General features: G+C 34.1%; 1 protein-coding gene across 2 annotated transcripts; it reads left to right on the top strand.

The window, feature by feature from the left end:
• Nucleotides 1-24,364: 24,364 nt before the first annotated feature.
• LOC115441412 (head-specific guanylate cyclase) lies at nucleotides 24,365-135,057 on the top strand. 2 transcript variants are annotated; one of them, XM_037436292.1, is made up of 16 exons: nucleotides 24,365-24,540; nucleotides 59,243-59,517; nucleotides 84,085-84,158; nucleotides 84,755-84,837; nucleotides 86,812-86,972; nucleotides 87,589-87,800; nucleotides 89,536-89,720; nucleotides 103,387-103,565; nucleotides 109,510-109,560; nucleotides 124,244-124,423; nucleotides 127,265-127,403; nucleotides 128,820-128,986; nucleotides 129,985-130,128; nucleotides 130,588-130,742; nucleotides 132,205-132,346; nucleotides 133,820-135,057. In XM_037436292.1, the coding sequence occupies exons 2-16, from the start codon at nucleotides 59,323-59,325 to the stop codon at nucleotides 133,901-133,903; spliced, it is 2,151 nt and encodes a 716-aa protein (XP_037292189.1). In that variant the 5' UTR covers nucleotides 24,365-24,540; nucleotides 59,243-59,322; the 3' UTR covers nucleotides 133,904-135,057. The 2 variants fall into 2 exon arrangements, with proteins under 2 accessions (XP_037292189.1, XP_037292190.1); XM_037436293.1 differs by lacking the exon at nucleotides 109,510-109,560.
• The last annotated feature ends 9,122 nt before the right edge of the window (nucleotides 135,058-144,179 follow it).

Below are 144,179 nucleotides of genomic sequence, written 5' to 3'. Positions count from 1 at the left end.
ATGCAACAATTATGTATAACGGAATTGTAATTTGTTACATAACACTGGATAATGTGTACAGAGTCCAATTATTATTATATGGCACCGAGTTTACTGCGTACTTCATACTAAAAACTAAATCCTTTAAAGATTTATTAATATATTATGAACAATGTTATTAAACTTCAGTGTCAAAATATGTTAGCAACCACATTACTCACGTTCCATTTTGAAAGTAATTAAAAAGTTTGTATCTTAAATATGACATGTACTAATTATTAATTGTTTCTATTGAGGGCTAAAATACATAAAATATTTTTTTATTACTCCAATTCTTATTTTTCGCAATTAGGCAAATATTGAAACGAATAGTTTGTATGGAAAATACAAAAAGTATTTTTTTTACGAATGGAATATTCTGCATAAAATGGAATGGTCAGGAGGGAACGCATCTTGAAAGGATTGCCAGCGATCTATCGTTGAAGGCAAGCAAGGATAGGCGAGTTAAGATATTGGCATGCCGATAGGAGACCAATCGAAAGATAGTCGGCAATCTAAGATAGGTTTCAGTCTTGGATAGTAGATACATTATTAATTTCGGGCGTAAATAGCAAACATTAAACCTAAGGCGGTCTGTGAAGGAAAATGTGAAGAATTTGATTTATTTATTTTAAGGACAAACAGTGGTAATTACATTAAATCAATTGAACCTTACAAATGACTAACAATATTTTAAATGCATTACCTTTAGTTGCCACGGCGTGCATTGATATGTTGGAAAAAACAATTATAAAATATAAAATAAATAACGTTAACATCATAAAATTAAAGAACAAAAATTTAACTGTACTTAATGTGAATTGCTTATATTATATTTATTTATACTTTGATTATTGTTGTTACGTATTAAGGTTTGTTCATATAGTTTTTTAATTATGTATTTAAATATAAGTTTAGATGTAAGTCTATTTAAGTTAAGATAAAATTTAGACATTTGGACTAAGGTTTTATGTATTTTTATATTAGCTAAATAAAGTAGCTTCGCTACAGTCCGAAAAGCAAGTTAGTAACCACAACTATTTATTTACCCGATAACGATATTCAAATAGGTAATGTCTCTCATTATTTAACTCGATTGAAATAACAGTAAATTTTGGGATAAAATAAACATTATTGCTAAGAAAACTACATTTTGTTATGTTTGCGGCGAAACGTAAATTTATAACGTCGGCATAGTAAACATTCGTAGAGATTTATAACATACAGCGGGCGATAATAAAATCTTTATTACTATATGAAGTCAAAATATAGGAATGAGATATTACTCTTAGATATTATCGTGGTATAGTATTTAATATTACTTGATTAGTCCATTTTACTACGGATACGTTGAAAGAGAAAAGACTGGTCGATTTCGATAATATAATAATATTTCGTTAAATTGACTAATAATTTGTATTCACATCTTGATTTACACTTAGATTCGAGTTGTTATATTATGAGTGCCGTTCCGTACATAACCACACGCTGTTAATCTTGAAACCATACTAGTCAGGTGTAAGGATTGCAGTACAGTTAGGTCGAACACAGTGAGTCTTCGGAACGCCAGATCTAGTACGTAGTACATATATATCGATGCTGGCAACGCATTCAGAATTATTTATTTATCAGAACTTATAATCAGGTGCTTCAGTTGTCTGTTCTATGACAAAGAAATTTTTAATAGTATTTTTTTATTGCCACAGTGGCGTAGTGGTATTAGGTGTGCGGTACGACCACTACTCCGAGGACTTGGATTAAAATCCCGGGCCGGGCAAAATTATATTGAGGTAAGCTCAGTATCAGCGTAGTCTGGAATTTCATCATGGCGAAAGGCACACCCCTATCACAAAATGGGACGGAACAAACTTGGCGTCTGGCGAAAAGTGTGTTGGTTGCATCTGTGCCTACCCCCTCGGAGATAAAGTCGTGTATGTATTTTGTATGCAAATATCAGCTACACTAGTACCACATAATTCAAATAAAACGTAATGCAAACAGTTTTTGGACTGGATGGCGGGGTAAGAGCAAACGTTAGGTTCTGGAATACAGAACAGGCCGTATATTAGGGTTGTCACAAATCAGTATCGTTTGTTGGACTAGCTCATTTGTTACAGGACTATTCGATGGGTAAGGTAGTTAGACGACGGTGTTCGTGTTTATATCAAATCAGTTGGAATCTAGGGTTGCCTTTTTATAGGATATCGCCTGTAGGTAACAATTAGTGTAGGATTATTATATAGTAATCTTTGATTTTCAATACGTTTGAATAGTGTTAGGGTTGTCGCTGGTTTGTTTAAATTAACGATTTTTGTTACATATATTACTTATAAATAAATAAATAATTCTTCAAATATTGCTGTAAATGAAAAATACAATAGAATACATAATTAATCTACATTACATTTATAAATGTTGATATGTAGTTGAAAACGATATTAAAGCGAGACAATTTCCGAACAAGATATTTTTTTTTACATTGATGCGCCAATTTATGTTATAATTTGTCAAGTAATTCAGATGGTATTAGTAATTTTCGGGTAATTTTAGAATATATAATGTAAATAAATTAGGGGCGTGCATCCACGAACTGCCTCAAAACATTCTAAGTGCGTCTGCAATGTAATTTGCTAAATTAATTCATACAGAACGTGGCTTTAGAGTTCAGAATAAAATTTACATACGTTTTATTAAATTATGAGGTCCTTTGGGAACTATCATTGTCACATATAACTTGTTTATACAAGTTGATTATTTTGATATTAGGAAAATTTAATAATTGAAGGTGGGCTTCGGTGCCGTAGTTGTACTGCCAACTCGGTACGGCAGCGGTCTTAGGTCCTGAGTGTTCATTGTAGCTTTGCCCGATGAAGTCCTTACTCGCTATAAAGTTCCCCAAAACATTGAAGTGATACATAGCGTAACTTGGACGTCATCAGCGCCATCTATTTAAAAATTAGATAAAAAAAATCATTACTTCCTAAGAGACCAAATTGCCAGGATAAAAGTAATCTATATGTTAATCCAGTACATGGTCTACGCACGTACCATATTTCAAAGTTTTTGCGTTTCTTTTCACAAACATGAAACAATTTCACAAACTTTCGCATTTATTAGATTAGATTCCTGTTCAAGTATAATTAAAAGATAAGAATTTAATAACAGTGCCATTACAATATCTTATCACAGTAACACAATTATTTCATCGCGTCTCTTGATCTACGCATATCTAATTCCAGTTGAATTACTTTTTTTCAAACTTATCCTGAATGACACATTACAACGCACCGCGTCAACGTGACAGCCCTATTTCCGCTCGCTGGCCCGCAGCCAACAACGAGTATGTACTGAACACGAAGATATTTCCATCGCTACATGCAGATTTTTGGCAACATTACGTGTGTTATATAAGATATTGAAACTTGATTTATATTGAACAGGTTTTTGAATTAATGAACTCTTCTGGCGTTCGAAATTCAGAAGTGACAACATGCAACGGTAATGCTGTCAAAACTGATCAAAGTCCAGTAGAACTGATAAATCAATGTGCATTGCACTTGACTTGTACATTTAAAAGCTTCGATGTAAATGCTTTGTGGCATATTGTGTCATCTTCTCGATATTACTTTCTCCTTAACTGCCCCAGTGACGTAACTGTAATATGTGCGAAGCTTGAGAACGACTATAGCGTTGAGGTCCTGGGTTCCAATCTCAAAAAATAATTGTGATTAGGGTTTTCCAGCTTAAATTTATTCAGTCGCAGATCGAAGTCAGAAAGTTGGCGGTGTGATACCATACCCTGCTTCGGAAATCATGTAAAGCCGTTAGTCGTGCACCTGATCTCCCTCCGGTAATGTCGGATTGTCTCACCGGACTATGAGATTGAAGGAACAAAGAGTGCACCTACGTATTGCGCACACAATTCTGCACTATAACACTTTTTGCGTACCCGGCTGATTTCCGTTATGATTGGTTGTCGTGGCCAAAATTCGGCTAGGAGAGATATATCAGTCATTACTTTCCTAATAACCAGTAAATGCTGCAACAATTCACTGCAATGTCCTCCTCAATTAATATAATAGATCTTATGCTGACTACAATGTGTTTCAAATCTGAATACTACATGTATATAAGGCCGAAACAGATAAGCGACAATATGTAGCATTATTAGTTTCTACCCTTTAATCATACGTTTTATTACGCCATAAATAATGTCCATAAACAATTATTGTCACGAACAAATACTGGTAGCTTGTTATATTGTTTTTCTATTTCCGACACAAAGGAACAAAGAACTTTGTGCCTCGGCTCCGAGCTGGGACTTCAAGACAAACGCTCGTGTGATGACGAGTTAGGCTGAAGGCACATTGGATGAAATAAGAATTTGCTATTTCGTTTCGGTAGTTAATGATATGTTTATATTTTCATTCAATCGCATTATGGTTAACCAACTATTCTGTATTTATCTATATATATAAAAATGAATCACTATATCCCTTGGTCACGCCATCACGCGTGAACGGCTGGACCGATTTCACTATTTTTTTTTTGTTGTGTTTGTTATTGTCACGAGAAGGATCTTATGAAAGAAAAAATTAAGAAAGTTGAGCGGAACGTTAGAAAATTTAAGAAATGTTAAGTTCAGCGATTGACAGAATGCGCGCTGCAAATTCATAGTTAAGACGGGATAACGTCTGTCGGGTCAATTAGTAATTATATAAAAAAGGCTATTTTCATCTACCGTCGTTTTATTTAAACACACTTTTAAAGGCTAACATGCGTCGAAGAGATCGGCGTCCTACTTTACTTTTGCCAGTATTTTCTTAGGTCGTTACTTACTAAGGTCACAGTTTTTGGGAAGGTTGGTAAGATTGCCATTACGATTTTATCGGTGCGGTAAAAACGTTTGTATTTCTTCAATAAAAGCAAATTATTTGATCTTATAATATTATTTCGCTTACAATAGAGTGGGCGATATTAGCGACGATAGCCTAGTTGGGTGTGGAACGGACAGACAAGACGAATCTCCGCAGGTTCAAATCCCAAAGGCACACACCTCTGATTTTTCTAAAAATCATGTGTGTATTCTTTGTGAATTTATCGTTTGCTTTAACGGTGAAGGAAAACATCGTGAGGAACCTGCACATCTGAGAAGTTCTCTATAGGAATTTCGAAGGTGTGTGAAGTCTACCAATCGGCACTAGGCCAGCGTGGTGGACTAAGGCCTAATCCCTCTCAGTAGTAGAGGAGGCCCGTGCTCAGCAGTGGGCAAGTATATAATACAGAGCTGATATTATTATTATATTATTATAGAGTGGGATGGCTATAGGTGAACATTATTTATGATTTCACTAACGTAAATAGAAATGTAGCGTCAAAGGGGAAGCAGAATAAAAGGGTATCAGGTGTCATTTTTTCTTGCTATCGCATAGTTTTACTTAGGTGGCAATAAATCTGACATCTTTAAAGGGGTCGTCTATAATATTATCATGTGATGTTTTTAATGACTTTTAACCCCTTCCTCCCCTGGTGAAATGTAAGATTTTACAATAATAAAAAAGACGCTCAAAAACAAATATTACGCTTAATGAAAAATATATGACCCGATTTCTAATGTGTTCACCGCCTTAGCTGTCACGTTTGCGATTTAGTCGCTATGTTTACTAGCGTTTGATGTGTTTTCTTATTACTATGAACAATTTACGTCTTAGACTATAGGAATATCCATATCTATTTGTTGGCATTTTACTTTTTTATTTTCTATGCTATTGTTTATTTTGCCAGTACGTAACAAGCACGTAACGCGTAACGTCGCGTTTAAGATAGTAGAAATTGACATACAGACTACCATTCCACGCTACTTTCATGAACGTGACGTAACACGGCCGTGTTTATACTGTCATAGAGACTAACGCCTCCGCCAGTATAGTTTTTAAGATATTGGTAAGTAACCTTATCAACGATTACTCCAAATTTCGATCATCCATGATCAGTCAAGCAGGCTGATTTTTCTCATTAAACCTCTTTTTATTATACTACATTGATTATAATAATGAATAAACTCTTAACTTCTACGGTATAAGTATCCTGATATCTTTAAAATTTCATGATTTGTTAGGTTAGAACTCAAAAAGTTTGAGGAACATTGGGCTATATCTTAGAAACATGCAGAAATTTTAGTCTGGGAGAAAACTTTCTTAAAGATGGAGCGTGGCGCATTATCGTAATTTGTAGCTTACATTAATTCTCTTCCTAGCCAAATTTCGGCCACGACGGCCAATGTCAACAGAGGTCAGCCAAGTATGAAGGACATATAGTGCACAAGTATGTGCGCAATACACAGGTGCACTCTCTATTCCTTCATTCGTATAGTCCGTGGAGACGGCAATTCGCCACAGCTGGAGAGAGATCAGGCGCAGGACCAACGGCTTTACGTGCTTTCCGAGGCACAGGGTATTAACCCCGTCAACTTCCCGCCTCCGAGCTGCGATTGACTAATTTTAATATAAACCCAGTCACATATTTTTTGCCCGACTAGAGATTCGCCGAAAATCGGCGATAGCCTAATTGGATGTGGAACGGACTGCCAAGACGAATGTCCGCAGGTTCAAATTCCAAGGACCTCTGACTTTTCTAAAATCATATGTGTATTCTTTGTGAATTCGTTCGCTTTAACGGTTAAGGAAAATATCGTGAGGAAACCTGTGCATCTGAGAAGTTTTCTATAGGAATTTCGAAGGTGTGTGAAGTCTACCATTGCGCATTAGGCCAGCGTGGTGGACTAAGGCCTAATCCTTCCTAGTAGTAGAGGAGGCCCTAGCCTAGCAGTAGACTAGAGACTAAACAGTAGAGTAGAGTTATTATATTATTAGAGATTCGAACCCTCGACCTCAGCGCGGTTGTTATACTACCGTGTACACAACACTACATACGCAGTCACACCTACATTAATTCAATGTCGATACAAACGACACAGATGTATTATTACTAATTAAAATCCGGCTCATTACATCGGTCGGTCTAATTTCATGGCCCACCGTACATTACGCTAGGTAATGAGATTAGTCCGATTTATATCACGGCGAACACGTTTTCTGTGTAATTCACACTAATTCGGGATCGAATAATCATTTGTCTGCTGATTCGTAATAGTTTATTGGGTATTTATGTTATACTAATAAATGTTGAAGTGATTTACTATTACTGTATTTATTTTTTGGAAGTTAGTTTAACAGAATTTGGTAATATTGGTTTGGTATTACGAGATTGGTGGAAAGACGAAAGAAAATACAAAAACTAACGTAAAAGCAAAGAGATTTTTTTTAAAGAGGAAGGTATAAAGAGTCATTTTGACATTGCGTTACTAAATGAAACCACATACTTATCTACTTGGAAATAACACTTTACAATACTTTTTTTTGAGCCGTAGATGTAAAATAAAAAAGTGTTAGTTTCGAACAAAATTATTATTAATAAAAGTAATTTTAATTTTAAGCGCCCTAATGCCACTACTACTACTTTCATCTTCTCATTAAATTATAAAATGATCAAAAAATCTGAAAACTAAAACCAGGATTTTCGGTAAAAATATTCGTTATTGATGGATGATTTTTGGCACAATGTCAACAAAGGTGAAGACGAGTATGTGTTTTCATTTAGTAACGCAATGTCAAAATGCCCCTGTATATACATTTTGCAAATATGAGTAAAACAGATGATCATAAATGATGCGAATCGCCACAGCATACCCATGTCTACTTTCGGTATAGTCACCCAACTATACCGAAGATCGAAACGAAATTCGAAAGCATTATGGATGCAAATTATTATATTGAAGATGATGTCCTAAATTTAGAAGCCACTGATCCTCAAAGGGATAGAGGTGTAACCACAGCTTCCACTTTTCGCTATATTTTAATCTCGGTCAACACAGGCTGCCTTTGTAGTAAGTATTATGGTTCAACTGCAATATTGAGGTCTCGGGTTTGATCTACGGTTTGGGTGAAGTGATATTGGGTTTCTACTCAGTATCCGCCCAGAGTCTGGAATTTCTGATCAATAGGCTCGTACCCCGTAGTAGAGGAGGCCCGTGCCCAACAGTGGGACAGTATATAGTATAGGGCTGATATTGTTTATATTAGGCTCGTACCCTATCTCATCATGGGAACACACAAGTCGGAAAGTGGATCAGTTGCGTCGCTATCGCCTCAAGATAAAAGGCGTGAGTGTATGTGTGTTTGTGTGAGTCAACATAGTGTTTTAACTTCGTTACACCTTTTCGAATTCCGGCATGGCCCTTCGAAAACTATTCGATCAGCGTGTTCCCACGTACTGGATAGCTTGCGTAATTGTTAACGTGGCACTCGCAAGTTGTTTACTAAAAGCCTATTTGAAATCCGCCGCTGTACTACTAAGTGGCTTAATTTTACTTTTGGTCTCGAGTTATTGTTTACATACATAACATCACGCATTTATCCCCGAAGGGGTATGCAGAGGCGCAACTAGGGCACCCACTTTTCGCCAAGTATGTTCCGTCCCATGATGTGATAGGGGGCGAGCCTATCGCCATATCGGGCACAAATTCCAGACTCCGGGCTGATACTGAGCAGAAAAACCCAAATATCACTTTGCCCGACCCGGGATTCGAACCCAGGACCTCAGAGCGCTATTGTACCGGACATGCAATACAACTACGCCACCGAGGCAGTCAGTTATTGTTTATTTATAACTTTATTTTAGTTACTAGGTTTTGCTTGCGGATTCACCCGCGTGAAAAACATTTTCCGGGATAAAAGACTCATTATATAGTTTCTCGGCATAAAAAGTAGACTATGCCCTGCCCAGATTCTCAAATTATGTATAAACCAAATTTCATCGAAATCGGTTGGGTAGTTTTTGAGTTTATCGCGTTCGTACAAGCAGACAAATGTGATGGGGAACTTTGTTTTAGATATATTTTTTAGATATTTTTAAGAGGAACAATTCCGACAACATGATTGCTGCCTAACTTTAACCGTTTGTGCAGTACACGCAACGGAAGCCCTCAAAAGGAATAAATTTTCCCAGTTTTTTTTTAACATTTTTCATGAATGCTTCGCTCCTATTGGTCATAATATAATGTTATATAGCCTTACTCCGGGCTATCCATCACTAAAAGATTTTTTCAATTCCAACCAATAGTTCCTGAGATTAGCGTGTTCAAAAAACAAACAATCTCTATACTTTTATGTAATAGGATAGATAGATAACTATTCCATCTATCTACTTAATCTTTTGTTCGTTACACCTTACGATTTTCACGATTAACACACGTAGTGGACAACGTGTTTACGTGCATTACCGAGTCCTTTACTAAAGCCTAGTTGAAAACCACTGCATACTAATTGACACTGACATCACTATTCCTAACTCCGGCTTAGTTAGCTCATTGGTCAATACAACTATGGTTGTTGCGACTAGTCTTTGAACAAAGTGAATACGGTTTTAGAAATCGCATACATTGCTCGCGGCTTCCGTGATTCACGGAAACTTTGAAAGAAACTTTTATGTCTGAAAGGTATTTATCTTTTGGACATAAAAGTTTCCAGGTAAGTACCGATATACAAAATTACTAGTTGGTATATTAAACTAAGACACGTTCTATTTGCGTGAAAAGTTTCTTCCAAATCTATTCAGCTGTGTTGACCTTTGCTAGTAATGAATCTCCCTTAGCCGAATTTTAGCCACGGCTGCCAATCTCTATGCAGATCAGCCAGGTATTCAGGAGATATTATTGTAGTATCTCGGTTATTTTTATAAATAACTCTTAATAAGTTTTAGGTTTATATTTTTTATTATCGTCCACGGACAACAAACGTGCAAATCAAAAAAGGCCTCAAGGGGCACAGAGGAGAGGAGAGCTGCCTCTTTTTAAAAACGTCAGCTGTCACACTTGACAGCTGACACTTCTACCTGACAATTGCAAGACCACAGACTCAACCACGCTACAATTATAGTGCACAAATATGAGCGCAATATACAGGTGCATTGTTCCTTCACTCGTATAGGTCAGACGGCAATCGGACATGACTGGAGAGAGATCTGTCGTAGGACCAAAGGCTTTACGTGATTTAACTTGACTTTCCATGTAATAATATCCAAACCTCCAAAAATGTATCTATTCCTTACTTTTTTAAATTTCTGTACATCACAATCTCACGTCATGCTACTTTCACTAATGTTCACTTCATTCCACAACTCCATTTACAATTCGACCGGCAAGCCATCAATCATTACGAATCCCCGATGCGTACGCAAATCAAATCTCTTGTTTATGTATCCAGAGTATTAACCTCTTGATCCGAACACAATAGGCTTTATATCCTATGTGAGGACGTCAAACCTATTGTCTTGGAAGATCCAGCCGATCTCAATAAAGCTTGATTGACTAGAGCTAATTATTCCGGCCTGTCTATAGGGAAATTCCAATCTGAAGGTGTTTGAGTGTGTGACGTAATCTTAGTTGTGGTTAGGCGAATTTTTGATATGTTATATGGGTTTAGGTAAATAATTCAAGGTTCGATTTCTGTCAGGTAATTATAGTTTGTGATTTGAAAAGTTGGAATTACTCACACACATAATCATGCATTTATTATTTGTATGTAGAGGTGCAACCAGGGCAACCACTTTTGGACATGTTTGATCCGTCTCATGATGCGATAGGGGGCGAGCCACCGAGCAAAGAAAAGTTAGAATTGATGTTAAAAATTACATTATGAGTGTTAGGTATTTAAAAGACTCTCAATATAAAAATCAAGAGGTTAAAAAGTAATTTGACTGAATTCCTTATTACCATGATTTTGCAAACCTTTGTCAGCCAAACCACGTTATACCGTTTCCTAAAAGTATTTCTCTTTACTTTGAAGTAAGGAAACATACAATTCTTAAGGTATTTCAAATATCAAACCTGTAAGCGAAGGAAAATAAGAAACATTTTCAAGAACAAAGATTTATATGATTTGAACAAAGCGTGCAATTTTCGCTGCAAGCCTTCTTGTGGTTCAACAAATGTCACTCGAAATGGACTTTAATATACAAACACTATAAAATCCATTTTGCTTTGTCTAACCTGCGAGATTTACTTTTAACGTGACAATACAAATTGTAATAGCAAATGTTGACTTTCATAAACTAAAAATTATTCGTTTTTCGACTTTAGTGCTTATTGTTTGCTTCTTAGAGTTTTGTTTTGTTATTCGAGTATACCTTAGAAACAGGATTAATGGGGGTGGCTTTGTAGTAATTTATACGAAACTGTTATTATTAGTGATTTTTTTTAATACGTTCACAGCATAGTGATCACTGCACATGATGGTAAGTTTATATGTAATAGAATGTCGACTGACTGATTTAGTAGTAGATTAGCGCATTCAAACTAACTCTTCATTCTTTTTCTTCATCTTTATCATCAGCCGTGTATTATATACTGTCCCACTGCTGGGCACGGGCCTCCTTTACTACTGAGATGGATTAGGCGTTAGTCCACCACGCTGACCTAGAGCGGGTTGGTAGACTTCACACACAAAAAATTCCTATAGAGAACTTCTCAGGTATGTAGGTTTCCTCAGGATGTTTTCCTTCATCGTTAAAGCAAGCGATAATTCACAAAGAATACACACATATTTTTTTATAAAACTCAGAGTGTGCCTTTGGGTTTTGAACCTGCGGACATTCGTCTCGGTTCCACTCCCAACTAGGCTACCGCCGCTTATCGCTTCATCTTTGTAATATGTTAGAATAGATTTGTTATTATTTAGGCTTCATCTTTATAATTATAGGCGTAATGCATTTTCTTTACGCAGTGCCATTATGTTTAACAGTCTATCTCCAGACTTGCACATTGACTTGTTCTGTACGTCTACAAAGGATATTAAAAAAAAATCTAAATGAGGAATACTTTAATAACACTCTGCGCTAGATTTTTTCGTGACTTTGCCTTTGCCTTTATTATTCTTACTCATTGAGTAGTATGTAAGTGGCATCATCATTATAGTGGGTTTGTGTACACCCTGGCTGTGATTTCCCTCAATTATTGTATCGCATATTTATACTGTTAATTTATTGGTGGAAGCTTGTAATTAGCAACTTAATTTTACCTATAAATGTCATTTACTTTATTTGTTATTAGTCTGTAAGCTTTCCTTAAATAAAATAAAATATTGACAGGTGTTGATGAGACTAAAATTGCAAAGGCTAGTAATTCCAGTTTAGGCTATCTCGAAAGGCTATTTTTAGATAGCATATAAGCTTGGCCGTTTCGCGTGATAATAGGGTATAGTTACTTAATAATGAATTTTCAGCGGCTTCAGCTATTATCTGGCAACGCTTCTAGAAGCCTTTGCAATGCATGGGATTTTAAGCCAGCCATAGATATCTTGTATTCAATTATCACGAAATGTTTGTGTGATACCTAAATTTCTGTTTGTTTCGCGAAGTTATGAGACCCAAATTCCGAAGTAATATACTGATATTCAGTTTCTAGGTTACACAAAACTTATATTAGGATACAGAATTATGTATGATTATGATTTATATGTGGAAAATAAAGGTAATATTATTACATGAAAATTTTAATAATAGATATAACAAAATAATCGGGCCTTGTAGCTTCGCCAGCTTGAAAAGCCTTTCCCAATACAAGTCTCTAAAACACTACGACGTCAGCGCCATCTATTCCAAAAATTATATTAAAAAATTCATTTTTGTACATGATAACAAATTATAATGTAAATGAATAGCCAATGTGTTGGTCTTCCAATGTGCCAAGCATCCAAAGGCATTCGGTTGTTTTTGAGTTTACTTCTTACAAATATTCTAATTTTTTCACAAACATTCGCACTTATAATAGTAATATTTAATGGAGTTTCACAAACATACCAAATTTTTCGTAAATAAAACTATAAATTGAATACCTTAATCACGATATACTTAGCATGGATTATGGTTATGTATCTAGGTATATATAGGAAAGTACGAGTATGGAAATGAACCATCCCGCAAAGATTTTAATCCCTTTAACGAGCTTACGAAAATTGATGTTACATCTAAAGCTTTCTCACCAGCCTCCGTTATAACGAAGGGGCGGACTCAGATATTCAAGGAGGTCAATATCCCCTAGTTAGCAGATCAAAGATTAAATGTTGTAGTATTTATATATTACCAATACCATATCAGGTGAGTAACACTCAGAATTTCAGAGTGGAAAAAAAAGGAAAGTTGATTCAACCATTCCCGACGCGTAGCTTGGAAGGGAACGTCAATATTCTAGTAATCAAAGTTATTTTGATTGCCTGATTCCGTTTTGATTTTCTGATTCAGATTATAATTAAGTAGAGTATCTTATTGAAAGTTTATGTAGCATATTTATGGCAATGTAACTACAATAATGCTGGTGGTAGGATATATTTTATACCCACCATGCACGAGCTGTCAAAACGCGCTTTTATAGCCCACGTAAGTGTGTCGCGTTCCGGGATGAGCTTGTGTTTATCAGGTTCAGACAGGCCGGCATAATTGTGCCGACTGCCGAGGAGTAATCATCTCTCGTCAGTCAACATTCTATTGGACCCCACTTCACTTACCATCAGGTGAAGTGTCATTTTGCCGCGTACCTATAAAAAATAAAAAAATACATATAATTGACAATTTTTTACGGTTGTAGCGCAACTGCGCAAGATATAAGGGCTGTTTTAATAAAATTTGATAAGATTTTTATTACGTTAAATATTGTTCAAGGAAATAGACTAGTTCCTTGTGTGCGTTCATGCTTTCAAACACCGCTTTAAACTGTTCATTTCTGATTATTATCAAAATTTCGCTAAATAATAATGAGTCCCAACACGCAGATCTAAATTCGGCCCTGTTCCAATATAATCTGGCATCGAGCGTTACCCAAGCCTTTGGGAACAATCTCTCAATTCCAGTTGATATCCGTTACTTTACTTGTTTATACCACTACGTTGAATGTTGATTATTAAACGGCTTAGCTTTAATAAGTGTTGGTAAGCATGTTAGTTTATGTAATAATTAAGTCTATTTTCGCTGAAAAAACAATTATTTTTTAATGATAGTTAAGTTGTAGACAAAATATTTGTCGACAGTATAAATGGGTTGGTTCTACCAGGGTTGTGTGATTGTCTTAAACAACCATCTACAATTTTTCTGAATTTATATAAATTGTATATCAAATTATTTGTCTGGTTTTGTGGGATATTAGTTACCGATATTTCTTTAAAAATAATTTTAAAATAATTGGCGGTGAAGATCAAGAAATGACAATCAAAAACTAACAAATTTTATCTCCTTGATATTCGAAGTCAGATCCCCACAGATCTCACAGCGTTTCGCTGCGGCTGCACCAATAAGGCGATTTAGTGGAATTTCGTCAAGTCAGGATAAACCGGGCATATCCTTATTTCCCCCTTGAAAGTGCTTTAAACATCTCGGTAGCAATATAGCTCTCTCGGGGTATAGCGAATTGGCTGTATTAGGCAGTTTGCTCACGACTCGAAATTTTTACACCAACATTGAAAAAGTTTGCACGAACTCTATTAAACTTTTAATATTGTTGGAATTGTTAAATATTATTTTAGGACTATGTTTTCATTATTTCGGGCGCTTCTATGTGATTGATGTCGAAATTTGATTAATGTTTATCTAAGGTTTAGACAATAACAATGTACTTTGATGTGAAGAGTTGTTTTCGAAGTAAGAAGCGTAGACTGGCACGGTTAGTTGAACCTCGGTCGGAAACCTCGATATTTGTATGTAATCTAAGGCTAAGGAAATTCTGCACATATACGTAGTAAAAAATACATATAGTCATAATTTCAAGTTCATAATTTTAATACATATAGTCATAATTTCAAGTTCATAATTTTTCTTGTTTTCACTTATGTTCTGTAACAAACATAGTCAAAAATAGTTCATATAGTCAAGTTTCTTCTGTTTCTTGCTCACTTATGTTCTGTGAGAAACTCCTGAGCTTTTTATGTACCTAGACACTCATTTTAACCGTAGATATTTTCTGTTAATACTTAATTATGTAGTCACATGCGTTTGGTAAGGAATAATTGAGCAAAACGTCATGTACGTAGTTTAGCCCTACGTCTGCTGTCTGTCAAAATTCACGTAGATAGAAGGAGAATGTTTTTATATCATATATACCGGTAAACGAACAGTGGGTTACTTGATGTTAGATTTCCACAACTACCAATTTATTTGAGACGCATCCACTGCTAGATTAAATATTATTGTAATAATTAAAGAACATATTGCCTCATAAATCGAATATACTAACATGTTTCAATAATTAATTATCGGTAATTAGATTACCTTCACCGTTACAGCGAACGATAAATTCATAAAGAAAACACACATGATTTTAGAAAAGTCAAAGGTGTGTGCCCTTGGGATTTGAACCTCCGGACATTCGTTTTGGCAGTCCGTTCCACACCCAACTAGGCTATCGCCGCTGCCTTTACATTATCGCAAAAATATGCTGGTGTTATTTACTAATGGTAGGATAGCGACCACCATACATAAAGCGTAACACCCGCTATAGTGGCCCACGTGATCATCGCGTTACGGGATCAGCCTGTGTAAATACGATTTCAAATAAGCCGGCATAATTGTGTCTACTGGCGAGAGGTAACCATCACTCGTCTGCCGACACCTTATCTAACCTTACCTACTTACCATCAGGTGTAGCGGGTCACCTTGCCGGTCTCTTAAAAAAATACGCTGCAGCCTTTAAAAAGAAGGGATTGGAAAACAGTTCCTGATTATTTAGAATTCTGGAAAACCTAACTAAACTTCGTGTAGCGGCGTAAAGGTTGACGCCGCTGTAGAGGAACAGATGGTTACGTCCCTCTATGGAAGGGGAAGATTCCCAGTCAGGCAGATATTGCGCCTGACCGTCCGCGGCCCCTCCGACAGTTTCTATTCAGTGGTATATATGCTGCACGTCGCGCAACTTGTGCAAGCGTGATTCAGGATCGATGTTGCCATCTATCGTGATTGCTGTGTGATATCACTACAATTGTGTCGCTGTATCGATCCTCATGCAGTTCCGGCGATGTTGACAAGATGGCGGTATATGCACTAACTGTACCGCCACACTCGGTTTCGGGATTAGGAAGGGTGGCCAATTTCTGATTGTTCAGAATTATAGGAAACAATCTCGGTTTCCGTTTAACAAAATCTTACACGTAGTCGCAGCCGCGGTCTAAATCTAGTCTCAATTTACGCTTAAATGTTAATACCAAATTTCGAAGAACTATACTCAAATAACACTAAAAGCCAAGGTTTTAAGAAGCCACGTCATCTTACCAAGAAAGTGACTAATAAATATCTAGAGAACTGCATTATTAAACTTTCTTGTACTATGTCTAGCGAAACCTTGAATGTTTTACTCGCAATGTATGAAGTAACATTATTTTAGCTACTTTATTGTGTCTCTGTGTCATAAAATATTTATTACCGAAAACATTAATATCGTTTTTGGGTAGGAGAGAAATAATATATTTGTTTACTTTTTACTTTTAATACTAAAATTATAACATACTACGTCAAAGCACTGCATTGCGAAAGATATTAATTTGTTACCGTACCAAATAAACATAATATTATTAAACTACTTGTGGTTTATTCGGTAAACCACTAATGGTAGGTCTCTTATATGTGAGAGTCCACCTAGGTAGGTACCACCGCAATGTCTATTTCTGCCGCCAACTGTGTAGTCACTGTTGTGTAACTACTGGACATAATGAGACATAACATCTCATGTCTCAGGATGGCGAGCGCAGGGGAATACCAAACAATACTTTGTAATTCAAGGTGTTGGATGGTGTTTCTGCTGTTTATGGGCGGTCGTATCGCTTACCATCAGGCGAACGGCAAGCTCGTCTCGTCATTCAAAGAAATAAAAAAGTTCGTTTTTAAAAATTAACAGTCGACACAATTCTGCCGGCCTGTTGGAAGCAGATACACAGGCTGATCACGGAACGCGACACAGTTACGTGGGCCACTATGGCGGGTTATAACAACTTGTACACGGTGGTCGCTATCTAGACGGATATAAAATATATCCAACCTTAATTTGAATAAAAAAAATCCCATAATAGTACCTTTCACAAGTATTTATTGCCATATAAGTCCAAATGCTATTAGGAGAAAGCTCACATTTTCAAATAGAACAAAAACAAATGTAAATGTTATGAAAGTTAACACGAGCATTTGTGAAAACACAATTTGATTAATAGATGTGTCATGTACAGTCGGCCACACAAATAGTTTAAAACAAATAATAACACTTTGAGTTTTATTTTTATTCCGTATATCAAATACAATATACTCTTTTTAGTTACCTTCTTCTTCTTCTTCTTTAAGTGCCACTTCATTGTTGAAGGTTTATTTATTTATTTGCTTACTAAGTGTATAATAATTGCTGTTGTTACATTTTATGTTATGACTTAGTAGACCTTTTCAGACATTGCAAATTTGAAGGCGCTATATCAATAATAATTTAATATAGATATAATATTTAGGTAATAAATTAAAACTATTACCTACATAAAAACAATACTTAATATTTATTACATCCAACATACAAGGTTAGCCGTCAACTTCTTGTATTTCTCTTTATCATTGGCCAGGTGGAACACGTGGTCAACGGAGGTGGTACTGGTCCACTCCCGTATGTTTTTCAGCCACGATTTTTTCCTTCGCCTAACGCGTCTCTTCCCTTCCATCTTGCCAGTTACCAGTGAAGAATAAAATATTAGGATACATAACTACGCAAAGTATATGCTTTAATTATTTTTCGTTGATCAGCTATTTTGTTTCCGTCTGTACATGTGACGAGCAAATTGTTAGCGAAATAATGCAGCTTTGTGTTTTACACTCACAAGATAATATAAGAATTTTTTGTGATAAAATACATTTTGCATTTTATCACAAAAAAATATTATTATCTGGCCACTATTTTGTCATAATTTTACTTATGTCGGATAATTTTAGTAAGCCTGTTTTTTATATTAATCAATGATTAATTAAGGTCTATTTATGAATATGTTAAGGGAAAACTTTAATGAAACCTTTCTAAGAAAAAATATGTCATATTAAAATTGATATAGCGATTGTACCTAACCAGGCAGATACTAGCATTCCAAAGGCCTTTCACCTATTTCTAAAAATCGACACTACATAAATTCATTCAAGTAACTATAACAACTCCCCTTTTGAAAATATCACGCTTCGCTACAACCAAGCTTGTTTTAACACAGATCGGTCGAAGTTGCGACGTGCACGACCCAGATATTTAAGCAAACAGAGAGTACAGTACTCGGTAGCAAATAAACGACTATGGAAACAGAATCGGCGATGTCAATTGTCATAAAGAGCGACAGGCGAACGCTTACGAAACTAAAGCTAAGTTTCTTTTTCTAACTACTTTATTAATTGATAAGGCGTAGTTTCACTCTGAAGTGCGATATAAGTTGAGACGTTGTCAAATTAAAGTCAGCATCTTAAGTCACCGCTATTTAATAAACAGATATCAACAATATCTCAATTGACATCTTAATCGCAGCGTATCAAGGGGGTTGATGAGCTGAGTTTCGTTGATCAGACGACACCGACTCAGTTGAGAGCGAGCACTTAAATGACAACTTAAGTATTGGCTCGTGAACATTTCCTGACCTTCTCCCCTTCGCCCATCTTAAGAAGGCTCCTGTTCCATCCCCAGATATCCCTTTCTAACTTTCTTGCAGGGCCTTGGAGTCGTTAGGCCGGGGGATTCCAGTATCTCATTCGAAGGTTTCTCGTGGTGTTGACTGCAGGAGCTGCTAATAAAAACAACTTAAGTATTTTTTTATTAAATAGTTCAATAGATGAAACACCTACTTGAGATTCTACTTAGAAGTGAGATTGATTCATTCATACGGTCCTTAGTCTTATTTTGTCTATGTGTAAATTCATTGTTGAGTATTGCATCTCTTTTTAGACCCATGGTTTAATTACGTGTTGAATTATCCAGTGTAATTACTGGATATAATGAGACTCAGCATCTCATGTCTCAGGATGGAGGAGCGCAGTGGAATACCAAACAATACTTTGTAATTCAAGTTGTTGGATGGTGTTTCTACTGTTTATGGGCGGTCGTATCACTTACCATTAGGCGAACGGCAAGCTCGGCTCGTCATTCAATGTAATAAAAAAACATAATGAATTTATTTACGTTTTAAATCTTACTACAGATCGATGCGTATAATTTACTGCCGAGTTTGTATTCAATTATTGCGCATTTCGAATCTCTTGAATGTTAATATTCACGATAATGCCTCTTGACCATAGTAAATATTGACAGTTCTGTATTATTCTGCGAATGCATTCTCTGGGCTCTGTTTATCTGTGCTATATACCTGCATTAATTAATTACTTGCGCCTGTGTTTTCAGAGTGAATAATGAACTGTTTAATTAAATTTACTATGAAAGGTCATATTTTCTTTAAAGATTTGTATATACAGCTATTTTGATGATGGCCTCCGTGGCATAGTTTTCATACGGAACATTCTATCAATATAATTTGTTAGTTGTTACCAAAGGAAAAATTGATGCATATTTAATGTTTTTTTTTTTAAGGTGGTAGCTCAAGGTCCATTTTCATACATTTTGTTTCGGCTTTAATCTGGGTAACTAAACAAGTATTGGCAAGTAAAGAATTTAAATTCACGTCTAGTTAGTGATTAGTTCTCGCAGTTGAGAAGAAAAATGTAAAAATAATTAATAATCATGGATAGTTCTGCCTTTAAAATTTCGTAATATTAAATTTTAAAGCCCGAACTACCCATTATTATAAATTACTTTTACGATTTTCATTCAACTGCGAGAACTAATCACTAACTAGACGTGAATTTAAATTCTTTACTTGCCAATACTTGTTTAGTTACCCAGATTAAAGCCGAAACAAAATGTATGAAAATGGACCTTGAGCTACCACCTTAATTGATTGACGTCGAATTTTGTTTTAAATACTTTTGTAAGGGGAAAGTTATTCACGCGGGCGAAGTCGATAGCAACACCTAACTAGTAATATTTTGTGTCGTAGTCAAAAAATTGAGTAATAGAAATCCTTATAAGTACATGGAATAAAAGATGACTGTTATCAATATTTGCAGAATATATTTTCAGCGGCGTAATATTCGAAGGCAAATTTCACAAAAGCCATGTGCTGTTGATTTTGTCAAATCGAATTCATCTGGACCCTAACAGAAACAGACGGCACAAAGTCTTTTGCAAAACCTAATCTTAGGTAGACTTGTACGGAATATTGATTTCGATTGTCAAAGTTAGATTTTAAATAAGTTTTAAGCAGGAAAGGAAAAAGTAAACAGGTCATCTGTTGGTTAATAACCGCTGCTGTTTTGAGGTGTTTGCTGGTAATAGGATATATTTTATATCCACTTGGATAGCGACCATCGTACACAAGTTGTTAAAACCCGCCGTAGCGAGCCAAGTGTGTCGCGTTCCGGTATCAGCTCGGCATAGCGGTTCCAACAGGCCGACATAATTGTGTCGACTGTCGAAGGGTAATCTTTCTCATCAGTTGACATTTTATTGGGCCATCAGGTCCAATGGGGTCCCTTTGACGTGCTTGAATAAAAAAAATGTAGGTTACACAAACATTTGTCTGGGCGCGTGCGCAACTCATCGAGCGTCGAGCATCGCTTTTCGGGGCACGAGGGGTGATAATATTTTATTTTTTCTACCTTGCTCTTTATAAAAAATCATGAAAAATACAATATTCATCAAAATCCATGAATTTTGGCATCTTTTTATAAGCCTAAACAATGTCGTTTGTAAGTGTACAATCCCATTACTGAATTAACAGTCGACTTACAAATATTGTCGTCATTTTGCCGCAGTGCGTGCCACGTGCTTATTAACATTTGGTGGGGCGATAAACCAAACCACACGAGTTATGAACGGTTATATTAATGCTAGTGCATAAAGGAAAATGTTTGTTCATTAACAAATATTTGTTCCTGGGATCAGAAGCATTAGTCTGTTCACAAGTTTCAAGTAAAATTAATTTGACAGTTTTCATATTGAATGTATGCGACCTAGCTAAATTTCGGCCATGGCGCCCAATCTTAACAGAGATCGGCCACACAGGAGATATAGTGCAGAAGTGTGTGCGCAATACACAGGCGTACTCTTTGTTCCTTCTTTCATAGTCCTGTGAGACGGCGATCAGATACGACTGGAGAGAGATTAGGTACAGGACCGACCGAGGCACGCATATCATACTGCCAACTTTCTTATTCCAAGCTGTGATTAAGTAATTTTTAAGATTAAAAACACAGCCACAAACATTTTTGGTCTTAGATTTGAACCCTGGAACTCAGCGCGGTCGTCGTACTTGTACTATGTACATATTACAACTACGCCACTGAGGCAGTCAAATCAGTTATCGTATTAAACAACTCATGTAGATAGTTCTTATTTTATTTCCACTATAGATTACTATGTTACTTTTGTATTTGGTCGCCTAATACATTTATGTGACGAATAGCATCCACTCAAACCTTGAGAAACAAGCCCTTAGAGTAATTTGTAATTATTTTATATAGAATTAATATTCAAATTAAAATGGATTTGATATTTATCTTCTCATCTAATTTTGATTACTTTGCTACTATTTATTTTTTAATCCATTTATTTTGTATGTTAATATGTAAAAAAACTATGAATCGATAAACAATTTAAAGTTATTATGTGGATAATACATTTAATTAATTTTAAATTCCATATATTAAGATACTAATTTTCTATTAATGTCAAAAAATTTAATATTCGCTAAACATATTTAATTACAAATAAAATCATAAATATGCATTTAAATACAAATGCAAAAATATTTATAAATAACAAACAATATAACACTTCAGTCTTTCAAATTACTTCTACCACACTTTTACATTAAACGTTTGAGAAGATAAATTATGCAGTTCTTATCTCAAAGCTTATGTCGGTTATTAAGGACTGTCGCAAGGTCACTATAGTTGTTTGCGGACTGGGTCAAGGTGAACACATTGCAGATTCGATTCTGTCGCTTGAATTATATTTACATAAATATGCAATAGCTCGTTTGTCGGATTTATATTGGACTAGTTGACCCGACAGATGTTGTCCTGTCTTAATTTTGTATGCATGCGCACATTCTGTCGATCGCTGACGGTTATGTCTAACCACTGACAGTTATGTAAAATTAATATTGTCGTTAAGTTTTCTAAAATTTTCTCGCGCAAGTTTTTTGATATTTTTCTTTTATAACAACCTTCTCCTGACAATAACAAACACAACAAAAAAAAATATAGTGAAATTGATCCAGCCGTTCACGCGTGATGGCGTGACCAAGGGAAATAGGGATTCATTTTTATATATATATATTAAATTAAATTAATTTTGGTTACGGATCTCCCAAGAATGACGTTTCTCGGGATCATCATCAGCCGCTGGACTGGAAGATAATGTATTATATCATTTATAGCTTCCCGTACTAACGGCAATGTGGACTAAATTTAAATCCTTAATAGCAGCCATGCCTAGAATTGGGACAGTATAAAATACATGGCTATGGTTATTTTTGTAATATAATCTGCCATACGTCATAGTTCATACACTAATGGTATTCATTAATTAAATTAAGGCTAAATTGGACCGGTTCCTAAGGGAACAATATCTACGTATGCTATCGTATATTATCGTAAAAATAAAAACATGCCATTGCATTAGTCATGCTACATATGAATAATGGTATTAGTAAACATAACTGGAAAGAATATTCGTGTTTATTTAAATGTTTTGTATTATTTATATTTATAGTTGTATTTGTTTAACAGATATGTTTGATGCACCTACCAGTGGTTAAAGGTGAAATTTTCCGAAAAGGAACCCGATACAACATATATGTACTAATATCCATAATAAATACAGTATGCAATTCCTTCTGACGATAATTAGATTCTACATAGTGGAAAGCCGGCAGGAATCAGGATATGTGGACCCGTCGCCACTTCTTCTCTGCTCAACCCTAAAGTTAGGAGATAAAGCCTACGCTATTAATCCGACTATGTACAAAATTTAATTGCATGTAAGTGCAAATAAATTATTAGATTTTATGAAGAAAATGATTGGGGTGCGTTGGGGTTATAACGGACTAGGGGGTAATCCCGTTGTTTCAAGATTACTGCTATAAATCAAATCTTGACCTATCCTATCCCTAATCTAGTACATACCACGCAGTAAATAATAATAGTAATAATAATGTTTTTATTTTCAAGTACCAAGACTCATAATGTTAGTTACAATAGGGCTTACACTAAGTCAGTTTAATAATAATTACGATTTGTCTATTTTTTTTACATTTCTATCATACTAAAGTTTTGGGAAGCAAAATTAGTGCCTAAAAATAATTGGAACTAATAGTATGAGTACAAAAATACCCACAAAAAGGCGCGGTACATAATGACTAAAAATAATTTTAATTATTCGTTTCCTGGAAACATTAGTCCACACATTTACCTTTGACATGCGATAAACTATTTTTGACTTAATTAAATGTATGACATAATTGTACAAACAAATAGTTGAGTGTGGATAAAAATATGGTTTACAAGTTTTTATTGTGGATTCAGATGAAAATCGCTCAAGGGTAGATTGTACAGAAATGTTTTGGGATAAAGAGAATGAAACTTATAATGTCATGTTCTCTTGCTATGTGAAAATATAAATAAACCCATAATATAAACAGTTATTAATTTTAAAAATTAAAAATAACTTCATAAAAAGGTAATGATTTGTTGCGTCAAATAGGACATCCTGGGGCATCCTTTTTCTCGCATTAGATTACAAAAATCACGTTAAAGTACATAATATTCAACAATCCGCATATTATAAAAAGATAAAGTTACCAGTCGCAGTGCTTTTTTATTTTTGCTTTTGATCTATTGTGTACTGTTGTGTTAAGTAATAAATAAAATACCAATCCAATAACCACATAACCTTTTTTTGTTTTTTTCGAGAGCGATAGAGCGCAAACGTTAAAAACAACCCTATTCTATTACAAAGACCTCGCTCTAAAAGGAATGCGATCCTTCGATAACACTTTACGTTCCTATACGTAAGTTTAAATCAACAAACACCGCGCGAAATCGTTCGAACAGATCATTTTCTAGTTCACAATCAACTGATACCAATCGCGTAGTCTGTACGCGGCCTAAGCGTGCGCACAGCGAGCGGTCGGCCGACGTAGCAGTGCCGCGTAGAGACCCCTACGGACGCTACGTCTCGTGCGCTACGACGTGCGATCGTAAAATAAACCAAACAATGAATGTGTAATTCGAATATGTGAATGTGTTTGAATTTCGAATATTAAATTTCTGTGTTTTGTGTTTGAGTTCGATTTTTGAAGGATTGAGGTTGGTGTTGTTTTCAAACTTTTTTTATAGATATTGTGTTGCATTTTAAAAATATTTAATGTTAGCCATTTATTTGTGTGAATTCTTTTTTATTGCTTATTTTATTTCTTTAATAATATATATTTTTTTAAATGACAATGCGCATTGCACTACAAAAGAAGCTATTAAAACCAAATGTCAAGGTCAAGTGTCCGTCGCGTTGTATCACTGTACCGGAAATAGTTTCGCACTTTTATAGCTTGCTTTTTAAAACTATAATTTTTTTTATTTCTGTTTTGTACTTTAAATTAAAGCTTAATTTAATTTTTAGATAATAGAAAATAGACTTCTTATAATATGTATTCTAAAAATAAATTTTATTTTTAAAAATAAAATCGTTGAAGTATAATTTATTATAAGTAAAAATATATCATCAAACGATAAACGAGTGTTCAATATTTGTGATTACAAAATTCCATGTCACGAATATGAATGATGGCATTATTAATAAAATATTTGGGTTGACACGTCAGTCTTTACTTATCTAAAGGTCACAATAAAATTTATTTCTTGGAAGTTTTTGATAGTATGTAATACTATTTTAATCAATATTTTGTTAAATGCGGTAAAGTATATTTAACTATTATATATATGACAGAATTACAGATAGAATTATATTAATAATACACAATATTGCTTTTGAGGAGAAAAAGTACTATTAAATAAAAAAAAAAAAGAAATTATAAAGGCAAATTTAAAAAATACATAAATATATCAGTTAAATTTTTATTTTACACCAAAGATACTAAAAGTACATTTTTTAATCACGAAACCCAAATGAAAGTAGTAAAAGAAAATATTTTTTTTTCAAAATCACTTCGCAGCGGAATCGCAATGCCCTTTAAGTTGATGTCGGAACTCTTAAGTAATTGCAACTCCTGCATTAAAACTATATCCATTTGGAGTGAATTTGTATTTCAAAATGTAAAAGTTTGGTAACACAGGAGAAATTCGCCTCGAGTTTCATACCAGAGAAAATAATGTCATCTCCATTTCCAGAAGATTTAAAGTACTGCATTCATAAGTTTCTCGCGCTTTTCTTTTCCATTTGATTTATTTCAATATCGAACTGAAAATGTTCTAGATGCAAAGTTTCCTCGGTTTTATGGATCGAATGTAGAGCTGTTTCTTAGCGTGAAAGAAGCTTTTCATTTAAAAGCATTGCAAGCTTAAGAAGAATAATCGAATTTAGTATATTTGTGACACATGTTGTACAAAAAAAACAGCATTCTTTCTATAAAACTTTAATCATGCCAAATTTTCGATTTCCGTTCTCTCAATGTGTTTAAAGGGGTAAACCATTATCTCTTTACGTATTAATGTATAGATATTCGACATTTTGGCATTCAGTAAGACATTTTTTTTGACATTAACTAAGACTTAAAGATTAAAAATACAAAATATTAATCTATTCTAAGTTTAACCATAGACGTTAACTTACAAAATAGGTTACATGTTTGTCAAACGTATGTTAGTGTGTGTAATGTTTAATTATTAATTTAATATATTTTTAAAGTATATTATATAAAAAATACTAGCGACCCGCCCCGGCTTCGCACGGGTGCAATATTTCTCCACTATTTAATGGATGTTATTATACATATAAACCTTCCTCTTGAATCACTCCATCTATGAAAAAAAACCGCATCAAAATCCGTTACGTAGTTTTAAAGATTTAAGCACACATGGGGACAGAGAAAGCGACTTTGTTTTATACTATGTAGTGATTCGTTTTTGTCACTCCTTCTCTATATGAACTTTAACTATGCATTTCATACTTCTTGATCGTGAAATGGGGTATAAAGTTTTTACTTCACGTATTAATATAGGTATAGATAAGTTGGTAGACGAATAAACTAGGCGAAGGCCATTTCGAGATAATAGGCTTAGACCTATACAGTTGCTGTGTAGGCAGAACGATATGTCTTGTACTTGACGCTTCACTGTCCTGAAGTGAATATTTTGTACCATCAAATTAAAAGCAAGCTACTCGCCTGACAGTAAACAACATGAACAATAAATATGTAATTGAAACACCAGTTGAATTACAAAGTATTACATTGCAACGCGCTTGTCATTCTGAGATATAAGATGTAGAGTCTTCTAATGTCCTAAAATTACTGGTTGTAAACCTTCGTACTGGAATACAACAATGCACACTGCTGCTTGGCGCCAGAAATAGATATATAGTAGTCTACCTAGATGAACACTCGTATATAACAGACCTTCCATCAAATTTTCAATACGCTGCTCTTTGAGTTCGTGATCAGAATTTGGATTAAATAATAAATTCTCGAACATTCTTAGCACGTCTCAATGTAGACATTGTTTGAAAACCCGAAATATACGGCATGTGTATAGAAGTTTAAGCGAGCAAATGTATTCACATTTTGATCTAATTTAATCTTCTTTATTAATCCGAACAGTAACTAAAACAACGTTACGTAACAAAGGAGAATGCGTATCGGGCGAAGTGGAGGTGTAAGAGTACAAAGACTCTTAGACCGAAATAAACTAAAAGAATAATTTTTTTTCAGCACAGTATAGTAAAATCTTCTCATATAAATGATTGTCTTACAAGATGTATAGAGGCCAGTGTTGACGAGTGAAATTTTCCGGTAACCCGACACAACATTATGTACTAAATATGCATAAATGTGGTCTGCGAATCATTCTAATGATAATTAGATTTAGACGAAAGAGAAGCTGGTAGGAATTGGGTTATATGGACCCTCGGCTACTGATAGAGGCTGATACTAAGTCTAGGAGGGCGAGATACGTTGTAATAGAATTGGAAAAATGACAGATGTACTTTTCCTATCGCGCTTGAGCTTCAATGAGCGTAAATAGATTTTAAGCTTATAAGATGTCACTCATGTAAGCGGCGATAGCCTAGTTGGGTGCGGAACGGACAGCCAAGACGAATGTCCGCAGGTTCAAATCCCCAGCGCACACACCTCTGACTTTTCTAAAATCATGTGTGTATTCTTTGTGAATTTATCGTTCGCTTTAACGGTGAAGGAAAACATCGTGAGGAAACCTGCACATCTGAGAAGTTCTCTATAGGAATTTCGAAGGTGTGTGAAGTCTACCAATCCGCACTAGGCCAGCGTGGTGGATTATGGCCTAATCTCTTTCAGTAGTAGAGGAGGTCCGTGCTCAGCAGTGGGCAAGTATATAATACAGAGCTGATATTATTTATTTTATTATTAAGATGTCACTAAAATAGAATGGGTGGACCATAGATTGATGTTTTCTTGGATTTTATTCATGTAACTATTACAGTTTCCTTTTTATTCGTGCACGGCAAAGTGACCCCATTGCTATGATGTTAAGTACCGTGAGGTCCAATAGAATATTGACTGATGAAAGATGATTACTCCTCGGCAGTCGACACAATTATATCGGACTGTTGGACCCGGATATACACAGGCTGATTTCGCAACGCTTTATTTACATGGACCGCTATGGCGGGCTTTCACACCATGTGTCACAGGCTGATCCTGGAATGCGACACTGAGCCACATTGGTGGGCTTTAACACCTTGTGTATAGCGGTCACTATCCGGGATATAAAATATATACCACGAGCAAAACAGAAAGGGCCACAGACTATAACAGTTTTACAAATATATACCCCCAGCAAAATAAAAAGGGCCACAGACTATAACAGTCTTACTTATAAACTTGTTTTAGAGTTAAGAGGTGGTTAAGAATTGTTTAAATAGCTGTCAAAAACATCACCGGTTTCCTAGTTTAAAACTTATTAGGAAGTAAGATGGCGGGTTTTGACTTACAGCTGATCGAGTAAATTTGTGTTTTAACTAAGTATAGCTTTGCGAATTTTGTATAAGACTGTAAATGTGTGATGTCAATTTACTTGACATCGCGGTGACGAGCTGATGACGAAACACTACGGCTTATCTCTTATCAAGTAGCGTTAATTGCATTTCGAAGACAGAAGGTCGTATATTATAGTTCTTAGTTTTTATATGTAAATAGATTCCCATAAATTCAAACGTCCATGACCGAATGCTGTGTAAAAATAAATTATATTTGAAATATTTTACGAGCGATATATTAAGTTCGTGGTAAATCAAACCGTAAACTTTATGATTTATTTTATTTAGAAATGTAAACAAGAGTTGAAAAATGGATTTTTGAATGCTCCCCCATATTTCTTTTATACCGGCATTCATTCGATATATAATTGGTTGATGTAACATAAATAAATGAATACACTTAACAGTCCATTTAATAGTTGGATGTCTGCAAGGTCAACAACGACTTGATAAACTTCACAGGAAGCTGATTCTTAAGGTTATAGCTTAAGGTCCATTTGCATACATTTTGTTTCACCTTTAATCTGGGTAACTAAACAAGTATTGGCAAGTAAAGAATTTAAATTCACGTCTAGTTAGTGATTAGTTCTCGCAGTTGAAAGAAAAACGTAAAAATAATCAATATGCATGGATATTTCGGCCTTTAAAATTTAATACGACGAAATTTTAAATTCTTTACTGTCAATACTTGTTTAGTTACCCAGATTAAAGGTGAAACAAAATGTATGAAAATGGACCTTAAGCTATAACCTTAAAGCGATATAACTACAATACCGAGATAATACACAAACGAATTTGTCTTATTTCAAAATTACTTTATCCACACAAAAAACATACATATTACTTTTACATTATGGAACTATTTCCTTCCCTACTCCAATTTACAATTTATGAGGTGCCCAATTTACTTCGACCTCATGTGAACTGATAGAACCCCAATTAACAGGTTTAAACGTCCGACCGAGATCGGAGATATCCTAAGCTATGTTCAACCTTATCGTACATCCATAGATATCATTATCGCTTACAACAAACTGGGCGATGAAATGTATGCTGTTAGATTTTAATTTCCTCGTCATTGATTTGATAAAAGAGATTAAATAGATTTATCGTTTTTGGTTATATATATTTTATGTCCTTATTTATTTCATTTAACACCAGTATATATCTATATATATACATATTATATGTGTTATCCATACTTATATATTTGTATAATACATTTATTTATTATATATTTATTTTTACGTTTACGCAATAAAGAGTCATAAACAAAAAAAAATAATTAATGATCTTGCCAGTCGACTTAATTTTGCCGACCTGTTTGAAACCGTATATGCTGATCTAGGACGTAACACGCGTGGGCCACTATGGCGCACGGACTCCGCTCTTAACCATGAATGCTGTAAAGTCTTTGACACGTCTGGTGAAAATATACAAAACCGTGATCAAATCTGAAAAAAAAATATTTCCATATATTTTTAACGCAATTTGGTTATGGCAAAGACATTTTAACAATTAACAAACTTGTCAACTATCAGATTATCGATATATATGTACTACGTACTAGATTCGGCGTTCCGAATATTCATTGTGTTCAACTGAATTGAATTGTAATCATTTCAAACTGATTTTAGCATGGTGTCAATATTGATGATTTTGGTTGTGTACGAATGGGGCTCATAATATAAAAACGCGAGTCTAAGTGCAAACCTGGATGTGAATAAAAAATATTAGTCAAATAAGTAAAATTATTTGTTGTACAAGTGAATAAATAGGTTATAACAGTGACGTTTTGGTTGCCGTTTTAGTTCAGATTTTGAACACATAGTTTATATGGACGTTCGTGCCTATAGAATATACGTCAATGTATCAGACCCATTATATCCTTGTTCACTTATCGTAGACACCATAAACACGTGTCAAGGTTATTAATTAAAATATTACAATTTTAATTTGCGTGACAAAGAGGCGTGTTCGTTTAAATCAAGCGTTATATTAATTTATAAAGACGTGGCGAAAAAACATTTTATTTATAAAAAGTGTGCTATAAGGTCACTATTATAAAATCACGTTGCCTTTTTTATTATTGTTCAGGTGAATTCAAGCATTTTCTTTCGAGACGTGCTTTTTAGACAGACTGCCTCGGTGGAGTAATTGTATTGTATACGCTTTACGGCAGCGCTTTGAGGTCCTGGCTTCGAATCTGGATCGGGCAAAATGATATTTGGGTTTTTCTCATCAGTATCAGCCCGGAGTCTTTGTGCCCGATATGGCGTTAGAATCGCCCTCTATCACATTATGGGACGGAACACACTTGGCGAAAAGTGGGTGCCCTTGTTGCGCCTCTGCATACCCCTTCGGTTAGAAATGCGATTTGTGTGTGTGTGTGTATGTGTTTTTAAACTGGTAATTGATGTGACATGCTGTGGAGATTAAATATAATCTTATTTATATAATTACTATTTAACTATTAAATCTGTAACTTAGGTTTATAATTTATATTCTTATACGAAGCCACAGGCATACTAATATTTTGTTATGTATAATAATTTCATCATTAAGTTTTCATTAGTGGAGGTTTGATTATCATTTTTGAATTGAGCGTAACTTAATGATTTCTTATGTTTACGCGAATGTTAGACAATGAAATTAAACTAATGAAGGCTGCAAAGTCTTCGAAACGTCGGGAGAAAAATAAAATAAAAAAAACCGCGATAGAATCCGGAAAATTAGTTTAATTTTAATTGAGCGTAACTTAATTTACCCATTTCGTCTTCCGTCAATATTAAATATTTGATAAAAATATATCCTTTCAAATATATTAAGTATATTAAAAAAAAGGATTAAAATAATTAAAGTTTCGCTTACTATACTTGCATTAATGTTCAGAGATATAAACAAATAAATCAGCCGACTATTCTTCAATTAGCATACATTAATATACCTAATTTATTTTAAAGCTGATATATAAAATTCGTTGAGTAAAGGTCCGCATAAAGTGGCCATCAAACGTGCATAAATGTTGACTGAATTTTATATCGAGCTATCAAATATCGGCAGGGTAATAAAATTCACATACCAGTGTTATAGATATGATTTATGGTAGAAATATGGACGTGTTTGGCTCACGTAAGAGCTCATAAATCTAAACACCATAGTTTGCTTAGATTAAAAATAGAAGGTCTGGTAGATGAATAAGGAAATGTAGGAAGAGCTGAACGACTTTGGCTGAAAGTTACCTTATCCTAGAATTACACATACCCTATATTTTATTCCAGTCAATTACTGGCTCATGTGGGAAATTATAGCATTTTTAATTTGTTTTATATAGATGGCGCTGACGCATTACACATGATGCTATAGATCACTATAGAAGGTATTTTAATGGCTTGGGTCTTGGAAAAGGCTTTGCATGCTGCGAGCAATACCTAGTAAGAGATAAATTAGTATTTTCATTATACAAACGTTTCTAATAACATTTTTTATACGGCAAAGTGACCCTACACCCGATGGTAAGAAGCTTGCAAGATGTCACATAAAATAGAATGTTTGGACCATAGATTGATGTTACCTTGGACATGATCATGCCAGTATCATATTTATTTTTTTTCGTTCATGGCAAAGTGACCCCATTGACATGATTTTAAGTGCCATGGTGTCTAATAGAATGTCGACTGACGAGAGATGATTACCTCTCGGCTGTCGACATAATTATGCCGGCCTGTTGGAACCGGATATACACAGGCTGATCCCGGAACGCGATACTTACGTGGGCCTCGATGGAGGATTTTAACACCTTGTGTACGGTGGTTGCTATCCGGGCGGATATAAAACACATCCTACCACCATGCAGACTATTTAAGTAAAATTAGAATTTAGTTGTATTTCCTTCCACATTCCACAAGTTGGACAAGTCATAATCACGTCGAAACACTCGAAACTAAAACCTAAACATCTTCAAAATAGAACTCTATTTCGCCCGAAGACAAGTGATGATACAAAACAAACTAAATTATATCAAAGCTGGGTCCAAGTTTGCAACAAGTTTGTCCATAATAGTAATTGGTTTAGTTTGATTACAACTAAACAGGACATCTATATTGTTATTAGATGTGTAATAATTCTTTTGATGGTGGTGTATTTTTTTCCACCCGTATAGCGACCACCGTTTGCAAAAACCCGCCACAGTGGCCTACGTAGGTGTGTCGCATTTGAACAGGCCAGCATGATTGTATTGACTGACGAGGGATCTCTCGTCAGTCGACATTCTAGGTGCAGTTTGGTCGCTTTGCCATAATTATATAAAAAAAGGACTTTTATCACTGAAAATAGATTTACTACTATATTATACATACTCTTATGCTGAGTGGTCACCTACCGGTCACAGCCGTGACCAGCCATTTTTAATTATTATTTTTTATTATTATTTATAATTAAGGTATATTGTGTTTGTTTATGTTGCGAATGTGACTAATAAATCATTTTTCTTTCTTCTTTCTTACTCTTTTCAATGATTCCTATAATACTTAATAGATGGTAGACTTCCATACTATCGCATTTTCTGCTTCTGCCATCAAGCAATATTGTGCAAATATCTAATCTCATATCATAAATGCGTAAGTTTATGGACATGTTTGGATGTTGAGATGTTTGTTAAATATAAACACCTAAACAGCTGAACCGATTTTGATGAAATTTAGCACACGGATGGACAATGTCCTGGATTAACACATAGGCTAAATTTTATCTTAGTAACGTGCTTCCACGGGAAATAATATAAATTTAATCAGATTTTTAATAGATGGCGCCGTCCTCGTGTAGTGTTTTAGGGACTCTTGTAGCGGGAAAGGCTTTTCACAAGGGTGAAGCCGCGAGCACCACCTAGTGTAATAAATTCTTGATGTACTCCAAAACATCAATTATGTGTACAACACTTAAAAATATTTATAATAACAAAAAATCGTCAAACGAAAATACAAACAGAAGCCCGGCAGCTAAAATACCGGCAAATCACATAAAAATTACACGGGACGGCAAATACAGCATTTAAACCGGGCTTGGAATTGTACAAACAGTCAATATACCGACAAAATGAAACAATATTGTTGCGCGTTTTTCCGCTGCGATGGATTACTGCTCATTCCCGAATGCCTATAGCGATAACTCGTTAAAACTCGCCTCCGAGTCGGCTCGTTTCCATTGTGGGAAATGTTTTGAATAGGAACTGTAAAGCACTTACGAATCGAGCTGCATTCTAGCCAGTTCGCTGTTACGGGTGTGTAGAGTGTGGTGATAAAATTGTTGACTTCAGTCAAAATTATCTGGAATTTGAATATTGCTTCTTATCACACCTAGAACCGTATCCAAGATCTGTTTTTATAATCGTAAACGCTAACGTTATATTACTTAGGTTTTATATTTATAAATTATATTTATCTTTTTTTTGTTAACGTTTTGTCCACTACCTACTCTTAATGTGTACACCTACCTTCTTTAGACTTGGCACCACCTAAAGATTGACGGCTACAAAATAATTAGTCACTGTCTCCAAAATTGGTAACCAGTATATAGTAAATGTTAAATTATTTTTGGTTTTTAGTAGTTTTGAAGGCGGTATAATTTTTTGTTAAAAAATATTATTTTTTGCTTTTTTATATTAGTAAATATCGGTTAAGGGCATCATAATTACGATATCATTTTAAGAGTTTTCTGATGTATCTCCGAAGTCAAGAGTCCAATAACAATGAAATTTATATGGGACTACACGGGAAGCACCAGCTTTCAAATAAAAAAAGAATCATCAAAATCGGTTTACCCAGTCAAAAGTTCTGAAGTAACAAACATAAAAAAATATCTTCGAATTAAGAACCTTCTCCTTTTTTTGAGGTCGGTTATAAAACCTCGCTTGTGTACACCCTTATGAGCAATATAATGCGGCATCACATACTAAGTATATCTTAGCGTGGTGGACTAAGGCCTAATCCCTCTCAGAAGTAGAGGAGGCCCGTGCCCAGCAATCGGACAGTATATAATATAGTACTGATATTATTATACAATTAAGTATATTGTATTTTTGTGAACAAAATTACTTTTACAGATAAACCATGTTTTATAGATTAAATTGGAACATTTCTGGATATAATTTTGTATTTGGGACAAAGTAACAATGCATACCAAGCTTGTTACTTGGTAAACAGCGGTTTGGAAATGCAGCATGCCCCGCCATTTGCAAAGCTGGAACCATGCCAAATAAAATGGAAAAATGTCCAAGCACGAGCATAATAAGTATGCACTTTTTGAAGAAACGTATTCCTGTTAACAGAAATAAAATGAGAATTGTGTAAATAAGTTAAGATTTCTAAAAGGAGATTTTTAGTTCAGTAATTGTTCTTAACACTGATAAAATATGATTCCACAATTGCTTAATGGCAGTAATAGACATAGGATAATATCTACCCAAAGGTATTTTCGCAATAGGAATCAACGCAGATTTCTTTGGATTTACGCAAAAGTCGAAACATTTTTAGTTTTTATTTGCTCTTTACAATAGTATAGTCAGAGGCCTTATTCCGTCGATGGGGGTATATTTCTTATTTAGTCTTTTTAAAATTAGGGTTTCTAATCAAAGGACAGTTTTAATAGCCGTATAGGCAAAAAAGGTAATGACATCTCTTTTTGATAGCAAATAGATGGATAAACACCTAGACGGAATAGATGTCCTGACCTAAACTACTAAATATTTTATTTTATTTTAATTTTATTTTAGTTTATTTGGGAAACAACAGAGTACAATTTTTCTTATAATAATATAAAAAAATACAATTAGAAATACATAATCCGCAACAGTTTTCACAGATTACATATAATTAAATATCTAAAATAAGACATTTCCTAGTTAAATACGTAAGGTGAATAGAAACGGAGAGCCTACTAAATAATTTGGAATAATGCCAAATACAATATTGAGATTCAGACGATTTTGGCAATGGCCGTGGCAACGGAGAGAGGCTTTTTTTATTGTTTTTACAAGCCCACAACTATTTTGTCCAAAACACGAGAGATTGGAATCTACTTTTTGTGTGTCAATTTTTTACCGCAAGCTGTCATAAAAAAACCTGTTAAGTTTTATCGCGTAAATGTAAGATAGATTAATGTTATTTCATTATATAATATGATAGATGAAATATTTAATGTTATTTCAGGCTATAGCCAACAAAAATTGATTTAGTAAAGTATGGAACTAATTTATTGTACTGGAAAATATGGCGGCTCAATGCAAGGTTCTTAATTTCCTGATCGAGCTATTCCTTCAATTATCAGTGTGTCCTTCAAGGTTCAACCTTCCTACATGACATCATTAAGGTCAAAATCGATTGAGTTTATCATTAAAAACTGTTGTTAAAGTTCATATTTGGTTAATACTTGTGTCTATTGTATTGTAAATTGTCCGGTTATTATTTATATTTTTAATTTAATATCAAACAGTCTGGCAGGTAATAAATCTATGAGGCAATTGTAATAAATTCTAAAACCGGCGTCCCTTCGTTAGTCCATCCGTGTCGTTTATCAATATTAACGCGTTATCAAGATGTATTTTATTGTGAGTAATTTTTATTCAGGTTTTTTAATTTGGTCCCTTTTTTAATGATTTATTATTGCGACAATAACATGTAAAATAAAGGGAGATGAAATTTATACATATCTAAAAAAATATATAGAATCATAAAGAACGTGCATATAAAACAAACAAACGAAATAGACAAAAAACATACAGTAGCATTGAGAACTTCCTCCTTTTTTGAAAGTCGGTTAAAAAAACTATGTTACAAAAAAGGCTCTAACTTAGCAATATGTTGGCAGTTAAGCCAGCGCTGGTCTTCCGTTGGTCGCTTGTTTGTTGATGTTACGGTAGTCAAAAAACTCTGTAAAAAATAAATAAAAATATTTTATCTATTTACAGGGGCTAGATACCTTGGCAACACTATTTGTCAAATGGGCGTATCACAAAAAAGTATTTAAATTACTTAGTAATAAAAATATAATACAATTATTCCCATTGTGCCAACAATAGGAACCCTCTACAGCTCCTTGCTGCAGTGCCTGACTTATACTGCAGCATTAATTACCAATGAGTTCCCTATCCCTTGATTTATTTTAGTATCTATATAATTTATAGGTTCTAAGAATAATTGAAAAGGGATTGAGTTTTTCACGGACGTTGAGATTTAGTCGGCTGGCAACTCGCGTGGTTGTATTTCAATTAGGTATAAAATTGACAAAACTAGATAACCATCCTTATAGGTCGAAGAAAACTTAGGGCCAGCGCTTATATGGTAAGTGAATTTTTACTGTCAAACTAATATTTACATTGTCTTCATTGAAATAATAATCAAAATCCATTAACACAAGAATAAATAGCATTAAATTGTTGTGTTAATTGATTTTGAATATTATTTCAATGAAAACAATGTCAATAATAGGTTAACAGTCAAAAATCTCTGCGCTGCGATCTGTCAAAAATGCGGCCCATAAACATGAATGAATAAGCCTTCGTAAAACATATTTTGACACCGTACAAAAATAGAACTTATGGGCTCTCCTTTTACGTTTGGATTGTAGACCAGCTGCGCATGTATTCGTGGCATTCATACAAATTACATAATGCTTAACTGTTGCGTTCCGTTAGATAAGACCTCGTCAATCATTCCTAGGCATCGTCATTATTATTCTATGAAAATTATATTTGTAAGAGCAAGGGGCCCTATTCTGTCTACGGAGGAATTCAATTAAGGGCATTCTAATTGAAGAACAGCTTTGATATTCGTATAGGTAAAAGAGAAATATCCTATCCTATTTATTTATACGGCTTTAGGGATAATTTTTGGCACAATGTTCGCAGGGGTTTAAAAATTAACGTATATTCTATAGACACGAACGTCCGTATAGACTATTTCTTCAAAATTTTAACTCAGACGTCATCATAACCCATTTATTCGCTTGAACAACAAATATTGTTACTTATTTGACTAATATTTTTTATTCAAATCCAGGTTTACACTAACTCGAGTTCTTATATCATGAGCACCACTCTAAACACAACCACAAGCATCAATATTGACACCATACTAAAATCAGTTTGAATGGATGACAGTTCAATTGAGTTGAACACAGTGAATGTTCGAAACGCCAAGTCTAGTACGTAGTACATGTATATAGATGGTCAAAATAAACCTTTATAATAATACACTGTCCGTATATCTATACATAAACAATTAATTATTAATAATGCAGAGAAAATAGCCCAAATGGGGCATGGCAACTGAGCCCCGGCTTACGTAATCTTTATAAGAACTTGGAGGAGAAAAGTTTGTGGCATTTTTTGTGCTAAATTTCTAGATTACGCTTGGCCAATGAAGGTTACCTTTCGGCCAACTCCGGTAATGACCAACAAGCCAAGTTTTTGCGCTATCGTAATGAAATTGATATAGAAAGTTTTTCTGGCATAATCTAAGTAAGATTTTTGGTATTTGAATGAAATTCTGGTAAACAGAAAGATTCATTTTATTTCTTACTTTTATTTTATTTAGCGCGATTACGTTACAGAATGTAGGAAATGTTTGAACATTCTGATAAATCAGAAATATTTCTTTAGAAATTATAGGAGACTGACGAAGAAGATATATAAGGTAAGTGTAGATGTATGTTACTGGTGGTAAGCCTCTCATATGTGAGAGTCCACCTGGGTAGGTACTACCGCAATGTCTATTTCTACCGCCAAGCAACAGTGTTTAGTCATTGTCGTGTTCCGGTTTGAAGGACATTGTAGCCAGTGTAATTACTGGACATAATGAGACTTAACATCACACGTCTCAAGATTGCGAGCGCAGTGGAATGCCAAACAATGGTGAATGGTGTTTCTACTGTTTATGGGCACTCGTATCGCTTACCATCAGGCGAACGGTAAGCTCGTCTCGTTATTCAAAGTAATAAAAAAAAACAAGCCAAGATTGGTCGACCACACATAACTATCAAATCTCAGGTATCTGACATCCTTAGCAAAAACCAAGCCAAGGGAATGTATGAGAAGATTGATGAAAGTGTAAGAAGTAAAAGTAATAGAATCAAGAAAAGCGGCAATCCATAGTCTTTGCCAACCCCTATATGATAAAGGTTTCATACTATTTATATATTTATTTTAATTAAAAGAGTATAGGTTTATATTGTCTCACGGTTTCTTTATTCGGTCCATAGTATTCAGTTATGGCTGACAATATTTTTAATCTGAGAGACTGTTTTTAGTTTTAATAAATATCGACGCAGCGTTTTCAAGCTGAAAGATTAGGAATGGCGACTGGAATTAAGAGAGGTTTTTTGTCATAGCATTTAGTAAGATGCCTGTACGAAATAAACAAAACTGCCATGATTCTGCGAGAATTTAACCACTCCCATTTAAGCATACAGACCAATTCATATCATAAAAACGACCTATAAATTTTAAACGCAAGGTTCAAATTCCAACAAACAGTTCTGAACATATATACCACAGTTTACTTAGGTAATAAGCCAATTTAAACTTTAAAAGCATAAACAATAGTGCATTAAATTAAACATGAAGCTTTAAAAACAACACGGCGAACTATGCAAGTGCGAAGTTCTGCTCCGTTTGTCTGATTAAATAACATGGTTTGTTATAAGTTGATGCAATGTTTTGTTCGTTTAATAAGGGGTAATTTGCTAATTTAAATTGAAGGTTACCTAGGAAGGGTTAAGTCAAATTCTGCCACAGATAAAGATCATAAATATACATGTCTGAGAAATAGTGAAATTATTCACAAAGTGCTGAAACCATTTGAATGATTTTTTAAAGTGATCTTCAAATTAGTCCAACGGGTGATCTTATAAAGTTTGTTACTGATCAAATCACAAAAAGTCATCTGGCTATAGATAATTATTATTGGTACTGCGAAACCGGGTTGAGTTGCTTCTTGTATTGTATTTGAAAATAATTTCGCGTCTAATGACAACAGTATGGGTTGTCAACCCGTTCGATTTCTAGGGGCCGCCGCATGTCAAACTATTATCGACATTATCTCTATTGAAATTATATTAAAAATCGATTAATAAAATGGTTTTTCTAAATATTATAACGATATTTCGGTGTAATCTGTTTTTAATACGTAAAATTTTATAAATTATTTGACAGAACGAATGAAAATGAAACGAATACAAACAAAAAAATAACAATTGTGACAGGTTTGGTACCTATATTTCATAAAAACTATATTATATTAAGAAATACTCACACATAATATTTTTGCCTGATACGTTCCTAGCACGGTCATAGTATGAAACGTTGTAGTGAGACTCTTTAAATGTGGTATAGGGTAGTTAAAAGCAATCTTTGATAAGTATTGCATCGAAATTTTGCAGGCCAGTGTTTTATCCATTTGATGTTAACTAGCAAATGTAACAGTCCGTCTGGGTCGATAACTGCTTTCTTATTTCATGAACATTGTTGTTTAAAAGGATATTATACCTAGTTCCATTATCTAATAAGATGCTAATATCTAACGTGGGTGTTGAGTGCAATATTATTCAGTTCGTAATTTAAATTTGGATGACGTCAGTTAACTAAGCAGGGCCCTTATTCTGTATGATAGTGTAAACGCGTAACGCGGCCGTGTCATGTTATCTTCGAGAAATGTGTGTGGAATGGTATTCTGTAAGCCAAATTTCTATAGTCCTAAACATGATGCGTTGTGTTACGTGCTTGTTACGCGCTATTAAAATAACGTGCGGGATAGAGAATAAGGCCCCTGTGCGTCTTTTAATTTAATTAAAAAACGAAGGGATAAATTTTGATGTACTTTCGATACATGCAAGTATATATTATCTTATTTTATGAAAGCACGTAAAGCTGTTGGTCTTGTGCCTGATCTCTCTTTAGTTATGTCGGATTACCGTCACTCCAGACTCTGAGAGTGAAAAACTAGAGAGTGTCTGTGTATTGCGCACACACTTGGACACTATAATATTTTATGCGTATCTGACTGATCTCCATTGAGAATGGCTGCCGTGGGCGAAATTCGGTTGATCACTCACTCATATTTAATCTTTTTTATTACTCCAACACTCACACTTCAAACCCAAAATGTCTGTCTAATCCAGACTTTAACAAAAGATCTGTGTCTGTCAGACAATTTGTCCAAATCATTTTTTAATTTTCCCGTTTCCAAAGTAATCTTAAAGATAAAAAGTTTGAGATAATCGCGCCTCCCGAGTGATGACGACAGTGAATATAACTGACAAGTCATTAGAGCGCTGGCGGGAGGTATCAGAATTGAATTTTCTCGCAAATTCTTGATGGTGATTAGATAAAGGGGTGGATAAACAAGGTGTTTACCGGAATTTTCGTTGCAAGCCTGATTGATACACGGTCGATTTTTAAATATTTAATTTTCGATCCAATACCGAGAATAGACTAATGAAAATAAGTCATTTGTAGCATACACACTCATGCCTTTTATCCCCGAGGGTAGGCAGAGGCGCAACTGGTGTACCTACATTCCGCCTTGTGTATTCCGTCCAATGATGATAGGGGGCGAGTCTATCGCCATATCGAGCACAAATTCCCGGATTGATGCTGAGTAGCAAATCCAATATCACTTTGCCCGACTCGGGAATCGACCCGAGACCTCAGCACTGCAGTCGTACACGAATACAATAACTACCGAGACAGTCGTTTGAAGCATGTCAATAAAAACAATTCTGATTAGCCCATTTTCGCCATGGATTGAAGAAAGCGACCGGAACGTCTATTAAAGTTAGAGCTTAGTAGACTCGTAAAGGATGGTTAGATAGCTAATAAACCTGATATAAATTATATTATTATACTTGCTAATTTATTTCACGACTCTGCTCGGGTAGATTCGCCTCTAATACAAAAGAGAGAGCATATAATAATACTGACATAATATATCTTTTTATAACAGAAACATGTTTAAAAATCGAAGTAATATTCCTAGAAGTTAATGCTTTTAAAAAAATCTATATGTATATGTTTTAATGTAGCTAGTGTATAATAACTTAGTATAACGTATCTTACTAGTAGGTTTCTTATGAATATTATGAATGCAAAAGTTTGTGAAATGTTTGTATGTTTGTTAGAAGTAAACGTAGAAACAGCTGAACAGAGTTCGACGCAATTTGACACACGTGTAGACCATATCCCAGGTTAACACATACGCTACTTTTATCCCAGTAATTTGCCGCCCCAGGAAATAATTGTCTTTTTTTAAATAGATGGCGCTGGTGTCGTCCAGATTGCGATACATCAGAGTTTTAGGGATTTTTATAGTGTGAAAGACTTTTCACGCGGGCAAAACCGCGAACATAATAATAATTAACAGTGGCGAAGGGTGAAATTTTTCAAAAGGTAAGCCGACGCGAAATGCAAGTACTAATAAAAAATATTATAATTGGATTTTATTCCACCATGTTATAAATATTAATTATTGATTTGTTGCTAATACTATTTTTTTATTTAGTGCGCTGACGTTAATACAAAAAGTGAAGCCGGTAGAAATGGACCCTTCGCCACTGCTAAATATATATAATATAATTTGAATAATAATTTTATTATAATACCAAACACCTCCACAATGATATTACTGGAAAGTGTAGTGTCCAATTTCGAACAATGCAGTGAGAATTGAATGCTACCTTCCAAATGGAAAGCCTTCGAAGGTACGAGAACATTTTAATTTATTCCCGTAGAATGAAAATGAAAGTTCCCCACTCAAAGTGGTCGAGTTTTTGAATACTTTTGCATAAACCGTTGTAAGGTAAAATTTTGTTTTATCTTCGTTGAGTTTTGCGTATATCTCGCTGAGTGCCAATTTTATGGCGTATTTAATATTTACTGTAATTAGGAAGTATATTGTAGTGTTTTTATATTTCATAAATTTATGGGAAAACCTGAGGTATACTTTAAATAGCAAGGAAAGAAAACAGTGTATATAATACTATAAACATTTCTTTTTTCGGGCACTGTAAATGGATCCCACTGCACGTGATGGTAAGTGGAGTGGGGTGCAAAAGAAAGTCGACGGACGAGATATGATTATCCCTCGATAGTCGATACAATTATACCGGCCTGCTGGAACCTGTTGAGACGAATGTCCGCAGGTCAAAACCCAAGGGCATGCACCTTTGACTTATCTAGTTATGTAAGTATTCTTTGTGAATTAACGCTTGTTTTAACGGTGAAGTAAAACATCGTGAGGAAACCTGTATACCTGAGATACCTCTATAAGAATTTTAAGGGTATGTGAAGTCTGCTAATCAGCAATAGATCAGCATGGTGGACTAAGGCCAATGCAATATATTTATATACATTTATAAATCCTTTGATTATATTGCCTATTGGGTTGCACGAGCTATCTCCACTATTGAGTGGTTTTGGAATATGAACCACTTTGGTTTCCTGCGCATAGACAGACTTCACAAAAATTCGAAATCCTTATAAGGAATTATTCTATATGTAGATATCTTCACGGTGTTTTCCTTCACATATTAAATTATAATATGAACACCCATCATTCACTCAGTTCCAACTATAACAACAATAATAAAATGCTTACAATATTTTTCCACGAATGTCGTTTTCTCCTTACAGGAACACGTGTACGTTATAAGAATTTAACAGTGAGACAAACTCTCGCGATATTGGATAATAAAGTTTGTCATAAACCTAATTTTCGGAGAACAGCCTCTTCTATGAGCGACAAAATAATTTAAATTCAGCTCAAGGAAACATTTATTTTGTAGATGTGTTTCTTTACGATAACGCGATCTCTTCAAGTTACTGGGAAATCTGGAAACGCAAAAATGAACCTTATTACCTTGGCTAAGTGTAACACGTACGAGGTTTGAAACAATCTTGTTTTTTTTTATATATATTAAATTAACAGTTTTCCATATTTTATTGGTAGCAAAATATCTAGATACCTATTTTTATTTGCAAGGTAAAACTGATGACAATGACGGTCGATATTGAGTCCCAAAACTTAATCATATTATTTCCGTATATCCGGTTCCAACACGCCGGCATAATTGTGTCGACTGCCGAGGGGGTAACATCTTATGGACATTCTATTGGAACCCGTTCCACTTACATTCAGCTGTAAATACAATTAAATTTTAATTTTTTGTTCTCTGTTACGCAGTTTAAATCCAAGAAAAATCACAATGTCTGACGTTTGTTCCATAATAGGAAAGGTCTATTTCCTACACGTCATAGTTACGTCATTTTATTACCTACCGATTCCTTCCGCGGCACGTTCCTTGGACGTAACGTTTGATTTGCGCCTTCCGGCTGATCGAAAACGTCGTTTTCCTTATTTTTCGACCGGAGAAAGTAACATGTGACGTCATACACGTTTTTGATGTTCATTCGCAATAGACGGTCCAGATAATATATTTAAGTGTGTGTAAGCTGTATTTATCGCTTTATTGATCAAATGAAGTTCGGGGTTCCTACGTAACTATAATTTGTGTGATGTTATCAAATTAATGGAGGAATTGGTTTGATTTCTGATTATCTGTATTGCATCAATTATACTTTAAGATCTCGTACTAAGTAATATGTCTCAAACTCTGAGAAATTATTGATTGACGTTTGAATACTCCTACCAATAATTATTTCACCGGTCTTTCACAGTCATATTTCACCGACCCTAACTATCCTTCTCACCGGGCTAAAGTGTATCTACGTACATCTACGACACACATCATTCAAACTAATACTATCTGCTGGTGGTAGGATATATTTATATGCGCTCGGATCGCGACCATCGTTCACAATGTGTTAAAACCAGCCATAGTGGCCCACGCAATTGTGTCGCGTTTTGAGATCAGCCTGTGTATATTCGTCTCCAACAGGCATAATTGTGTCGACTGAGGAGTAATCATTTTTCATCAGGCAACAATCTATTGGATCCCACTTTACTTACCATCAGGTGCAGTGGAATCATTTTGCCACGCACGTATATAAAAATACATTAGCCTAAGGTCACACTACGGTTTAAAAACAGCCTTCGAGCACAGTCTAAAAAACCGCGAGCGATAACCGCTACTTGCGAGCGCGTATCCCTAATTTCGCATATTACAAACTATACACTATTTTATTCCGCACGCACTCACTAGTTTTTAAATCAGTCGCGGAAATAAACCGCCAGTGCGTTTCCTTGTATCTTGGAATTAAAATGACGAGGTTAAATACTCACGGTTAACTGCAGTTGTGCCTTACACTTTACTTCATCCAAGTCCACATATAAAATTGCCACAAAGTCTTATACAAATTGGACACGTTGCAACCCGGATGAAACGAAAATAAAATTCAATATTTTTTCGTTCTCTCTAGAGGATTTTTCAATTTTACTGCTAGGAATATACGCGTTGTCGGCCGGAACGCTTAATATGAATGGAAAATTTAATACATGCCCATTTTGCGGTTATGACGCTGCGATAATAAATTTGTCCCATTTGCGGGACGCTTGAGGATCGTATCCTGGTAAGCGGGATAACAGTTATAATATTATAATAGTTATAGTTTATTTTTATTTTATTTTTTGATATATATTCATTTTATTATTGAGCATATTAATTGTAAGTTGTATTTGTAACATACTATGTTTATTATTGGAAATAAATTGTAATTTAAATTAAATATTCTGCGTTACTTTTATGGTTAGGTCAGAGGGTCCTATTCTATCTATGAGCGCAAATTTTTACAACTACATGCATTCTAATCGAAAGACTGCTTTAGGTAGTTTGGGTAAATAAGACATTTATCAGTGCTTGTATCTATATGGCTATCAAAGTTGTCCTTTGATAAGAAGATGCAATAAGACGGACTTGCCCGCGTAGACGGAATAGGGTCCCCAGACTTTAATTTTAATGGATTTTGTTTATTTCGATTATATTTAAACTATATTAATTTTCTTTTATTAAAAGCAATATTAGCGATGATCACACCATATTCATTTTACAAAGACAAGTTAGTAATAGTATTTGGTTCATACAACTCCATGGTAAGCAAATAGCTCGTCTAGTGAAAATGTAGTTTAAGGGAAAAAACAACTTAAACAATTTATCAATACATCTCATTTTTCAACACCCACATACAAAGAAACCATCTAATTGACTAAGTTAATTACAGCTCGGTTGTTATGACGTCACTCGGCCTAAGGCCCCTTTTTCCCTCGTAAGTCATTAATAACCAACTGATTGTACTTTTTGTTTCATTCCTTTGTCCTTTGAGAAAAATATGTCTGAGTGATGTATTAAAATGTATACGTGTTTTGAATTGTAATCTTGCAACAGTACATAATATTTGTCGAGTCACTAAGTACTTCCACACTGCAAAAGTCTTGGCATGGTTTTTACATTATAATAAAAACATAAATTTAGCACGGGTGCCAAAAATAGTATTTATTTCATACCTATATATACGATAGGGATTCTTGAATGTTTTTAGGAGGCTTTATAAGTAGATACTCAAATTTCGATCGAGTTCTAACGGCTTTTGAATTATGGTTGAAATCTTAACTAATAAAGTAAATATTTGATTTTTTGTGTGTTTGTTCTTCCACTAATAGGACGCTATATTGTTCCATAATACAAAAAACACATATCATGTCCTCATCCCTGAAGGAGTAGGCAGAGATGCAACAACATGTACACTGCCTTCTTCCTAGATGTTTAATTTACTAATATTTAATCCAAAAACCAGCACAAGCGTACACTAGTTAAATATTTTCTCAGCTAAATGCATTTCTTTTGCTCTCACACCGTATTTTTATTCATACTCGTTAGAGACGCTTGTCAAAATGTTGAGCGAATCATTTTACTTATTAAAAATAGTAACTTGCTGACGCAAGCGTTTTTATCTCACTTGGTACAGTTGCCAGCGAAAATTCTATCTAATGAGCACTCAGTACAGTTGCAAATACCAGCAAAATAATATTTCATTTAATGAGTTCTACTTCTTCTCAGTCCTACAGTCCTGGTTGAGTGGTGGTTATGGTGAACCTAAAAATTGGTTGCATCTTTTGTGAGACTTCTCCTTCTCCCTATTCATTGCACTACGTTTACACTAAGGGAACACTTTGTGGACGATTAATGAATAACAACTCTTTATTAGGTGTAAGTATAGAAAAATAAGTAAATTAAAAAAAATATTTGCAACTTGTTTCTTTATTTTCAGTTCCTTTCGTAATTCGTCGTCCTCATTTCAGTCCTCCTTCTTCAAGTTGAGGATAAATTTTTAACTCTAAGGTGATGCTAAGCACTATCCGACCCGGGATTCGAAGTCGGAATCTTAGAGCTGTAACGCATCGCGTAGTATGTACACAATACAAGCACATCGTCGAGGCCACCACTTATTACTAAACTATTAATTCAATGCAATGACACCTTTATGTACAATATATATTAATACCATTCCAGCTCATCCGAAATACGTTTACAATAAATATTATCCAATAGTCGATTTTGTTTGATTGTATTTTATTGGGCCTAATTTATTTTTATAGCTTGATAACGTAATATTTACACAGCGTTTATAGGCTAGCTCGTATTGATTGAGCTATCATTGGGATTGAGGACATAGTTATCAGAAACTGTTAGTTGACGGCAAAAATACATGACGATATAATTGATAGAGATATATTTGCATACATGCGGCCGTAGAAAATACTTTATTGTACATCATATTGAATATAAATTCCGAAGCTTGTGACAAATGTATATAAATTTAATATAATGCGAAAGTTTGTAAAGATGTCTAGAGGTTTGGACGTTTCAATATTTATAAGGAATGAGGGCAGAAACAATAAAGCAAAGACTATATCATGGATTAACATATCATGAGCTACTTTTTATCCTTGAAAATTACATTGTAGGACGTTTCCAAGTAAGCTCATTCACGCAGACGGAGCCGCGATATAACAGATATTAAAATATCTAATTCTATCCCTGAAAATTACGCAGTCAGACAATTCGGAGTAAGATCTTTGATCTAGACGGAGCAGCGATAAAACCTGGTAAGTAATCCTAAATACGATTACTTCTAGCTAAATTCGAAAACGTAGTCCCCGTTTAGCAACCACAGTATAATAAAGCTATAAAAATTATGCCAGTTCAATACTTGAAAGGCAATACCGATATTACGGAGCTATTTAGCAAACTGCCTATTTGGGAACCTATAAAACAGCTATAATACTGAATTTTAAAACACAACAATGGATACCGCTGATTGCGAATTGCCTTCTTCAGAAAATCGATAAACTTTTATAGTTTTCAGATAGATAAAGAATAATGTTTATAGCAGAATTTATTTGGTTCTTTTGTGTCATATTTAGTTAATTGTTCATAACCAGAAAAAAGCGGCGATAGCCTAGTTGGGTGTAGAACGGACTGCCAAGACGAATGTCCGCAGGTTCAAATCCGAAGGGCACACACCTCTGACCTTTCTAAAAAATCATGTATGTATTCTTTGTGAATTTATCGTTCGCTTTAACGGTGAAGGAAAACAACGTGAGGAAACCTGCACATCTGGGAAGTTCTCTATGGGAATTTCAAAGGTGTGTGAAGTCTACCAATCCGCACTAGGCGAGCGTGGTAGACTAAGGCCTAATTCTTCTCATTAGTAGAGGAGGCCCGTGCTCAGCAGTGGGCAAGTATATAATACAGGGCTGATATTATTATTATTATTATAACCAGAAACGTAGTCTAGAATGGATGTGCATTTTTTAAATTATAATTGTAATTTATTTAACGTTCCAAAGACCTTTTATAAGTAATCTCTGTGTAATTTTCGAGACTTGAAGAAGCCTTAAATCTTGATCTTTGTCTGTTTAGCCAAATTCTTTCAAATTTATTTAGCGGTTAATGCGTCCGGTCGCCAACATGCAAACTTCATGACACAGCATGGATGACTTATCTGAAATATTTGTTGATATTCATTTATATTTACTGCAGCAATTACTTACTAAATTGTTAAAAAAACTATGTAAGGTGTATGTTTTGTTGGCTGTTCAAATAAATAAATATTTCTAGATATGTTGGTTCATACAGTCGGTATGCCTCTGATCATAAGTATCCCGCTTTTACTGACTAGTGATTAACGAGGAAGCCTCATTAAAAATAGGAAAGACCTAAAAAAAAATTTGCTATTATATTATGGTGTTGCAGAATCATTAATTGTTTCTTTTGTTCAAGAATTGCATACACCTGACGTTCTTTAGTTGTCTTTAAGTAACATTTTATTTAAAAACTGATAGGGAAATACTAGTTTGGGGCTATTTTGGATAAAAGTTACTAAGAAAATTTAATTCAAATTTATAAAATGATGAAGTTCTAAAAACGGATTTAGTCATTTTCATGATTACCTCCAAAAGAGGTAACGGTTTTGTTTGACATAAATGAGAGAGGCGTCTGAAGATATATTTTGGAAGTCTTATCTCGAAATGTGATCGAAATTTTGATTTATTCTTTTGAAAACCACTGGACACGTAAAGGTATATATAATACTGAATGTCGAAATAATTTTTAAAATATTTTAGTAAGAATATCATCCAAATTTCCCCACTAATATATCGGTGTACGAAACAAAATTTACATATTTTGGAATAAATATCATCCTCCACAAACATATCGTAACTATTTCAAATATTTCTGAAAATAGCTACTGCTTGTACAATACAACAGTTATTTTATTTGCCAACTTTGAATATCATCGAATTTATGGGCCAATAAATCAACAACCTTGGGAAAATTTCGTCACCCGAAGGCATACATTCGAAATCACAAATAATCCTGATTTAACAGAGTTTGACTCCACATTTCTTTGCGAGAATTCTTGGATGGATGTAAAGAGCCTTATAATTATGTAAATAAAGTTGAAATTAGTATATCACGCGGAGAATTTTGTGTAAACGAATCATGTACATCGTAGGGGCGGGTTTGGTAGATATCAGGCAAATTGCTGTTGACAATGTAATCACGTTCCGTTTGCTTGATCTACGCTGCAACAACAAAGATTGGAAATTATTCAATAGGTCTCAATTTTTAGAATAGAACAGGGTAAGTAGGTATATTAAGTACATTATTGATCTGTTTAATAGTTTGTAGTTATATGTTGTTATTATTAACTAAATTAGTGTAATTGGTTTATCCGTTCTGATTGAAATAAATAAATATATTTATAAGTAGTAGATCTCATTGCTTTGGACGTCAATTTAATTAAATTATAAAATAATCATGTTTATATATATTTTTTTACATTTTTATATATATCTTAAAAATATTAACGCATAAAAAATATTTCAATAGAAGGCCAGCAAATGTTTGCGAGTCCTCACAGACCTTAATGTGTATTGACAACCAAAAGGTATACAGACTGGATTGTGTGCCTAGATCCACGACAAATGTCCTCCCATACACGGGCGTGCATTCGGTGTGGAGACCAAGCGCACAAGATTTGCTTCGGGGGAGAATATTTTATTATTGCATACAGGCAACAGCGTACAAGCAATTTCGTGTGTAGGTGTTTAGTGTTTGAAGATATTTGTAGCCAGCGTAATCAGTGGATATTAAGAAATTAAACAGCGCACTCTAGTATGACGTAGAGCTTTAACAGAACATACAGAATATGGCTTTATAAAGTCCCGAATGGTATCGCTACTGCTGAGTTAACAACTTCATCTTCAGGCGAGTTACTAGCTCATTTCTTTAATCTATACAATTATATAAATATGAAGAGTTTGTTTGAACATGCTAATCTCAGAATTAAAAAAAATTGTGTCGGATAGTCCATTTATCGGGGCTATAGGCTATATAATCAATAATAAAAAAACGACTGCCTCGGTGGCGTAGTTGTATTGCACGTCCGGTACAATAGCGCTCTGAGGTCCTGGGTTCGAATCCCGGGTCGGGCAAAGTGATATTTGGGTTTTTCCGCTCAGTATCAGCCCGGAGTCTGGAATTTGTGCCCGATATGGCGATAGGCTCGCCCCCTATCACATCATGGGACGGAACATACTTGGCGAAAAGTGGGTGCCCTAGTTGCGCCTCTGCATACCCCTTCGGGGATAAAATGCGTGATGTTATGTATGTATGTAAAAAAACATATCTGATAATAAAATGATTATCGCCATCACTCAACATAATATTGTATGAGTACCAGAAAAGTCGATACGTTTGCGAACTTTATGCATAAAAATTTACGTATTTTCCGATATTACAAGATGTAAATATTCCCTTTTATTGAGATCACTTGATCATAACTTATCACTCCCATAGGGATGCACGGTAACTTCAAACATGGCAATATTTGATATCTATATTAAAGGCTTAACTATTTTTTTATGTGCCATTATCACAGTTTTGTGTAAGGTGGGCGTGATACATTTTAAGTGCGTTGCAAAATAAGTATTATAATACCTGTTGGGTGCAGATGCTTCTCACAGGTCGGTCTGGAAATCTTAGGAGAAGTTCGGCAGTGGAGTTCACGTAGCTCAATATGATGGTGATTATGTCGTAATGCTTGACGCCAACGCTTTTCTGAGGATCTATGCTAGGACATTTTTGGTAGTTGCCTTACTTGGTTGTCGCATCTAGAATCTCCCGGTCTATAGTGTATAATATGCAGTGTGATTACTTTTGAACACTCAGAACTTTTGAACACAGATTTTTTACTATCAAACTATTATCGACATTCTCTTCATTGAAATAATATTTCAAATCTATTAACACAACAATGTAATGCAATTTATGTAAAATTCTCTGCACTGCGATCCGTCACATATGCGCTGGCGCTAGAAGTCAAGAAAAGTAGGAAATGTTAAAGGTTACTGTTAGTAACCTTGAACTTAACTTTGAAAGTCATAAGTCACATTTTTGGACGGAAAATAGTCGGAGAAGCGGGCCAGCACCACGTAAATAATCTGAGGATGTAGGTCATACTAATAAGTGCTGCCAAAATCGATAGCTATTTAAAACATCAACAACACTGCGCATCCCCGAAATCTTGTTTAATTTTAATAAGCTACAACACTTATGTTTTCAACAAATTTTGGCTTAAGTTTCGGTCTATCACATTTTTGGTTTTTGGCATGGATGGGTAGAGATCTTGATTTGATTTCCAGGTCGATTAAAGTTGTTGCCAGGTTTCTAACTAGCTTTATCTGATAACCAAATAAAAGTTATTCGCTAATTAACGTATAAGACAACTAATGAGATAGGATATCTTTTTATTTAATCGTCTTATAACTTGAGTAATTACTTAAGCCGTGAAACTAACGCGTAATAAACCCACAATGCATTTGATACCACCGTACACGATACCAGTCAACAGCACTGTAAACGTATTCTCACCCACACACACACATCATCACGCATTTATCCCCAAAGGGGTATGCAGACGCGCAACCAACCCATTATCCGCCAAGTGTGTTCCGACGCATGATGTGATACGGGGCGCGCCTATCGCCATATCGGGCACAAGTTCTAGACTCCGAGCTGATACTGAGCAGAATATCCCATACATCACTTTGCCCGACCCGGGATTTGAAGCTAGGATCTCTTAGCGCTGTCCTATCGCACATGCAGAACAACTACGTCACCAAAGCAGTTTGAAATAGATTCTCAATGCCCAGAAATTAATAAAATCACTTTAAACAACAAACCGCCACTTCCCCAGATAACCATCAATTAATAATTCAAACTAAACAAGTTGGGTCACTTTGATTATTCAGCGGATATTAAAGGGATATCCATTAAACGATAGATTAAATATTGAATATTCATGGAAATTAACGCGGACTGCTAGCTCTTGGCGGATTGTTAACGTCTTTTTTAGTTGGCTGATGTTGGAAATCAATTTGAGGTGAAACATTTCTTTGTGATCGGTCTTGGCTTAAATGTATTGGTAATTAGTTATTATTAGTTTTATGATTGGTTGTTTTTAAATTATGAACTTGCTAGAATACGAGAAGTAGGAGGAAGCGAGTAGATTTAATATCGGAAGTAATGACGGATCAACATTGAAGAATTATAAGTTAGGATTCTTTAAGGAAAGCGGTGTGGGAAGGAGAGTTTTATTTTATTTATTTTAAGAAAACTTATATTATATATAGTAGTGAGTATTTAAGTAAGAAAATTAAAAGTTTCTTCAATTACACATCTCTCACACTTTCAACATGGTCTGGCTAAACGAAATGAAACAACATGGCCAAACTTCACCTCGGTTTACTATAGTTATAGTAACAGCTTGAGAACTGGGTTTCTGCGGTGCAGCTGTACGATTTAAATGAAATTTAGAAGTATTTTCGTATTACCCGCATTCCTCAGACGTTACTAATGTCCTGCTAAAGTATTGCCAACAACTGCCCTTAATAATTATGAAACAAATATTTGCTGGTCTATATCATGGAAAAAATAATGCAGATTTTGCTGAAGTTAATAACGTAGTACAACCCGTGCGAATTAACTGTACAGGGCCCTTATTCTGTATGATAGTGTAAACGCGTAACGCGGCCGTGTCATGTTATCTTCGAGAAATGTGCGTGGAATGGTATTCTGTAAGCCAAACTTCTATAGTCCTAAACATGATGCGTTGTGTTACGTGCTTGTTACACACTGTCAAAATAACGTGCGGGATAGAGAATAAGGCCCCAGTTCGAAATGCCTTATAAGACAATTCTCCAACTTCGGTCGCTTCAAGTAGATGCTACTTAGCACTATTTGAGCGGTATGCGCGTCTCATCATTTAGTTGAAATAAAAAAAATCATAATTTCGTATATATAAATTCATGAAATTAACAAACGACGAGGTGCACACTTATGTCGCACTGGTTAAAATACAGTGCTTCTGAGCAACTTATTGACTGCGTCTGCAAGGAGCCTTATTTTGTTAGTGATCGCCTTAACTCAAAATGCGTAGGTAGCTTCTCACACTTTGGCATAAGTATCTTACACGAGAGTACGGTCTAAGAATGAAGTCCACATTACCACTTCAAGATGAACCGGCGATCCCTGATCCGTAACACAATACTGTTACACAAGTGGCCATTGTCCCCAAAATACGCTTTTGTAACAATAAAACTGATGTACAATCTCTAGAGGAAAACAAACAAATATTTTATGTCACAAGGAAATAGGCCGCACTTCAACGGGCTTTGCGTCCAAATATAATAACAATAGTAACCGAACATTACTTATTTGGTAAACAACGTTCGTTCTTTGAAATATCCAATAAATCATTTCTCTCAGACATAAGCCGCATATTTCGGGAAATTGCTACAATATAAACTGATTTATGTTTGGAGTTAATGTAGACAATTTGACACCTCTTTGTATTTGAGCACGCGGCACAGCCGGATGGGGAAACAGTTTTGTAGTTCTACGAAAGCAAGATTATGATCTTGTATATACTTGTGAACCCCATCTCATCTATAAAAATTGTTCTTATATCGCTATAATTATACCGCTACCGGTAGCCTAGTTTGGACTAGAACGGACTGTTGAAATAATCTGAATGTTCAAAATCTAAAGGCACGCATCATATTTTTTTCTAAATTGATTGAAACTTTCGCTTTTGTTAATCAGAATAGATTTGCAATCAGATTTAGATCATTCTTATAATGAAAATACAGCTCAGTTTTATATACTGGCCCACGTCTGAACACGGGCCTCCTCCACTACTGTGAGTGTTTAGACCTTAGTCCACCACGCTGGCCTTACAGCAAATTGGTAGACTTCCCATAGCTTCAAAAATTTTCTCAGGTCCACACTTTACCCCATATATTTACCCCATCATCATCATCATCTCAGCCACAGGAAGTCCACTGCTGAACATAGGCCTCCCCCAAGGATCTCCACGTCGACCTGTTGGAAGCGGCCTGCATCCAGCGACTTCCTACGACCTTAGCCAGGTCGTCCGTCCACCTTGTAGGCGGGCGTCCGACCTTTCGTTTGCCTGTACGTGGCCTCCACTCTAGAACCTTTCGACCCCAACGGTCATCGGTTCTTCGAGCTAAGTGTCCGGCAAAGAATACCCCACCCCAAAGAATACGAAAATATGTTCCAAACCTAAAACAAGATGATCCGTTCATGACAACGTAAAATAAAAAGAATACCTCACCGTATTACCTTACAAAAGAGTCCCCAATTCTCACCTACCCCGTAAATCAAACATTCTTTACGGGCTTACGTACAGAATTAGGAATCGCTCGATCTACCCCGCGATACGGGCGCGGAATACTGTATTAGTTGTCGGTAAATCGAATAAAAATTGCTAATACCTTAGTACTCATTGCTCATTAGGAATAGTTACTTACATAGGATTTTGGTGGGGAATTAATGTTTACTGGAATTATTTGATGTGAATGGTAAGGTGAAATAGTAAACTTTTAAAACTGGATTTTGCGTGTCTGTTTGCGTGCAATTCATCCAACTATGAAGACATAGAGACTTAATAAATACATGAATAATTTGATAATTTCATAACAATATACAAACAACATAACACACACATATACACAAGAGAGAGAGAGAGAGAGAGAGAGAGAATTATAGTTTAGAATAATAATTATTTTATATAGGATACCTAGATATATAGGTAAAATAATTTGGATAAATAAATATTATTATTTCGCGGACAAAAATTTCCACTGTGCACTTTTCCGCGAAAACATAGCTTATTATGTTAATCAGAGACTGTATTTGCGTAGCAAATTTCATTTCATATTTTATTCGCGCACAGTTATTTGACCTCGTCAAATCCGAAGGTACGTGGAGCCTTGGCGACAGTTCAGTTCAGACAGTCGACAGCAGCGGTTTCCGTATTTCACTCCTTACAAACATCTCAAAATTCATCTATATTTTGTATGACACACAATAGATAACATTCTGTATAAATTATCCCAATCCCTAAGTGCTGGGGTTAACAAACATTTCATTCTCTGAAAAAAATATTCCGTCATTCGTTACGTCTATAATTATCTTCATTAACTTGTTGATTGCCTCATACATATTTATGTTCGTAATTAATAGACTATTCCAGTGACAAATTACATCATTGTATTGTCCTGACTTTTTGTATGTATCAGTATTATGTGTTTGACGCATTATTTTTTGTTTCATGTTTACATTGTATCTGTATTATTTATGTATTGTATTACACACATATTTACCTTCATGAAAATAACACTTTACTATAAGTTACTGAACCGTAGATGTAAAATTAAAAGTGTAAGTTTGAAATAAAATAAATATTAATAAAAAGTTATTTTAATTTCACCCTAATGCCACTAACTACTACTCTAAGAGAATTCATCGCAGCGGTAACATTAGTCTTCAGTTTTTCAGAAAGTCACCCACGCAATCAGTCTATTCGCACTAAACTACAAAATTATAAATAAAACAGAAAGTAAAACAGGGATTTTCGGTGGCAATATTTTAATTTATGAATGATTTTTGTCACAATGTTAGTAGCGGTAGACACGTATGTGGTTTTATTAACGCTATTTCAAAATGATATACCACCAGCATATTATGTCAAATGTCAATGCTGGTGGTAGGATATATTTTATATCCGCCCTGATAGCGACCACCGTACAGTGTTAAAACCCGACATAGTAGCTTACGCAAGTGTGTTGCGTTCTGGGATCAGCTGTGTATATCTGGTTCCAACATGCCGGCATGATTGTGTCAACTGCCAGAGGGTAATCATCTCTCGTCAGTCGACATTCTATTGGACTCCACTCCACTTACCATCAGGTGCAGTTGGGTCACTTTAACATGCATGTATTAAAAAACGTCACTTATACGTATATATCCAATTTAATTTATGAATGTATGAACGCATATTGGTCACAATACCTCGCCGACATAGTTATGATTATTTATTTATTTATTTAAACTTTATATACAGTAAATGTATACAGGCGGACTTAATGCCTGAGGCATTTTCTAACAGTCAACCTTTGGGTGATGCAGAGATGAGACAATGTGGGTGTAGGTATATTGTGGTAATATTTCTATATTGTTTAAACTATAGACTCGCAATACCATGAATTAAAACTGAACGAGCCATTTATTTTTAATTACAATCGTCGCATTTACTATGCGTATATTCTTATGCAACAACAATGCGACTCTTGTAATTGCTACTATTTTCCACGTTAGGAGCATTGTTCCTCGTCTCCACGTTGTCTCACGTGATACGGTTTTGTTTATTGCTTTAAATGACGAGACGAGCTTGCCGTTTGTCTATAGTAAGCGATACGACCGTCCATAAACAGTAGAAACACCACGCAACACCTTGAAATACAAAATATTGTTTGGTATTCCACTGCGCTCGCCATCCTGAGACGTGAGATATTTTGTCTCATTATATCCAGTAGTTACACTAGCTACAATGTCGTTCAAACCGGAACACAACAATGACTACACATTGTTGCTTAGCGGCAGAAATAGACAATGCAGTGGTACCTAACCAGGCGGACTCTCACATATGAGAGGCCTACTACCCGTAAGTACGTATAATTTATTAGACAATGACTGTTATATATAGTTTTTCTTTATAGCTCTATCCTCGTGAAAACATTTCCCAGAGGTTGTAAGTTGTAAAATGGCGTATAATATCCATTCAGGACATGGCATGCCGTATGCTAAATTTCCCCCAAATTCGTTCAGCAGTTCCGCATTTATTTCGAACAAATATCTATACATGTACGTAAACTTAAACATTTTAGTAGAATTTAATATTTTTTTTTAGACAGCTAAGAGCACTTTTCCATTCTCATTTGACCGTTACTAGTACTAAAACTATTTTCTCTTAGAATCCAACTATTCCGTTTCTACCCAAAGGATGCTCAGCAAATTCCGGAACGGACAACCATAATGGATTTCCCATATATTTTATTGCGCAGCACCGTTGAAATTAAACGCATTTCGGTCTATTAAAGCTTTTATTACTAATGCCTGTAGTTTGTTATTAATGTGTACGGCTACCGTTAGCAAAATGGAGGCCGTAAACCGAATTAGGACTTACTAAAGTATTCATACGTGTTCGGACTTGGTATCATAAAATATTTGCAACTTTCACTAGCCTATGGCAGTCTTTCGGCAGGAACGCATCGCCTATTCCTGCGAGAAACATGATATTCTAAATAATGATTTCTTATGTTGACGTACGTTTGTTTGATGTTCTAAATCCTAGAAACTCTAGGGGAGAATATTTTGAAACATCGATTAGTATATTAATATTCACGAAGTAATTGAAGCCTAATTGTGAACCAGAGTACAAAGATGAAGAAGAGAAATTCGCCAACTACATATTTTTCGAAGGTTTTATTTTTATACGTGCGGCAAAGTGACCCCATTACACCTGGCGGTAAGTGGAGTGGAGTCCAGTAGAATGTCGACTGACGAGAGATGATTACCCCTCGACAGTCGACACAATTATGCCGGCCTGTTGGAACCGGATATACACAGGCTGATCGCGGAACGAGACACTTACGTGGGCCACTATAGCGGGTTTTAACACCTTGTGTAAGGAGTCACTATCCGGTCGCATAAAATATATCCTACCACCAGCAAAAGAAGTAGGTTGTATTGGTAATCATGGCTAGATTTAACGGCAAAGGAAAATGTCACAGAAAGCTCACGTATCTGAAAACCTCTAGAGAACCCTTTCTGGTTGATAATAATAATAATATAATAATATCAGCCCTGTAATATACTGTCCCACTGTTGGGCACGGGCCTCCTCTACTACTGAGAGGGATTGGGCCTTAGTCTACCACACTGGCCCAGTACGGATTGGTTAACTTCACACACCCTCGAAAATTCCTATAGAGAATTTCTCAGGTATGCAGGTTTCCTCGCGATGTTTTCCTTCACCGTTAAAGCAAGCGATAATTCAAATTCTGGTTGATAAAGGAACCAAACTATCCACAAGTAAAGAATATCCATACCTAGTAGCGAGGTAATAAATAATACCTAGACAGTAATACGTTTAATTTTTAATAAGTTTGCTTTAATAATAAATACAAGGATCGTCCCATTTAAATATAACAGCATTTCATAATTCAATTGTCATATTTATTCAAGTGTTGCGAACACTTAACTTATTTGCACGATGTGTTTGAGCACAGTAATTTGATATTTGAGTTATTACGTTTGAGTTCAAAATTACTTGGATTTAATGTTCGATTGTTTGGTTAATACCGTCTCCGCTTCGTCTTTTAGCGAAGATGAGTTTAGTATTAATTTCTTGTTGTTTTGTTCCGGAATGATGATTTTCATTTCGCAAGTTATGCTGCGATATATTATTATATACTAATATCATTAATTATATCAATATTAAGAAGCAGGGGTTGGTTTTACTAGGAAATATTATGATCATTTGACAGCGCCATATCGTAATTGTTATTTGAATGATTTTTTTTTATATAACACTATATTTTTGTGCTTTGTACTTTGAAGTATAAGTACTGCTTCCTAAACAAATTAAATACTCAGGTATTCAGAAAAGTATTAGTAGGTATTTAAAATAAGAATCGCAAATATTATTTGAAATATTTTATATATTTTTTTTTTATTTAATACAATATTTTTGTGCTTTGTACTTTGAAATATACTTTACTGCTTCCTAAACAATACAATTAAATAGTCAGGCATTCGGAAAAGTTTTAGTAGGTATTTAAAATAATAATAATATGAAATAAATATTATGTATTTCTTTTTTCAGATAACCACCCCAACAAATGTGAACGTGCTAGCCAGTAAAAAAATAACATCTAACTGGAGCAGTAAATTCGAAATTTAAAAATGACGTGTCCATTCCGTCGTGCGTCTTCACAACACCAATTTGCAAATGGCGGTTCGTCGGCTCCAAAGAAACCAGAGTTTCGTTCGAGGACTTCTTCTGTTCACCTTACCGGTCCAGAAGAAGAAGATGGAGAGCGAAATACCCTCACTCTTAAGCATATGAGTGAGGCTTTGCAACTCCTGACTGCTCCATCGGTAAGTAATCTTTATATGTTATAATTACTATTACTTTTATACATATTATGAAACAAAGTCTCTTTTTTTGTCTGTCTGTATGTTATCGATTTTCTCAAAATTTACTGATCGGATTATTATGAAATTTGGTATGGTTTAAGAGCCTGGGAAGGTTATAGGCTATTTTCTATCCCGCGCAAATATATAGCCGGACTCTTATCCCACAAAACTCGTTGACGCAGGCGAAACCGCGAGCAAAAGCTATTAGCAACATAAGTTTGATATAAACACTTTTTGACTGTTCTAATTCCAGTAAAAGTATTTTAATAAAGAGGCCCAAAAAGGAGTCTAGTCTAGGTTTTAGATAAATTTGAGTTTACACGTCAACAAAGCGACTTGACAATAAAGCCATTTGAATTAATTATAATCAAGATTAAACACGTTGTCATCAACATCTCAAAAAGGACAAATGAAATGTTTAAAATCTTCGAGTTGCTAAACTTAATTAAAAAGATGACGCGCCGAGACACAAATTTATCAACCCAAAAACACGAAATAAATTATTACAGCGTAATAAGAGAGTTGGTAGTATTCACCTCTTTACATTGACGTACATTCTGTAGACACGAACGTCCATATAAACTATTTCTTCAAAATCTTAATTAAAATGGCAACCATAACATCACTGTTATAATCTATTTATTCACTTAAACAACAAATAATTTGACTTATTTGACTTTAATATTATTTATTCAAATCCAGGTTTACACTTAGACTCAAGTTTTTATATCATGAGCGCCACTCCGTACACAACAACAAGGTACTAATATTGACCATACTAAAGTCAGTTTGAATGGATTGCAGTTCAATTCAGTTGAACACAGTGAATGTTCGAAACGGCAAATCTAGTACATAGTACATATATATTGATGCCTCTTTAGCAATATAAAAAGTTGGAACCCAGATCACGTAATAATGGATTCTTTGTAATTTAAAATCGTCCAACGGCAGTTATCGCAGAAGCTTAATGTCTCAGTCATACCTTAGCAGATGTTGGTTATAAAAAATACAGTTTAAGAGTTGAGTGAACTTCTTTTACAATTTTTTTTGTAGCCTTAAGTGGAATAGCAAACGTTCCTTATTATTTATGTTCTTTTGACATTCAAATTTGACTAAACAGCTGATTGCAAAGAACATTCGGTATCAAAGTTCTAAATTAGTATATGACTTAGAACTAGTTTTATTTGTATAGTAATATGTTCTAGAAAGTGATATTTTTCACACCTATTCTCCTATCCCACTCTAATATGGGATAACATACCTCAGAATCAGATTTTACGGCCACTCGCCTGACCTCGTATATGGATGATGTTACAATAAACTACTAAAAGATTGTTCGTACTGGGAATGGAAACAGTCTAAAGTCCATATAGACTACATCAAGGAAAGTAATTTGGCAGTAAAGTTTAAAACAAACACACATCACGCTTGTATCCCCAGGGCGTAGGTATAAGTGCAACCAGGACATGCATTTTCCATCCCATGATGTGACAGGGAGAACCTATAGCCTTATCGGGTACAAATTACAGACTTCGTAGTATACTGAGCAGAAAAACCCATTACTTTGCCCAAACTGGAATTCGAAACCGAAAATTAAAATTAGTAATTCACGGATTATTATCACATTCCTATTAAATTATTACACGCATTAAAAGCGTCGATAGCCTAGTTGGGTGTGGAACGGACTGCCAAGACGAATGTCCGCAGGTTCAAATCCCAAGGGCACACACCTCTGACTTTTCTATGATCATGTGTGTATTCTTTGTGAATTTATCGTTCGCTTTAACGGTGAAGGAAAACATCGTGAGGAAACCTGCACATCTGAGAAGTTCTGTGTAGGAATTTCTAAGGTGTGTGAAAACTACCAATCCGCACTAGGCCAGCGTGGTGGACTAAGGCCTAATCCCTCTCAGTATTAGAGGAGACCCGTGCTCAGCAGTGGGCAAGTATATAATACAGGGCTGATATTATTATTATTATTATATTATTACACGCATTGAGTATTCAGCCATTCCGCTGATTAAACGCTCTCACGTAAGAGAGAGTTGGATAGTTTGAAATTTAGTTTCAATAACCGATTGCTAAGTTATTCGGGAACTTAAACGCTTATTATGTGTAAAGTTAAGTTATAATTCATAACACTGTTCTAAAGTTGGAGGGATATTAAGTTATTTGAACATTACGATGGATGATTCCTATTGTTTGCTTATAAATGAACATGTTTGTATTATGGTATGTATGGATCGGGTCAGATAATGTAAAATGTTTTAAAACTATGTAGAGATATCCGAACATTAAGTATCCAAATTACAAAAATAAGAAAAGTAAATTGGGACTTTTACTGAAGATATTCGTTATTGATCAATTATATTTGGCACAATGTTAGCAGTGGTAAAGACGAAGTATGTGGTTATAGTTATCATCATGAAATCATCTTGTATAAAGGCCTCGAATAAAAAAGAGACGGTATTTTTTTTAAGATCCTTTTATTCGCAATACAGCATAATATATTAGTATATCATAATATACCTTGAAAGAGGCCTATGGCCAACAGTGGACTGCAATAGGCTGATGATGACGATAGTATATCATACTGTTACGATTTTCATAAAAAAATATTCCATTAAACATAATTATTATTAATTGAACTTCGATACAACGAACATGTTCGGAATGAAATAAATGGAGAGCACAATCTATTGTTTCCGCAAAATCGAAGCGACTCATGTCATTTAAAAGGCAGTAACTAATTGAGCTGATAATAATTATTGTTTGTCATATCGCTCGTTATTCGGTTGAGTGTTGCTTTGTTAGTACAGAAACGTGTCATTTTCAGCCGACATATAAGTTACTAATTGCCGATGGAGATTGTATCTTATATTCAGGTCATTAGCGGTGATAGCCTAGTTGGGTGTAGAACGGACTGCCGAGGCGAATGTCCGCAAGTTCAAATCCCAAAGACACACACCTCTGCTTATCTAAAATGATGTGTGTATTCTTTGTGAATTATCGCTTGTTTTTTTACGGTGATACATGAGAAGCTCTTAATAGGAATTTTGAAGTTGTGTGAAGTCTACCAATTCGCACTAGGCCAGCGTCATCAACAATGCAATGCTATTTTAGTATGGTGTTAATAGATTTTGAATATTATTTCAATTAAGACAGTGTCGATAATAGTTTGACAGTAAAAAAATCTATGCGCTGCGCTCCGTCATATATGCACCGGCCCTAAAATAGATTTGATAGATTTATAGCATTATACGACGAATACCACGAAGTTAGAATAAAGAATGGATGTGACACTCGAAATAATTGAAGACAAGATAATTGTCGTCTCGTTCTCTAGAGACGAACTTCACGTTCTAATTAAATTGAAACAGTCGCCTAGAAAGACACAAAAGTCTCGGAAATTATTTGATTATTTTTTTTCATTGCGTGGTTGTTTAGAATGTGGCCTTTACATGTTTATCATAAAGCTGTCAAATGTAATGTTAGTTGATCTTAAATAGACGGATATTGATAATTGTATCCGAAGTCATACATAATATTCGTCTAGCACTCGATCTATAGATGTCGCCTTGGTAAAAAAAATACTATAAATTCGTTTGCTATATATTTTATAATGTACACAAAATCGCACATGGTGAGATAAATGTTAATAATTTTTTTATGCAATTGATTAACACGACGAAATAACCGATCGTCTGATGGTAAGCAGCACACCAGATAATAAACTATAGATCTATCATATAGAACTCTAAATTGCATAGCATTACGTAGAACTGCACTACGTTCGAATTTCGATACGCTAATGGTAGGATATATTTTATATCCGCCCGGACAGCGGCCACAATACACAAGGTGTTAAAACCCCCATAGTAGCCCACGTAAATGTGTCGCGTACTGGGTTCAGCCTGCGTATAGCCGGTTCCAACAGGCCAGCATAATTATGTCGACTGCCGAGGGGTAATCATCTCATTAGTTGATAATTTATTGGACACCACTCCACTTACCATCAGGTGCAGTGCGGTGACTTTGTCGTGCACGCAAAAAAATTATAATGTACGCACTCTGCTGCTTAGAGATAAACATTGCAGTGGTATCTATCCAGATGAACCCTCACATATAAGGGATATAATATAATAAACCAGTCCTGTATTATATTATATACTGCCCATTACTGAGCACGATCTTTCTCCACTACCGAACGATTTAGGCTTTCGTCCACCCGCTAGCCTTGTCAAGCAGACTTCACATACCTTTGAAATTCTTATGATGAATTATCAGGATGCAGGTTTCCTCACGATGTTTTCCTTCAAGTTAAACTATAAATAAGTGAAACCTTATATTAATATAAAATAGGTCTTACTTAATTATATTCTAGCGAAGACTATATTTATTAGAAAAATGTAAGTAAATTATTTTGTAATACCTACACATACATTTCTTTTTGTAAATGTTTTTCAAGTGACATTTGTTGGTAATCCAAATAAAAAAGTGAAGGATAATTGATATATTTATTTATTTAAGGACCTCCAACGAAGGATACACGGCATATGATAATAACAATGTCGTAGCATTTTTACAATTAACAATGTGACGTGCCTTTTCAATTATAGGAGACCACAGCATGCAAATATATATATTGGTACAGCGGTAAAAAATTTTTTTATAAATATTATTTAGATATATAAGTAGAAACTTAAAACAGACAAAAAAGGATAAAACATAATAAGAAGTGGCAAAACATAACAACATCTTATGTTATAACATGTGGTGGTGAATGTGATTAATTATAATTTATTGTGAGTACGTAATAATTGCAGGACTTTTTTTCCTATACTCAGGAATGTCTTGATAAACTATACAAGCTTAATTTCGAAGCTAGTGGTGTGTATCTTCGGTTTTGATCCGGACATTCGTCTCGACGCTCCATTCCCAACTAGGCTATCGTGTACTGCACGAGGGACATACCTACACTAGTTCATAGTCTAGTTACGTCACCTATCTATATGAACGCCAATCGTCGACAGTACAAGCCATACTAAATATAAACAGAGTGGATATATCCGCATTGATTTTATTGGTGTAGTTAAAATTCAATTCGCGTATCGCCATTTGCTTTTATGACGCCATTCAAAGCCTATTTTAGGTGTGATAGGCTATGCTATTCTGATAATAGTATTATTTACATATTTTGTAATAATGTCTACTTTCATATATTTTTATTATATTACGTAGTTACATAAAATCGTTTTCATTTGCGCAGTAATGCGAATTTGTGTTTAAGAATTGAATGTACTAGACTTTGCTGTGATTATTATCCCGATAAAGAACATTGAAATTATATGAAATAATTTATTTGAATCCATAAAATGTCAAACATTATTCAAATTTCGCCAATGATATCTTTACCACCCATTGAGAACACAGTTTCCAGGAGAAGAACGGGCGAGAAACTCTAGTGTTGTTCTCTTGAAACGCATTTCAGGGGTATAAACTTTAAAATGATGAAAACAACAACGTGGTTCTTAGTCAGTAAAAATCTAACATAATCCGTTTACCTTGCATAAGTGCGTCGTGGTTCCAAGAGAATTTTCCACATGAAAAAAGTTGCAGTATATAATACAAATAAATTATCTAATCGTTTTTTTGTTTAATACGTGCAGTCAAGATAAACAGATAAACAATGGCTGTAACATGATACAACTGATCAATTAATTATTTATAGTCACAATAATTACTAGAAAATGTATGCAAATGGAAAAAAATAATTGTTCATGGCTCTACGTCTTTAGGTTAAGAAATTGAAAGCGAAATTATCGAGTACGGCCTGGGCTCTTCGAGTTACTAATTGAAAACGGTGCTCGGAGATTTAATTGCAAAAATCTGTTACTTGAGCTGTTGATATAATTAACATTTGTTTATTTCGATCCAAGAGTGTTTATTAGAACATTTTATTTATTTCCTATGTAGATAAACATCTAATAATATTCTATAAAATTCATCTACATTAAACAATTTAGATGAATTTCATAATTTACGTATCGCTGAGGTTTCGGATCAATGAATGTATTTTTGGAATGAAAATCTTTTTGGAACATAGTCGGTATTAAATCTATTATTAAATCAACAAGTAAAAATTTGTGATTGTTAATTTTAAATATTAATTATCCGAAATATATACGAAATTTGACGCTCAGTCTACGTTCCGGAAAATGAAAATATATCTATATAGGCTACTGATACAAGCCTTATCTCCATAATCAGGAATACAAAAAAGGAATCAGTAAATCAGATCAAGCTGTTTTCAAATTGGCAACTGATTGTCATTTATTTAGATTAGGGTTACAAAAGTATGAATGATGATGAACGATAAATGTAAAAAGAACATGTACGAAAGTGCCATTTTTTACCCCAATAACGACATAAAGTCGAAAATACAGTGCCACAATGCAGTACACTTTGCGAACCTGAGCCCAACTAACTTTATTGGCCGTCAGCTTACATTTACGAACTTGGTCTCAAAGCGGGCGAGTTGTAAAAGTTATGTCGTGTAGAGCGCATCATGTTCTTGTCACAGCTTTATTTAGCTTTAGTACAAATGTCATGAAGAGTTAAAGTTGTGATGTGTATGCTTATATGAGGTAATTTCTGGACTTATATGACTGATGCTATATTTAAATTAAACTATTTTACAGATTTTATCGTATTTTCAACCGCAACTCTGTTTTTGCGGATGAACAACACCTCAGTCCCCCCCGTGACCATGAAGGCTGCAAAGTCGAAGTCGAAGTTCGAAACGTCGGGAGAAGAGTAAAATATTAAATCGCGATAAAATCCGTAAAATAGTTTAATTTTAATGTCTAACATTCGCGATGCTATATTTGTTATTGCATTGAAACGTAGCTGTACAATTCTTAGTAGTACTGTTGAAATTAATTCTCGACCCCTAGGAACCGTCTCAGGTGCGAGGAAGCAAGCCACTGCAAGTTTTAGTCCGTATGACGGTATAAAATTTGTACGGACCTGAGCCAGAAGGCATTTAGATGATATTTGAGTCGGAAAGCCGGTGAGTCCGACATAACCATTCTTTTGCTCCTCAGGTTCAAAAATGCATCAATGAATTTTTATTACGGGGAAAAGCACTGTTGAAATTTTCACGTTTCAAATTCTTATAAAATTATACAAAATTATAGACGGGCTTTATTTACCCATAATTTATATAAGGTTAAACCAAGAAAATTACATTTCCACTGACTAGATTGGACTAATTTATTACTTAATTCTCTTCTTTCCATACATAAAAACGATATTTTGTTCCAACGTAGGCAAAAAAATGACAAACAAAAAGTACGGAAAATCTACCTATCCACATTTAGAAGGAAAATAGTGATAAAATAGTGGATATACAAATTGAGAATTTCTCCTTTGATTCTACGGCCATCTTCCCGAGATAGATCCGGGATAGAAATAGCGAATGGTAGGTAACGTGAAAATAATTGAAATAAAATACAAGGCCTATTCCGTTATAATAATATTTGTTTTTCTTATTTTCTGTAAGATTAATTAAATCTTGATTATTGATCATTAATAATTATAGTCTTTTTTTTATTTCTTTCTTAAAAAAAACTACGGGCAACACCCCCCGAAAAAAATATATACAAAAAATTATTGCGGTGGTAGAATATTTGTATGCGCCCGGAAAGCAACCACCGTAAATTCCGCTATATGGCCGAAGTGTATCGCATTCCGGAATCAGCCTGTATAGTGTATATATACGGCTTCAGACCGGCCGGCGTATTTATGTCAACTGGCGAGGATTAATCATCTTTCGTCAATCGACACTCTATCTGAACCTCACTCCATTTATCATGTGGTAAGGTGGGGTAAAGAAAGTGATTTGATTCTTGTTCTTCTTCTTTTTCAGCCTATACATTCACCTTGCTGAGTGTAGGCCTCTTGTAATGCACGCCAGGTTGTTCTGTCCAGGGCAGTCCTCATCCAGCTTCGTCCCGCCACGTTGACCAGGTCGTCCGTCCACCTCCAGTAATTTGATTACTTAGCTGTATTTGAAATGTTATCGGCGAAGGTCAAACCTCGATGGGATTACACGTATGCGTTTAAGAAAATACTTTATTGTTTGGAGAGGTTTCAAATTAATGTCACAAGTTTGATGCGTTTTGGGAGTACTTTCAATAAAACTATTTTTTTTATGTTTTAAAAGGTATCTGTATTGCGCCACGTAATCAAAAGGGATAGAAACTGAGTATATTTCAAAATATGTTTTTTTATACGTGCGGCAAAGTGACCCCACTACACCTGATGGTAAGTGGAGTGGGGTCCAATAGAATGTCGACTGACGAGAGATGTTACCTTTCGACAGTCGACACAATTATGCCGGCCTGTTCAAATCGGATATAGACAGGTTGATTCCGCAACACGATACACTTACGTGAACCACTATGGAGGGTTTTAACACCTTGTGTACAGTGGACGCTATCCGGGCGGATATAACATATGCTCTACCACCAGCAATATGAAGTGATTTTAGACTTAAAATATTATAACCTGCTTATTGTTCAACAATATTTAAATAGATAGGAGGAAATATTAAACTTCAAAAATAATAATATAAAGACAGAAAATAATAATTTAAAATAGTTTTAATATTAAAGATCTTACAGAACAAAAATAAATAAAGTTCATTGGACTCAAAATTAAACTGAAAATTTTCATTATTCAAGTAGCCTTTCACAAGATCTTATGAATCATCATGAACTACCACTCAAACTCAAACTCAAAATCTTTTGGATCGTCATAAATTTATCACTGCTTCGGAACGTGCTATCGCTATTAAAAAGAAATGGCACAAGAAACTCCCCCAGCAACGATCTGCATATATCTGACACATTAAGAAAATATTTAAGGGCAAAAAACATGATACAAAAATCAATCGAAAACAGACAGCGAACATGAAATTGTGTGCGAATGATGTACGAGATATATTTCCCATGTTCACAACGAAACTGTGTCATATCTCAATGGGGTATTCATACGGTATATGCTATGGATAGGGCGACCATACATTCTGATATTATTAAAAAAATCCTATTCAATCAGGCGATTATCAAAACATATTTATTTTTAATAGAAATTATAACTGACTAGCTTGAGGCTTTGCCCGCCTAAAAGAGTTTTTCCGGGATAAAAATTCCGCTATATATTTTTATCGCAATTTTAATTAGATTAAATCGGTTAATAAACAACTGAGTTCTGAAGTAACAAACATTAAAATACAAAAACATATAAACCTCAAACAGAGTAACTCCTTTTGTTTCCGAAGTCGGAAAATAAAAAAACCTATGATCTTCCCAGGGTTTCAAATTATATTATACTAAATTTCATCGAAATCGGTTCAGTGGTTCAGCCGCGACAGGGTAGCAGACAGACGGACAGCGTTACATTCGCATTTCCTAACTATCTGTCAGTCTGTATGAACGCTATAAACTCAAAAACTACCTAATGGATTCTAATTAAATTTAATATGAAGATAGTTTGAAACCTAGGAAGGATATATGCTACTTTTTGTCCTGGGAAAATATATAGTGGGTATTATATCCGAAAAAAAAACTCATTGACATGATCGAAGCCACAAGCCAAAGCTAGTGTATCACACAGTTGAATGTGTAATCCTAAAATCATAATTAATGCACACACACGCCTTTCAATATGGATGGATTGAGAAATATATAGCTTTAATAGGCTGATACAGCACCTAATAGACTTCTTATTTTATCTCAAAAAATGGCCACCGCGACACATCACGCTCGCAGCTCGCGCATCCCCGATTTCACCCAATATGATTTTTTCCCCGGCCTTTGTGAGTTCATTGCGATTGACTTGCATTTACAAGAGAGCGTGAATAAATTTTTATACTTTCCACTTCTTTGCCTTTTCAATACATTTCGTATACAATTTTTTGTAACGTCTTGAGGGTTGGAATCTTTTGTGGTATGGAAATTGTGCGGGAAAATTTACGGGTATTTTTCATCAGGTCTTGATTGACGGTTTAATGTGGCGAATTATCTTGATGTATCATCAGTTGTATTCAAGACACATTATGATGAACATCTTCATACCAAGATACTTTTGATGATCTATTGAAGGCTATATGTTGAGATTAGTATACAAAATATAAAATCTATATAGGTAATGATTTCTTATGTTTACACGAATGTTAGAAATTGAAATAAAACTATTTTTCGGATTTTATCGCGGCTTTTTTTTATCGTTATTTTCTCCCGACATTTCGTAGACTTTGCAGCCTTTCATGGTCACGGGGGTAACCTCGATAACCATGAAGAACTGTAACCCTTTTTATATGTATACGTTGCTACTTTGATATTGTAATTAACTTTTCCAATGCTTTAGGTGGGCCTAACTCTACGTTCTTGACGCTTCTTATCATCCTTTAATCCCTTAAAATAATAGCTGTCACGTTACTTGCGACTATCTTCAACCCGTCAAAAAGACTGGAATATACTAAGTATAAAAAACATTCCTTTATTTATCTTTAGTATTTTACAGCCATCACTCGACTGTCAACTGATAAGCGGAGGCCTTTGAGGGCTATTTTAATGGAAGTGAAATAAAGTCCATTTTCGTTAAGCAATTTTGGACAGCCCGGATCTAGGCGTTAATTTGACTTCGCAAATAGCTAAGAAATAAAATGAACTTCAAACTTCTGTCTGGGTAATTTCAAGGTATGATTGATTACTCAAATTATTGTCAGAAGTACAAATAATAAATCACACGTCACTTTTGACCTCTAAAGCGTAGTTATATTTATTGAGTTGACCGAAGTTTGTGAAGTCATTATTTAGCCAAATTTCTGACTATATTTTGACTATAATTTAACTATTTCATATGGCATTGAAGTTTGGAGTTAATATTACGGTGATTATTGAAATAAATGAGACCAAAAACTATGTAGAAAAGTAACTCAAAAGCGATTTTCGAATAAATGACGTTATGCTTGGAAATTGATTTGATTAGAAAATTAGGCGCTCGACCAATCTCTACATAATATAATTATTGGTCATGTCCATTCCCTTACTTCCGCTTGCTAATCCACTTTAAGCGGAAGGTAACAGTAAAGGTTAAGGAAATGGCTCATAAAATGCACAGATTAAGTGAACGTTAGATGACTTACAGAAAGACAGTCAGCATCCTTTATCGCGAGTGGTTAGTGCGTCTTGGTATAGGAAAACTATTTGATATGTTTTTAGTAGTAATCGAAATTAAATTAAGTAAATTTAATCTTATACTTCTTACTAATTATGTTAATGAAAAAAGGGATGATACCTAACATTCTAATGAGCATAGGTGGAGCATTAAATGACTTAAGGTTCATATTTGCATAAATCGATTTCCAGTTCGAGCAACACCTTTTTTAGATTCTTCTAACGTGAATTACTGCAGTATGATCCAATGAAGGTAGACACAGTCAATCGTAAAACCTTGGCCAAATAGTATTGCAGCATAAATTGTGTTGCACGGATGATGGACCCACATTTAACCACTACCTGGGTAGGTGAGAAAAGTTCTGCGAAAGAGGAGGTTGCCGTCAGGTACGTGAAAGAGGTTCCGTGATAGAAGCGGTCGAGGACGACAGCTAGACGCTTTCCGTCATAGAGGAACCCTACTGCTGATCCTAATGCACTGAAGATACCCACATTTTAGTTGATATTGTCATGCATAGAGTGTATATAGTATGAGGAACTTGGCGGAACTTGGCCAGGCGGTTGCCTGACGTTTTCCATCTTTCCGCGAGGTCCAACGCAGGGTTATAAGAGCGGCGGACTCAACATGACCGTTCTGTCACCTCTACGGAGGTTGGCGATAGTTGTAATAAAAAAGGAGGAAGAGATTTAGAGAGTTGTATACTGATTGACTTCACCAGATTTGTATCCTACGTAATTTCTCTATGTGTGTGTCCACGGGCGGTGATAAAACAAAATAAATAGTCGATGATGGTCCATTGTTACTTTTTATACGTTCCATCTGGTGTGAATCACTCTTAAATTTAATATGAAGCCATACAATATCTATAGGATATAAGCGGTTGACTGAAGAATAGGATGGATATGTGCAAAAGGGCGCATAAAAAGGCAGTCCCTACTCTGAGCCATTTTTCGTTGTCAGTGTTTATCTATCTTCTATGAAAGATGGTAGACTGATTATGGGTGTTAAAAACCAGTTAGATATTTTCAAGATTTTAGACTTCATTGAATTTATAATCAATGAGTCATAACAATAACGTAAAAACGTTAAAGTAATAACTTTTTTTTTATTCTAAAGGTACTATTCCATTGTAAGATATTAATTGCAATCACTTTTATAATTTGGCGGCACCATACTTGAGCTAAGACTTTGCAGCCTCCATGGGCACGGGGGGGACCATGAACGCTGCAGTCTTCGAAACGTCGGGAGAAAAGTAAAATAGTAAAACCGCGATAAAATGCAAAAAATAGTTTAATTTAAATGAAAATATTCATTATTCATGGATAATTTTTGGCATAATATTAGCATACGTAAAAACGAGTATTTGGTATCATTTATTAACGCAATTTTAAGATGACCCAGTATATTTAATTAGAAACAGATTGATATGAGATATGATTACATGTATAAGTATTTATATTCCACTTCATATCTCGTCGCAATACAAACACGACAGTATTGCAGTCGCACGAATTAAAATTTCGAACAATGGGCCAGTTACAACAATGGACGCATTATATGAAAAATGTGTCGATTGCCAAACTTTACTTTGGACACGTTTCATAATGATTGTAATCTATTATTAATTGTATTGATTATGGTATAGCAGATATTGATAGTGGCGATAGCCTAATTGGGAGTAGAACGTCTGCCATGACAAATGCCTGGAGGTTCAAAATCCAAGGGCAAGGGCATATTTGACTTTTCTTTAGTTATGTTTTTAAAATTCAACTAATTAGCTAATTAAATAAAATATGTTAATAGGGTGTCTATGAAAAATATGTTTGAAAATAAAAAAACATTAATTATCCAATTCAATCTATACAATTATTTAGCACCTCCTTTTAAGGATAAAATAACAATGTTATTTCTTCAATGCAATTTATAAATTGAAAACTATCCATGCAGTGTCCAAAAGAATCCACTTTACATAAATAAATTTAAATAATAGCTTCATTAACTTTAACGTTTAAAAAGGCAACCCTCGCCAAGTTGGAAGAAAATTACGTAATCTCTAGTTCAATAAAAGTCTAAAGTCACGGATGATTAATTAAGCGATCGCGTCACTGGATAGTGTCGTACTGTTAAGGTTTTATTGTACCACTCAACGCTGATTGGAACTCCGGTTTAACCGAATGAGCCGCTATTGACGTGTCTTGCGATAGATAGATCGTAAATAAGAGCTTTAAATCTACTGGATGCGCCGGTTCTGTTCTAGATGGAAGTAGTTTTAAAGATATATCGGGCGCTGAGAGACGGATGGCTGAAAGACGTAATGTCGTTTATCTTCAATGGATGTTTGTAAAACATAATGGGTTTGGATGTTTTTTATTATTTAACAAAAGGCATAATACAGAACACAATCATTATTAACAATATTTAAGCACTAAATTACATTAAGACTAGATTGTCTTCTTTAAACCTATGCCCTAATTGAAATTAAACCACGGTGTTTTTTATCTTAGCAGTGACTAAACTAGATGCAATGTTATGTCAAATTAATAGTCCAATAATACGAGTCATGTAATACAAATGCAATGAAGTAATGAAAAAAGTATGACAGCTATTGAGTGATATTATTTGAGGCAAGAATCTTGAGGATTTTTAAAGTCTGATCGGATTAGGTTATCATGATGGCTTAAAATTACTTGTAAAGGAGGCACGTGCCCAAAATTGAAATGGTATAATACATGGATATTAAGTATTTAGTTTTTTTTTTTTTAAAAGCACGGTAAAGTGACCCCCACTGCTTCTACTACTAACTGATGGTTAGTGGAGTGGGGTCCAATAGAATATCGATTGACGAGAGTTGATTCTACCCGACAGCCGACACAATTATGCCGGTCTGTTCAAACCGGATATACACAGGCTGATGCCGTAACGCGACACACTTACGTGGGCCACTATGGCGGGTTTTAACAATTGCGTACGGTGGTGCGTATTCGAGCGGATATAAAACATATCTTACCACCAATATATGAAATATAATATCGTATTAACATGAATAAAAGCATTCATATTAATATCGTTAAACGATACAAACTGTCCAAATTCACAGTCGGCAGGTTCCTGTGTGAACAATGCCCGTTCTGGCAAACTGCTCGGGCTGTCAACACTGACAAATTACCCTACGGCTGCGGATGATTTGATTGATCGTCTCCACGCATTGATTCTGCATTGGAAAGGGATTTATGTTGTCAAATGTTGTGGAAGTTGTGTGCTTTACATTTTTATTATTCTTTCCGTTTTGAATGTGTTCTCGCCTTGGATCTGTTGAAGACGTTTATTGTTTGTTATCGGGGTTTTTTGAGTACTTCTTTTTATATTTGTCTATTTATTTGATGAATCAGGTATAAAACAGATATTCGATTTGATCTCGTCGCGTTATAAATACTCTAAATATATTCATATTTTTTTGGGAAACAGGAGTTTGAGATAAATTTAGTAGTACAATTATGTTTTATTAATTGATTTTAATTACGATTTATTGACCAGGTTTTTACGTTAAAAAGAAAAGTGTAGATTAATAATAATTGATAAAGCATTTACATTACCAAGACGAATTCAGACAACATTCAGTAATATACCCACATAATGTCTTATAAAATCTTGTTAGATGGCATTAACTGGCATAGAGACCTTTATGTATACCTGAATGGTGTAATATATTATCTTTATTAATAATATTAATGTACTTCAGCCAGAAGTCGTCAAAAGGTTGTAATTATCAAATCCTTTGATCATTCATGGACCATTTACTATTTCCTTTGGCGAAATCATTACATATTTATGAATGATGGATGGTGTTAAAATGGGTGGGATGATAATTTACTGTTTTGATATGATTTATTACGCTACTCGTGAATCATGGACTTCGGATTTACGAGTCATATAAAGCATTATTTTATTTAAACTTTCGAATTCAGGTAGTTCTTTAAATTTATTAACACTATTTTCGTCTAGCGAAAAGCGGCGATAGCCTAGCTGGTTGTGGAACGGATTGCCGAGACGAATGTCCGCAGGTTAAACACCCAAAGGCACGTCGGACATTTTTGAAGCTATGTGTGTAATCTTTGTGAATTATCGCTTACTTTAATGGTGAAGGAAAACATCGTGAGGCAACCTGAGAAGTTCCCTATAAGAATTTTGGGGTTATATGAAGTCTGCCAATTCGCACTAGCCTAGCGTTGGACTAAGGTCTAATCCCTCTCAGTAGTAGAGGAGCCCTGTCCCTAACAGTGGAGTATATAATACAGGGCTAATATTTTCATATTATTATGTGTTTTCGTTCATGGTGTAATAATTATAGAGATATGTGTTATATTTTATAAAACAAGCGATTAAATAGAAACGGAATGTCCGGTGATGTCACATTTATTTCAGGTCTGTTATGCAAGGAAGATTCATATAACACTCTTTAAACAATTATATATGAAGTATAACAACCGATTTTAGTTATTCTTCTGCGTTAATATTCGGCTTATTGTTTTTGGAAAGTTCATAAATTAAGTCAACATCCCTATAGTTCGTCGTTTCAACATAATCTTCTTAATTATCTCGAGAACCGTTGAAATTAGAATTTTATTATTCAAAGAGGAAATTATTTGAAGTTTTCTCACTTCGTGATATTCGAATTTTGGTATACATTGTTCGTTTATTTATTATTTTACGTACTGATTAGGGTTTTTAAATGATACTACTATCATTATTTTGTTGTGCTGTAAAACATAAATGGCTAGTTAATGCTCAACATAGACTATATTATAAAATTCGACATACGACAATGTTTTACGTTTCGTGCTCCAAATCCTTGCCGTTCCCACGAGGAATTTCCTAATTGAAATAGTTACAATCCGACTAGAACGTAACGATTCCAGCTTCCACCGCCGAGATACCTTTAAGGTATCTCATAATACAGAAGTTTTCTTTGAAATGTTTCCCAAATCAGTAAACATTATGAAGTCCAAAGATTCTTGGGAAAAAATTCTGAGGGAGATAAGTTAAATGGAGATTCCGCGTTATATAAAGTTTTGTGACGGTGACGTATCAAACTGATGGATGCGATAAATGTTTTTGTGTTTATTTTGTTATAATAAATTATTGTAGATAGATAAAAAGGTGTTTGGGTATTCTTAACACACAGTGTAACTTAGGATATATGTAAACAGATAAGTACACGTCTATTTGTGAGATATTGTAGTAACAATCAGGCTCCAGCAATATGCATTGCTTCAAGAAGCAAAACCATGGTCATTTAGGGTATAGGTTCAGGTAATGAACCTGTCTTACCAGAGCAATATAAATAACTCGCCATGTTGTAGTTAAATATGGAAAACATTTCTTGCATTTACAACGATAACTTTGAAAAGAAAAAGCAAGAATGGCGTCCCAAAGCAGGTTTGTATTCTTCTGATCCGTTTATTACATCATTTTGCGTATTAGCCGATAATGTTGATGCGAAATATAACTGAAATTTTACATATCGACAAACCTATCTTACCTAAAATATTTTTAACACCACAAAAATCTTTAATACCTCTAAAACAATAGCAACAGTAACATTTATCTCGCTTCCACATTCTGTGGAGGCTGTAGGAACACACGAGAATTAATGATTCAGTAGACAAAGAAGTGTGTCAGCTTTGAGATTAATGGCCGTTTCGATTCGTCTGGGAATGGTATATAATGGGCATTATATTTTCATTAAGCTAATGTAATGTGGGGAAATGAAATACATATATACTAGTAGAATACCCAAAATTAATAAAGTCTGAACTTAAATATCTACTGCTTAATTGTCTTTTTTCGTTGACTGCTCGTAGTTGTATTGCGTACACGTTATGAGCACGACTATTGCGCTGCGGTCTAGGGTTCGAATCCCAGGTTGGGCTAAAAATAATTGTGACTGGTTTACTCCTGTTACTTCTGTTATACTCCTGTGCCTCGGAACACGTAAAGCCGTTGTTGCCGCACCTGATCTCTTTCCGGACATGTCGCATTGCCGTTTCACCGTATCAGAGTGGAGGAATAGAGGGTGCACCTGTGTATTACGCACACACCTGTGCTGTATAATATATCTTGCGTATCTGGCTGATCTCCATTGAGGTTGGCCGCCGTGGTCGACATTCGGCTAGGAGAGATTTATTCATTGACTTAACTGTCATTTTTTCACCATAATTTTTTTACTAGATCAAATTTCACTTTTTTATTTTTGATATAGGACGTATGGCGTGATCTGCGTTAATATCTTGTCAAGTCTCATAATATCGTCATTACTAAATACAACATTCTTTGAAACGAACCCAAATGTTAGTATAATTTCGGTTGTCATAAGAATTTCGATTCGAAATTCGTATAAAAAAATCTTCCTGGATACCCATAGTAATCAATATTCTACCTTCAGGCTATGTTTGTTTTCTTACTAACTGTAAAGTTCGTGAAATTTCTTTCATTAAACAGTAGGCAATTTTGAATAAACACGAACTATTCAGAACGTATCAACGTTAAAGCACGTGGTGTGTGGTACGTTTTACAGGTGGATAGAGAGTATGTGCTACAAACTCTATAGGAATCCGTGGCAAAGGGTCAAAATAATCCGATTCTGGCTGACTTCCCTTGATCTAGAATTTCTGTAGAATCTAAATATCATTAGAACGATTTGCAGACTGTTTTTATGTATATAAGTACGTATATGTTGAGTCGGGTTTCTTTTTAGAAAGTTTCACTTTTCACCACTGATAGCAACATAAAAACTCCATAGCAGATTAATGGGCTTGACACATGTAAAATAATACTTACTTATTATTGTTATTCATATAGATATGAATCCCAAATTGTGTCATTAATACATTAAGACAATATTATACGTGTGGATGAACACTGTTACCCAAAATACTGGTTAACTTAGTTTGTGCCAGGGGACCAATATATAATGTGAACTTATTTTTTGGTAAATAAATAAAAAAATAAATAAAACTTGTGAAGGTTACGTTGAGCTCAAAGTTGAATGGAATTGGCAAAAACTTGTTCCATAAATTTAAAATTCCTTCATCTTGGTATAGAAAAAATATATCTTACTGTTGCTTTGCCAAATAACTTAGTACTTAATATTAAACTTAAAGAAATTATATTTTACCTTGAACGCGCTTATCTTTTGCACCATTGTAGTGATTCTTAAAATTGTTTCGGTAAGAAAGTTACATTATACTGAAACGCTTATAGATTAGAATCTAAACTCAGTCAGTTTTTAGGTTTTATCACTCGTTATCAAACATAAGCCACCGTCCAACTTTTTTTTTTCGACAAGTGACCCTTTGCTCTTTACTCCACTATACCGAATGGTAAATAAAGTAGGGTCTAGTTAGAGTATCGAGTGAGTCAGATTATTGAAGTTGTACTAGTAAATTTAAGAGCGTGTTAGATCACAGAAGTAGTAGTAAGTGTAAGAGCATTTATATCATTTAACAATTGGAGGGTCTAAAATGATTTTAAGTATTTATTAAAGTATAGCTGTAAGTTTGTACCTTAGGCCAAGACAAGTTGTACCGCCGTCACCCGCGGCAGCAACTTTGTAATTATCACTTAAATTTTAATTAATGCAATTAATATTTACGGTTTGCAATCTTGTTGACGTTTTGTTACACTTTGGTAATGTTTTAATTATGCAGTTTTATTACTGACATAATGCGATTTCTATTTTTGTTAACTTAAGTACTTTTCAATGTTAGTTCAGTTTTTACACCACAACGTTTTGTTATGATCTAGTATTTTTTTTATGTTTAACAGTGATGTGAAACTAAAACAATTCCTTAGTATTTTTGGTTTAGTATAATATATTTACCAACGAATAACTATTTTTGGCTAAAATACCATTACTCATCTATGTTTATATTTATATTATGAAGAGGAAAACATCGCAGGTTTTTAGGGACTAATCTCTGGAAAAATTGATCTGATTCTGAAAATTCTTTTACTAATATGAAGTTACGTTATTCACAAGTGGTAAAGGGTATTTTACCTCGAGTTAATATAAAGCGGGACCTTTTTTCAGGCGGACGGAGCCATAGGTAAAACCCAGTCAAGAATAAACATTATTTTCTACCATAATATTTGATTTATATTATTTGCTTATAGCTCAGAATGCAATGTCGATGTATTACTCTATCATTCCACTATTAACGACGGCAAGAGAAATAGAATAATGTATTTTAGCAAAGGTCTGACTATTCACATAAAAGACAAGAAAAATAAATGTTGGTCGATAAATAATTCATTACCATTGTCAAGCTACATATAAAAATACCATAGCAACATCCTTTTAATAAAAGTGAAGAAAGTCTTGTGAATTTTCCTGTATTCAAATTGGCTTATGGAATTATTCAAATGAGTCCGAAATTGTGGAGTTCACTTCGCGTAGCTAAGGCGGTAATTGTGTTTTCTTTATGACGTAGCCAAATCTGATTTGTCAAAACATTGATGCTTCAATAAGTTAATAATGCGAAATTAATTATATCTGAAAACAATATCTTGGATTGAATGTTTGCAGCAATACGATTGTTCGTTCGAGTGAGAAATTGAATTTTCAATATTGAGATTATTGATGAAATTGGATGTATTTACTGAATAAACTTACCTTTTAGAGGCGAAGTGGCAGAGATCTAGCACACTAGACTTCTGGAATCAAAACCATAAATCGACCAATAAAAAACGCGCACTTATTTCTGAGTTTGTTGCTTGCATTCATATAACTGAAGCGTCAGCTCAATAAAAAAAATTGCTAACGAAAATAATAATAATGTGTTCACCAGCAAGAATATTTGCATCGACGAATGCATAGATGTTGATGGCTTCAAACCCATTACGAGTATTGAGGGCCATAGCGATGTTGGCAAAGTTCCCAACGCTAAAAAGTTTACTAACAACTCCGATTTGAAAAGATGTAACGTTCGAAATTTGAAATATGACTCGTCAACCATCTGTCATATTAATGGGTTATCCAAAAGCCAAGCAAAATAAACTTATAGGTATCCATTAGATACTTGATATGGGCAGCCATTTTGCGTCATTCGTCTAAGTCTCATGCCATTTGGTGACCTCTAGAGGCGATCACTTAAGGTGTTCTGTTACTAGGATCCGGCGTGCTCACAGCAATATATTACGATAGAATGTTTTGAAAGGAAAGTTGAGAATTTTCACGCATGGATACGCTTCAAATGTTTGAGTTTGAGATTTATGTTTTATCATAATTTTTTGTTGACGTTAGCTAAATGATAAATAACTCAGAGACGCAGAAAGTTATAGTTATCATAGAATTGTCAATGCCTAGTACGATAGCATATTATCTACGGTGTCTTATTAAAACCGCAGCCAGTAAAAACATGACAGAGTTCACTTATTTGTTGTTTCTTTACAGTGCATGAAAGTAAAACATATTGAAACAAGTTTTTTTTTTAATTTAAACTAATTAATAATATTACTATGGACGAAGTGGACAATTCATATTTCCAACTTCTTCTCTTCTCTTCACTTCTCCTTATCTTTCTAATTGATTAATGTCGTTGCGGAATACATACAAATAAGTGTTCTTAGAGACTCACCGAGCTTTACCTCTTGGTGTCATAAAATGCGTGCCTCAGTTGATCCAGATTCAAGAGTTGTAAGTGGTGGGTGTAAGAGCGGCTAAGCGTCTATAAATTCTCTAATTCAATCTAATTAATGATCTCATTACCAATGTATACCATTCTAATGTTTATTTTTTAATTTCCACCATTCTATCTATACTTGTACCAAAACTATCCAACACTTTGTTAAGTGTCCTTCAACGTAATTAGTTAGACAACCCTTTTAGCGGCCTATAAATAGTCAATCACTATTTGCGAACCAATCAATTTAGTAATTAATAAATTTTGTTCGACAAGTTTGACATTTATATCGGTCGTGCTATTTTCATCACTATTTCGTGGTACTTATGTTAGTTTTCCAATTGTCTTGTAATTTAATTGTATTAAGTTTTACGGTTAGTTAAGCATTGTATTAAGGTATGTATGGTAATGGTTTCATAAAGATTGTTTATATTTTTAGATCTCTGAGAACTCAAAACGATTTTGCATTATTCATTTTTGTAAGAATAATAATATACCATCTTTGACTTACGTTATACATTGCCTCTATATTATTTTTGTCCCACTGTTTTGGCATGGTCCTCTCCTACTAACAATGTTTCGGCCAAAAAACATCACACTTATCTAGTGCCGGTCGGCAGGTATTCCTAAGTTTCTTAACAACGTTTAGCTTTCATCATTAAAATAACATATTGATAAAGAATACTAACATACATTCTGTTTATATCAATACATCAGTTTTACTCAAGGACGTTTTTTGTTTAAAAACACTAAAACCAGAAACTAGGAGGCTAACTAAACTTATCCTTTAAACTCGTTTTGGCATACTGCGGGCTAATTTTGCATTTTGTGTAACAGTTTCTGATAACTTTCATACAAAGTTGGTATTACAAACAACGTGTCCAACCTAATTCCAGTGTGGATTAGTTTATTCTGGACACTATTTTGAAGCTTATGTTGTTTTGTGATTATATATTTTCATTGAGGTAATATTTTTATTATTATAATTAACTTTATTTTATGTTTAGCGTGGACGTCAAATCTAAAACTATCTGGACTTTCTGTTGATTAAATTACATATTCATATTAATGAAGGATTTGTTGTTGATATAAACCAATACGTTAAGCAGAAATCTTTACGAATAATCCCAATCTGTACTGAAGACCACGCAAGATGAAAAATTTCTTGTCTTGGACGGAAGTGATCAATAACATCGAATGCCTCTTTGCTTCTTTCATTTACTATAAAAAACAAAGTATTCTCTTTGGTATATTCTGGATATAAAATATTCCTTCAAAATACCATATTCCATGTGAAATTGACGCAAGTCCTCTCAGATATCAAACCGTCATATTCTCATCAAGTTTCATCACGTCTTGTAAAAAAATAAAAACTATTTCCATATTTTTAAACGTGTTCTATATCTGGTCAGGGGTATAACGGAGTTTGTATTACCGGCAACGTTCCTATGGCTTCTCGTCCTTGCCTCTAGTCACATTATATCGCGTCAACGTAATATGTAACGGTTGGATTCAATAGCGCTGGCCTTATTCATTGAACTAGTCTATTTTGGAACCTTTCTGCACTGAAGTTATAACAGAATGATATCTGGATTTGTGTTTATGGATTTTGGATCTAGTTCAGTTTCAAATGGCATACAGTTTATTCTTTATTATATTATTGCGTCAGAATTATATTTTTTTATAGATCCTCTTAACGATGCGAGGGCATAATTTAATTCGGTATCTTAGCATTCATAAATTATTTCTATAACGCTAAAAGCATTGTCAATTTGTATAGACTTACAATTATAATTCAGAACTCGGTATTTAAAAATACCCACCACCTATAAAATTACACTGATTCCTACTCATTAGAGAATCCAATAATTGTAGTGCAATGGTCTTACAAGTTTTTTTTACGAATACTCAATAGTAACACACGTAGTCTCGCATTCACCTTAAGTGTAATTCTGGTGTTGTGGGTCATATTATTGTCGAAGACTTCCAGTTCCATGACATCTAGAACCTTCACCAATGTTTGAATCACACAACCATTTAAATCGTAGTGGTGGACCGAATTCTCTTCCTACTCTCATGACAAGCCCTTTCTCGATCGCTCTCGATTACAATTGCATGGTAACAGCTGCTGTAATTATTGTTTCATACAACCAATCAGTGTCTCTAAAACTATTCACTAAACAGTATTTCATAATCTACTCACATCTATTTACTTATTGTGCATACGAACATGGTAACTCCGTTATTTTACTCAGAAACTTTTACCGCAGCTCTTTAAATTCCCGGCCGAAGTTTACTATTGCGTGCATGCAGCTGAGCCATAAATGGTTTTGTCTCGTAAAGTTTTCCTTATGTTCGTTTTAATTCCCCAAGGCTCTTTGCTTTCTGAATTTGAATTGAAAAGAATTACGACCGAGATTTTGGGTTCCATATTTGAAGCAGTGGCCGTTGTTTTAATTATAAGATTTAAATCGAAACTAAATATAATTTGTTATATTGTTCCGACGATTGGTATTAGAATTTTGTAATTTTTTACCTATATTATATATAGTTTTATGGATTCCAATGATTTGCTAGATTCCAATGTTTTACTATAAGTACCGATTCTTAAGGGAATTCAATAGATACTATAATATTACGTGTTTCGATATGTAACGTGCTAGTACTCCCCAAGGTTCGAGGATTTGCGGCCTGGTTTATTAATGTGGTTTGTATTTAGGGCACCTACATCATGCTCAAAGTAGCTTAGATATAAATAACGACATCTTTCTTTAGAACACAATACCAAAAAATTCTGTTGATTCCTAATTAAAAAAAGATAGGTATCGAGTGTTAATAGACATTACCAGATTCAATTTGCATATTCGACCTCTTTAATACAATTTTACCATTCTAATACAATTTTCATTTACCGTTATCTTTCTAATTATTTCTGATACATTGTAAATCAGATTTTCAAAACTTCCAAACACTATTTTCGAATGCGCACAAATTTCGTATCGATATTTTTATTCACGGTCAGATCTTATTCTAATTTCGTCTAAGGACAGTGCGTTTATACATTTATGACTATTCGCAATTTGTTTATATACATTCAAGAAACTAGATCATATGAAACATCTGTATCCGTCTAAATATAAATTGTATATAATTTAATGTTAAAACGTATGAGGAAGAGTTTTTAATTTCCTTACCGCCCGGTTGCGATATCTCACGGAAATTAATATATGAGATATGATTCCGGGATGTTTCATATTAAATAATGAATTTCGTATAAATCAACTGTTAATGTCGAAATTTACTTTTATTACGTGAGTATATCAAAATATTTGATATGTTATATTAAATATGTATTTGCGTATGTTACGACATATTTTTTATTTATGTATGATAGAAAACCAATCACTTTCTGGAACATTTTATAGATTTTTAAATTTTATAATATGCCACAAGGACATTAATGCCTTTTATTTTTAATGACGTATACTAACCTCTTCATTTCATTGTCGATTGATACAATATTAGTTTTAAATAAACACGTGACAGCTTTTCTCACTTCTCAGAGATAGCTTAATAATATGTAACTTCTCTCTTGTTCTAGAATGAATGCCTCCATGCAGCTGTGACGTCACTTACGAAGAATCAATCAGATCATTACCACAAATACAATTGTTTGTAAGTATTTTTCCGGCACAGCAAATTGACTCCATTGAACTTGATGGTAAATGGATCACTTACCATCGACCAGATAGACACTATTTAAAAGGAATAATTATCCCTTGCCAGTCAACAAAATTTTGCCGGCCTGTTACACTACCAATTTAGAAAACCAGTCAAATCACAACAGATACATTGATGTTGTATCATATTATTTAACCAAAGCTTTATGTAATGAAGATTCCTCTTATTCGGATTAGGTTTAATTAGAGACCCTTCTTAAATTGGTCGTTTAACACGCTCAAGAGGTCCCGCGCCCTCGACAAATTTTAATGTGTCCTTTGTCCTACTAATTTGTTGTTTAACTTCCCTTTCAACATTTGCTTTATTAAGGTTTCATGTAATACGCGTAATACAAATGTTTGTTTAATTTTGATTTGAGGGTAATATTCATTTAATTATTTATATGATAATGTCAGCCTTGTATTTTATACTGTGCATGAGCCTCCTCTACTACTGAGAGGAATAAGGCCTAATTTGAAGAAATCATAAAGCTTATTTTAGCATATCCCTATTAATTTTTAGAATGTATATGAATTGTATTTTGTCCACAGGCGTAGATTACCAGACGATGTAAAAACTTGTAGAAATTATGCGTACCTACAAGAAATTTACGACGCCGTGCGAGCAACTGACAGTAAGTGTCAATGATCTGTCACTAGAATAAGGCAAACGCACTACACCGATTTCAACTTCCGATTTTTGTACTGTTTCATTTGCAATCATAAAATTTTCAATTCTTGAGAGACATACGTATAGGAAATGGCTTGAACAATATCGCAAGAATGACCATTCTATTGTATTTAATAGATGAAGCGACCGTCTTGTTAACACTTATCTCTTTCTGAGAGATATACGGATATTTTTTGTAATAATATATGCCTAAACTTCTGCCACAAAAATTAATAAAACCTAGATGTCTGAGCATTACCAATCACCAGATTAATAAAAATACAACACTTTTCTCCAATAGTAACACAACTAGATTAATCAATATTGTTTGTACGACATTCTCCGACGGAATTAATACGTTCTAGTACAGTCGGATCGATTAAAAGCATGTCCCCTGTGTTACGGCTAAGTGTATAAAGGGAATTGTTTGTTCATAAACAAAGGACTCGGTCGTAAGTGGAATTTATCTCGGCAAGCTAATGGTGTGGCGAGATTAAGGTCTCCAAATGTGTCATTGTTACTTGTAATTTTGTACCTGAGGGTTCTGCGTTTTTGGCCATAATTCTGCGTCGTTCTGGAGCATTACATTAATTGTGGACTATGATAAAGTAAGGTACCTAATAACTTGATGTGTACCTTAGTTTTTTTGTGGTGGGTAAAATTGTGCTTATAAATGGCTTTCCTTTGTGATGAGCACTAGGATTAAAATTAATTTATATATTCTAATATATCATTTTGAACCAACTACAGTATTATTGTAGATTTACGCACGCACATACATCAATACAAAATATAGGCGCTTTCGAACTTGCGATTAATAAATTAATTTATATTATATTAAATGGTTTCTAATGACACGAGGTCTACTGTACCTTTCTTATACATTTTTAATTTCTTTCGTTTCTTAATATAATAGGTATGTTAATACTGAATAAATTCTGAAATCGAGGTAAATTTGCTCATGCGCTAATATTTTGAGCCTTGCAGGCACTGAACAATATTATACAACAATGACGAAAGCAAACCGACGAATGCTTCGTGTTATGAACAGAATTCGGTACCATTTCAGATAGACTTTTTAATACGAGAAATCTATCATCTAGGAATACGCTAAATATATGATAATTAATATTATACAATGATTGCTCATATAACCCTCCAATGCCAATCTGACCTAAATTGCCACCTGACAAGAATGACGTTGTTAATTCATCACAAAATAAGAGTTTTTTTGCCTTCTAAAGGGATTTTTGATAAACAAGGACAAAAAGTTCATTTATATTACGAACGGTCCAATTCTTAACCTTTTAAAGGGACATTTTACTTGGACCAACTTTATTGTTTTTTTTTTCTTGAGAATTTTTAGTCTTTTGTTTATAAATTTTGTGTAGTGTTATAATAAGTTTTGAGTACAGGTAATGCGACATTTGCACCCATCATTATTTATAGATATATTTTTTTCTCTGTAACCCCAAACACAAAAGTTATTCCCTAAATATATTTAAATTAACTGATATTATTACTATGTTCGTAATCTGTAAGTAATTTCAATTCAAAATAATTTTATTTAAAATTAGACAACTGAAAGCTATCATTTCAGTATCAAAAAGTTTATAAAAGGAACCATTTAGTAGGACATTTAATTATTAAAGTACTGTGATATCAACAGTATCGGAAACATTTTATTATAGAGTATAAAGGAGTACGACAATATAAACGTACAAACAAAAGACATCGAAATTGCGTTAAATTTGAATTTCGTTGATTGTTCGCAGCGATCACCCATAAATCAAAGAGAAAGCAAAATAAAATTAGCGCAAACACTCCAAAAGCAATGATAAACTTTGTTAATTACATTTCTTGCATAATCCATTGTTTATATTAATTAATTTCGAATCCGAGATGATTAATTTTGTAATGAAAATATTTGTTGTTTCAGGTGTCAACACGAAGGATTTTATGGCAAAATTAGGGGAATATTTAATTTTAACAGCCTTCTCGCACAATTGTCGGTTAGAGAGAGCGTTTAAATGTTTAGGCACAAATTTAACAGAATTTCTGACCACATTAGACAGTGTTCATGACGTGTTGCACGATCAGGTAAGCCTTGTGTTATGGTAGCGTCAGATTCCTCTCACTTAGCTTTTCTTTGTTGATTTTTATATATGTGCACGGCATATTGATCCCACCTGATGGTGAGTGGAGTGGGGTTTAATAGAATGTCGACTTACGAGAGATGATTACCCCTCGGCAGTCGATACAATTATGCCGGTCTGATGGAACTGGATATACACACGCTGATCCCGGAACGCGACACATTACATGGTCCACTTTGGCGGGTTTTAATACCTTGTGTACGGTGGTCGCTATCCGGGCGCATATAAAATATGTTCTATCATCTGTTAAGAGATTTTCATTTTATCCAACTGATTATAAGTGCAAATGATAACGTAATTTACGAATTTTTCGCCCGATATCTCAAGGTCAATGGATCATAATGAATGGATAATTCAGTATCAAAAATTCACAATAGTTTGAAACAAAAATACTATTATACTACAGCCTATTCTGTCACTACAAATTAATCTAAAATGGAAAAAATATTCAAATATATTTTATTATTTCATCGACGAACAAAATATTCCTTTAAAAAATCTAAAATTGCAGCATATTCGTATCTATATCTTATTACAAACGGTTCAAATTTCATTTTTAGGACACACCGCTTAAAGATGAAACGATGGAGTACGAAGCGAATTTCGTATGCACGACCTCGCAAGAAGGGAAGATACAGTTACACTTGACCACGGAAAGCGAACCAGTGGCGTACCTTTTAGTAGGCAGTCTGAAAGCCATAGCGAAACGACTGTATGATACACAGACAGACATAAGACTGAGGAGCTATACCAATGATCCTAGGAGGTTTAGGTAAGTAAATTTGCATAAAACCGACCATTATAAGAAATAAATTATACAATGTATTGTAAAATTATAAATTCTGCTTTAAATTAATGCGGTTTAATTATACAATGCCAGAGATAGTAAAGTACACAAACAATAAAATGAACCATTTGTAATCTAACAAGTAATGTAACTTATTTATATTTACAGAAATTATGTATTAGTAAAAAATATATATTTCTGAGAACTTAAAGCATCAATTAAATTTCCTTTTTTGGCTGACGTTACTTCTTCAGAAGTATCGGATCCTTATTAAAATTTACACGATAGCTAAAATACGATCTTTGATCGGACTGTAATCTTGTCAAAGCAAAGCTTAAGGGCAAATATACTGAAATGTTCAGTAATCATACTAGGTGGATGTAGGTAAAATTTCTTGTAATTTTAATTCAATTGTTTTTATTTTTATATAAATTCTGTTTCACATCTGTAATTAGTGGTGGTCTCGTCCAACATTGTTAGTGTGCCGTTAAATAAATAAATAAAAGTTTATTTTAGCTGCAATTAACACAGAGTTTATTTAGGATATATAGACAAAAGACAAGTACAAATCCATTTGTTAATTATTGTAGCCGCAATCAGGCCCCGGCTTAATAATGTAGGCATGCCAGCAATTTTGTCTGAGTATTAAGGCGATACCTCAAGGTCCATTTTCATACATTTTGTTTCACCTTTAATCTGGGTAACTAAACAAGTATTGGCAAGTAAAGAATTTAAATTCACGTCTAGTTAGTGATTAGTTCTCGCAGTTGAAAGAAAAACGTAAAAATAATTAATAATCATGGATATTTCGGCCTTTAAAATTTAATATGACGAAATTTGCCCTATGCCCTACTTACCCTCGTTTTCAAATTTATTAAATCTTTATAGACTGTATATTTTAAAGTGAAACTTCTTTAGAATCGTTGTGATTTGAAACTCGATGAAACGAAAATGCGTCACGATAAAGAAACAAATACAGATATGTATATAATTAATTCAGATTTTTTTCAGTTTCGCTTAATTACAATAGTTTTTCATAAAAATTCGAGTAGCCGTTTTATTTTGAACAAATTCATTGACTCCATTGTGTTATATCCTAAATAGCTTCGTATTATATTACGCTTGTACATTTTTAATTCAAACAATGCTTAGTAACAAACTATGCGTCGAATCCAATTGACATATCCATTTGTCATCCCCAGGCTGTTTTAAATTTCATTTTATCAGTTACGTTTGTTTTATTTGAGAAGTGTTCTAATTTATTTTGCAAATTCAATTTTCAAATTATTATTTTATGTTTAAGAAATTCCAAGACATTTGGAATGTAATATACATCGTTGTTGAACATTTTTGTGATGTTTATTTCAAAACTATTGTTTTGAATTACGTCTGTAGTTTCTGGAATAATTCCTTTTCAAGGTATTTCACTTGGAATTCAAAATTTATTATAAGCTATTCAAGATTTGGATGTACCAAAGGCTTTAGTCATAAAATTAAAGTTAATATTATTTTTGTAACATTCTTGATTAAGTTCGTCGTATAATAAAATACAATTAACATTATCCCCTTGGTGGCAGAAAATATTCAACAAATTAAGTTATATTCGGCAAATACATGTAACATAACGTGGAGTGTTGCCTTTAGATATCTACTAAGTTTACTAGCAATTTTGTATACAATTAAAACCTGTTTTGTATGTAATAAATAAATATCATTTTAGGTACGAAATAAATGCAGTCCCACTACACCAGAAATCAAAAGAAGATAGCTGCGAACTTGTCAACGAGGCAGCTTCTGTTGCCACCTCGACCAAAGTGACAGATTTGAAGATCGGCGTGGCTAGCTTCTGCAAAGCGTTTCCATGGCATTTCATCACTGATAAAAGGCTGGAACTCGTTCAATTGGGTAAGTATCATTTTGACTCAAGTCTAGAGACAAAGTAAGGTGTGAATTGTGATCGCTAGATTTTTTTGTTATTAGTGCAGCGCCACGTGATGGTGGGGAACATTGACAATATACAATATATATCTTAATTTGAATTTTTTCGTCATTCGTTTTTCTTGAAGTTAACATCGTATCTATGAGAATGAAAATTAAATTCAAGGTCATGTATACAAAATACTTAGATGTAGTAAATATTCCTTCATGATATTGTTACACCTATTGGCAGCCGCCGATAATAGCGCCTACCCGATTATGGTAGGTTCGGTGATGGAACATTCTCGGAAGATCTCGATGTTTCCAGAAGGTCGTGGAACAAACAATATGTAATTTCGCTACATTTTATTTTTACCATGGAATACCAAATATGTTTCTTGAAATACGTATATTAAATAACATACATTATCCAGCAATAGGAGACATTATTAAACAATTTCATTACGATATCATAATGAAAACTGAAAATGTAACAAGGCATGAAAATGTTGAAAGTGAAAATATTTCAAATGAAATAATCAGGGAACGTCTGACACGTAATGTAAGTAAAAATGAAAGCATTAATAATACTGTCGAGAATAGAAGACTTTTATTTTTATTTTTCTTTCATTAGATATTTTGGTAGGACAGGTTGGAGACATTTTTGTCTGTGTATTAAATGGGTTGCAAAGACCGAGTAGGCACCATGAAGAGTTAGTAAGTGTGTAGTATTTAGGAATCAATCTACTTCTTATAGAATTTCATCATATAATAATATAATATCAGCCGTGTATTATATACTGTCCCATTGTCGGGCACGGGTCTCCTCTATTACTGAGAGGGATTAGGCCTTAGTCCACCACGCTGGTCTAGTGCGGGTTGGTAGACTTCACACACCCTCGTTAATTCCTAATAGAGGATTTCTCAGGAATGCAGGTTTCCTCAGGATGTTTTCCTTCACCGTTAAAGCAAGCAATAATGCACAAAGAGTACACACATATTTTTTTAGAAAAGTCAGAGCTGTGTGCCCTTGGGATTTGAACCTGCGGACATACGTCTCGGCAGTCCCTTCCACAACCAACTAGGCTATCGCCGCTTTTTTCGTGATGTAATGCAGCTAAATTCAATTTGTTTTTGTGTATAAGGGTTCTTTACCAGTTTTCATTTCTCTTAATTTGCGGTCAGCTCTGCACACTTTAAGCATATTGCAGAAAAAAATATGCATAGTTTTTATGACATTTCATCAATTAGTCCTGGTCCTATTTTCTAAAACCACCTACACAATTTTATTACCGTCCCGGCATGTAATCTAGGACCACTCAGATCTCAGCCCATGTTACCACTAAACCAAGGAGGCGAAATGTTAAATCCAAGGAGTTTTAGTATAGTTAGTGAATAACAAACCAATGTCTACAATGGACCCGAATTTATCAAGAAGGAAGGGAGGAAAGTCCTTTTATATTCTTTCCCATTCGCGTCTATCAATCATTCCATATTCATTACCTCTGATTCCGGATGTTTTTTATGCTACATCAGATAATATTCTTTTGATGCTTTACTGTATTCCTTTTGGCTTTTCTTATAATGAGTTTATATCGTCCTTGATAATTCAAATATTCTTTTAAATAATACTTATTAATGCGGATCATAATATGCGTGAAAACTTATGAAATGATCAAAATTCGTTACGACAAAATTAGGTACTGGCTAGCCAAGAAGTTTGGACTCGAGTAAACTTATACTTGGACTGCGATCTTGAATCAAAGGGCGAGGATATTGTAATAATTCGGAAACTAGGAGTTGTCATTTTTGTACATTCTTATGTCATAGGTAATGTATAAAATATTACCATCGAATTCTAAAATATTGATATGTTAATTTAATATTTTATACCAGATAATTTCATCATTTGTTTATGTATGTACGAGTATGTATGTAATATATTATACTATTGTCAGTGTATGGTCTGTAAATATTGTGCTATATCTATATATATAAAAATGAATCCCTATTTACCTTTGTCACGCCATCACGCGTGAACGGCTGGACGAATTTCACTATTTTTTTTTTGTTGTGTTTGTTATTGTCAGGAGAAGGATCTTATGAAAAAAAAATTAAGAAAGCTGAGCGGAACGTTAGAAAAGTTAATTTCAGCGATTGACAGAATGCGCGCTGCAAATTCATAGTTAAGACGGGACAACGTCTGTCGGGTCAGCTAGTTCTTTATATATATCTGTAATATTAGCTAATATGTACGCTCTAGACTACCCTTTCCATCATTCTCTCTTATTCCATCCAATGGTTGACTGTAAGAGATTTCCTCGAGCGATAAGACCGCCAATTGTACCTCCTTTCAGCCTACATTGTTTTAATATTAAGCACAGTGTTTGGTATATGGTGTACAATAAAGCTATGAAATAAATAAATGAAAGATATATTTGACATTCAATTTACTTGGTAACTTGTGTCTGAATAGAATTCCAGATTTAGTAAGTCTCAGGAGCTATTCCCGTTTGACCTAGAAACGCTGGAATTGAGAAGAGAGCTGGTTTCAGAATAACAAATAAGACTGAGATCTTTTTTAACTTTACCGAATGTTTTGTGCTTTGCGTCGTGAAGATGTCAAATTATTCAAATAACTGTTCTTATTTGACATTAGAGTCCATAGTAATAAAATTTATGAACTGATGTAAACCATGACAATGAATTATAAATACAAAACCTAAAAAAATACTCATACTCTTTCGTACATAATGTATATAACATAATATAGATATATTTATAATGAGAAATATAAAATTGATTCACCAGATCAAAAACTATTGAAGAAATTAACACGAATTTATTAAGATAACTCATAGCTTTGGCTAAAGAATTTGTGTTAGAATTTTCTAGAATGCGTGCGACGACGAAATTGTTATTTTTATGAATCCTGAAACGGCGTGCGAAGTAAAACTTACATCCAATCTGTTTTTTTTTACACCCTCATTTGGCTTAACACCTCTTTCCAGAAACGGTATCGTAAAATTTATGACTCACTTAACGGTAAACCATAATTATTTAGTAAACCTACATTTTTTAGCGAAGAAACAAGCTTGCAGGCTAAAAATATTTCTTGTTAAGATGCATTTTATTATACGGTATAGACCTTATCTAAACTTTTAATATTATCGACTATTGTGTCCTCCGATCACAATAAAAAAAAAATTGTATACAATATTAAGTAAGTTAGTTTATACATAAAATTGTTAGTAAAGAATTTATTTTTTTTTACTTACTCTTTGTAGATATTCTAATGTGCATTTATTTTTTTCAAATACAAAATTAATGGACATAAAGTTTTTTCTAGTATCATCCAAACTAAGCTGCGGTTACATTTTGGACTGCTATAATATAAGTTACATCATAAGTGATGAGCCGCAAGCAGGAAAAATGCCGTTTCTAGTACATAACTTTAAATGCAGTTAGTGTAACTACTGGACATAGTAAGACTCAAAAACTCATGTCTTAGGATGGCGAGCGCAGTTGAATACCAAACTATACTTTGTAATTCAAGTTGTTGGATGGTGATTCTACTGTTTATAGATGGTCGTATCGCTTACCATCAGGCGAACGGCATTCTCGTCTCGTTATTCAAAGCAATAAAAAAAGAAAATAATACTTAATCCAAGTAATGAAATATATTTGCAGTTAAAGCTCTTCAATCAATGGATGCTTTTAATAGAACTCAAAATTGAGACTTCATAAATGATACCTTCCTTATCTTCGATTAATTTCTTTGAAATAAAGAACCTTTCGTTGCCAGATGAGATAAATTCTCGCTACTCTGAATTCGGTAAAAATACTCTTTGTCTCAACCCACCTTCAAAGATCCTTAATGATGTTGAAATAAGGTCATTAAATTCACAGCTAATGTCGAATGGTGATTATCGAAGGTTTTACGAGCCGCGTTCCATTTTCTTAGACCTTTGGGTGTCCTACAACCATTCAATTTAATGACGGTTAGACGCTAAGGAAATTCGTTTTAAATTTTTACCATCGATAAAATTCACGCTAGCTGTCTATGTCGTTTTGTATGGCACTTTTGTTTAATGGGGCACCTTTTTGAGGTTCGTTTTTATTCTGTTCTTGCAGAAATATTATATTACTAGTTGACCCGACAGACGTTGTCCTGTCTTAACTATGTATACACGCGCGCATTCTGTCGATCGCTGACAGTTATTTCAAACCTCTGACAGTTATGTAAAATTAATATTGTCGTTAAGTTTTCTTACATTTTCTAATTTTCCGCGCAATATTTTGAATTTTTTCTTTCATTAGAACCTTATCCTGACAATAACAAACACAACAAAAAATATAGTAAAATCTGTCCAGCCGCTCACGCGTGATGGCATGACCAAGGGAAATGGGGATTTATTTTTATATATGTAGATGTATATTGGAGAATCGAATTACATATAAATATCTGTTCCTGCAAAAATAGAATAAAAACTAACTTAAAAAAAGTGCGCCATTAAACAAAAGTGCCATACAAAAAGATAAGATACTCGGTGCATTACATAGAAAGAAATGTTTCTTTTAATGTACAGTCTATCTTACTTTTGGTGGTGATTACTTTATATCCGCCTGGATAGCGACCACCGTAAAAAGTTTTAAAACCCGTCATAGTGGCTCACGTATGTCACGTTTCTCAGCCTGTGTATATCCAGTTCCAACAGGCCGGCATAATTGTGTCGACTGCCGAGGGGTAATCATCTCTCGTCAGTCGACATTCTATTGGACAATTGGAATCAATTTGCCGTGCCAGTATAAAAAAAAAATCTTTTAAAGGTCGAAACTATTGTAATAACTTTTCATTTATGTTTGTATATCAGTCTATCCCTTTGTCCGTTTTACCTTATTTATATCCAGTTGAACATTCACATTCTATTCGAATGCGTTTAAAACTATGTTTGTATATTACTTTGTCCGTTTTACCTTATATCTTAAGTTGAACATCCACATTCTATTCGAATGCGTTTAAAACAGAATTCCCAACACAAAGTTACAACGGCTAAATCTTGGCAGCGGAGTTTCAACCCTGCATTATTTACACCATACGTTTATGTAGGTACGGTTGAAATGTATTGAGATTGGATTTGAATTGTAAATATGTAAGAGTTGGTATGTAAATGTGTTATTTACATATCTGCAGATTGCACGGACCTTTATTGATGTGGTGCTCGATAGTGATGGATGTTTTGGAAGGTTTATGGTGTGTTTTGGTTATGAAAAGGACTAAAACCTTATAAAGTTGTTTGTTGAAATAATAATATTTTACGGTATTTATTGCGTTTTTTTTATATTATAATAAAAAATTTGATGATTGGAAAATGTAGGTAGATATTGTAACTGACTTTTCACACCTCAGTCCTTCTCGTGACTATGAAGCTGTTAAGGTATTTATTGCGGTTTTTATATTATAATAAAAAAATGTATAATTGGAAAATGTGGTTAGATATTGTAACTGACTTTTCGGTACAACTCAGTTCCTCCCATGACTTTGAAAGCTACTAAGTCTTCGAAACGTCGGGAGAAAATAATAATATAGAAGACCGCAATAAAATCCGTATAATCGTTTTATTTCAATGTCTAACATTCGCGTAAACATGAGAAATCATTATGTACTGTTGAACCGAAATATTTTGCCACAATACACGAATGAATTTAGGTAATGTTAACATCCCTTAATTATTTAGTACTAAGTATTAACAATTAATGAAACATGAAATTATTTGCAATAGCGTTTGAAATTTAATTCACTTAAGAAGGGGTGGACAAACTCATAAAAAAGAATAGACTTCCAACCGTCACGCATTTGAAAGGACGAAGAGTGTATGGAGATAATAAATAACTGAAATGAAATGTCACAATGTTTATTTATGAACAATAGTAATATATTAAACATTAATTGTTCCATCATAAACAATGCTGAGGCTATCAGTAGAATGAGTACAAATGCTCTAAGCTTTTATCTAGATTAGCCCGTAGAGACTGGAGGCGGATACTCAGGATGAGACTTTACATTGTTGTACTTTGTCAGGAATAGTTATCTTTATGTATAATAAAATTTTAACAACAGTATATTTTTTTATACATATTTAAGAAAAACCTATGTGAGTCTTTATAAGAGCAATAGAAGTCAAAAAACAGTTTTTAATTTTATTCTGTCTGTCTGTATATTTGTACGCACTTCATTCAAAATCTGCTGTATAGAATTGAATGTAGTTTTCGCCGATGTATTGCTAACAGTCTTATTTAAAATATAGGTTCGATTTTATCCCGGGAAAATGTACAGCGGGACTATAATACCGGAAAACTTTATCACGCCGGCCGAGCCGCTGTCAAAAGCTATCCTAAGTGCTGTAAACCTACGTACGGTGAATAAATAAAATATAGCAAATTATAATATATATTTTTATTAAACTCGTTTGTTATATCGTTTCGTTCGTGTTTGTTTTTGTCAGGAGAAGGTTCTTATGAAAGAAAACATTCAAAAATTGCGCGTAAAAATAGAAAATTTAAGAAAACGACAATATTAATTTTACATAAATGTTAGTGGTTTGAAATAACTGTCAGCGATTGACAGAATGCGCGCGTGCATACATAGCTAAGACAGGACAAGGTCTGTTGGGTCAGCTAGTAAGTAATAAAATGTATACTACGTCTGACAAATGACAATATATTTCCTATCAACAATATATTTAATATTGTCAGATTAAAATGTTTTTCTAGATACCCAGGTGAATTTAAATAACATTAATGATTTCATGCGCGAGGGTAATTTGGAAAGCATATTCAGCATTTCGTTGCATGAATTATTCTTTGGGACAGCGTAAATAATTTTTCAATCAAAAGTCAACATTTACTAATTGTTCTTACCAGTAATTAGAATCGCAAAATAGGAATGAATTCATAACACGTAACGGGAATATATTGCGGCCAATTTTTTCAAACGTTACGAATGTCCCACCATTTGGTGAAACGCGACAAAATAAATGGCTTCGTTCAACTTTTTACGTCCATTTGCATACATCACTGTTACATTATAGCAATCCGTTTGATTTTGTTAACCTAACAATTTACAGTTGAGTGCGTTTAAGCGAAATACGTGGACGGATAAAGCTGACGTGTGGTTGCACATCGGCCGATGAAGGGTTTGAAATAATGAATATATCGTGGTATCCGATTGGGTAGCGACCACGGTAAATTTAGTAAAAACCTCGTACTGTTTTTGGGCGAATCGGGTTCCATTATGTTTATGATGTGGCAAAAAAATATGATACGACTCCGTGCCGTTTTAATGTAATTGGTTGAGAAACTAATACGTGACTGCATTGGTCTCTAAAAATTAAACAACGATTTACGAGACGCGTTTTTTGGACATTTAAAAAGGGGCAAGTCAGTCCAGGTTTACCCAAGGGACAAACATGCCTAGTAAGACATATGGCATAATTCTAGCGACCGTCAACGAGAACTCTCCCTCGTTTCCTTAAGGCGATACCTCAAGGTCCATTTTCATACATTTTGTTTCACCTTTAATCTGGGTAACTAAACAAGTATTGGCAAGTAAAGAATTTAAATTCACGTCTAGTTAGTGATTAGTTCTCGCAGTTGAAAGAAAAACGAAACACAATGTATGAAAATGGACCTTGAGGTATCGCCTTAAGTTATATTTTAACTAAACTGGACTTATCACGTGTAGTCGTTTTTGCCAACCGGAAGACGGTCGCCCGGACAGCGATCACCGTATGTTTTTTTTATACACGCACGCAGTGACCCCACTACACCTGATAGTAAGTGGAAGGGGGCCCAATAGAATGTCAGTTCACTAGAGATGAACACCCCTTATCAGTCAAGTATAATTACCAGAATACCAAATTTAATTATAATAATATAATCACATATTATATTATAATATCTGTAAATTACAAAGCTTAAAAATAACAGACATGCAGTCTACATACAGAATAATAACTCTCCTGTATAAATAATAAGAACTGGACGGTGAAAAACAAAGCGTCATAAACAATTCATCGAAAAATTTAAAACTAGCCCATCAATAACTTACATCTTTCATCCGCCATTTTGGAAGGTTCATTAGAGTTTCGGCTTGACCTGAATAATACTTTATTATTAATGATCGTTGTGATGATAACGCAGAAAACCCGAGGTCAACGGGCATCGTTTAATCAAACTTAATTTGGGAATTGGCTGGATATTGTAAGAGAATTATGTATGGTCAGGGCAAAGTATATACATTGCTGTCAAGACGTGCCACAAAGAGCACTTTGTGATTCATAGATTTCGCTGGCTCACTATTACAAGGTTCTATGTTATATATGTGCAAATTATATCTATACTATTATATAAAGCTGAAGAGTTTGTTTGTTTGTTTGTTTGTTTGTTTATTTGTTTGTTTGTTTGAACGCGCTAATCTCAGGAACTACTGGTCCAAACTGAAAAATTATTTTTGCGTTGGATAGCCCTTTGTTCGTGTAGTGCTATAGGCTATATATCATCACGCTATACTCAATAGGAGCGGAGCAGTAATGGCTAATCTCAGGAAATACCGGTCCAAACTGAAAAATTCTTTTTGCGTTGGATAGCCCTTTGTTCGTGGAGTGCTATAGGCTATATATCATCACGCTATACCCAATAGGAGCGGAGCAGTAATGGCTAATCTCAGGAACTACCGGTCCAAACTGAAAAAATCTTTTTGCGTTGGATAGCCCTTTGTTCGTGGAGTGCTATAGGCTATATATCATCACGCTATACCCAATAGGAGCGGAGCAGTAATGGCTAATCTCAGGAACTACCGGTTCAAACTGAAAAAATCTTTTTGTGTTGAATAGTCCTTTGTTTGTGGAGTGCTCAAAGTCATATATCATCACGCTATGACCAATAGGAGCGGAACAGTAATGGCTAATCTCAGGAACTACCGGTTTCAACTGAAAAATTCGCTTTGTGTTGGATAGCCCTTTATTTGTGGACCGCTATAAGCTATATATCATCACGCTATGACCAATAGGAGCGGAGCAGTAATGGCTAATCTCAGGAACTACCGGTTTGAACTAAAAAAAATCTTTTTGTGTTAGATAGCCCTTTGTTCCTGGAGTGCTATAGGCTATATATCATCACGCTATGACCAATAGGAGCGGAGCAGTAATGAAACATGTCGCAAAAACGGGGAAAATTATTAGTTTTGAGTTTCCGTTGCCTGCGCTGCGTAAACGGTTAAAGTTATGCAACAATGATGTATGACAGGATTGTTCCACTTAAAAAGTTCTAAAAAATATATTATAAAACAAAGTCCCCCGCTGCATCTGTCTGTCTGAACGTGTTAAACTCAAAAACTACCCAACGTATTAAGATGAAATTTGGTATGGAGACAGTTTGAGACCCTGGGAAGAACATAGGCTCCCGGGAAACTACTACTTTTATAACGGAAAACTTTAGCCTGAAAAACTTTATAACGCGGGCGGAGCCGCGGGCAAAAGCTAGTCTATATATATAAAACAAAGACGGGTTTGTTACAACACTTATAACTCGAGATCTGCTGAACCAATTTTCATGGTTATTGATTCGTTGGATTTGTCTCCGCCCCGAATAGCAGAATACATCTTAAAAACAATGAAAACTCGATATGTGTAATAATACTTAATCATTTCAATAATTGCTCATTTTTGTTTAGTACATGTCAAACATGTTGTCCAATCCTGTCAAATACTGTAACAACTATTCATGTGTGCGTTCAGAAATTTATTTCCATCTCGAATAGAAGTGTATAGACAAATCGAGAAAAATCTAAAATAGCTCGGAATAATAACAATGAAATAATACCTAATATTTATTCTACTCAGTGCTCGTGCTCAGCAGTGGGCAAGTATTTATTCTACAGGTTAACAAAAGTGTAAATGTCTTTTTATAGGTTGTCTATGATTTTTCTTGATAAGCTATTGTCTATGTCTCGAAAGTTCAGGCACTGTTATTATTTATAATTCTCCTTGGTTATTATATTTGGTGATTTTATGTGGTTTTGTGCGAATGCATATTCAGTATTACTATTAAAAACAATGCCGCGTCCTAGAAGATCTAATCTTTCCCAGCGGAGCCGTAATGCAATTAGGCAACGGAATATCGCGAGTCAATTATCTGATGAAGAACGAGAAATTGCACGAGAAGAGTGCCGCGTTAGTATGGAGCAAAGAAGGTCCTTAATTCGTGCTTCTCAAACACAAGAGCAAAGAGAGGCAGCCCGTGAAACGGCTAGGTTAGAAACGAGAAATCGAGCTTATCGTTCAGATGAACAGAGGAATAATCTTCAAAGTGCAAGAAGAAATGGTTCAAGTATTGATTTGAATCGAGCAGCGTTTCTATATGATTGCACCATCGACTACAGCTTGCATCGTTTAGTTTGCATTGGTCCAATGGACGTTGTTTGCCAGCATTGTGGCGCATTGAAGTTTGCTGGTGAAACGCCTGGTTTGTGCTGCCTTAGTGGTAAAGTGAAATTGCCATTATTGGTCCCGCCACCAGAGCCATTGTGTTCCCTGCTTTATGGCGAAACACTAGAATCACGACATTTTCTAGCGAACACTCAAAAATACAAAGTCTGTTTTCAAATGATTTCATTTGGGGCGGAAATTATCGAAGAACACGGATATAATCCGACATTTAAGGTAATTTACGTTAAAAACTTTATTTTCTATGATTGTAAAAAAAATCTGGAATGTAGTTTTTTAGATTTCTGTATTTGTTTCTAAAATAAAAATGACATGTTATTATTTGAAAATAAAAGTGTTTGTAAATCTAACTATAACTATGGCTTTGACTTCACAGATTCAAGCCCATCATCATCGTTCTTCATTCATCATAATAAAATACTTTTATATTTCTATTATTTTGTATCATTGTATTACGTTCATCAAAGCCTAAATTAGTTCAGCTAAAAGGTAACACGACACTCATTGACTGTTAGGCGGTACGAAGTTCGCCGGGTCAGCTAGTATACATATATATCTCATGAGTTTCAGTGAATATTTAAAATTAAAAGAGATATTGTGAAATATTGTCTTATCTAATTTTTACTAACGTGAAAATGTTTAATCTCGTTTTTGCAATAAGTAAAAATTAACATAGGGCCTTGTACTGAGCCAGCGATTTAGCAATTATCTGTATTTACATTCATTTCGGACTGATTTTACGTACTAGATCAGATTAATTAATCAATAATTTAATTAATTTCTTACGAGAATAAAATCGGGATACCTATGCGCTTAAATTATATTTCGTTGGAACGAGCTCGGTTGCAAAATTTCACGCTTCTAGAGCTATCAATTTAAGCTTTATGTTATTTGGTTAAGAATGCAATAGGAAGTTAAGTTTAATATCAACCTATCGTTGCAATATTTAATTATTATTTTATTACATATCTTTAAAATAGACTTAAGAATTTTTTCATGAAAAGCGTTTTTCAAAAAATATAACATTATAGAAAGATATTATGCAACTACTACCTACGAAACATATTAGGTACCAGAATTATTATATAGCCAAGCTACTGATACTTATGGAAGACAAAAAGAAATTGGGTATGAAAAGCGGCCATTTGACAGATTTTCTTCGTAATTCTTAAATCTACTCGAATTCGAACCAATTTTTTTTAACCTAAGCAACTAAATCCTACATGTACTCACATATACGAGAAACCTATCTGGTTTTATGCATTAAAAATACAATAAAGTAGCCCCACCCACAGAGGCGCGCCGTTGAAATGAAAGTTTTAATATTCATATGTATCAGTTGACGTCAGACGTGCAATTTGTTTTTTATTGACGTCCATTTTTATTATAAGCATCGTCTTGTTTATGGTGCATACGATTTAATTTTATCCTATTTTATAATGCGGTGCTAACAAACAATAGTTTTATAATCGAAACGTCGGTATTGATGGAGCGAGATTATAATTTAACATAAGTTATGATTATGGTATACGTTGTGAGCCTATAGCGGTGTCGAGCAGAAACAATTTTTCGAATCGTTAATCTCATGTAAATTTCAATCACTTGACATTCGAATCTCACCTCGAGGCTCACTTTTCTCAGTTCAAATGCACGGCTGCTAGTCCAATGAATAAATAATCACATAAAAGCAATGACTACATAGACATCTGACATACTGAAAAAATTTTGTAGGATTACCATTCGAAAGTTCCGAAATCGCCAGCAGGACATTATAATAATACTAGCTTTTGCCCGCGGCTCCGCTCGCGTTATAAAGTTTTTCAGGCTAAAGTTTTCCGTTATAAAAGTAGTAGTTTCCCGGGAGCCTATGTTCTTCCCAGGGTCTCAAACTGTCTCCATACCAAATTTCATCTTAATACGTTGGGTAGTTTTTGAGTTTAACACGTACAGACAGATGCAGCGGGGGACTTTGTTTTATAATATATTTTTTAGAACTTTTTAAGTGGAACAATCCCGTCATACATGATTGTTGCATAACTTTAACCGTTTACGCAGCGCAGGCAACGGAAGCTCTCAAAACTAATAATTTTCTCCGTTTTTGCAACATGTTTCATTACTGCTGCGCTCCTATTGGTCATAGCGTGATGATATATAGTCTATAGCACTCCAGGAACAATGGGCTATCCAACACAAAACGAATTTTTCAGTTGAAACCGGTAGTTCCTGAGATTAGCCATTACTGCTCCGCTCCTATTGGTCATAGCGTGATGATATATGACTTTGAGCACTCCACAAACAAAGGAGTATTCAAAACAAAAATAATTTTTCACTTCGAATCGGTAGTTCCTGAGATTAGCCATTACTGCTCCGCTCCTATTGAATATAACGTGATGATATATAGCCTATAGCACTCGACGAACAAAGGGCTATCCAACGCAAAAAGATTTTTTCAGTTTGGACCGGTAGTTCCTGAGATTAGCCGTTACTGCTCCGCTCCTATTGGGTATAGCGTGATGATATATAGCCTATAGCACTCCACGAACAAAGAGCTATCCAACGCAAAAATAATTTTTCAGTTTGGACCGGTAGTTTCTGAGATTAGCCATTACTGCTCCGCTCCTATTGGGTATAGCGTGATGATATATAGCCTATAGCACTCCACGAACAAAGGGCTATCCAACGCAAAAAGAATTTTTCGGTTTGGACCAGTAGTTCCTGAGATTAGCGCGTTCAAACATACAAACAAACAAACAAACAAACAAACTCTTCAGCTTTATATAATAAAGTATAGATAATAATATTGGCCCTGTATTATATACTGTCCCACTGTTGGGCACGGGCCTCCTCTACTACTGAGAGGGATTAGGCCTTAGTCCATCACGGTGGCCCAGTGCGGATTGGTAGACTTCACACACCCTCGAAAATTCCTATAGAGAATTTTTCAGGTATGCGGGTTTTCTCATGATGTTTTCCTTCAGCGTTAAAGCAAGCGATAATTCACAAATAATACACACATCATTTTTAGAAAAGTCAGAGGTGTGTGCCCTTGGGATTTGAACCTGCGGACATTCGTCTCGGCAGTCTGTTCCACAATCAACTAGGCTATCACCACAATTAAAGCAGGACATTAACATCTATTTATTCCGCAGGAGCTGGATTCATGCGCCTCTTCGGAACCCACTTGGCAACACACGGGTCTTCGCTGGGCACGTACTTCAGACTCCTGCGTCCAAGAGGAGTGCCGCTGGACTTTCGCGAGATCCTCAAGCGTGTCAACACACCGTTCATGTTTTGCTTGAAGATGCCTGGTTCGACAGCACTTGCCGAGGTAAGTTGATTCGTATTTTAATCGCGGTAAGGTTTTAAATAATATCATGGCTTATTTTATTCTATTTTTAAATCTATGTATACCTAGTAATGTGACACTTAACACAGTATCTACGGATGTTGGTTAGAAACAATGACTAAATATAAAGAGGACAGGCCTCAAAAGTTAGCTATATGAATAAGTTATATTTATGTTAGGGAAATCGACGCAGAATTGTCAATATATATGTCTATCTCTTTTACTCAAAGCTTATTTGGAACGCAACAAAAAAAAGACAAAAATAATTGCTTTCTTCGCATATGGCACTATTTCGTTTACTTCAACACACTGGGACCGCCTTGCGGCAGAAACGCCATTTTATGCTGGCCAGTCGGCAAGTACATGTAGTGTCAGACGATGTAAACAAATCTTCATAAATATTGAATTTAAAGTAATATAATCATATTCTCAATTGTTCAGTGTGTTTATTAGTGTATTTGTTAAGTTTCGAAAATGACTCAGTGTTGTGTGAAAGGATGCAAATCGAATTCACGCAAGAAAGACCCCGAAATATATTTTCATAGGTTAGTAACTGTTTTTACCGAAAATTAGCAAATATCTTTGTATAATTACTTTTGGATGTGTTTTTATCAATTAAAAATGATATGTGGATCTGGTTTGTTAAGCTTTGGACCCTTTTAGGCGTGATTTATACACATTAAAATCATTATGTTTGTTTACACACGAGCTTAGGGATGGGTGGGTGGATTTGTTTAGAAATTATTGATATCGATATTTTAACAGACGCCCGTTTATCAGTTACGGTTTTTGTCTTTGAAAGAATGTTAGAGCACACATCAATATTGTATTATTCAGAACGACAAACTAAGTGAAATTAGAATATTTTTTAAGATAACCAAAAAATTTAAAAACCAAGGCAAAATGAATTGAGAATATTGAGCGACGTGATTGGAATCCTACACCAAATACATATTTCTTTACATTTTGAGAAGATATGCATAAACCACACGTTTAATTAACGCGAGTAAAGATAACTGTTTTCCAACAATATTCCCGATAAGTAAAATAGTAATGATTATTATACTTCACCTAATAGTAATATTACTTTAATATATTGCTATGAATAAAATTAGAATTGTTACATAAAAGAATAGATAAACATAAAAGAAACAACATAAAGATGAAATGTAAGATATATTTTTACAATTGGCGGTCTTATGTTTCGAGCAACCTTTGCATGCACGGAAATAGATACATAATCATATTGTTGTTATTGCAAATAATTATTATAATTGATTATCTTAACCACCATTTTTACGGTCATTGATTTTAGTTTGCTGAACCATAGTTATGTTTCTCGATCAAAGAGCATAATAATAAAATAAAATAAAACCAACCAAATAATTGCTGGCTACGCTATCTTATTCCATTTATCATGTATTAAATAAATATCTTAATCTGTAACTTAAATTTTTAGCAAGGAATAGTGCAACATACAAATATATATCAAACACAACTGGATGTTTGTCACAACAGGTACTGCTTTGTTTAACAATTGTTACTTATAAATCAGTTTCAGTGTGTTTGTTTACATTATGGTTTGTTATATTTATATTATGGTAGTTCCTAACCCCTTTCGTATTTGATCTTTTTGGGGCTTGTTTGTCTCTCTTAATTCTTCGATGTCGATACAAAATTTTCGGTACTAGCATATCACTATTGTAAGGGGCGGAGTCGGCACCATTTTGTTCATGAAATGTGCCGCATGTCACGTGACCATATTACCCATCCTCTATACTTCTTTTATCATTGGTTAGAAACCAAAACCTCTCAAAATTTAAACTCTTTACTTTAAGAAAGGAAATTCCAATCTGCTCATCACGTATATTGGAGTTGCCTTAGGAGTGATGAATGCAAAATCATGTTATACAGTAGTCAAATACCATCCAGGGTTATATACTAAATAGACCTTGTAGAGACTAGACGAAAATTCCGTGCGTTTATGCCATGCCTATTATTGGAATCAAATCTAACAGCACATGTGATAGGACCCTTTCCTTCTTTTTTTATCTATGGTTCTTTACAACTATGTTTTTTTCAATGATTAAATTCTACAATAGATTTGGACAAGTGCTATAAACTTTCATTTCAATTTTACTAATATTATAAATTGTAATTTTTTTAAAGTGTTTGGATGTTTGTTAGAAGTAAACGCAGAAAAGGCTGAACGGAGTTGGAAAAAAATTAGTTTAGGGATAGACCATGTCGTGGATTAAGACATTGGGTATTTTTTTCTCGATAAAATAATAAATAATGGATGCTTTTCATTTTCATTTATAGCGCTGTCATTCTACATGTGGCGTTATGAATATCTTATAATGTTTTTATTTGTAGCGGGAAAGGCTTTACACGTGTATCGCGCTGGAAGCAATACCTAGTAAATAAATAAATATAAACATATCTAATAAATTTATATTATTAAAGTCAGGTCCAAATTATTTAATACCAAATGACTTTTTAATACCACGGAATAACTCGACTGAATAATTAACGTGTATTCGAAACAAAGCAACTGCAGCTTGTTCCGTTAATTAATGCACAAGGCCCAAAGTCGTCTGTTATCAAAACGGCACAGTTCAAAGGCTTAGTTGATTAAAGGATAAAGGAAAAACGCGTTTTCCTTAAAAAGGACTTTTAAAATAACACTGAGGGTGATGGAAATCTTTTTTGCCGTCTTCAAAGGATTTAAAATGGATTTTATTAATTTAAATTTCTGTGTTCGGTTGAGACTGATTTTTAATGGAAGGGCTTTATTGTTTATAAGTCTGTATGATATAATTTTTGCTGGCTTTTGATATTCTATATCATTAGAGACTGCCCCGATCTCATACTCACCACTACAACTCCTGTAAGCCTGGATCAGTGGCACGCATTATATGACACTTAGCAGTGAAGCTTCACGAGTCTTTGGCTACACTAATTTGTCTTAATCCCGCAAATTAATCAAATAGAAAGATAGGGTAGAGTTAGAAATATTAATTGTCTACTCGCTTCAAAGCAAAGCGGGAGACAAAATAATGAATTAAAAAGGCATTTTAACCTCAAATATAGGAGACAAAATAATGAACTGAGGAAGCATTTTAACCTCAAGTAAAGACGTTTACAATTAGATAAGCCAGTTGTAAAGAACCACGGTTGAAAATTAAACGAAAGGGTCCTATCACATGAGCTGTTAGATTTGATTACAATAGGCATTGCGAAAACGCCGAAAAGCACGGAAATTCCGACTAGTCTCTACAAGATCTATGTATACAATGTTTGATGTTATTTGTATACTGTTTAAAATTATGTTTGACATAATGATGGTTAACCTATATCTCTAGTAAAGAATAATCTAAAGACGGATACGAGAAGAACTATTACATTACATTTTTCAAGCAAATTTGACGTTTATGGCGAGTATTTCATTAAGATTGACATGGGCAATATGACAAGAAGGAAATTAAAGACCGATATTTAGATACGAAAAAACCGAATGTTAAAATATTTCGTTAAAATACCTGCTTTTTTCGTTGCAAAATATAGTATTTTTACCTGAAAATTTATTATGGTATATATTTCTTGCATATTTACGGAAATAACTCACATAATATAATTAAAAGTCTATAATAATAATAATAAAGCCTTTATTTACAGTCATAATGTACATTTTAAAATAAAATTATTTATTTTTAAAAAAGTCTATAACATGTAAAATAATATATTAAAAAAAACGGAAACACTATAAAATTAACGAGTGTACAATTTGCATTTCATTCTCATTTATCTAGCTATACACAAAAGTTCATAAAATGTATTCGCCGTTAACACCCAAACGGGATACTTAAAAAAATGTGGAATACATCGTGTTGAGAGGAAAATATTCATGTTTTTCACGTCAAACTGGTTTAGTTCCGCCAACTGAAAGGATTGTACACGCATAAATAATTGCTAATCAGTGTCACGAGTTGAAAACTGCAAGATGAAAACAATTTCATTATTATCTAGGTCTAGTGGTGTTGTGGGTAGACTGGAAATCTGGTCTCGGTTTTAGTCTCGAGTCGAACAAATCTCGAGTTGTTTTATTTATCTATACAGTTATATAAAGCTGAAGAGTTGGTTTGAATACGTTAATCACAAGAACTAGGTACTAAACTTTTCGGTAGACCAACACCTCAGTCTGCCCCGTGACTACGAAGGCTGCAGTCTTCGAAACGTCGGGAGAAATAATAATATGAATAATCGACATAAAATCCGTAAAAAAGCTTTATTTCTACTACTAAACCAGTTTTGAAAATGGTAAAATATAAAACTGGACTTTTATACCTGAAAAACTTTCCCATGCGTGGAGCCGCGGGCTAAAGCTAGTATTTATATAAAAGAGTATTGTTATAAATAAACATATTTCCGGAACGTTCAAAATAACGTAATGGTAACTGGATATTGTCAACACAATATTTCGCTACATTTAACAGGAAAATGTGATCTGCAGGAAAAAAATAATCCAAGCTAATCTCTTGTCTCCCTCTTGTGGACTCAACGCAATGAATGGCGTCAAGCTGACTTATTGTAATTTGTACGCAATTTTATATTCTTTCAATATTAATGACTTTGTAGTCGTTTTGAAGGTTTTTAGCATTTATTTGTATCATAAAGATAACCATGGCGTGGTTAATTACAGCTTATGCATAGATACTAGGAATTCATGGCTTCAATTCATTGATTGTTTCTGAAGACCATATGGTTACAGTGCCGGATTAATATTTTTTTATGAGTGTAGGCCACTATTTCCGACGCCCCATGTAGGAAGGTTTATGTATGTAGGTTTCTTAAATAGTTAATAATTTTGCATTTGTTTGTACTATGGAAGGCAATAAAGTTAAATAAACGAATGATTAATTAAATCGAGCGAGCGTGCTCTGAAATCTGCCGCCGCTAAGATGCTGCCGCCCATAGGCTGCGGCCTAAACGGCCTATTTACAAATCCAGGACTCGTTACAAGTTGAATCAGTTAGTGTAAATTTATTACAAATACGAATGAGTGTCTAATTATCATTTAGATTCTTCGGTAGAACAACTAAACGAATTTTTATGATTTTTTGCACGGAAGGTAGTTATTTTTATTCTTGATAAGAGCGTCGACATTCTTAACTAGAATATAGATTTATTTATCTAAATAAATACTCCTTATTAAACTAAATCTAGGAGCTCTATTGAGAATAAATTAAAATAAACTACAAACTTTCCATCCCAACGGACCTGTCATAAAGGATTTGCGAGCAAAACTTTACATAAAATATTGCGTGTGGGATTCGTGCATGATTGTCTCGAGTCTAGTTGTGAGATCTAAGTTCTTTGTAGTTTAATCAATATGTTATATGTAGGAGTACTTCAAAGTATTTTTTTTAAATGGACTCAGCAAAGTGATCTCACTGCACCTGATGGTAAGTAGAGTGAGGTCCAATAGAATGTCGACTGACGAGAAATGATTACCTCTCGTCAGTCGACACAATCATGCCGGCCTGTTGGAACAGGCTGATCCCGGAACGCGATATACTTACGAAAGCCATTATGGCAGGTTTTAACACAGATTAGACGTTGGGCAAAAATTTTAGTGTTGTTATACCCCGGTACTGATTTTCTAACAGCACAAGCATTGGTTTAGCTTCAATATAGATTTAGATGTTATGCAGTTGATAGGTTAATTTGTATTTCTTATGTTTACGCGAATGTTAGACATTAAAATTAAACTATTTTTCGGATTTTATCACAGTCACGAGTGGGGACTTCCCCCGTAGCCATGAAGGCTGCAAAGTATTCAAAACTTCATGAGAAAATTAAAATATATAAACTGCGATATAATCCGAAAAATAGTTTAATTTTAATGAATTTATATTTTTTACAGAAAAGAGTCGAAGATTTTGTCACTGCGAGACTGAATGATATAAGGAAATTGGTATCGTATCATTTATTTTTATTTAGTGCGCCGTATGCTAATAGTATGTATGCTAGAAAGTTTTCAAAGTATTGCTAGATATTTTTAGGATGTACAATTAAATATTATTGGAATTGTTTTGTAATTAAACAAGAAGCGAAGAATTACATTTTAAGACTAATATTTCATAATTTAGGGGCTTATAACATTGTTGGTATACAGTTATTAATTTAATGTAAAATTTGAAACCCTTATTATTTATAACTATAAATAAGAGCATGCGGACTGCTTAAAACCTGTGGATTCGGCAACCAGAAAGATTAGTATAAATTAAACTACTTATTAAATTAACTACTGAAAATTACTGCCTTGGTGGCGTAGTTGTATTACGGTAGGACTGCAGTGCTGACGTCCCGGGTTCGATCCCCGGGTCGGGCAAAGTTATATTGTGTTTTCTATTTAGTATCAGCCCGGAGTCTGGAATTTGTGCCCGATATAGCGATGACTCGGCCCCTATCAATGTTGGACAGAATACGGAAGGATAGTAGGTGCAAAAGTTGCGACTTTGCCTACCCCTTTGGTATATCTAATCTATATCCATAACTGAGTGTGTGTGAAAATAACTACATATGAAAATAACAATTACAAAACGTTACGTGTCAATGTCAGCGAAATGAATGCGACAAAATCCGAGCGCATGTTTAATACCATATCTGTGAATCTATATTTATAACTTGACGTTAATCCCATAGTCAGTGCCAGATATGACGCATCCAATCACAGCCGTGACACAGGGATTAAGAAAACAACATCGATATGTACGTACGCTTGGAGTTATCCAATTAATCACTTAGTCCGGATTTACTAGTCGTACAAATTTAATTTTACTTGCGAAGTGAAGATTTTTAGTGACAGTATATGTACGTAACGGCCGAGACTCATGCTTAGTATTTCTGTATTTATATGTCGTCATATCACAATATTAATGGGAAATGTCCGGCGAACCTATCTTTACCGTTAGGTCTTTTATATGTGACAGTCCAACTGGGTAGGTACCACCTCAATGTCTATTACCGCCGCCAAACAGCAGTGTGTAGACACTATTGTGCTCCTGATTGAAGAATATTGTAGCCAGTGTAACCACTGGAATACCAATCAATACTTTGTAATTCAAGGTGTCGGATGGTGTTTTTACTGTTTATGGGTGGTCGTATCGCTTACCATCAGGCGAATGGCAAGCTCGTCTCCTCATTCAAAGCAATTAAAAATGCACCTCCTTGTATCTTTACCTATCTATTTGAGTACAGGTGCTTAATTTTGTCAGATATCAACCTAAGCCAGAATATCAGGACTTACGAAAAACAATGTTAAATTACAAATAGAACGTCGTCCCCTCTCAACGTATCCAAACAATCGAAAAATAACAAAATCGCTTCGTTAAATTTAATTCTGAAATTACTTTGTATTTTTATCGTTAAAATTTCTTTACAAAAATAGAGACAGGCAAAGGAAGTTGGTCTATCATGCCACCTATTGTTGTTAAGTTTAAAGTAACTTGGGACATCAGATGAAACGCTCTCAGTATGACCCAGTTTTGAAGCTGCAGTATTTTAAGGCCACTGGAACGGAGCTAGCCAAAACCTAGATAGCTTGGTGACCTGGACGGGTGTTTGGGCAGTCAGTGGAATGATTTACAGAAGCCAAGACTTAGTAGGTAGGTATTTCTGTAGTGTGCTACATTTAAATTTAGAAGTTAATATGTCACCGATAAATTAATGATGGATTTATAATTATGTATCAGGTAATCCGTTCGCGTGAAAAAGTTTTTTGGGATAAATATTTATATTCGGAATAAAAAGTAATCTATAACACATAAGAGTAATGTAGGTTTCCGTTGTTGAAAAATCATGAAAATCTGTTTATTAGTTTTTGATATTAACGTGTTCAAACAAACAAACAAACTCTTTAGATTTATATATTAGACTACATTATACACGATTAGTATTTTATTTTATTAAAAGAGTTAAAAGGGCGTATTCACTGTAAATCTAATTGTATATGTAAATTATAATTGGTGCAATAAACCGGACAAACAAAAATACTAAAATTTAATTTATAATAATAATAATAATATCAGCCCTGTATTATATACTTGCCCACTGCTGAGCACGGGCCTCCTCTACTACTGAGAGGGATTAGGCCTTAGTCTACCACGCTGGCCTAGTGCGGATTGGTAGACTTCACACACCCTCGAAATTCCTATAGAGAACTTCTCAGGTATGCAGGTTCCTCACGATGTTTTCCTTCACCGTTAAAGCAAGCGATAATTCACAAAGAATACACACATAATTTTTTTAGAAAAATCAAAGGTGTGTGCCCTTGGGATTTGAACCTGCGGACATTCGTCTCGGCAGACCGATCCACAACTAACTAGGCTATCGCCGCTTAAATTTAATTTAATTCTGCTAAATATACCACTTTGTGAATAAACAGAGACCCACATCGCAATCCTCTAAGTTTCAACTGGAACAAGTCGGAGTTCACAACTCTGTGCCATCTGCCGTCACACAACGTGATCCAAATTTAAACAAACAAACGCCTCGGGCTCTCGGCTGTCGCGTTGAGTCCTTTGGTGTCCTTAAGCTTTACAGTGTATAAAAACAACATTCTTGTCTTAATAATGCGCGTGCAATATAATTCTATCTATATAATTTCTTCTATTCTATATAATTCGCATGCGGCGATAGCCTAGTTGGGTGTGGAACGGACTGCCAAGACGAATGTCCGCAGGTTAAAATCCCAAGGGCACACACCTCTAATTTTTCTAAAAATTATGTGTGTATTCTTAGTGAATTATCGCTTGCTTTAACGGTGAAGGAAAACATCGGGAGGAAACCTGCATACCTGAGAAATTCTCTATTAGGAATTTTCGAGCCTATGTGAGATCTACCAACTCGCACTAGGCCAGCGTGGTGGACTAAGGCCTATTTCCTCTCAGGAGTAGGGGAGGCCTGTGCCCAAGAGTGGGACAGTATATAATACAGGGCTGATATTATTAATATAACATGTTATATCTGCAGCCTTGGAATAAACTATATCTTTTAAATAAACAACGCGGGCTCAGCAATCTCCCTTTAAGTACAATCCTCAAATGTTTGGTAGTCTCTATTTGCCGAGCAATGTCGCTGGACAATAAATGAATTTAAGACCAAATTTGTTTAGACAGGGGTAATGTAAATACGCTGTCCTGGATCGTGTCAATGATCCGATTTAGTTTGTGTTGGTTTATTTGTGTGTCTTTCGGATTGGTTATTAAGTTTCGTTTGCACAGCAAGGGATTTGTCATGATTGGCTGTTACAATAGCCGGCCATTTTAGATGACTTTATTAAAGATTGGAATGATGTTCTGTGTGTTGCATGTCGTTTGAAGAAGAGTTAATAGAAGTTTTATTTTCGTAGCGATAAAGTTGGAGATTATTTAGTTAAGTTTATTTTGTAGTCTTTGTGTGAATTTTGGAGTTATAGAAAAACAATAAGATTAACTTGATGGGGTTGTCTTGTGGGTGAGCTACGATACCGCTCTGAGGTCCAGGTTCAAACCCCGGGTCGGGCAAAGTGATATTGGGTTTCTTTGCTCAGCATCAGGTCTGTCTGAAATTTGTACCCGATATGGCGATAGACTAGCGTCCTATCACATCATGGGACGCACCACGTTTAGCGAAAAATTAGAGCATTGGTTGCTTCTGCCTAACCGTTCAAGGAAAATGGCATGATGAGTGTTTATTTGTTTTTATGATACGTATTAAATTAAAAACATTTAATCTTCACTATAATTATGCGGTGTAGTAACTTTGCCATAAAACAAAATACTCTAGTACTTTTTATCCGACTTCAGCGTCTAAAGCCAACTTTTCACGTAAACATTACCATTATCTTTGTGCTGACTCATAGAATTATTCTTATGGCCCGACCTTACATTTATCTGTTATGACTCACTGGGACAAATAATGGAGGAATATTCTCAGAGAAAATGGGAATGAATTATTTGGAAGAAGGAATGTGGCTATCATCTATACTTTCGGATTGTCATGAAATTACTTTGCTTATTACGAGAGACAAATGCGATCAATATAAAAAAAAATGCTTTATTCATCACGTAGGCGAACATAGTTGGACTTATGATAAAGCAAGGTACATGAGAATATTTAATTATTACTTAGATAAAGTCGCTCATATAACTAAAGGAAATTTATGGACATGAAAGACTATAAAGTAAAAAAAGAAGCCAGCTCGGGCTGGCAGGAAAGAAAAAGAAAATGTAAATAATGATAAAATGTGTTAGTATTAAGTCGTTTCATACGAAATTCGCGTTTTGTTCTACTGGCCACTATGATCTGAAATATCTCCTCTTTGAAGATTTAAGAATTCCAAATTCAAATACGCATTTAACTGGTACATTTGAGTTTCGAAAACAGTCATTTATTTGTTTTTTCTTTGGCGTCTTTCATATCGCACAATGGAAAACATGAAATATCGACTTTATATTCCTCCCATATTAAACGCTAATTTCATATGTAAGGACCTAATATAAAAAAATAATATTAGTATTAAGGCTTAAAGGCGAAGGGTCTCTATAACCCCTCCATTGCGGTTGGCTTCCTTTTTGTAATTTATATTAAATCTAATTATCATTAGAACGATTTGCAGTCCACATTTATACACATAAGTACCTATTAGTTTTGTCGGGTTACAACATAAGACGAGAATTTCTGTTTAAAACCCCCTATTATATCATGGGACGACACACAACGAATGTGGGTGTACTAGTTACGCCTCTCTTGGTAAAAGAGCAGAGTAATAATAATATGCGTAACTAGTTTCTAAAAGATAAAAGGAAACGCGTAGTGTATTTACTAAACTAAAATATTAATAATTCGCTGATGATAGCGCGATAGTTCACGTAAGTGTGTCGCGTTCCGGGGCCTGTGTATATCCGGTTCCAACCGGCCGGCATGATTATGTCGACTGCCTAGGGGTAATCATCTCTCGTCAATCGACACTCTAATGGACCCCACTCCACTTATCATAAGGTACAGTGAGGTCACTTTTCCGGGCACATACAATAAGAAATACAGTTTCACGGAATGCACTATGAGTAAATATCGATGAAAAGCCAATAGCGTCGGCAATAGTTTTGTATTGACTCGAAACTATGTCAAACTTTGTCGTTATGTCATACTGTTTCTAACTAGAAAACTAACGCGATGGTCCTTTCTGTATATTATAAAAAATCCTGACATATAATAGGGGACCGGCCTATGCTTGATTTTGTACATTATTCTATATGTAATGGTTAATAATACGAAAAAGAAGCACTCCTGCGAAAACTGCATAACAATTGGTTAAAAAATGAGCGAGTAATTCATATTTAAAATATTGTAATGTGCAGAAGTGGGCGCGATGTGGGGATATCGCTTCATCTCTTTTTCTCGAACGCGTCGTAATTCCCGATGACGTCACATGTTGATATTTCATCTCTTTTCTGTTTCTTGTTAGTTACCCCTTCCACCGAAATTCAAAGACTTATAACTTGTTGATTTTTTACCGGATTTTAATAATTCCTTCCGTGTTATAATTTATATTATGTAAATATTTGATAATAGTAAAGAACAAAAATGAGTCCGGTACCCTATTATGTTTAGCAATGTATAACTTGTTTCATAGGAGTTAGGGTGTCTCATTAACCTCTAAAAGATTTAGGACCAAAATGTATCTAGATTTTGTTACATCATAACGTCTTTCGAAGAAAATTTTGGTTCTTTCATATCACCACCGAAGGTATAATTTGTCATTCAACACAAACTGTATACTATTCAATATGGAATTAGTTAATCGCATCACACTTAAAAACTGTTCATTTAACCTTAATATCAAATTAGGTATATCATTCATCTTACGCACTCATAGTTTATACTCTACTAATTTTTGCTGGCGGCTTCGCCCGCGTGAAGTAGTTTTCCGGGATAAAATCCTGTTATATATTTTCCCGAGATAAAAAGCCTTAAACCTTCCCAGGGTCTTAAACTATCTCCAAACCTAATTTCACAAAAATCCGTTCAGTAGATTTTGAGTAAATCGATAACATACAGACAGGCAGAAAAGGGGACTTTGTTTAATAATATGTATAGGTAAATTAGTTAATCGCATCACACTTAACACCTATACATTTACCCATAATATCAAGTTTACATATAATTAATTTTACTTATTGCACATACTTTATCCTCTATAGGTTTTATACAAGGTACATCCACAATTCAAGATAATACGACCTCTTGTCCTTCATTACTCAGGACAAGTCCTCATAAACCTCCTTAAACAATTTATAAATCACTCGAAACTGAACCGTGCGAAGGACTATTGCTGTGGGCAATAAAATCCCCATCAAAATGAGCTCGTTAACTCAGATTTGTTAGGGAATGTAAATAGACGTTCCGTTTGTTTGTCCCTTAACTGTGTTTGAGCAAGGAATTGAAATAGGCGCCAGAAAGATTTGCCTCGGATCGGTTTCGTCTGAAAACTGTATTGACGTCGTTATTTATTTATTTATTTTATTAAAGTATTATAGATTTGTTTTGATTCTTGACTTGTATTATTTTAATTTGCTTTCTGATCAATGATGAAGGCAATTGGATAATAATCTTTATCGTCTATAAACATTTAATAATATCAGTTCTGTATTCCATACTGTCCCACTGCTGGCCATGGGCCTCCTCTACTATTGAGAGGGATTATTCCTTAGTCCACCACGCTAGCCCAGCGTGGATTGGTAGACTTCACACAACTTGAGAATTGCTATAGAGAACTTCTCAGGTATGCAGGTTTCCTCACCATGTTTTCCTTCACCGTTAAAGCAAGCGATAATTCACAAAGTATACACACATCATTTTAAAAAAGTCAGCGCTGTGTGCCCTTGGGGTTTAAACCTGCGGACATTCCACTTGACAGTTCTTTCCATACCCAACTAGGCTATCACGCTTATGAACACTTAGAAGTTAGTAAATATGATATACCAATATTTTTGATATTTCCATCGATCTGCTAGGATCTTGAAGGATAGAAAATAGATTAATCATTTGTTTGGAAACTGGCATTAACAGACATCATTGCAAATGCCAGAAAACTGGGAGGTTACAGAACGTTAATCAACAACAACCTGGCAAGTATTGGACAGTGTGCCGTGTGTTGCATAAAGTTAACTTAACTACAGACGTTAATCGAGTTAACGTCAAATGGACCGAGAATCAGAAGACAAATTGGGTTCAGGGAGGCAACATTTTGCCGATTGAAGTTGATGTAGATTTTTAATCGATTGATACAATCTTGATGGGTAAGTTGAGAGTTGCTGGTTTTGAAGTCCAATCTACGCAAGAAGTGGGTGTTTCGAATTTTGGTTATCTAAATCTAAAAATAATGAATATTTTTGGTAAATAATATTTCGCGTTTTTCTTTAGGACGGGCTAAGGAATATAAAATGATAGATACTTGCTATATAAAGACTACTTGGAAGCTAGTATAGTTATAGTTGTAAACCCAAAAAGTATCGACGATCTTTAATGTGAATTTAGATTAAAGGAATCATATCTCGAGTATTTTAAGACATAACGTTATAATTTTAATTATGCGTTAACTGATAACTATGCCCCTAAAAAGGGCTTTAGTTTTAACATATGGTTGTCGATAAAAGCAAAATCTTGAGGCACGTTAGTAACTTAAAATCATATAAATGTTTCGATAATGTAGATAATATTTTTCGAGTAATCGATTTTAATAATATATTGAATTTTATGTTAAAGCACAATCGAATTGAAATTAATACTAAAACGGTATCAACTTTCTTAAGATCGTACTCACATGGTTGATTACATTGTATAGGGATTTAGTAGGTAACCACGCCGTAACTGTCGAATCGGTTTCACAAATATTTGCACAAATAATTGGCATTCGTCACAAATCTAAAGGCTACGGTGTCACGTACCATCTCGATTGTAATCTACGTACAGGCTAGGCTGAATCTGATCTATTGTTGGAACTATCGGACCAAATAGAAGGCAACGTTGCCGTCAATGGAATTATTGAACTGGACGATAAAATTACAATTAGTGATGTTTTTGATTAATGTTTTTGGCACATTATCTAATCAACCAACGTTTAAAATGTGATTCCGAACTTCTTTTTTACGTAAATATACTTTTACTATGATCACCCAAAGTATATTGGATTTCAATTTATTTGTATGTGTTTTCTTATTATCTGACAAAAAAAAAATATAATCATTAATGCTTCAAATACTCTATTTGGTTCAAAATATTTTTCTACAATCTTTTCAACCTTATATTGCTAACAATTCCTAATACGGTCTTATATCAAGTTCAACACAAAACTTGAAGCTAAACACGAAAACGTCGTGATTTCAGTGGAGTTAGCTGGAGAGTTCGCTCCTCTAATGAGGCATTGTTATCCAAATTAAACATTCCGCGAAAGTTGGTCCATGAATAACGAATTAAGTACAATCAGTAAAATGAGAGGGTACAATACAATCGATTAAAAGTTGTATAAGCTCCTTATAACAAAGGTTGAAATATTTACAATTCCATACATTTTACATAACATTAATGCTTTTAATAATCTGTGTAATAGAAAAAAATATGACTCAAAGGTATATGAAGTGGCAGCTGAACTGATAACTTCTGTAATAGATGTCTTCTTGAGTGGAGATAGTGACGCGTCAAATGATGGATAGGATGCCCCCGGGCATGAAGTGTGTAGCAATTTGAAAGATAACCTTGAAGATAGGGGTTAGTATGTGTTTGAAAATAGGTCTTATTTGATTAGTAGTAATTAAAAAAATAGGTTACTTGGATTTAAGTTCTCAATAATAATTGCCATGACTTATCGTGAGAACATTTCTGTTAATCCGATAAATAGAAAATATTTTCCTATGTTTATAAAATTTCGTTATATTGTGATTTTCTAGTTAAATTACATAATCTTATTTATCATTTACTTTACCTTTTTATACATCCATTCGCTATTATAGATCAAGCTTTTTATAATTAATCAATGTAGCAATTATTGCTCTGATGTAAGAGCTCGACTACGTATATTTCTATAAGTTTTGCGAGCGTAATCTTATATTTTCTCCAATGGAGTGGTCATATGATTGATTGACAAGGCCATGATCCGTTTTTTGTCATGACAGATGATATGTTTGGGAAAGAAAGTGGGCGTCTCAAGAAATCCACGATTATAATTATTTCTTATGATTACGCGAATGTAAGATATCGAAATAAAGTAGTTTTCTAAGTTTTATGGATGTTTTTATTTTCTTCCGACGCTTGGAAAAATGTAGCAGGTGCAAACAAAAAAATATCTTAACCTCGCATTGCAGTAATGACGATTACAAAACAAGTTTGTTCAAAACATTTGAGTTTTGAGAATCTGTTCGTTGTGTATATGTAAAAGCCAAGTTCGCAACTGATTTCCTTAATCTCTCTCACGCGGAATTTCGTGCATAACACAATGCTTACTTTCCACACTTACGTTGTTTACTTTATTAAAATTATCTTGCTATCTTGCTTTAGGCTTCGTATTATGTTGCTGCCTTGTTATTATTTTACTTCATTTTTAATATGATATAGGCCATGTTGTCAAATTCTTAGTTCGGTAGTTGTTATGACCTTTGGGTGGTAGATTTTGGGGGATCATATCCGAAGTCAGGCTACATTTTGTAGTTTTGCCTAAGACAGGCTTCCAAGCGAAACCAAATGCCTATAATATTTTTGCATAAGTATATTATGCTGACCTCACATAAAAATTGTATATGGGCTGGTAGACGAAAGTGGTAATGGTATTTGTGGAAAACTGTCCTTAAATATAATTCACGTTTAAGAAGGGAATTTACACAAATTTTATTGAGAGGTAGTGGTAGCCTTATTGCTGTTAATTATAGGTATCTGTTACTACGAAATAAATTAAAGGAAAATGAATATAGTCACATACCGTTTACTTTATTTTGATTTGATTGAAGATAGAGACACCAGCAAAGGCTAGCTATAATTTTAAGGTGAAAAGAGAAAATTTTACTTACGCTAACCCCAGAAGTGTTGTTACATTGGAAGTAAGTGGAGTGACCCGGAACTTACCTTTCACCTTCAAAAGTAAAACTGATTCCGATAGAACTTTTCTATTTATATTTTGCACTTAAGGCGTTAATGGATGTTGCGGAAAACATCAATCTTATGCGATGGACAATGGTAGAAATTATTTTATATGTTGCAGAGAGAATTATGAGAACAATAATAATTTCAGCTCTATTTGAATACTGTCCCTCTGCTGGGTACGGGTCACTTCTATCATTAGGGGGAATAAAGTGATATAGTATTAAAATATCAATTAATGTTCAATATTTGATACTGGTTTAGAGGTTGTGAATAATCCTAGATTAGTATTTCTCAAAATAAATATGCGCAACGAAGTGGTTTTTATGAAAAAATATTAGGAAATTTTCTGTCTTATCTGTTTTTATTTATAATAATTCTAGCCGTATATCAAAGCTATTTAAAAAGCAAGCTTCCTCATGTGACGTTCAACAAGTACTTTTATTCCTAAGCATTGTAAAGCAAACGCTAACAAAGATTTTAAAGCAAAGCATGAAATAATAATTCAACAAAGCAACGTTTGTAGTGCTTCTGAAATTCCACGCGGAATGAAAATATCTGGAGTGTCTCAACGGACGATGTCGGAGCCATGACAATGCTAGATGAAGCCATAAAAATTATGAGTTTATTTCCTAGAAAACTTAGTCTTTCTGTATGAGAATAGAATAAAAACTTTAATATAGATCATTAATGCTGCAAAATAAATAAAAAATACGTTCGGCATTTGGTAGTCTTCTTGCTAACAGCGATCTATTCCAAACTACCAGACTTATTGTCAAGGATAAATTATTAGTATCTATGGGGGTGGGTAACAATTTTATGATCTTCAATGTTTTAATCATCTGGATTGGTGAATCTAATAGCATCAGCGTGCATCTATTCATTCACGTAATACAATTTTTAGACGTCGCGGTAAAGTTGCCTCACTGCACCTGATGATAAGTGCAGAGAAACCCAAAAATATGTCGACCGGCAAGAGATAATCATCCCCGAATGGTCGGCACAGTTATGCCATTAGTTAAGTAGACACTTAATTGCTTCTTCACGCTCCGCTTGAAGGACCCAAAGTTGTAGAAAGGAATATGAATTACTGACCTAAATATTTCTGGCAAAACCGTGACTCCTCGTTCTTTATCCTACTTTGGTTCTTAATAACAACAGTTTAGAGTAAGTTTAATTTTTATACATCATTGCTCTTGCCCCTTGTTTGGCATTGACACACTATACATTGACTAGGATGTTTTCTTTCCCTCAGATATGGGGAGTATTTATGCAGACGGTTATAAGTTGCCATCGGACCTTGATCTTGGTTTTCATTTACGTGTGCTCTATTGAAAAAAAAAACAGACTTTTAATCAAAACAGTATGAGATAGCTTTATCATAAATAAAAAATGTTAATATCATGAAAATGTTGTTGCAGTTTGCTTTAACGATTTAAAATAGAATGAATGCAAAAAGGTCGCCATATATTTTTATGTAGCATAAGCATTTTTATATTGTTACAATCTTTATTACGCACCATTAAATAATAAAATATATTTTTTAAAGTTGCAAATAGCGTTTTTATGAGCATCGACCATGACTTTCAGACAACTTTTAACGAAATCGATTTAGCCACGGCAGCGCAATTTTTAATCTGCAAAATAATATTTCCTAAATTTAGCTACATTAAGTCGCAATTTGACTGGCACAGGATTGAATTAGCGTAACACGTTATATGTTTCTAATTTATAGTTCTATCCATCATACTAGTTAACGTTCAGAGTGATGCGCGAATTAACTTGGATTCCGCTGCTCGTCGATGCACAAATGCTCGCGTTGGAGCGCGTCATCAAGCAACTTTTTATTTTACACAAATTTATACATTAATGGACATAAATCCGTTGACTCTAGCTGAATATCTAGAAGTTGTACTAAACTAGACACTAATTTTAAAATTACCTTCGTTCCGTCTTTCAACCGAATCAAGTGTCCAAGATATTTCATCATTATCAGCCGTAATAGTCTACTGCTGGCCATAGGCCTCTTTTAAGGTACGCCCAGAGCTCGGTCTACTGCTTTATGCATCCAGTCGCTGCGAGCTCTCTTGTGCAAGTCATCCCACCTTCTGGCCAGACACGCTACGTATGCCAAAATAGTTTATGTTTATACAAGATAAGATACAAAATATTTACAATTACGTCACAACTGTCACTTTTTTTATTGCCAGGTAAAGGTCATTACGTCTTGAGCCGTATATATTACATCATTTGGTGCTTACCACGTTTATAATAAAACAAAATTCAAAGTAAAATCATGAATGAAAATACATATTATGTGAATATGCAAAAAAGAAAGAATATGTGTCTCGTAATTTTAAATTAAATTTCATAAAATATAAACATTTGAGTATATTGAAAACATGAAATATTGCCAATTGCACTCGATCTTTACATAATTAATGAAATCTCAGAGCCAAGTCGGTACACTGGTAATGTGACGCAATTAATTAGATCAGAGAATGGTTCCTGTAAATTCTTCTTTATTCTCTGAGGCAACCCGCTAGTCTTTATTTTGTAGTTTATTTTAGTTTGCGACAGACTTGTCCGTAATAAAGGCTGATTAATATTATGTGATTCCCGGGGGTACATTATTTAACATTAGGTTTAAAATTTTACGCTGGGATTTCATGTTTTTGATTGTTACGTATTGTGCAACTATGGTTGATAATATTGGTATTCTTTATCGGTTTAAGCTGGCGTAGGCTATATTTTTAAACATTTCCTTTTGAATTTGAATATTGCCAGAGATAACTGAACTTTCTGATAGAAAAATACTCTGAACTTTATCAATATGGGCGATTAAAATGAATTTAGTATAATCTACAACTGTCATTGATAAAAAATACTCTAAACCTTATTAATATAGGCAATAATAATTAATTTTGCATAACCTAAAAATATATTTTCCGATGGATTGAAACTTAAACCGAAACACAAAAGAATTTTAAAAAAATATCAAGAGACTTCGCCATGTCGATACACTTTAAGCGCGTAATACCCAAATATTATAAGATACTCATCTCAAAATCAAATCTGCGGCAACAACTAATTACGTTAAATCAACCAGTTGGTTAAGTATAAAATTATCTAATACTAAGTAAACACTTGTTAATTTAATATAATAAATGATATTAAGGCTGGAGGTTGTTTAAAGTTTTATCAAATTGCCTGGAGGCAAAACAAGGCCGTAAAGGCGGGAGTTAGTCCACATACACTTATCAGAAACTAAGCTTGTACGCTCAGTTCTAGGAACAGTATCTATGCTGATAAGAAGCTTTGTGTTTGGTTCGGAATGTTGTGTTTTTTTATACGTAATATATTTTGTACTGTCATGGGTGACATGCAGGTTTTTGTGTTAACTATTAAGACAATTTTGACCTTGTTCCATGTTCAGTCATGTAAAAATAGTAAGATGGTCTTAGGTAGTCATTAATTCAATTCGATTTTGGAGATAATGTAATTTAAGAGACTTTCATGTTTCCTTATTTTTAAAGTAAATCTGTGAACACAGTAGAGTAATATTCAATATTATCTTCGAAAATTTTACACTCGCATTGCAATCTCTCAACCACCTTCAACATATCCTTCTGTCTTGTTCTTGTATCTATGGTGTTAGATAATCATGGCCCTGATTCCTATTTAGTCAAACTTATGATCTGAAGTCAGTCAATAACTGATTCTAATTTATAATGGGGATATTATAAATAATGGATTACACTACAATCTACATCATAGCGCTTACCCACCATCAGGCAGTAACTTGCTCGTTTCGTGATGTACTATAAATATTACACAGATATTAAAGTCCGTATTAGTTTATCAATCTAATCTCGCAGAATATCAAGTAGATATTTAATATATTGATCAAATTATTTAATAGACAAGGCTTAAGCTGTCGTTTAGGAGCTTGTTCTCAACTTAAACGGCGTGGTGTAATGAACAAAACTCAGCTGTAAATATCCGCCATATTATGCTCAAGATATCATTAAAATATGTTTATTAAAAAGCGACATCTTTAAGATGGTGACTTTAGTTTGACAACGTCTCATCTGATATCGCACTTGAGAGCGATACTCAGTTGTATCTAGTAATAAGGCCTTAAGAGATGTCATATATCAATCTCACCATTCAGTAGGATCTCAAGTAGACATTTAATGTATTGAACAATTTAATAAACAAAGCTTGAGTATTCGTTTAAAAGCTTGTCCTCAGGTGACTCGGCGTGGTTAAAAAAACAAATTTTAGTTGTCAATATCCTCCATATGCTTAATATATCATATGGCATGGTGTTGACTTATTTTTATTAAATAGCGACATCTTTAAGATGGTGACTAGTTTGACAGGGTCTCAGCTGATATCGTACTTGAGAGCGATATTCAGTTGTATTGGAATAAAATTGAAAAATCTAATATGTTTATAACTAATTAGATTTTTTTTCACAGGGTTTGGAGATCAAAGGACAAATGGTGTTCTGTGCCGAGTCAGATTCTTTGCTGTTTGTCGGGTCCCCGTTCTTGGACGGTCTCGAAGGTCTGACTGGAAGGGGACTCTTCATATCCGATATACCTCTTCATGATGCGACGAGAGATGTCATCTTAGTCGGAGAACAGGCTAGGGCTCAGGTAATAATAAAATTAGATTTAATATGGCATTTGGTGATCTTGAACTTAATTCCAAATAATTTCTGTTGTCATAATGATCAAAACTTCGGTGGTTAGACAGAGAACATAACATAGAACAGGTATAGTTTTTAGAATTGTTTTAAATTTACTTTTATTACGTAAGTTTTTTTAGTTTTCTAAATTATATATATTATTTATTGTTAGTCGCGAAACCCGTTTACGGAGAGTATTCAGTATTCAATTCTCGTCCCAAATATATTTGAAATATATATCCTTATTTACCGGGATTTTGAACACGTAACACACAGATTACCTTCCTAAGCTATTTTTGAAATATGAATGAAAGACGGATCATACTTTAAGGTCATATTCATACATAATGACCCATAAGTTAAGCTACTAGATAGCAAAAAGATACCCACACGTTGGGAGCCATTTCAGTTACATGCGAGCATGACCTGCCATGTATTAAAATATGCAACTTAACTAAAATAAAATACTGTATAACTTGTAAAAAATGTGTACTTAATATGTCTGTTAGTGTTACATAATAATTTATTTGATAGTCTAAAGAAGACGCAGGAACATGTAAGCCTTTAATTGCAGTCGTTACGAGGGTAATTAACAGTTTTATTTCCACAATTCTGCTTCGGAACGTTTGTGCCAACTGGTTGCCTTTAAACATAGAAAGCAAATAGTATAACTGTTGTGTTTCCATCATTACATGAAAGATTCTCAAGTGTGCGATTTAAGAACTTAACTTTAAGAACTTAAGATAGTTATCAAAATTAAAACCTTATGTAATTTAGAAATGATTAGCTTACTAAATTAACTTAGTAATGCAATTATGCTTTTAAAAGCTATTTGATTAACAAAGGAACCTAGAAATAAAATAAGCAAACGCATCTCTAAGTCTTAAAATATACATCTAGAACACGATATAAACACACGCTCCAATGTAGGTCATGAAATTAAAACAAACATATAAAAAACTAAACAACTACAACAATAAATAGCTCGCGCTAAGATCTAAAGAATCTTCAACATAGCCGCGCAATCTCAGCGCGTAGGAGTTTAAAAACATCATTTCAAGTCCGCACTTGTTGATCGGATATCGACTTTCGATGCCAATAACACACACTTGAGTCTCGCTTCGAACCGCACTGATGTTATTGGAATTGTTTTTAGTGTTTAAGATTGCGAACGGAGTAGTTTTGTTTTGAAACGATATCAGATAAGTGAAGGTCGTATTTGGTGCTTTTACCTTCAATGAGTTTTTATTACTTGAGTTTAGGTGTAGATTAAATATAGTAAATAAAATTTGGTACCATTCACTAATTTAGAGAATTTTGGAATTTTTAAATTGGGATTGAGACATATTTAGGAACTACTTAAATTACAATTGTAAACTCCACATATGGATACAGAAATATTTTTTTTAGCTAATATGAATATTTTACAATATTACTTTCTTTAACGGCTCTCTCATTAAAGAAAGGAATTTTGTAAAAAAAATCACAGATTATTATCACAAGTTAAGATAAAAAATGAATATTTTGATTAATTATCACGTCATTATCTAGTGATCACAATTCACAAGTAGGTATGTATCATCAAAAAATATAATATCTTATCAAATAATCTCTCGTAGATACAAATTGTAACGTAAGTTCAGAAGTCCACAAACAATCTATCAGAGAAAGGCACACATCGATGCAAAGCTATACAGCTGTTTCATTTGCTATGACAGCCAAGCCTTAGAACCGCGTGGATATGAGTGACATATTTTCATAGCTAGTGCTTGCTCAACTCGCTCTCGTCTAATCTCTTGAGAGCGAGAAAATGTCCGTGCAGTGATTGTGCTGTAAGCTGCGACTTATCCTGAATAATGTAATGGGGAGTGTGAAAAATGTTCTCATGTTGCAGACTTGGGAAATGTCAAGAATTATGTAGCGCAACTTCACGAAACTAGATAAGAATTTTGTTACTTTCAAGTTTTCGCTGTCATATTTCGGGTAAAAGTTTGATAAATAATCTAGTTACTATGATGACTAATTAATTCTATTAATTACGTTTAAACTAATAGCAATATAGCAACTACTTAAGACCGGAATCGGTTTTGTATGCAATCTTCAGGTTGAGCAAGACGGATTCGTTTCAATTAAAAATATGTATTATTGAATTTATGTATTACTTAATTATAAGTGGTCGGATATTGATAAAATTTACTTAATATGTTGATAAGTTTATTCTGTGTCAGGACTCAGAAATAAACTTATCTAACTATAATATAGTTGGACTCGTACGCTGCCAGTAGATATAGTGCGTATGTAGGCCGTATTCCCTTATGAAGATAAAGATATTAGCTTAAGTATGATGTATATACGCAAATTGACGTAATTATCTTAAATGAAACCATCCATAAGACATAATATACTTAATGTGTATTCGGATTGTCCGCTATTTGCAGCGAAGTTCCAAGCGTTACGTCCCAAAGTCGTCGTTCCGATAGACCTTTTGTTGGCTTCACACAAAGCGTTGCGAGATCGGCTTAGTAAATGGCGTAAATGCTCGAGAATTAACAGCGTGGAACCGTAGAGTTGATTACGTCTGAAGTTTGTCTGGTTTTGGCTATTGAGAATGATAAGTGATAATTCAAACAGTAAATTAGAGTTGAAATTAAAACAAAAAATAACTTCGTTTGTACAGAAGTAACTTCATTGCTCAATGTATGAAATTAAGGAGATGCGAAATGATATGACTAATCTTAAGTCAATAGCACAATTGATGTTTTTATGTGTGTAAAGGTAAAGTCAATAAAGACTTTTTTTATTAACCTAGGATGGTTTGCGAAGACGAATGGACAAGCTGAAGAACTCAATAGAAGAAGCGAGCAAAGCAGTAGACAAGGAACGAGAGAAGAACGTCAGCCTGCTGCATTTAATATTCCCACCCCACATCGCCAAAAGGCTTTGGCTAGGTGAGTACAGTTGGATAACAAAGGAATATATAAGTTGGGAAAGTTTTACCACTCTTTATTTGGTAGTCTGCCTCTGGGGTTTAATTATGCTCTTGAATATGAGTCTATGAATGCCCTTATGATACGTGTTAGTGCACTAGGTTATATTATGTAGTCTAGACGGCCGAAAATACAAACAAGAATATGTGATTATATAGATACTATTTTACTGTGGAGTATAAAGTCTAGTTTATGTGAAGTGAATTTTGCTTTTAATAATTAAATGTTTTTTGAAAACCAGTTTACTTTTCCAATGGACGGCGGAAGCAGTAAAGCACGGAAAAAGATTATATTAAGGGTTAGAATGGCACCAAAAAATCAAAAGTGAATATTATACAAAATTGAGCTAATACAACTAACCAATTGGCAGATTAATAGAAGACGAAATCCCAAAAATGGACACATAACTTCATAAAATAATTTAATTAAAACTTTACCCAGCACATAATTAAAATACAAAGTCTACTCATCATTCGCGTTAATTGGAAAACGATTCAAAATCAATTCCACAAATCTAAGTGAAGACAAAATAGATAGCGCCCGTGAACCGTTCCCGCCATTTAATTACCGAGTTTAATAGCAAGCGGAGGGATGTTTTACCGCGACAGGTGTGGTCTAAAGTTTTATAATACCATAAAGTTTATGACGTAGGCGTGAGGCATAACAATTAGGGAGGATCGCCCAATGACTGGGTATTTGCCCGACGTTAGTCAATTAATGTTATAAACGGTCTATTTACGCGATTACCTACCTATGATAATGCAATTAATATCAATTATTGAGGTTCGAGGTCAGAGGAAATTGAAATTAATAACTGGAAGTTGAGTGGTGTTTCAGGGTAACACGGTTTTTATAATTAATTTTGATAAGGATCTTGCAAAAAGACAAGGTATAGAATGTCATGTGATGAATAAGTTATTAAAGTAAATATAATAGTAACAATTGATAGCAATAGAGAAAATAAAAGAACTGTAACGGCATCGTGTTAGATTCGGGTATTCGAAAATACTGTAAAAGTGAATGGGCGTGCATTGCATATTGCAGTTTTCTGATTTTTTCGCCCTGTATCAGCCTGTTACAATACAATAGTTACCTGTAGTTTTGGATTTGTGATCGTTACGATGTCCAATACCTGTACATAAATGATCCAGTTGTGATACACAGAAATTTCTCAATAAAAAGTATTTGGTATATCATAATATGGTTACAATAGTAATAGTTATTATTGAATCGTAGGTTTAAACGCATTTTTTGCAAAAGCAATCTAAGGCCTGGTAAAAACCAAAGATCGAAATATGTTTCGATTGACATATACTATTGTTTGAAACAATGAATCTGATAAACAAACAAACATTAGTATTATTTTTCTTGTTTCAGGCGAGAAAATCGAAGCTAAAAGCCACGATGATGTGACAATGCTATTTAGTGATATCGTCGGCTTCACTTCCATTTGTGCCACTGCCACACCCATGATGGTTATTGCTATGCTTGAAGATCTGTATAGTGTTTTCGATATATTCTGCGAGGAACTTGATGTTTACAAGGTGAGTTAAAATAAGACTAACGCAATTTAGAGTACAATTTGTAGTTGGTCGCGACAAGCCTGATGGTAATCTAGAGAAATCATTGACCATAGTAAAGGCTTTGTGGTATGTGTGTAAATATAGATTTTTATTTCCAATTTTGCCTCTCTTTTTAGTGCATGGTATGTTTTGGAAATATACATTACTTTTTAATCAGTTATACTCATAATATGATATTAATGGTTAGTGACGAAGGGAAGGAATATTTCTAAAGGAAAGTAATCAGTAAAAGTAAAAAGCAATTGTTAAGAATTTTAATATTATGTAGACTGTTCGTTTGTGTTAATCGTACTATTATATACTAAATAATATACTATCGAATTTCATCTCCTCGACCTACGACGCCGTCCGATATAAAATCATATACCACAAAGTCCTCTTTGACACTTCGGCTCGTTTTATCTTGTGGATAATCACCCGCTTTGATGTCAAAATTAACATTAATTGCCATGTTAATTTGAAAGTACTCTTTCAGGTAATTTTAGTTGAGTTGCCTTCTACGAAATTAGGCCTCCATTTTGGTTTGAAATAGGACGCATGTTGTAAAATATCGTGTTGATTACAAGTTGATTTCGTAATTACAGATTTGATTAGCTTGTTTAATGTTTTGGTCTTATCAAATGTAATCACATCGTCTATTTACCCATTTTTAGTAGATTAAGTCGTTTTAATTTGAAATTAATGGAAGAATTTTATTTAAAATTTGTCATAATATCTTCATAAACAGAAACTTTAAACAAGCCCTTTCTCTTTCCAAACCCTAAATCTTTTCATGAAGATGGGTACGTACCCATGATTTTTCAAAAACTATGCGTCTTTTAAGCGGTATTTCTTCTCATAAAGTAATACCTTTGCTGGTTTACTGGCCTATGCTAAAAATTACATTGAAATTATTTTTTCGTTTTCCTTCTTTATTGCTCTTTAAATTTATAATGTTTAAAATTGCACCTTTGTGTTAGGTGGAAACAATAGGCGATGCGTACTGCGTGGCTAGCGGGCTTCATCGCAAAGTGGAGACTCACGCGCCGCAGATTGCGTGGATGGCTCTGCGCATGGTGGAAACTTGTGCTCAGCATCTCACGCATGAGGGGAATCCCATTAAGGTATGAGGAAGTTCATCTTATCAAGGCGTATGGGTAGTTATTTTTAACCGACTTCTAAAAAAGGAGGAGGATATCAATGTGTGTGTTTGCGTGTGTTTTTTTATGTATTTACACTGATTACTCTAAAAATTGTGGCCTGATTTCCGCGATTTATTTTTTATTTAGTAAAATAGCGTTATCAAATGGTCCCTTTACAAAATATTTTGCTTATGGGTTTATAACTTGAAGTATAGTTATTTTTTATTAAAACTGTAGATGATATGACATTAAATAACTTGATACTTTTTTACTATCAATATTTGCAATTGTAAAAACAATGATAACAGAGGGTAAAATTAATTGGTAAAACAAAAGGTATAACACCTATCTAAAGTAAAACTGCTAATAAATATAACATATATTGCTGTAAATAAATATACGGCATTGATTGTTTGCTAACTTTGTTATCTTATCCTATAGATGCGCATAGGCCTGCATACGGGCACAGTGTTAGCCGGAGTGGTTGGCAAGACGATGCTCAAATATTGCCTCTTCGGACACAACGTGACACTCGCAAACAAGTTTGAATCTGGGTCGGAACCGCTCAAAATCAACGTTAGCCCAACCACATACGAGTGAGTATTGTATAACAGCTAACTTTAAAATAGTAACATTTTCAATTAATTCTCTTTTGTTTTTTTTTTTGTAACTTAGCATGCCAGGTATAAAAATAGTAGTGGTACGCAATTTAAATCCATAAAAACAGCCTCTTTAGGTTTCTTTTGAAAATTTTACTTGCCATATAAGTTCACACCCAATAAATAGCATCAGAAGCTAGTTAGTTGTTATTAAAAAAAAAATATTTTTTTATTAAAATTCTTTATTAAAATACAGACTGGATACTTTATTCAAAGTATCTACCTTCAGATTATTTTTAAGGATAACTCATGCCCACGTAAAAAATACGGCAAAAATTATGACAAATAAAGAACAAAATATGACATCCCTACGCGGCGTGCATTTATTATGAACTAAAATAATATAAAGTAATGTCAACCCTAACCCTTTTCAACTGTGAATTGTAATGGATTGTAACATAAAAGCGACTGGTAATTTTTTTTACTTACACGAAAACAAACTTAATACTTATGCAAATTAAATTAGTTTTAGGTTAAATATATTGTAGTAATAGGTCACTTGATTTTGTTCTTTTATTGTGTTTTTTTCAATGGTAATTTATTTTAAAAAGGTCTTCAGTAATATAAAACATATAATTTTCCTGCGTGAGCAAGAACGTAACAAAACGCAATAATATTTTTGTAAGATAGAGCTATATTTGCAATTTTATCTTAAAAACTTTTATTAGTAATTATTCCTGATCGGTTCTCTTAGTAATAAACCCTATCAGTACTTTTACAGACGTGATTCGTCGTATATAACTAAATTAATTTTTAACCGACTTCAAAAAGGAGGTTATCAATTCGACGTGTATTTTTTTAACAAAACATTTTTTATTGTTGAATAACGCTACTCTTTTTGTAGATATTATAAAAAGTTAGCTTAAAACATCAGTTTGATTTTTATTTACTCATTCACTATTCATGTACAAAATACGTAATCATCTTAATTAACATACCGCAGAGAAGTTCTACCACAATAAAGACCCATTCTCCCCCAGGTGGTTAATTAAATTCCCCGGATTCGACATAGAGCCGCGCGACCTTTCGTGTCCGATGATCTTCCCCAAGGACGTACGCGGGACATGATAACTGTGTTTTTTATTATAACTAGTATTCTAAATAAATAAAGATATAAGAACTATCTTAATACTATTTTTTAAATTTGTGTGTGTATTTTTTATGAATTATCGCTTGCTTTAACAGTGAATGAAAACACAGTGGACTATGGCCAAACCGTCTCAGTAATAAAGGAAGCTCGTGTTCAACTCTGGGACAGTATAACAAGGCTGATATTATTAAATAGAAACTATAGTTATATACTTTAATTTTGCTTATTATTTATTTCTTCACGTATACGAGTGTATACAAAATTATTAATCGTAAATATACCGCATATCAAATAGCCATTCTCCTCCAGGTGGTTGATTAAATTCCCCGGATTCGACATGGAGCCGCGCGACCGGTCTTGTCTGCCGAATTCCTTCCCCAAGGACATACACGGGACATGTTATTTTCTTCACAAGTACACGCACCCCGGAACCGACCCCGGAGAGCCGCAGGTAAGTTCCACGGACAAACTTGTAGTAGATGTAACGTATGTTAGGAGTAATAGTTTTTTATGCTGAAAAATATAATAGTTGGATTTAAAAAGGTCCTCTTTATAATAATAGGTATTTGAAAAAAAAGTAGTTTACGAAATGTCTAAAGACGAAAAAAACTAAACGGAAACAGAAAATATGTCTATCAATAATAAATTTCGTTTAATTTGTAAAATACAAAAGGTCTTTTAAAAGAATAATATTCTAACTAAAACATACAGTTATTTGAATAAAGTCGACACGTATAAGTTTAACACCCAATATTACTATACTTTTTGAACAATAGGAGACAATAATTTACAGTTTTCAGACAGGTGTGTTGTATAAGGAAAATGGATGGTTTAGTTTCAATAGAATTTGTACGCGCGTCGACAGCGGATAGGACTCGTAAATTTGGGACAAAAAATGGCGAGCGACCAAGTTAAAATATATCGTTGGCTTGTATTTATGACGATTTATTAGTATTGTTACTATGCGATGATTTTTAAATAAAGCACGGAGTTTATAGCTGTTTTGTAGGACTATACAATGAAACTAAATTCCGTGTACACAAAACAATTGATTTGCAGTAAAAGGCATATAATTACTTCATAAACTAATACTGTCCTGTAAGACCATTTTGTATAATTTAACTTCACGCACCTCAGACGTTCATAATAAAATAAATTAATTACGAAACGCAACATTACGGATTAGTGCCCATCAAAATTTGAATACGCAATAATCCAGAGTTTCATCAAAAAACCTTATTATGCTGAACAGAGATAATACTAATTCCTGACGTAAAGATGTCTCGCATACGAAATTATGGACCGCCATCCAAGGTCCGAAGTTTCAGGGTTGCATACTGAACGAGTAATTGGGACAGTTCATTACTGCGGCGCGGGCATGGACGGAATATTCACCACTATTTAAAATTAATGCTAAAACATTTGTACGCTTCCTTCACACTTTTCTGGGCTTTTGACATGAATTTGAGTTGGAAAATGTAATGAAAGAAATTTTGTATGATAAAAGTACATTCAGAATTTTTTTAATCTAATGATAAGTTATGGTGCTGTTTAAGATTTGTTGCAAGCTTTAGTGGTCATAAAGTAAGTTGAAATGTATGATTTTGTTGAGATTAAGGAAGTTACAAAACATACCTATGAAAATTTTAATTCGGTTAAAAATATTTCTAAAGATAATTCAATATTTACGTACGATTTGAAGCAAGCAACCCACACTTGTAAAACGAAATAATAATCACAATATTACGGTACCTAAAAACACACGTAAGAATATATTTTATCTTCACCAGGAAATCATAACAAGAAAAACACAGACCAACAAACACATCAAAACTTTGCAAAAACATATAGGAGTTTTCCCAAACTGTTACTTTCTCATCTAAGTTAATAAGTAACGTGTTATGCAATTGAATCTCCTCGACAGGTAAAACATATACGAGAGGCCTTGAAAGATTACGGCATTGGACAAGCAAATTCAACTGATGTGGACACAGAAGAACCAACTTAGTTCAATGATGAAGATGTTATTTGTAAATAATTGTCGTTTGATAGAACTTCTTACGGAGTCGTTTGTGTAAAAATATTCTGCGGTGTTGTATTTTGAATTCGTATTTAAGATTCGTGGCTGTTGCGATTGGAATAAATGTTTTTTCTCATATTTAAGTATAATACTCGCTATAGATGTAGTTATAGATCCTACCGAAGCTATAAATTAATATATATTCTATGTTAGCTCTCGTCACTTGTACTCAAATGTCATGTGTATGTATCGATATATTTCATATAGTTATACCTATTTATAGTTCATGTGAAGCTTTAGTGTATTGATTATAAAGAGATGTACATAATGAATCTGGGATAATTACGACTTACATAGATATAATGCAAGATGCTATCGAGTAAGCAACAATGTAAACTATACGTTGCTTTTAGTATGTAATAAAATATTTAATATAGTATAAATTTAGTAGAGTCAATAGTTAAATTTTATGAGCATTCTTATGTCACAGATGTAGACAAATCAATTTGTTTTGAGAAGTCACTTTATAATAATTAAGATCAACTAGATCAGCACTTAAATTCTTTGCTCCTTTTCTTTCTATTTTCATAAGCATATTCTTTATTATACCAAACTCTTTCTTCCCTACAAAATTATACCTAATACTTTCCACAAACTGCGATAACATTGAGATATTTCCCACTAAAATATTTACCCTTTTAATAAATTGTATCAAATTAATAAATTTCAGTCACTGTAAATTGCACGTAGAAGCTTGGCAACGCGCCTGGCTATTCCAATTTTTGCTTTTATATTTAATTTTGATAGGGCCGGTCCATTTGATCCCTACTTTGTTATAATCAGATCATACCGTCGACTGCTGGGAATTTTTTTCTTTGAATTGATAAATGAAATTTTTAATATCGAGGAACTTAATAACTTGAACGTCCGATCTTTCTTAGAAACAAATTTCGACAGTATCCTTAAGGATTAGTGTCGGGTCTTACTTTCATGATTAAAGAACGTCTGGCTATGTTTAGGCTTGATATGAAATATGAATTTTGGGAGTGGTTTTAAGACCCTTTTTAATTTCAATCAGCTTATTTTCACATTCTTGCGGTTCTGATATTCCTTTAAATTTTGTAGATTTATACAAACCAAAATAGAGTAGATTTTAGGAATTGTAACATAATTCGTATAGTCTTAAGCAATGTATATATTGTCTTCTGAACGATAAACATAAAGCGAACGTTCTAAAGTAGTTAATGTGCTTACTGCGATATCATAATCTAGATACGACCTAGTTTTAACTATTTAAACTAAGCCTAAGTAATGTACTCTTTCATTTTTAAAATTTCTCTTGCTGTGCCTTTTCTCTACTTTTGGAATGTTGAATTTACCTATTTGTATTTGTTTTTAATGTTTAATAACCAATGTTAGGATACAAATTGAATTTCGAATTGTATGCTTCGAGAACAATCGATTATGTCATTGCTAATATTAAAAATGAAATCGATGTTACCTTTGATTATTCTGTATACGATGTCTCGCTTCACACTGATTATTACATTTCAATATAACAAATATGTATGATAGTAATACTTGATAATGTACCTTTTAAAGTAAGTCACTACCTCAATGTACCTCATTTTTTATTGGAATTATTATTTGGTGTTTGTTTTTAATGTACTCTATTTCAAATATTTTTGCCACGCATTCCTCTAGCTGTTTGGGCAAACGAATTATCTTTTGTGTCGTTGTCACTAAAGTTAATATTTGTTCGCTAGTCATTTTGTTTCATCGAATATACCAATATTTACTATTATAACACATAACATTCCATTATTCACGTTTTTTGCAGTGTTGTGATTTAGTGTTTTAGATAATTAAATATGAATTGTATGTACATTATCATAAGTATCATTATTGCTATGCTTATAGCATTTCAGCACATATCGCATGGTAAATTTTTATGGGCATTTTCATCTAGTCATTGTTATTATTAGTAATAAGTAAACTGGGGCTAAACGACTTTGTAATTCTAAATGATATACTGAAATAAATTGATTTTATTATTATAAATCTTAATGCATTTCTAAGATTTTTGTGAAACAACTATGAGATGATAGAAAGAAATATTATATCTCGAGAGATAATATGATGTAATATTAAGTATTTTAAAATATAAATATCTAAAAATTAGCAAAGTTAGGTAATTGCAAAGTTGTCTAGTAGAATTTTTTGACAGTCTCATATTAGCGTGTAGGTAAACTAGCTATTTATAGACAATAATATCTATTGAAATGAGTTTTGTCTATATTTCTAAATTAGGTGTACTCCACTGTCATAAATATTAACGAATATGTATTGATGTTTTGTGTCCATATTAATTCGTGTCTAAAAATGTGTTTTATTTTGAAAGCATTTTCTTTGTAAATGTGTTTGAAATACACGTGCTACTTACATCAGCAAACATTAACAGAAATTATATGATAGTAACAATCAGCATACGGGGCTGTAACGGAGACGCCTTTCTGCAGGCGTTTTGCGCTAAGAGAAAACAAAATATGTATGAGAATATTCTCCTAACCACAGACTTACTTTACTGGTGGTAAGTCTCTCATATGTAAGAGTCTAGTTGAGTAGGCACCACCGCAATGTCTATTTCTGCCATCAAGCAGTATATAGTCACTGCTGTGTTCCGATTTGAAGAACATTTTAGCCAGTGTAATTATTGGACATACTCAATAAGACAGACCTCATGTCCCATGATGACGAGCGCAGTGGAATACCAAACAATACTTTGTAGTTCAAGGTGTTGGATGGTGTTTTTACTGTTCATGACCGAATGTACCGCTTACCGCCAGGCGAACGGCTTGCGAATCTCGTCATACAAAGCAATAAAAAAAGACTTATCGCTCGGTTATGTAATTCTGATACATTTTCTCTTTCCTATTGATGATTTTGAAAAAGCGTCTAACCTACCCACCATGATAACGAAAAAAACACGCTAGTTATGAAGAAATTTAACTTATTAAATACATGTGTATTTCAGGCACAGTGCGTTATAGAAAATAATTCTTAAGATATTTGAAATCTGGTTTAAAATCGTGTATAATTTGCTGCTAATTTAAGGGCCATAATCGTCACTGTAGCTTACGAATAAATATTTCATTGTTATGTAAATATTTGCATCTCGTGACCTCATGTTAGGCCTAAAATATATTTCTTTTCGAATTTAATTTCTGATTTTAACTAGAATACTCTATGTAAATTATATTTATTTATATGTAAGCCTAAGACCACGGCCTTCTATAAAGTTAGACACAAATCTTAAAATTAATGGAAATTAGTGGAATCTCACTATGTATAAGCTATTTGTATTTCACGCTGTTTCTAAAATTTTGTTTTTATTGATGGTTTCTTGCCGTAAAGAAACTTTAACTGTGAATGCACTGTTAGTGAACTATAAATAAAATGTTTCTTTCATAAAGACGCGTTTGATTTTTATATTATACAAACTATCGAAATGGCTAATTATCCCAAATATGGAAATGTAAGTTGTTTTGCATCCCCGCCATATTTACGGAGGTTGCTATACTCTACTTATAGAACACGAATCAATTAAAAAATAAGTATCGAAAATGACACTTTAAAAAAATTATTATTGATTAAAAATAACCACACGTGGCAACCACCCCGACTCACCCCGTGTGGCATCAATGATTTTCGCACCACACAAATCGCTTTCACGCCCGCCGTGGCCGTGCGGCGACTAGCGTGTCGATTGCAAACAGCTGATGCCGTCCATGTGTGTGTGAGCTATTCGAGTTGCCGTGGGGTCCTATTCTGACATGTATGTGTTCAGTTTTCAGTTTGAGGTAGGACTTAAATTGTATGATTATGTGTACCCATTACAATAGACTCTTCAAAACAACACTTTGTGTAGTTGATCTAGAAACGCTTTGATCCTGACGTGACGTTATGTGGACGGAGAAGCGAGCAAATGCCAGTATTCCAAAGTCACCTTGGTCCAAATGTCTCCATAGATTACCTGGAACCCAGCCAAGATGTCTGTACAAAGAAATTTGTTTTGCGTATTACAAAAACAATAGTAATAGCATTTGAATTTGTACCCAATGAATTTAAATGAAGTCGTTATGAAACTTTGAGTTGGAATCGTAATAAACAACGGCACGAGCTACTGGTTCCGCCAAATTAAGATATTTGAATGGAAAAACGTTTTAAATTCTTGAACGTTTTGTAATATCTTCCTTATTGCTTTGTTGTTAGTTTTTATTTTCTTTTGGGTTAAATTTGTTTGGTTCAACGGAATTGCTACGAGTTCTTGTATCATGCGAATGATCAGTTTTGGTAAGAAAAATAAAGTGAAATTTCGTCCTTGCTGTTGAATTTTTCAATGATTTTGGTAAACTATCTCAGTGTTTTTTTAGTCCATAAGATCATCCTTGGAGATATGAATATAAATTTTACCTACAAGCAAGAAATATCGATTTGTATTCCTAAATAATAATGGAACAACTTCCTTGACATTATATATAAGCAATTAAATAGGTATATAAAGAAACAATTTACTTTCCGTACATTGTAAAATAATGCCTACATTTAGTTCTTTCATTAAACCAAAAGTCTAGCTCTTTCCACAGTCTAGTTTTAGTCTACTTTAAGCTCAGACTAATAAGATATTCTCTTAGTCGAAAGCGTGTCATATTTGTTTAAGTCGAAATGTCTTGTACGGAGTTATAAAAACATTTGACTTTAATCTTGTACTTTTTAGTGGCGTGACATCTTGCATAGAACTGTGGCAGAATTTACATCATCATCGTCATCATTTCAGCTGGGAATCGTCCACTGCTGGACATAGGCCTCCCCCATTGAGCGCCAGAGGGACCGGTAGAATTTACAACCATTGAATATTTCATTTAAGTTTTGCTCGCGGCTTCTCTCGCTTGACAGACCTTCCTTTGATAAGTACTGGGCACTGTCCCGGGGTAAAATATAGGCAATTTATTGATACAAAGTTCTAGCCAGTTGGTTCACAAAGTAATTATTCTAATACGTTTTTTCTGTACTTTTGAACTAAATTTAATGCAATTGATATGTAATTAAAAGCTTAGGAATATAGGTTAATCTACACAGCTTTAAATAATGATTTCGAAAGGTGAAGCGCGAGAAAAGTATTTTTTTAACGTTTTGAATTACGAGACGAGCTTGCCATTCGCCTGATGGTAAGCGATATTATCGTCATAGATAAAACTACTATATAAAATATATCTTACCACCAGCAAAAAGATAAAGAATAACAATAGACTGTAAAAATAATAATATATAAAATTTTGCATACCGTTAAAATCGTGAAACATTTTCTACATGTAATATATTAAACATCATAATTTATACCATGTTTTAGCAAGAACAATTCATTTGATTTGAATTTATCTAAAAGTATTTAAACATCATTAATAACTCCTAAAACGATTTTGGCATAAATTCTATGCGTTAACCACTTAAATTTACGATTGTGGGAATCGCCACGTTTATGACCTATTCGGGTTGGCTGCTGCGTTATTGAGGCGATTATAGAAGAATAATGATTTTTATTCTAAAGAAATTTCAATGAGGAAAATTCTTGTGCACAATGGATTGTGTTTGAAAGGCGCCGCTGAATATGTGAAAGGCTATATGAAACTCGGTTTTGTTACGGCCAGTTGTATTTGTTATAACATTTGATATTGGAATGTTTGCCAAAATGCTGTATCATTTCAATGTGTAAGTAAACTATGTTTAGTTAGCATTGTTGTTCATTGTATTATCTTATTATTATAGATAAAAAAAATTAGGCCCGATGAAAGAGAGACGGAGAGGGCTATATAAGTAAGCTTTTTTTTTATCTTTACTTAAGGAGCTTGGTTGTTATTTCACGACTACGTCCGCTTTTACCCATGCTCACTCACTTTTCATGATATCGAAATATTTTTTAACAAAGCCCTAGCCCCTTCCGACACAGAAACCAACAAACTGATTTATACTTACCTACATCTAAACTCAAAGTACGAGGTCCATTAGGTAAGGTTTAATTAAGCAATCTTAATAAAAATAAAAACAAGTAAAAAATTCAAATTAGATTCAGACGTGCCTGATATCAGTCATGCATCAACACGGACATCGGCGTTGCGTACAATAATTGTAATGGCGGGTGTAGTTGGTACCTTCATACCACAAAACAAAATTTGGTACAAAAAATCGTAGAAATAGTTTCAGATTCAACTAAAAACAAAAGCAATTGATCAATCTACGCAGCCATTATAACTAGTAAACTCAATGTAAATCTTGCGGGAACCATCCATTCAACAGGATTGGTTTACGATCGACTGGAGGATCGGGGATAAGTTTCTTTTAATCCGACTTGTGAAATAAATGGATCTGTCCGTAACAGCGGCTCGAGTTCTACAAGTTTTTTTTTTTTATGAGAAGTTAAAGAAAACACTACGACCTCCATAGTTGAGCAATGTTTGTTTTTGAATGAAGACCAAATTGTTATTCAGATCAGCAATAAAGTGTCAAAAATACCAGTCTTACCTTACTTTTTACTGATATTACGTGTAAAAGATTTTGAAAATTTTTGTATGTTTGGATGTTTGTTAGAAATAAACTCAGAAACAGCTGAACTGGATGAAATTTTGTGCACACATAGATTCCATAAATTCGTGCAGGAGCATTTAAAATCAGTTCTAGGTTACCAACCTACCAAACGGCAAGAATGCACATAAACTGATGTTAATTGAATTTTCAGGTTTTACATTAAATATATTAAGATGAAATAAAATAAGGTTTGCTAAACACGAAATAGTAACGTAACTAACCAAGCCGTAGCATTAATCTTTCAATCTTCTGTGGATTTACATAAGCCCTTTTCAGTACCAGGTCCGTGAGAATCCTAACTTAAGTGTTTAATGCGCTCCTAGGCAATTTCCCTATTTCAACATTGAGGGACAAACTAGGCAGTATCTTTTGAGGGTAGACCTCCCTAATATCGTTACAAATGTAATTAAGGTATCCATTAGACGGACCGTTTAACACAAATTGGCCTTTGTGAATTTGTTTCTAATTATTTTGTGACGTATCCGAGGGATGCTTTGTGCGATGAAATAATAATCATCGAAGGTCTTAGTATTTCTTCATCATATGGTGGTTTGAAAAATCTCGTTGAAACATATTTAAATAATAAGAATATTGTTTATTAGAGTCAATATGAAAGTGCATATTTGGACGAGAAGGTATCAGGTACCGTTTGAGTTCCATGTTCTGTGATATGACTTCTCATATGCTTGATAAATCATATATACTCCTAGCAGCTTACATGTTTGATGAGTCTTATGTATTTTGAGCTCCTTCAAGCGCCTTTGTTGGCCTATTTGTTCGTTTATACATGCATCACGCAAAACAAAATCTAATTATTAAAAAATATGAAACTTTATTTTGAGTAACATGTGTTTATTTCTTCAAAATCAACTCACAGGAGCAAAAACTATTCAATTTTTAAAATTAGTTAGAAACTCCACGTCAATCGGCGCTGCCGCTCTGCGTCGCGCGTGTTCTGTGTTACGAGGTGTATCGAGGGAATTGTGTGTCTAATATAAGTCAGTTAAAAAGTTCTGGCGGACTACGTGCCAGCAAATATATAATTAGACGCCTACCTACAACGTGCACAGACGACCTGCTAAAAGACGCAGGAAGTCGGTGGATACCAGGCCGCTTCTAGTAAGTTGGTCTGGATATCTTTAGGAGAGGCCTATGTTCAGCAGTCTCCAAACCCTGAAGATGATAGCATAGATCTAACATCATGCGGACGAAGTCGCGGGAATGCTAGTAGGAAATATAAAAGTATGTTTGTTCTAGTGGGATCACGTCGTATTTTTGCTGTTATACAAGGAATCGTACTTTGGCAGCGTACGTGACTGGTTGGATAAGGGAGATATTTTATAAGTCGGAAAAAGGATTCTTATATAAGGTACGTGGTTGTCGTATGTTATTAAAATAATAATATGTGGAGCGGTATTGTTCTTGTTCAAGATATGGAGTTTTTACTAAACATTTTACCAATAGAGACTACTTTCTTTTAAATATATTTATCAAAGATAGGTCATCCAAAATGTAACGAAAAACGAATTTTTAAACTGTGGCCGAAATTCGACTGGAATTGATCCAGGTTGTTCCAGGTTGATCCAGAATTTAATAATTCCACGAATTATTACATTTTGGATCAACAATGCCATACTTAAAGTATTGTCATGGTGTAAATAAGAACAAAATAAAGTTATAATGGAAATAAATTGATAGACACACGAGACTGCAGAAATAGAAGACCAGACGTGTAACAAAAATATCTCTGTATTGAATTGGCTTAGTTTGTCGATCTTGGAAATCTAGATATTAATAAATAAGTTCTAATGTAAAATATTTTAAGGTTAGAGATTGAAAAGACGGTAGAGAGATCAGCAAAATGTTGGTTATTATTTTTAGGGTTACCTAGATTGAAGATGCTTAAAGAAATAGAACTTCTATGGATCGGCTTATTTAGACAAATAATATAATATCATATATACTCATTAATTTAAAACTCAATAATTATTTATTTTTCTTAGAACATTTTGTAGCATATATAAAAATTGATGAGTAAGTTAAAATTTGTTAATAGGCCCTCTTCCATCTGTGAGGTATTATATCCCTGTCTTGGAATCGTAGGCGTTGGATACAAGAACAGCTTTGATGGCCATATAAGTAAATAGGGAATTTTTAACTCTCTTACCTGTACAGCTATTGATGCTGTCCTTTGAATAGAACGCCCGTAATTGCAAAATGACGGATTCACCCCTATAGGTGGAATAGGGCCCCCTGACCTTATTTCAAAATAAAATTGCCATCCACATTTTTTTTCCACAATAAAAAGAAATGACAAAGAAAATATCTAAAAAACGAGGCAATGAGATTACTGTGGTGACGATCGGATGTAATTAAAAGCCATCCTCAACCATTGTACAGGTGAGATACGATTGTTGGTATCCGAGGCCAAAATAAAGGCTCTCCCACAAAGATATATCGCATTATGTGGAATACATCTGGTTTTGATTGTTTGACTTGTTTTTGTTCCTATGATAAGCAGATTTTGTTTTGATTGTTTGTGAGAAATCATTTGGAGTATTGTTTGTCAAAAACAATGTACCAATATAAAAATATTATATATCTGTATAATATGTTTATACATATAGTTAATATTTATTTTTAACCATTAATAATAACGAAGATGTGAACCGGATTTGGTCGCCTAACGTACATAAATGTATGTATTTGTTAATTCTTATTTGGTGCTGGCTGCCGTGGATGATGTCATATTTTCTTGTATCGTGTTTAATAAATAAATATATAAAATAAAAAAAATAATAATATCACCCCTGTATTATATATACTGTCCCACTACTAGGCACGGGCTTCCTCTAGTAATGGGCGGGCCTAAGTCCACCACGCTGGCCTAGTGCAGATTTGTAGACTTCATACACCCTCTAAATTAATATAGAGAATTTCTCAGGTATGCAGGTTTCTTCACGGTGTTTTCTTTGCCCGTGCACCGCTTAAAGCAAACTATAATTCACAACGTCATAGAAAAGTCACAAAATTTGTAGAGAGTTGTGATACCGAGCAAAAAAACTCAATATAAATTAATTTATAAGATACCAAAGATCATAACTTTTGTCAATTTTAGATAGCATAGTTTGATATTTTCGTCGACATACTAAATGACAATAATAAGTTTTCATTATCCTGTTGTGGTTTGAGGAGAATTGAGGAAAATAGATAATATTTTTCTGAGGAAAAATTAATAGATCGTAATACGGAAACTGATGGTTTTAGGTACGACCATGGCCACTCTGACTTGTTTTGAATGAGCAATAGAAAAAAGTTACTATCATTAAGTTCAAAGAGATATAATAAAAAAGTGTATCCTTAACTTCATTCATTAATGTATCAGGCTGTGTCCGTCCACTACTGAACGTCGGCCTTCCTAAGGGAATGGCGAGCAGCGACGATATTGTTAAATATCCCAGTCTTGAGCAGCCTGCATCTATCCGCTACTAAACCCCTTTTCAAGTCGTCTTTCTATTATACAGCTGATGTCCGACACTACGTCTAATAACTTTCTAACTAAAGTCTTCCTTAATTCATTATTCTGTCTCCTGCTTTGCTAGGGAGGGAAATGGACAATTAA

The sequence above is a fragment of the Manduca sexta genome, chromosome 7, assembly GCF_014839805.1.
Source record: "Manduca sexta isolate Smith_Timp_Sample1 chromosome 7, JHU_Msex_v1.0, whole genome shotgun sequence".
Lineage (NCBI taxonomy): Eukaryota > Metazoa > Arthropoda > Insecta > Lepidoptera > Sphingidae > Manduca > Manduca sexta.
The sequence above is the reverse complement of the archived record's forward strand: the minus strand, read 5'-3'. Positions and strand labels throughout refer to the sequence as shown.

Coding starts and splice junctions, on each gene's coding strand:
- LOC115441412 (XM_037436292.1), top strand. CDS start 59,323: ATGACGTGTCCATTCCGTCGTGCGTCTTCACAACACCAATTTGCAAAT. Junction 59,518..84,084: donor AACTCCTGACTGCTCCATCG/GTAAGTAATCTT, acceptor CTCTTGTTCTAG/AATGAATGCCTCCATGCAGC. Junction 127,404..128,819: donor CGCCAAAAGGCTTTGGCTAG/GTGAGTACAGTT, acceptor TTCTTGTTTCAG/GCGAGAAAATCGAAGCTAAA.